Genomic DNA, 144179 nt, shown 5'->3' on the forward strand with positions numbered 1-144179 from the left:
TGGCCACAATTGTAATTTGTTTCCCAATATATTTATCCTTACAATTGTCAGTGGTTCTTGTTTGAGTTCCTAAATCTGTTTCTTTCTAGGGAAATCTTGTCAAAAAAGACTTCAACATAAAGAGTTTAGCGAGTGGGATCCCAAGGTGAGCGGTTCAACAAGAATATAAGGCTCAGGTACCAAAAAACTACATGGAAATCAATTTGTTGAAGGTTGATGCTGTGCTGGAAGTTGGTTGCCGAATGCATGTAAAACCTGGAAGAGTTTCTGCTCTACATGGACTGCATGGGAGTACTTCTCTTCTTAGTAGCTTAAGATATATTGTAATTTAATATTAATCCTTTGTTTAATGGCTCAGCTTTTGTAATGATGTAGTTTGCCTTTGTTGTGTGGCTTAGCTGAGATTAAGGAAAAGTAGTCTGCTGGTTGTTGAAACAGTAATTGAAGTATGTTATATGCAGTTTTTGTCTAATGAAAAGTATGTCCAGATTTTAGTTTTTCATCTCTCCTCTTCTTTGAATAACCAGCATCACAAAAACGAACATGGTATCAGAGCTACTTCAATCAACTAACGTCTAAAAGATCACTCAAAAAACTCATCCCAAATCACCATCAAACTTCACTCTTACGCAGGAAAAACCAAAAACTTTTTCAAAACCTGCAACCAGTTCACGCATGGCTTCCCAATCTGCGTCTCTCTCACCTCCAGTGTTCAACGGGGACTAGTACCACATTTGGGCTGTTAGAATGAGAGCCTACCTGAGAGGACAAGGGCTTTGGCAGTATGTGGAAGAGGAGAAACAGCCACCCCAACTTGGTCCAAACCCAACCTTGAACCAAATGAGAATGTATGAAGAGGAAATGTCCAAAGCTCCAAGAGCTCTCTCTCACATACATTCGGCAGTAACAGACCTTGTATTTACAAGGATAATGGCGTGTGAAACTGCAAAGGAGGCTTGGGATAGACTAAGAGAGGAATTCATGGGAAGTGATACAACCCGTAACATGCAAGTTATGAATCTGCGCAGGGAGTTTGAAATGCTGAGAATGCAGGAGGTAGAGAAGGTTAAGGAGTATGTGGATAGACTCATGAGTGTGGTGAACAAAATCAGATTGTTGGGAGTTGAGATGAGTGACAAGATGATAGTTGAAAAGGTGTTAGTAAGCCTTCCGGAAAGATTTGAGTCCAAGATATCTTCCTTAGAAGATTCAAAGGACCTCTCCCAAATCAGCCTTACGGAATTGGTACATGCCCTGCAGGCCCAAGAACAAAGAAGGTTGATGAGGCAGGAGGACTCAAATGAAGGTGCTATGATGGCTGCTCAAAAGGGAGTGAATACGCAGGGGAGTAATAGAAGATATGCTGGGGATAAGAGAGGAAAAGAGAGAGCTGGTGGACAGTGGGGAAAACAGAGTGGAGGAAGAAGTTATCCACCATGTTCCCACTGCAAAAAGAAGGGACATCCGGACAGCAAGTGCTGGTTCAGGCCTGGGATTCAATGCAGGGGATGCAAACAATTCGGCCACATTGAGAAGGTGTGCAGGAACAAGGCTGCACAACCACCACAGCAAGCACAAAGTGCAGATGAACAGCAGCAGTCCAATGAGACAGAACAACTGTTTGTAGCCTCATGCTTCTCAATGCAGACCTTTGGAGAAGTTTGGTTGATAGACAGCGGATGTACTAACCACATGGCTGCGAATGTGGAGAACTTTGTGAGGCTGGACAGATCATACAGCTCCAAGGTGAGGATTGGAAATGGTGACTATGTAGAAGCAAGAGGGATTGGAGATGTGGCAGTCCAAACCAAGGCAGGTACTAAGGTTATCTCTAATGTTTTGTATGTACCTGAAATTGCACAAAACTTGCTAAGTGTAGGTCAAATGCTAGAGAGAAATTTTACCTTACATTTCCAAAACCATTCTTGCATTATAAAAGACAGTGAAGGAAAAGAGTTGTTAAGTGTAAGGATGCTTGGCAAAAGCTTTCCGTTGGACTGGAAAAAACCAGAAAATTTAGCATTAATCACCAAGGCTGAAGAGTCTGATTTATGGCATAGAAGACTAGGACATTTCCATTACCCTGGAATCAAAGAACTCAAGACAAGGGACATGGTATTAGACCTGCCCGAAATAGAAGAGAAAAGAAACTTGTGCACAGCCTGCCAACTTGGCAAACTTAGCAGGCCACCATTCCCTTCGGATCAAGCCTGGAGAGCAAGTCACAAGTTGCAATTGATCCACTCGGATGTGTGTGGCCCTATGAGGACAGAATCTCTAAATGGCAGCAGGTACTTTGTACTCTTCATTGATGATTTTTCAAGAGTGGCTTGGGTCTATTTCTTGAAGCAGAAAAGTGAAGTGGCTGCTGTGTTCAAACAATTCAAGTTGCTGGTGGAGAATGAAGCTGGAACCTTGATCAAGGCAGTGAGGACAGACAATGGGACTGAGTACACCTCAAATGAGTTCAAGTTAATCTGCAGCCTAGCTGGAATACAGCAACAGTTCACAGCACCATACACCCCTCAACAAAATGGTGTCTCTGAGAGAAGAAATCGAACCATTATGGAAATGGCCAGGTGCATGATGACTGGAAAAGGCCTTCCTAAAGTGTTCTGGGCAGAAGCTGTCAATACAGCAGTTTTCCTGCTGAATAGGCTGCCCACCAAGGCTGTCAAACATCAAACACCAATTGAGGCATGGACTGGAATCAAGCCAACAGTAGGGAACCTGAAAGAGTTTGGAAGTATAGCCTATGTAATGATCCCAGCCAGCAAAAGGTCTAAGTTAGATGACAAGGCAGAAATTGGGATATTTATAGGCTACAGCAGCAACTCTAAAGCCTATAGAGTTTATGTTCCTAAGTCCAAAAGGATTGTAATCACAAGGGACATTAAGGTTGATGAATGTGGAGTATGGAATTGGGAAGAACAAAGAGTTGATGTGCAGGTTGAATCAAGTCAGAATGAGGGAAGAGAGGGACTGATTCAAGAGGCAGATTCAGATGAGGAAGAAGATCATGCTGTGAGAGGAACTAGGACATTGGCTGATGTGTATGAAAGGTGTAATACGGCAGTGGTGGAGCCAAGATGCTATTTTGATGCTGCAAAATCTGAGTTGTGGAGGACTGCAATGCAGGAAGAATTGAGCATGATCAATAAGAACCAAACCTGGAAACTGGTACCTAGACCTGAAACAAGAAAAGTCATTCAGGTTAAATGGATTTTCAAACTGAAAATCAACCCTGATGGCTCAATTTACAAGCATAAAGCAAGGCTGGTGGTGAAGGGATTTGCACAGCAACCAGGCATTGATTTTTCAGAAACCTTTGCCCCGGTTGCTAGGCAAGATACAATCAGACTTTTGTTGGCTCTTGCAGCTCAGTTCAACTGGGAAATTTTCCAGCTGGATGTCAAGTCTGCATTCTTAAATGGATGGATTACAGAGGAGTTGTATGTAGAGCAACCCGAAGGCTACCAGGTTGAGGGAAAGGAGGACCATGTGTACCTACTGAGGAAGGCATTATACGGCTTGAAGCAGGCACCTAGAGCCTGGTACAGCCGAATAAATGACCATTTATGCAGCCTAGGATACATTAGAAGTCCTAATGAACACACTCTCTACATTAGGAAAACTGAAAAGGGAGTGGCTGTGGTGTCTTTGTACGTTGATGACTTGTTGGTGACAGGGAGTAATCCTGATGAATTGGACCAATTCAAGTTGGATATGCAAGCTGAATTTGAAATGACAGACTTGGGATTGATGAAGTACTTCCTTGGCATGGAGATAACTCAAGGTGTTGGGAAGATTTTTGTTTGTCAACAAAGGTATGCAACTTAGCTACTTTCAAGGTTTGGAATGGAGAATTGCAAACCAGTAAATACCCCTCTGATTCCCAACCTGAAGTTAAGCAAAACAGATGGTGCAGAGAGAGTTGATGAAGGGAAATACAGAAGCCCTGTGGGAAGTCTGCTGTATTATACAGCCACCAGACCTAACCTTATGCTTACAGCAAGCTACCTCTCAAGATTTATGAGCAACCCAAGTGAATTGCACTTCAAAGCTGCCAAACGTGTGTTGAGGTATGTGAAAGGAACCTGCATGTTAGGCATTTGGTTCAGGAAATCCGAAAGTCTGAAGCTGATGGGGTACACTGACAGTGACTGGGGTGGATCCGTGGATGATGCAAGAAGCACCTCTGGCTACGTGTTCTATCTGAATGAGGGTGCTATTAGTTAGCTGTCAAGGAAGCAGGAAACAGTGGCTCAGTCCACTTCTGAAGCTGAATATGTGTCTGTCGCAGCAGCTGTGAACCAGGCTGTGTGGCTTAGAAAGATGCTTGATGACTTACAGCAAATGCAAATGGATCCTACCTTGATTTTGTGTGACAACCAGTCGGCTGTAGCAATGGCAAAGAACCCTGTACTTCACGGCAGAACAAAGCATATTAAAATCAAATATCATGCTGTTAGGGAAGCTGAATAGTGTGGAGAAGTGAACTTAGTTCACTGCCGAGGAGAAGACCAGGTTGTAGATATCATGACAAAGGCATTATGCAAATCCAAGTTTGAAGCCTTGAGGCTAAAACTTGGTGTTTCCAGCCAAAGCACCAAGGTGGAGTGTTGAAGGTTGATGCTGTGCTGGAAGTTGGTTGCCGAATGTATGTGAAACCTGGAAGAGTTTTTGCTCTGCATGGACTGCATGGGAGTGCTTCTCCTTTGAGTAACTTTAGATGTATTATAGTTTAATGTTAATCCTTTGTTTAATGGCTCAGTTTTTGTAATGAAGTAGTTAGCCTTTTTTGTGGCTTAGCTGAGATTAAGGAAAAGTGGTCTGCTGGTTGTTGAAACAGTAATTGAAGTATGTTATATGCAGTTTTTCTCTAAAGAAAAAGAGTGTCCAGTTTTTAGTTTTCATCTCTCTTCTTCTTTGAATAACCAGCATCACAAAAACGAACAAACTCAAACAATTTCAATGCCTTTCGGCTGTATCTGTTATGTGCCAACCCTGCAATCATGGTGCTCCAAGAAATCACATCCCTCTCTACCATCCTATCAAAAACAGACTTTGAATCTTCTAAGCTACCACACTTGCAATACATATCCAAAAGCGCATTGTTAAGTATCAAATCTTGGTCATACTTCAATACATGAACATGGACTTGCGTCCCCAATTCTAACAGCACTAATCCAGTACACGCCCTCAAAACACTCGTTAGCGTGGCCTGATCCGCCACAAAACTAGCCCTCTTCATTCTCTTGAAAAGATTCAAAGCCTCATCACCATCACTATTTTGAGCAAAACCTCCAATGATTGAGTTCCAAACAACCAAATCTCCGGTCACCATCTCATTAAAAACACACGGTGCATTCTTCAACTCACCCCATTTGGCATAAACATTAATCAAAGCACTCCTAACAAACACATCAGAATCCAGACCAACTTTAATTATTCCACAATAGTAAACAAACACAAGATCTCAAAATGGAAGAGTAGGTGTACATATTTGGTCTAACACCTTCTCTGAGCATCAAAATAAAGAACTCAAACACCTTGTCATTCATCTTAGCATTACAATAAGCCCATGTCATTGTTGTCCAAGAAACAACGGTTCTCTCAGGCATTTTATCGAACAATGTTTTAGCGTCCTCCATGAGGTTAAACTTCCCGTACATATTAATCAAAATGTTTATTAAAAATGTTTTGGGTTCATACCCTTTTGGGAAGACGTGGTTGTGAACGAGTTTGCCTTCTCGAGCAGCGCCACGGGCTAAGCAACACTTGATGAGCTCAGAGTAGGTGATGGAATCAGCATGAAGGCTGTGGATTTGCATGGCATCCATAGCTTTGATGGCTCTTGGGAGGTCTCTTTGGTAGCAGAATCTGGTGAAATCATCAATCAAAGCTGACGGGTTGAGCGCTTTACTAGAAGAATCATTTGGTGTGGAAGTATAACATCTAGAAAGTGAAGTTCTTATGCATTTCAGCTTTGAAATGGCTTTCATGGATTTCCCAGTTAAAGAACCGATATTTTCTTTTCCTTTTGCCGATTATAATTGAAACTTGGAACAACTGAATTGTCCATTTATGTTCAACTGAAACTCAAACTGGGTATGTATACATATAATTCTTAAATTTAAATCTTCTTTGCCTAATGAGAAGGTTTTTTTTTTCTTTTTTAAAGGCCCCATGTGCTTGGTTATTTTTGTGAGTGTCCGTTGGTTTTGGAAATGGGACCATAACCGCTGTATGTTTGGTCTTTTTCTAGTGAGCAGCCGCTGGTTTAAGATGTACCGACTTTATTTGCAGTGACCACCTTTTGGTTTCAACCTAAAACTTTATCAACAATTTCACCCCGAGTTTGCTTCATGACCATAATGAGGTGATATCCATTGTTTTCAGTTTTAACATTCAGTTGATTTTATAGTTTCTATGTGTCTGTCTATGGGTTTTATTCATGAAAATGAAAAACCTTGTTTGGAATTGGGATCCCCTGCTTGAGTTTTGTTGGACAGTGATATGGATAATTAATGGTATGTCTCTTGCTGCCATAATATTGGACAAACTAAATTCAAGTAAACTTTACTACCATAGAATGTAAATTCTACCAGTCCCGTCCTTACTTGATTGTAATGGTGTGCCTTGGGGCGTTTTTGCTCTGTGGCGTTTGCAAATTCAATCTCTCTCTTTTCTTTTCTTTTCATCCTGACTAGCTTTATGTGCTGCTAAACATGACATAGCCAACAAACCTATTTTTTGGTGTGATAAATCTTAAGCCCAATATTCATGCCAAATGCTTGTGATCTGACGGCCTTATTTTCACCTTGTTGCAGTTTCTAAACCAAGCTAAAAACTTGAAAGAGATTGACATTTACGAATCCATAATTAAAGCTTATGGATCTTATGTTCATCACACAAAGGAAGAAGTCTCAAGAGATGAGTTGTAATAAGCAACCAGCACAGTGCATTCCTAATTCTCTCAAGTCGTCATGATCTCAGTTTCGGCCTCGTTGTAACAGATGGGAGTAGAGGTCAATAGATNCAAATGGTATTGCAAGAATAAAGAAGTCAACAAAGTTCTTAATCTTTATCAAGAGAAGATTTTAGAAGGAATTAGGCCTAATGTGATTATAAATGACAATTTGTTAACTTGCAGTTTCATTGATAGACTTTGAAAGAATGGATATGTTTGGGAAGAAGTGGAAATGTTTCATACTTTAGTAAATAATATCGATTTTGGTATATTTAAAAGTTTGAAGAACAAGTAGAAAAAAAAAAAAATTTATATATCATTGTAAATTAAATACAAAGTTCAATAGTACTAAAAAAAGGTAAAATTGAATACTTATTTAAATTGGTTTGTTTGATCAACTGGATAATTTTGGATTTAGTAGAAAACCACCTTAAACCGAAAAAAACACCTAAACGTGGATTTACATTTTTTAACCTTCAATTTTCGAAATCATAAAGGTGGTTTGAATAAGAAAGATCGATACTTGACATCAGTTTGCAATTTTGAAAACCTTAAAGCTTGTTTGTGAAATTTGTCAAAACATTTCTCTTAATGCATTTGCCTTTTGCAATGACCTTACTTCAGAAAAAACGACCCACAAAAACACTTTTCAATTCATACATGGCTTTGAGATTTAGATCCCCATTTTGTTCATCTTCAATCACTCAAAACCCATCTTCGAAAGTTAATGTTTTATTTTTGTTAGCTCACTTACACAACCTCACATCTTCAAGCTCCAAAAATGAAGTTTTGTATTCTTTCAAAAAACCCCTTGAACGATCCTCACTTGCTAAATTCCTCGAAGAAAATTGTCGATCAGGTAGCTTTACTCTGAATGAAGCATTGTACTTTTTTTATTNCTTGCAGAAGGGTTGAATTCCATAATTATGGTAAAATTGCTGAATTTTCTAAGTATAAAGAGTCTAACTGTCTAAGAGCATATTTTTTTCATTTTGATAGCAAGTGATATGCTTAGGAGACTCAACCATAGTCCTATACAGATTTACCCATATTCCAGCTTGCCTTTAAATGTAGAGCAGCTGTCAGGGACCGTTGCATATTAATTTATAATATCCTCTGATCGATTTTTGAAGGGCCTGACTTATGTGGATTTTGCCGATGATGCACACCTTGCTGCAGCTGTAGGAAAGAACAAACAAATGTTTCTTGGGAAGAAGATAAGCATTGCAAGATCAAATCCGAAGCAAAAGAGAAAGGATTCTGCTAGTCATAGGGCCTCTGGAGAACATGGTAGGCTAAGTGGAATTATGTTTTATCTTTGTTATTACTTGTGTGTGTTTGTTTGCGTCCAATTCAGTCTATAGACGTTTGTTATTACTTCTACATTTCATTTTGTTACTCCTCTGGGTTAAATGGCAACGCAAAGTAGTAATCAGACTTTCAGGGAGTCTAAAGCGCCACACTCTGCTACTAATAAGCGTAGTGATAACATTCAGCCAAAGGGGAGGAACACATTTGCAATGCCAAGGAACGTCATACCACTTGGTGTCCCCTTGACAAATTCAAAAGCCGGAAAGTGGAAGATGGGAAGCCGAAGTCAAATAATGAGTTCAGAGTAATGATCCTTAAGAAGTGAGGTTTGTTTCTGTGGTTACATGTTGCATGTTAACTAGAATAGCATAGTGATTGACAAACTTCTCTCTCTTATAAAAAACATAAGGTTTTGCCTCAATATGTTTATGTAAAACAATTATGACAAACGATACCTGTTTCAGGATGAAAAATATATATCAGTACCCTTCTTGTAAATTTTCTTCTAGATATGTCAAGTTTATACCCATTTTATTCAAAAAGGGTAAAGTTCTAATATGTTTCCTGTGGAACACTTATTTCATCAATTTGTGATGAGGATAGCCTCAATACCTTACCCCAAGATTTAGAGAAATTTTAGTCAACTAGATGGCGATCAAGTTCCTTTTTATGTGACAAATGACCTGTAATACTTTCTTTCTAGCTAGTATACTCGTAAAATAATTAGTAAAACTCATTAAAAATATATATAAGAAAATACACATATAAATGAGTAATAAAGTATGGGCCCATATTTCATTTTTCTTTATACACAAATATACTCAAAATATACTCAAAATAGCAACTTGACAGTGTAGCCCAACCCTTCACTGCATGACGTTCCGAGTGACTGCAACTCACCTATTACCTGCAAAAACATTGAAAACAACGAAGTGAGCACTAATTGCTCAGTAAGTAAACCCGCTNAATATATTTTGTATTTTAAATCTCTTTATGAGATTTGGGCCAGTTTGGTTTGTGATTCAAGAATAATTTTAAAAAACTAAGTTACAATTAAAAATTTTAAAAGCTTTATCTCAATATTTTAAATATTTGAAAATATATCTGGTATTAAAAATTGTTTTGAAGTTAAAAACTATATAAAGACTAAGAAATGATATTTTTCTTGTTTTCTAATTTTACACTAATTTTTAGGATTATATGCAAAAACATTGTTCATCTTCAATCTCTCAAAACCCATCTTCGAAAGTTGCTTTAAGAGATGGTTAATGGGAATAAAGAATATGGTGTTATTTGTAGGCCAAATGTTGTTACTTATAGTATTATAATTGATGGCCTTTGTAAGGCTGGATTGGTTGAGAAGGCTAGATAACTATTGTTGGAACATATGATTCAGAGAGGTGTGGTTCTTAACATTTATACCTACAACATTTTGATAAACGGTTATTGCTTGGCAAATAGAATTGGTGATGCAAGGGAGTTGTTTGATTCCATAACTCGAAAGGGGTATAGGCCTAATGTTGTTTGCTACAATACTTTAATCAATTGGTATTGCAAGAATAAAGAAGTCATTGAAGCTCTTAGTCTTTATCGAGAGATGATTTCAAAAGGAATTAGGCCTTTTGTGATTACTTATATCACCTTGTTAACTGGCTTTTTTCTTATAGCTAAGGTGAAAGATGCACAGAATTTAGTTGGTGAGATGCGACTTAACGATGCTTTTTCTAATTCTCGGACATACAACATTTTCATTAATGGACTTTGCAAGAATGGATGTGTTTTGGAAGCGGTGGAAATGTTTAATGCTTTAGTAAATAATAAGTTTTCAGTTAGTATTGAAGGTTTGAATTCCCTTATTGATGGATTATGTAAAACAGAGAGATTGGGAACTGCTTGGGACCTATTTTAGAAGTTTTGTCTCCATGGAAACCTAGTGCCAAATGTTGTAACATATAGCATTTTGATCAATGGGCTGTGTAAAAATGGACAACTAGAAATGGTAAATGAGTTGTTGTCATATATGGAGGAAAAAGGTTGTGCTCCAAATGTGGTCACATTTACTACGCTTATGTTTGGTTTCCTCAAGAATAATGAGTTACCAAAAGTTGTTGAACTCCTTCATAATATGGTGGAGAGAAATGTGAATCCGAATAAATGTACAACGTCCTTAGTCATGCAGTTACTAATGAAGGCCAAAAATTATAGTGAATGTTTGAACGAGCTTCGTCAATTTCCGATCCAAAAGTGAAATTGAAGTTTACGTGATAAAACTTTAGCGAGGATTAAATTTTTTTTGGAGCAGAATCCTGTAAAAGTTCATCCGGCTGCCCAAATGCTCTATACTGGTTACAGTATGCAAAAGGTTCAGTAAACACTTTTATCTGTTCGAATTTGATAGGGATGGTGATGGGGATGATTGAGAATGATAGCTTTCTTGATCAGACATATGATACGTGATCTATCTCTGTTGTAAGTACATATATTTGAGGTGGCAGCATTGCAAGTTGTGTTTGGATTTGCACATGTAGTAGATCGTAAGGGTTTGACGATTATTTTTGGTGTAAATTTCGGTAAGCAAAAGTTGCATATGAGGAATTGTGAAATGGTTCTTACTTCAACTACAACAATAATGGTGGCCGCTCAAGTTCATATATTCAAGCTAATCAGTTTACTGGACAATGGTATGTTGTAATTGATTAACTTCGTTCATTGAATTTTTCAATTATCCAGGCCTGATAAATCTTGATTTATTTATAGTGTTTCACATGTTTCTGTTTCTCAATATATATTCTTTTTTAGTTCAGATCTGATAAGACTATAACTTATCAGGTGTGTCTCTAATGTAGTTAATCTATTTTTTTAAGTGGCAATACATTTTGGAAGTTTTAATTGCATGTTTTCATCTTTTTCCCTACTTTTTGTGGAAAATTAAGTTCTTGCTACTTTCAATCAGATTTTGCATATACGTGGAATCAGGGGATAAAAACATTAATTTCATTCTTTGGAGTTCCTTTATCTAAGTAATTCTGTAAAATTGAATGACTAGAACTTGTTCTGATGCAGTTTGTCTCACTTTGGTTTGACTACTTGAGATTTATGAAAAGAATATATCCATCTGTATGTGAATTTTCACCTGATGGTATTGCGAAGGCAAGAAATCTCTTCGAGCGTGCTATAACTGCTGCTGGTTTGCATGTTGAAGGCAGTAAAATATGGGAAGCATACAAGGAATTTGAGCAAGTCATTCTCCATACCATAGATGAGATCAACAATAAGGTGAGAATTTATAATATATATATTAGAAACTTTTTAGAAAATGTGCCTGAAGGGGATGCATGCCCTGTTTATTTTAGAAACTTTTTTTCTTCTTTTTGTCATCTATGTATAGTTCATAAATTTTGTTCTTTCTGTAAGGAAATGACCCGGTTGCACAGCGGAAAACAAAAATTTATACAACCGTAGATCGTTCCTTAAAGCCCAAAATCAAGGCACAAATTTTACAGTTCATGTATTATATCAAGAATCTGCAGAAAAAAATAAATCTAAAGTTTAGATTCATACCCACATTGAAGGCTCCACCAGTATTGTCTCTAAACGTGTTTGCTATAGATCCAAGTGTAGGATCGAACCAAGAAGTTGACACGAAGACAATCACCAAGAACCAAGGAGGGATTTGCTAGATCCTCCTTGGCCTTAAGAAATCAAGAAGAACAAAAAGTATTTGATTTTGGCAACAACCAAAACTGGCGTCGGAGAGTATTTGGGGTGCTGTATTTTTCTCTTTTTAATCAAAATGAAATAATGAAAACTCTTGGCAATTTTTCAACTAAAACTATTCTTTTTGTAGTGTTATTTTAGTTGACCTATTCCCATATGGAATAGCTTGGGCTACAACCCAAACACCCCATGTTGCCAAACACTCCCAATTAGATATTTATTTAATTCATCATTATCTTCAATTAAAATCAATTAATATTTAATTAACATTTAACAATAATGATGATTTAATTAAATATGTGCGAACACACATTTAACCGTAATTTCACTTATTATAATTATTTCTAACAAATTAAGTAAAGGCTAGACCCCCGCAAATTTAATTGCACTGTGAAATTACAAAATACCTTTTGCCTAAAAAGATGAAACACCCCTTCTTTCTTCTTCGGCTCTTAAATTATCTTCTATGTGTGTGACCCATAGGCTCCTCATCTACGGCAGTGTATAGTATCACAATTAATACCAATTAATCGTCTCATAATACACACACCAAGATTGGCCCCTAGCAAGGCATCATGGCCACCTGATGATATGGATTCAACAAAGTAGCTACTGTCAATGATATGGTTACCGTACAATTCGATCCTTTCATCATACATATCCCGACAAGACGAAGGCATAGAAATAGGTGGCAACCTTTGGTTACTCTCGATATTAGTGATTCAGTTTGCGACCAATGACCTGTATATATACTGGATAGAGTAACAACTCAATCCACTGCCGCCACAGTTTTAGTGTCATTGCCATATATTGAATTACACCGTAGATGAGATAACTTCTCTTGTACCCGGGAGTAATGATCCTCTGTCCATCCACCATAGTCTTGATCACTCCTTGATGCAACCAATCACCACGTATTGATAGCTCCTGAATAGAACTCCGTTAGGCTAGTGTCAAACTGCACCAATTGGTGCACAAGGCGCTCCGATGATCTCAAGTCTAAGGATCACAGTACCACCATTCGTTAGAGGATTGTTCCATAGACACTAGGTTACCATCCATATGGAATCTCTAGTGGGTCAGTCCAGTGAACTTGCTGCGGTATATCCGCCTACACACAGTACCCATGTGTTGCACCAGGTTGGCACCAAACAACCTTGACAAAGTGAGATTAGTCACTACCTTTCGACAGGGTTGTTCAACACTATGATAGCCTTACCGTATATATGTGCCCTTACTTCAGAATAATACTAGAGCTACAGACGTTTCTGAATGGCCACCATATATGCTCATAGGGTTCTCACTATCAAGATTTGAAACACTTGATACCCTCGTCACGGTTCTACCATTCTAAGGACATATACAAACATATTTTAAATAATAATGATTTACGTGATATAGAATAAAATGCCTTTTTTATTGATTAATGAACATTATACAAAGAGTCAATTTACAATAATTGATTGGCTCTAGGGCATCTACTTTAACACTTTCATTTCCCTATGAAGTGCTATATACCAAGAAAAAGTATCTGTTTTCAAAATTTACATTTGGAAAATTATACTCTTTTCAAGGAAAAAGAAAAAAGGTTCAGGCATCACTAAGTATATTTCACCGTCAGTTGTCTGTTCCCCTTGCTAACTTAAGGTCAATTCTTCTTGCCTACAAGTTGGAGGTGGAACTGGGACTGCTCTAGATATTGAATCAGGTGATTTAGATGGGATTCCTTCTACTGTGCTCAGTACCAAAGGCATGGAGATGTATAATGCTCTGAGCTGATTTGAAGGAAGGTTGCAAGGCGGGTATATCTGACTCCGAAAATTTCAACAATTCACGTATGGCATTTATATCAGATATTGTTTTAGGCAGCTAATGATAATTGCGGTTCTTATGTGATACCTTAAGAATTTAGGGTTAATGAATGTATGATGATGATATTAAGTGTAGAGGTCATATTTGAGTCCCCATCTATTACATCCCGTATCTATATTGGGGTTAAGTACGTTGTTAGGGTTCGCGCTTAGTCTTTCTGTCTGAATTTGGGCTTGGTTTATGTAACATGTGAAGTTGCCTGTTACAAAGCTGAATATCATTGTTGTGCCCTTACCTTTTCAAGCTTAAGCTTTTAGGTCAAGTTGTTTATCAACAAAGTTGCTATTGAAATTCCATTATAATTTCAATTTCTTATGGTCTCTCTTGCTTCTAATATAAGTAATCAATTTATGTAAACTTTAGATCTTCTCTTCTTCTTCTTCTTCTTTTCTTGAGGGTGGAGGGTTGTATAAGAACTTGCAATGCGGCAATAGGTTGCCTTTTTTTTGTTTTTCCTTCGTTAAAGTGTTAATGCTATTATTTTAATTTTAAATTTTGGCAGATCTACTTGAAGTTTGAACAGTCTTCTGGAGATCCAGCCCGTGTTCCATTTCTCTATGAACGTGCTATTACCGAGTTTCCTGTATCAAGTGATCTCTGGCTTGGCTATACTCGCTATTTGGATAAAACCTTGAAGGTTTCACTCATATTTTATCTTTTCAATTCTTTATGTTCCAGGTATTTTTAATTTTAGCAATTAATCATCTCTTTTTCCTTCAGCTAGGAAATATTGTACGAGATGTTCATTCCAGGGCTAGGAAAAATTGTCCTTAGGTTGGTGATCTTTGGGTTCGATCTTTGCTTGCTTTGGAACGTTGCCGTGCATCTGAGAAAGAGATATCTATTGAAAGTTTCAGTTGTTACCCTTCATCTATTGAGAATTATGAGAGATTGTTATAAGTAACTTAAGAGCAGTGAAGTTTCACAAACTTTAGTGTTGGAATTTCATTCTGCTCCTTTTACAAATATAAAGGTTTACTCTTATTTAGAAAGATTTTTGTATCATATTAAAGTCTTTGAGAAGTCCCTTCTATGCACTTTTTCGACCATTGAGGAGGTAAAGATATATTTTCTCTAATTTGCAAGCTTGACTTACTACTCTTTGTAACTTGTTATTGTTTCATCTACGTTTTTATGCATTAAAGATCTTTGTTAATTGGATCCTTTTATTTTCAGTACCTAAACTTATTCCTCACTCGAGTGGATGGTTTGAGACAAAGAATCCTTTTGCCTAGAGTAGAAGAGGATGCATTGAATTTTTCATCGATAAGGGAAACGTTTCAGGTTCGCATATGTATACTGTTCATTTTTCCTTGTTAAAATTGTTTTTACTCGATGTCAAGAACTTAAAGCTTCTCAAAGACATTTGTAGATGCTCTATTCATGGTGAATTTTAGATGAAGAAAATGTGGACCTTGTAGCTAGTCTACTCTTTCAAGGTCCAGGCATAGATCTCTTACGAATGTGTGTCAACTCCTTCTACCCTTAAGACTCTGAAGAAAAGTATTTTAATTTACTTCATTTAGTGTGCTGTTATAGTACCATTATGACCACTTTATGTAGAGGTTGCAGTGCATAACTCTCAATACTCCAAGATGGCTTCTGCTAATTGCTAGATTGTTACCTTTGCTAATTGTTTTGTCATGGAATAGTGTCCTTTACTAAAAAATTTCTCATTCAGCATTCGAGTTGCATGCATGGCAGATATCTTTATGGATCTGTGAATTTATAAAATTTGCATGTCATATTCAACTGGTACATTGTTGTTGTATAATCGTTGTTTTCAATATTTGTGTTTATAAACAATTAGCCTAATGTCTCTTTAGTGTACCATTGAAATTGTAGGCCCTGTATGATTGGATGTATTATATATACTTGAATACTTAACTGTGAAGTTTCTTCCTTTCAACGGGCATCTGATTACTTATCTCAACAAATGAAGAATACAGATGGTTTGTTGCATTTGTACGCTTATAGGCTCATTTGGAGCTAAATTTGGGAAAAGATCAAGTTGGAGCTTGGGGCTTTTGGGAGAGCCTGGTTTGGCCCATTCATCTTTTTTCTCTTTCTTATCCTGTATAGTTCAATAAGATTGATTTATGATTCATCTTTTTATTTTTTTTCCGTATAACTTGCTTTATGTCTATGCAGCGGGTCAACGTTGGAAGCCTGGCAAGGTTATATAGCTATGGAAATTGAATTGGGACATTTAAATGAAGCTAGGTCCATCTACAAGAGATGCTACAGTAAAAAGATTTAGTGGGACAGGTTCAGAGGTATAATTCTTTTACATTACTTGCTTTCAATTATTCTAGATTGATTTATGGATAGGATTTGAATTTGAAAGTTTTTAAACTGGTTTTTTCCTCCTTCCTTCTCATTTTTTTTTCTTTTTTGGAAAATTGTTGCTTTTAGTAGTATATGATGTGGATTTATTTAATCAATTGATATTTTTCATCTACACTGCAAGCATTTCTATCTTTATTCTCTTTTTGTTGCAGATGGAAGTTGAAACTAGAGAAATGGCTTAAGTCAAGGTTGTTAAAATGTTGTTTATCAAGGAGGGCAATTTATGGAGATCTTTTGAACTCTTAACATAGAATCATACTCTGCAGCTGAGAATATTTTTAGAAAGTAGCCTTGTAATAGGTCAACCTATTACTCGGGCACCAGAATCACAATGGTTTAATATGTCATTTTGAATAATTTTTCCAAATCATACGTAAATGATAAATGACAGTATCTCTGGGGATCGTGCTAGTTGAAAATCCATGACATTTATTTTTTTAACTTCAAACTTTAGGGTTGCTGATACTCTGATGAAATTGTGGCATATATGAAGCAATCACATTTAAACCATAGGTAGCAGAGTAGTTTTTGAAACACAATGGGCTGCTATGTTTTTCCACTTGGCTTATTATTTCCAATATGTTTGAAGAAAAGTTTCTTAATTCAAGCTTTACTTTCCGAGTTTCATGTCAAAATATGCTATAGGTTAAATAAAACTTATTGAAGTAGATAATTTATATGACCTATCATAAAGTCATCTAAGTTCTCTCTTTTCTATGATCAATTTAGGGTTTAGTTTGATAAAGTTAACCTTGTTATTTTCATCTTATCTTGATTGGCCTTATTATATTTAATCGGATTGTTTCCCAACTCTTTGCTCCTGCTCCTACTCCTACTCCCGCTCCCGCTTCCATTCATATTTTATGATCTCATTGATGATCTCACTACGTCATCTAAAGTTACTGACAATTTTTGCTTCTTGATTTTATGACATTGAAAATATTGTTTTGGGTCCACAACTCCAGAGTGACTTTCTTCAATTGTTATGTACTGCCTTTTGGATTTGTTGACATATTCTTTTCCTAAAAAACTGAGTTATTCAGGACATATGCCACAACTGGTTGCGTTTTGAGAGGGAATACGGGACACTTGAAGATTTTGACCACACAGCACAGAAGGTACACATTTCTGCTGCAATTTTAATTTATTTGTTTTAAGTGCCAATTAATCACGTATTTCTTTTTTCAGTCTAATGTGTATGATGCATTTGCATTGCTATTGAGAATTAGTATGTATAGATTTATTAAAAACAATTGAAGTGTTTAACTAATGATATTTTAGCTGGTTGCGATGTCCACCTTATCTAGTAACCATATGTGTTTGACTGAAATGTGCCACATTAGCAGTTGTCTTTGATGACCTCAAATGATGTGCCTGTAAATGAGTTGTGTTTATGTGCCTCTGTACATATTATGAACTCTTTGCTTCTTTCTTGTTAGAGCTTAAATATTATTGGTGGATCATTGCCTATCTGTTTAAATTTTTAGTTTAAGTGATAACTTAATAGAGTATTGTAACAAGGTGGTCCACACAGTCTTGTGTTTAAATCTCTCTATGAGATTTGGGCCAATTTGGTTTGTGATTCAAAAATAATTTTGAAAAACTAAGTGACAATTAAAAATTTTAAAAGTTTTATCTCAACATTTTAAATATTTGAAAATATATTTGGTATTCAAAAATTATTTTTGAAGTTAAAAACTATATAAAGACCGAGAAATGATATTTTTCTTGTTTTCTAATTTTACACTAATTTTTAGGATTATATGCAAAAACATTGTTTTGAAAACATTTCAACTTATTTTAATAAAAACGTATTTTCATAAAATTCCTTATAGTCCTTATTTTCGAAAATAAAACACTATTTAAAATTTATATCAAATAGGCTCTTATTTAGATTATAAATTTGTATTTGTATTTATGTTATATTTATGGTTGTGATTGTGGGGTGTTCAGCGCACGAGATTGTGTTAAATTTTAAGTATGGTTGTTGGATGCTTAACTATCAATTTAAGCTTTTAAGTCAAGTTGTTACGTAACATTGTTAAATATGTCACTGAATTATGATACATCTGCCTAGTATTTATTGAATGTATGTAATCCTTGCTATTTTAACTCAATGCGTAAATCTGCTTGTCTTTGTTCCCTTTCTCAGGTTACACCTCGCTTGGAAGAGCTGCATTTATTTAGGTTACAGCAGGAAGCCAAATCTGTTCCTGAACTAATAGATCAGAAAGAGAAGTCACATAAGAAAAGTGTTAATGGAAAGAGAAAAACAGATTCGAACATGACTAACGAACAGTCTTCAGCTAAGCGGTAGAAAAATACTGCCTAAAACCCGAACAAAATGCATGGGAAAGAAAAGGGATGAGCATAGAACTTAGCTGAAGAAAATGAAGTAGAAGCAAAACCCAAGTTTGAAGAGCATCCAAATGACCAGCATATCAAAGACTCCACCATTGGAAGAGCCAAAGGATACACTGACAAGTGTATTGCATTTTTATCAAACCATAACTTCAGGGCAAGTAGAGATTCTCTCGTACTTCAAAGAGAGATTGCTTTTTATTCTTTTTTAATGCTAGATAGGCAAATACAGAGAGATAATTCTTATGGTTTTACTTTTTTTTAAGGCAACTTCTGAAGATCTGAAAAATTCTTTAGCGATGTTGGTGGGGTTGAATTTGTTCGAATTTTGCAGGACAAGTTCACCGGAAAGTCAAGGGTATGACTTTGTTTCTCTCATTCATTATTTGTTAATGTTCTTTGTGCCCTATGCTTCCAATGAAAAAGGGGAAGCTATCCGCTAGACCTTCCATGTACACATCAGTCTTACAGTCAAATCCTTATTTAACATTGCCTGACCTTTAAACTTTAACATATGTATGCATAATGTGGATTGTACCAAAGAAATTAGCCCTAAGAAACTAATTATATGAGATTGGGAGATTAGCAAGACTGATGCTTTAGGGAGATTGAAACTGCTAAATGTAGTGTATTCTCTTTGATCAAATTTCTCAAGGCTGCTCACTGAAACTTCAATTTGATTTCTTCCATTCATGCTGTCAATCAATCATTTAGTACTTATGCTTTTGGTTTTAAGATGAATGTCCTTTCCAAAAACGATTATGCAGTCTCAAATAAACCTCCAGAAGGGTTGAATTCCATAATTATGGTAAAATTGCTTAATCATCTAAGTATTGAATTCCATAATTATGGTAAAATTGCTTACATTTCTAAGTATAAAGAGTCTAATTGTCTAAAAGCATATTTTTTCATTTTGATGGCAACTGATATGCTTAGGAGACTCAAGCATAGTCCCACATGGATTTACCCATATTCCAACTTGCCCTATGTCTGGAACCGTTGCATACTAATTTATAATATCCTCTGGTCGATTTTTGAAGGGCCTGGCATATGTGGATTTTGCCGATGATACACACCTTACTACAGCTGTAGGAAAGAACAATGAAATGTTTGTTGGGAAGAAGATAAGCACTGCAAGATTAAATCCGAAGCAAAAGAGAAAAGATTCTACTGGTCATGGGGCCTCTAGAGAACATGATAGTCTAAGTGGAATTAGGTTTTATCTTTGTTATTACTTGTGTGTGTTTGTGTGTAATGCAGTCTATAGACATTTGCATTTTGTATTTCCCACTTCTACATTTTATTTTCTTACTCCTTTGGGTTAAATGGTAGCGCAAAGTAGTAATCAGACTTTCAAGGAGTCTAGAACGCCACATTGTGCTTCTAATAAACATAGTGATAACATTCAGCTGAAGGGGAGGAACACATTTGCAATGCCAAGGAATGTCAGACCACTTGATGAGCCCTCGACAAATCCAAAATCCAAGGAAGTGGAAGATGAGAAGTTGAAGTCAAATAATGAGTTCAGAGAAATGTTCCTTAAAGGTCTGTTTGGGAGTTTTATGGTGGCGGTTATGAGGGTAAACCATCGTAGCGGTTTTGAGAGTAAACCACTGTAGCAGTTTTGAAGGGTTTTTAGTAGCGGTTTTTAAAACACTCAACCTGTGCTTGGGAGTATATTTTCCAGCGGTTTTGACAGTTTTTTAAAATGATAAATTTACATATATGCCCATAAAAATACCCCAACTTCAACCAGTACTTGGGATTTTTTTTTTCAATTACCAATACTTAGTATCAAAGTTCCTTCCAAGTTTAATTTATTTGTAAGTTCTTTCATTGTATATTATTTAATTTATTTGTATGTGCTCAATAAAGTATGTAATTTAGTTGATGACATTCGTTATGCTGGCACGATTAGCATACTTGGTAATTTGACTTCCACTCAACAACTAGATTTGCTGAAAATATATGCAAAAGAAGCCAAATTGAGCTTCCCACATTACCAATGAGTTTGGGTTTTCCATTGAATAACCCAATTCATATCCAAGAATAGCAAACTTTGAAATAGAACTGTTTAGAAAAATAATAGTTGAAAGGGGTTTTTTTGGGATAAAATTTTTAAACCAGCCAAAACACCCCAATTTGGGGTGTTTTATAAACCCCTCAAAAATATACTACACTGGTTTTGGGGGGTTTTTAAACCAGTTAAAACCAGTCCATAAAAAATCTGGCAAGTAATGGTTTTAGAAAACCCCCAAAACCAGTGAAAAAAAAAAAAACTCTCAAGCAGACCCTAAGAAGTGAGGTTTTTCCTAGGGTTTACATGTTACATATTAACCAGAATAGCATAGTAATTGACAAACTTCTCATTCTTATAAAAAAACATAAGGTTTTGCCTTAATATGTTTCTGTAAACACAATTATGACCCATGTTGACCTTTGACTTTGATCGGGTCAGTTTGACACATTTTATCCTTGATCAGGTCGATTTGACCTGCTGATCCAGTTTGATCGGGTATTCTTTACCAGTTTTCTGCAACTTTTAAACCTGTATTTTGCAGTTTTGAACAACCTGATTCTGGCCATTTTTTTTGACGTTTTAGAGGGTAAACTTGAATGTGGACGTATGACCTCTATCGGTGGCACCCCAAATGATATTTTCATCCCAGATCGGTGTAAATGGCTACCAAAAACACCCTAACGATAATTTTAACTGAAATTTTAAACTAGCATAACTTTGCAACCGTAACTCCGCTTTTGACAAATAATATGTCATTTGAAAGCTTTTTCAACAAGGATTCCAATGACACCAAAATTGAAAAAAGATTCTATTTATAATAAAAGTTATGCTTGATTTACAGTACGGGTTTTAATTGGAAAAATCCCATTTTAATGCAATATTCTCCAAATTTGCAACAAACAATTTAATGCCAAGCAGAAATTCAAATAAATGCTCTGATACCAAATGTAAAACATTTATATTCCCACATTCATATAAAAGTTCATAATATAATCAATTATAAATATGTTAAATACTCATGAGATATTGCAGAAGTAATTTACAAACCTCCAACTATAGCAATTGTTGCTTTAGTCTTCCTGCTTCTGTCACTTCATAATACAGAGTCTTCACTGACTGCAATTTTCCAGAGCGATGGTTTTTGGTAATCAAATAAATTAATTGCATCAAAATGGGGACCTGTAAACTCTCCCATTATAAATGCAGTTGTCTTTGCATCAAAGACAATTACCAAGGAGAAACAACCTCATGTAACTGCTCAGCAGTTACCCATTTACTTTATATTAAAAGTACAGGACCAATCCAATTAAAGAATTCTAATATAATTAAAATTCTAACATTCTCCCACTTGGTCCAAACTTTCATTATATATTCCACAACATAGGAGTTGTATATTCTGTATGTTTAATCAGAAAAATAAAAATTACAAGAATCATAGCGGTAAGTCCTTTTTAAACAAGTATTACTATGCAATTTTTTTCTTTCTAAATAAACGCTTAAATGTGGAATATTATTTTATGAACAAACCTCAAATGTTTGTTCTAGGTCCTCTAGAATGTTTGTTTGTCTCCAATCAAAATTTATACAACTTAAAAGAGAAAACAAACTAAATTACAAAGTTTCAGAGAATGAAAGTAATACCTCTCATAGTGACAAAGCGGGACGTAGTCCCATTTGAATGACATGATCCTTGAACGTCTTTGGTGGCATGCCTTTTGTTAGAGGATCAACAATCATTTACTCGGTATGTATGTGTTCAATGAGCACTTCTTTGGCTTTAATGTGCTCCCTTATTGCTAAGTACTTAATGTCGATGTGTTTACTTTGACTTCCACTCTTATTATTCTTAGCAAAGAATATAGCAGCTAAATTGTCACAATACAACCTTATTGGCCTAGAGATAGACTCAACAACTCCAAGCCCAAAAATGAAACTTCTCAACCAAATACCCTGTGTAGTGGCCTCAAAACTGGAAACAAACTTAGCTCCCATGGTAAAAGTGGCAACCAAAGATTGTTTGGCACTTCTCCAAGATATAGCACCTTCGCTAGCATAAAAACATATTCGGATGTTGATTTCCTGGAATCAACATAGCCAGTGAAGTCTAAGCCTGAATATCCGACAACTTCTAAAATGTCAAACTGTCTATAAGTAAGCATGAAACCTTTAGTTCCTTGAAGATACCTCATGACCTTTTTTGCAGCTCTCCAATGATCCAAACCTGGATTACTTTGATATCTTCCTATCATGCAAACTACAAAAGCAATGTCAGGTCTAGTACAGATTTAAGCATACATTAGGCTTCCAACAGTTGAAGCATAAGGAATAGTTTTCATTTGTTCCTTTTCAAACTCAAATGTAGGACATTGATTAAGATTGAACCTGTCACCCTTAACAATGGGTTCAACACTGGTGAACAATCCTTCATCCTAAATCTCTCAAGAATTTTATTAATATAGGCTTCCTGGGATAATCCCAAAACATGTTGAGACCTATCCCTATGAATCTTAATGCCAATGACATAAGACGTCTTACCTTTATCCTTCATACTAAAATGTTGAGAGAGAAATTGTTTCACCTCATGCAGCAAACCCAAATCATTGGTTGCAAGTAGAATATCATCTACATATAACACAAGAAAGATGATTATACTCCCACTAACCTTGTGTATATACATTGATCCATGACATGCTCTACAAAATCAAATGAAGAGATAACAGTGTGAAATCTTAAATACCACTGTTGGGAGGCTTGTTTAAGTCCATAAATGAACTTCTTAAGCTTCCAAAACAAATGCTCACCATCACTTGAAATGAACCCATCAGGTTGTTTCATATAAACATCTTCCTCCAAATCTCCATTGAGGAAAGCTGTTTTCACATCCATTTGATGTAAATCTAAATCGAAATGGGAAACTAATGCCATTATGATGCGAAAGGAATCCTTTTTAGAAACTGGAGAAAACGTTTCTTTAAAATCTATCCCTTCCCTTTGTGTTAACCATGGCAACAAGCCTAACCTTGTATCTCTTAATACCCATTTACAACCAATAGGTTTCTTTCTGGTAGGCAACTTAACAAGGTCCCAGACTTTATTATTCGTCATAGAATTCATCTTGCCAATCATGGCATTATACCACAACTAAGATTTATTACTGTCTATAACTTGTAAAAACTTGTCGGAGTCATCCTCAACACCCATGTCATAGTCAAACTCTTACATATACACTACATAATAAGTAGGAATTGTTGATTTCTTTGTTCTAATATATCTCCTTAGTGTTGTATCAATAGTCTCTTGTTGAGACTGTTGCATAACTGATTGTTCCTTCTGTAGCGGAGGTTGTTCAAAATGATCTTTTAAAACAATCTCATCAGAACGTGGACTTTGATTGATTGGTTCCTCATTGTTCACCCTGTTTGGATGAACAACCAGTCTTTTACTTGATGTAGGAGCATTCGCTGAAATATCAATTTTCTCAAGGACTAAGTCTATGATTTGATCACTCCCATTAACCACGTCATTTTGAAGAAATTTGGCATTTCTTGATTTAACAATTCTACTAGAATGGTTCGGACAATAAAACTTATATCCCTTGGATTTTCCCGCATATCCAATAAAACATGCACTAATAGTCCTAGGATCTAACTTCCGTTCTTATGGATTATAAACTCTAACTTCAACTGGCCAACCCCAAACGCGTAAATGATGTAAACTTGGTTTCCAGCCTTTCCATAACTTGAATGGCATTTTGGGAACAGCTGTAGTTTTGAGAGCTTCAATCCACAAAGAATGAGGAAGTTTGGAGTTACTCAGCATACTCTGTACCATATCCATTAATGTTCTATTTCTCTATTATGCTGCACCATTCTGAGATGGTGTGCCCAGCAAGGTGTATTGAGCCACAATAGCTTGCTCTTGAAGAAATTTAGCAAATGGACCAAGTGCTTGTCCTGTACTAGTGTATCTACCATAATATTCACCACCTCTATAAGATCTCACGATCTTAATTTGTTTTCCATATTGTTTCTCTACTTCTACTTTCTATATTTTGAAAACATCAAACGTTTCATCCTTGTGATAAAGCAAATAGAGATACATATATCGTGAGTGATCATCAATAAAGGTGATGAAGTATTTTTGACCACTAGAGCTCATGTCAGGGCAAAAAATATATGTGTGTATGATCTCTAAAAGTTTAGAACTCTTCCTAGCACCCTTCTTGGATTTGTTAGTCTGCTTTCCCTTAATGCAGTCTACACAAGTATCAAAGTCAGTAAAGTCAAGAGTTTCAAGAACTCCAACATTTACCAACCTTTTAACCCTATCAATGGAGATGTGTCCTAATCTCCTATGCCATAAAAAAGAAGAGTTTTCATTCATAACAGTACGTTTAATACCAGTACTAGCATGTGAAGTCATAAGACTATAAGGAAAATATATTTTTAATATCATTCTAAATTAAATCCAAACTTCAATAGAATATTTATTGAAATCTTATAATTCATAAATAAAAAAGGTAAAAAAAATTCCAATTGATGGATTGCATTTTGTTTGATCGACTGGATAATTTTGGATTCAGTAGAAAACCAACTCAAAACTCAAACCGAAAAGCACCTGAAGGCTGAAGGTGGATTTACATTTTTAGCCTTTAGGGTGCTAAGTGAACAGTTTTCGAAATCATGAAGGTTGTTTATGAAATTTGTCAAAACATTTCCCTTTAATTAGTTTAATGCATTTGCGTTTTGCAACAAAATGCAGTTACACAACCTCAAAACCGACCCTCAAAAAACACTCTTCATACATGGCTTTGAGATCCCTATTTCGTTCATCTTCAATCTCTAAAAACCCATCTTTAAAAGTTAATGTTTTATTTTTTTAGCTCACTTACACAACCTCACGTCTTCAAGCTTCAAAAAATGAAGTTTTGTATTCTTCGGAAAAACCCCTGGAACAATCCTCACTTGCTAAATTCCTCAAAGCTTTACTCTGAATGAAGCATTGTACTTTTTTTTATTACATGATTAATATGAAACCCATTACTCCAATTTCATCATTCACTACTTTGTTTAGTGCACTAACTAAGAAGAAGCATTATTATGAAGTGATTTCGCTTTACAAGTTTTTGAATTCAACTGGGCTGTCTCCGGATTTTATATCTTTGAATATTTTGATGAATTGTTTCTGTAATATTGAAAGGATTTCTGATAGTTATGCGGTTTTTGGGGCGATTATGAAGTTAGGTTTTAGCCCAAATACCATGACATTTACTTGTTTGATTAATGGTCTATGTGTAGAGAGAAAGATTATGGAATCAATGGAATTGTTTAAGAAAATGATTGTTGTTGGTTGTGGGCCTAATGTGATCACCTGCAACACTTTGATTGGTGGATTGTGTAAACAAAGAAAATAAGTGTTGCCATTAAGTTTCATGAAGAGATGGTTAATGGGAATAAAAAATTTGGTGTTATTTGTAGGCCAGATGTTGTTACTTATAATACTACAATTGATGGTCTTTGTAAGGCTGGATTGGTTGAGAAGGCTAGACAACTATTGTTGGAACATATGATTCAGAGAGGTGTGGTTCTTGACATTTATACTTACAACATTTTAATAAACGGTTATTGCCTAGCAGATAGAATTGGTGATGCAAGGGAGTTGTTTGATTCTATAGCTAGAAAAGGGTATAGGCCTAATGTTGTTTGCTACACTACTTTAATCAATTGGTATTGAACGAATAAAGAAGCCAATGAAGCTCTTAGTCTTCATCGAGAGATGATTTCAAAAGGAATTAGGCCGTCAGTGATTACATATAACACCTTGTTAACTGGTTTTTTTCTTATAGCTACGGTGAAAAATGCACGGAATTTAGTTGCTGAGATGCAACTTAACGATGCTTTTCTTAATTCTTGGACATATAGCATTTTCATTGATGGGCTTTGCAAGTACGGATGTGTTTTTGAAGCATTGGAAATGTTTATTGCTCTACTAAATAATAAGATTTCAGTTATCATTGAAGGTTTGAATTCCCTCATTGATGGATTATGTAAAACAGAGAGATTAGGAACTGAATTTTCCATTGATAAGGGAAACCTTTCAGGTTCGCATAGGTATACTGTTCATTTTTCCTTGTTTATTAAAATTGTTTTACTCGATGTCAAGAACTTGAAGCTTCTTAAGACATTTGTCGATGCTCTATTCATGGTGAATTTTGGATGAAGAAAATGTGGACCTTGTAAATAGTCTACTCTTTCAGGGTCCAGGCATCAATCTCTTACGAATGTGTATCAAGTGCTTCTACCCTTAGACTCTGAAGAAAATTCTATTAATTTACTTCATTTAGTGCTCTGTTATAGTACCATTATGACCACTTTATGTAGAAATTACAGTGCATAACTCTCAGTACTCCAAGATGGCTTTTGCTAATTACTAGATTGTTACTTTTGTTAGTTGTTTTCTCATGGAATAGTGTCCTTTGCTGAAAAATTTCTCAGTCAGCATTAGAGTTGCATGCACGGAAGATATCTTTATGGATCTATGAATTTATAAAATCAGCATGTCATTTTCAACTGGTACATCGTTGTTGTGTAATGGATGTCTTCAATATCTGTGTTTATAAACAATTAGCCTAATGTCTCTTTAGCGTACCATCGAAATTGTAGGCTCTGTGTGATTGGATGTATTATATATACTTGAATACTTAACTGTGCAGTTTCTTTCTTTCAGGGCGCATCAGATTACTTATCTCAACAGATGAAGAATACAGATGGTTTGCTGCATTTGTATGCTTATTGGGCTCGTTTGGAGCTAAATTTAGCTGTAGCTCTAGGTGCTTGGGAGGGCCTGGTTAAGATCTGGTTTGGCCCATTCATCATTTTCTCTTTCTTATCCTGTATAGTTCAACATGATTGATTTATGATTCATCTTTGTATTTTTTCCATATAATTGGCTTTTTGTCTGTACAGCAGGTCAATGTTGGAAGCCTAGCAAGGTTATATAGCTATGGAAATTGAATTGGGACATTTAAACGAAGCTAGGTCCATCTACATAAGATGCTACAGTAAAAGATTTAGTGGGACCGCTTCAGAGGTATAATTCTTTTACATTACTTGCTTTCTATTATTCTAGATTGATTTATGGACATAATTTGAATTTGAATGTTTCTAAACTGGTTTTTTTCCTAATTTTTTTTTTTTTGGAAAATTGTTGCTTTTAGTAGTATACGATGCAGCTTTATTTAATCAATTGATATTTTTCATCTGCAATGCAAACATTTCTTTCTTTATTCGCTTTTTGCAGCTGATGGAAGTTGAAACTAGACAAATGGCTTAAGTCAAGGTTGTTAAATGTTGTTTAACAAGTACGGCAATTTATGGAGATCTTTTGAACTCTTAATATAGAATCATGTTCTGCAGTTGAGAATATTTTTAGAGAGTAGCCTTGTAATAGGTCAACCTGTTACTCGGGCACCAAAATCACAATGGTTTAATATGTCATTTTGAATAATTTTTCCAAATCATATGTAAATGATATATGACTGTATCTCTAGGGGTCATGCTAGTCTAAAATCCATGACGTTTATTTTTTTAACTTTAAACTTTGGAGTTACTAATACTGTGATGAAATTATGTTATATATGAAGCAATCACATTTAAACCATAGGTAGTGGAGTATTTTTTGAAACCCAATAGGCTGATATAAGGGCAGACTAGGACACCCTATCTTTCCTTATTTACGAAAATTGTACCCATTGTTATTCAAAAATAAAAGTTTATTTTCTTTTAAGTGTGAAACTTGTCATCTTGCAAAATACACCAGGTCTATTTACCTAGCTCATAAATATAAGAGTTCTAGGCTTTTTTAATAATTCATAGTGATATTTGGGGGTCATCTAGAGTTACAAATATTGTAGGGTGTACGTGGTTCATTATGTTTATTGATAATCACACTAGAGTATGTTGGGTATACTTTATGAAAAACAAGTTTGAAGCAGGTCAATTGTTCAAAAGGACTGCCTAGACAGTTGTTTGTTAATCTAGTTTTCAAGCTGGGAATGATAAATATCTATTCACCGACTTGAGGGGGAGTGTAGGATTTCTAGATTAGAATATGATCAATAAGCTATCCACTGGACCTTCCATGTGCACATCAGTCTTACAGTCAAATCCTTATTTAACATTGCCTAACCTTTAAAGTTCAACATATGTATGCATAATGTGGACTATACCACAGAAATTAGCCCTAAGAAACTAATTTTAATGAGAATGGGAGATCAACATGACTGATGCTTCAGGGAGATTGAAACTGCTAAATATAGTGTATTCTCTTTGGTCAAATTTCTCACGGGTGCTCACTGAAACTTCAATTTGATTTATTCCTTCTATGCTGTCAATAAATCATTTAGTTCTTACGCTTTTGGTTTTAAGATGAATGTCCTTTCCAAAAACGATTACGCAGTCTCAAGTAAACATGCAGAAGGGTTGCATTCCATAATTATGGTAAAATTGCTTAATTTTCTAAGTATAAAGAGTCTAATTGTCTAAGAGCATATTTTTTCATTTTGATTGCAAGTGATATGTCTAGGAGACTCAACCATAGTCCCATACAAATTTACCCATATTCTAGCTTGCCCTATGTCTCCAACCATTGCATACTAATTTATAATATCCTCTGGTTGATTTTGAAGGGCCTGGCATATGTGGATTTTGCCGATGATGCACACCTTACTGTAGCTGTAGGAAAAAATAAAGAAATGTTTGTTGGGAAGAAGATAAGCATTGCAAGATCAAATCTGAAGCAAAAGAGTAAGGATTCTGCTGGTCATGGGGCCTCTGGAGAACATGGTAGGCTAAGTGGAATTAGGTTTTATCTTTGTTATTACTTGTGTGTGTGTGTGCGCGTGTGTGCAATGCAGTCTATAGACGTTTGAATGTTTGTGTTTCCCACTTCTACATTTTATTTTCTTACTCCTTTGGGTTAAATGGCAGCGCAAAGTAGTAATCAGACTTTCATGAAGTCTAGTGCGCCACACTGTGCTGCTAATAAACATAGTGATAACATTCAGCTGAAGGGGAGGAACGCATTTGCAATGCCAAGGAATGTTAGACCACTTGGTGTGCCCTCGAGAAATCCAAAATCCAGGGAAGTGGAAGATTAGAAGTTGAAGTCAAATAATGAGTTCAGAGAAATGTTCCTTAAGAAGTGAGGTTTGTTCCTAGGGTTACATGTTACATGTTAACTAGAATAGCACAATAATTGACAAACTTCTCTTTCTTATAAAAAAAATATAAGGTTTTTCCTTAATATGTTTCTATAAACACAATTATGACCCATGTTGACCTTTGACTTTGACTATATTAGTTTGATGCGTTTATCCTTGACCAGGACGATTTGACCTGTTGATCCGGTTTGACCGGGTCTTCTTTACCTAGTTTCTACAACTTTTAAACCCGTTTTTTATAGTTTTGAACAGCCTGATTCTGGCCATTCTTTCGACGTTTTAGAGGGGAAACTTGAATGTGGTCGTAAGATCTATGTCGGTGGTACCCCAAATGACATTTTTGCCCCAAATCGATGTTGTAAATGGCTACCAAAAACACCCAAACAATAATTTTAACCGAAACTTTAAACTAGCATAACTTTGCAACCGTAACTCCGCTTTTGATAAATAATATATCATTGGAAAGCTTTTTCAACAAGGATTCCAATGACACTAAAATCAAAAACAGATTCTATTTATAATAAAAGTTATGCTTGATTTACAGTACAGGTTTTAAATGGAAAAATCCCAATTTTATGCAATATTCTCCAAATTTGCAACAAACAATTTAATGTTAGGCAGAAATTCAAATAAACGCTCTGATACTAAATGTAAAACATTTATATTCCAACATTCATATAAAAGTTCATAATATAATCAATTATAAATATGTTAAATACTCATGAAATATTACGGAAGTAATTTACAAACCTCCAACCATAGCAATTGTTGTTTTAGTCTTCTTGCTTCTGTCACTTCATAGTACAGAGTCTTCACTGACTACAATTTTCTAGAGCGATGGTTTTTGGAATCAAATGAATTAATTGCATCAAAATGGGGACCTATAAACTCTCCCAGTATAAATGCAGTTGTCTTTCCATCAAAGACAATTGCCCAGGAGAAACAACCACATGTAACTACTCTGCAGTTACCCATTTACTTTATATTAAAGTGTAGGACCAATCCAATTAAAGAATTCTAATATAATTAAAATTCTAACATTCTCCCACTTGGTCCCAACTTTCATTATATAATCCACAACATAGGAGTTGTATATTCTATATGTTTAATCAAAAAAATAAAAATTACATGAATCATAGCGGTAAGTCCCTTTTAAACAAGTATTACCTTCCATGTATTACTATGCAATTTTTCTCTTTCTAAATAAATGCTTAAATGTGGAATATTATTTTATGAACAAATCTCAAATGTTTGTTCCAGGTCCTCCAGAATGTTTGTTTGTCTCCAACCAAAATGTATACAACTTAAAAGAGAAAACAAACTAAATTACGAAGTTTCAGAGAATGAAAGTATTACCTCTCATAGTGACAAAGTGAGACACAGTCCCATTTGAACTACATGATCCTTGAACGTCTTTGGTGGCATGCCTTTTGTTAGAGGATCAGCAATCATTTACTCGATATGTATGTGTTCAATGAGCAGTTCTTTGGCTTTAATATGCTCCCTTATTGCTAAGTACTTAATGTTGATGTGTTTACTTCGACTTCCACTCTTATTATTCTTGGCAAAGAATATAGCAACTGAATTGTCACAATACAACCTTATTGGACTAGAGATAGACTCAACAACTTCAAGCCCATAAATGAAACTTCTCAACAAAATACCCTGTGTAGTGGCCTTAAAATGAGAAACAAACTTAGCTCCCATGGTAGAAGTGGCAACCAAAGATTGTTTGGCCCTTCTCCAAGATATAGCACCTCCGGCTAGCATAAAAACATATCCGGATGTTGATTTTCGGAAATCAACACAGCCAATGAAGTCTAAGCCTGAATATCCAATGACTTCTAAAATGTCGGATTGTCTATAAGTAAGCATGAAACTTTTACTTCCTTGAAGATACCTCATGACCTTCTTTGCAGCTCTCCAATGATCCAAACCTGGATTACTTTTATATCTTCCTAACATGTCAACTGCAAAAGCAATGCCAAGTCTAGTACAGGCTTGAGCATACATTAGGCTTCCAATAGCTGAAGCATCAGGAATAGTTTTCATTTGTTCCTTTTCAATCTCAAGTGTAGGATATTGGTTAAGATAGAACCTTTCACCCTTAACAATGGGTTCAACACGGGGTGAACAATCCTTCATCCTAAATCTCTCTAGAATTTTATTAATATAGGTTTCCTGAGATAGTCCCAAAACATGTTGAGACCTATCCCTATGAATCTTAATGCCAATGACATAAGACGCCTCACCTCTATCCTTCATACTAAAATGTTGAGAGAGAAATTGTTTCACCTCATGCAGCAAACCCAAATCATTGGTTGCAAGTAGAATAACATCTACATATAACACAGGAAAGATAATTATACTCCCACTGACCTTGTGGTATATACACCGATCCATGACATTCTCTACAAAATCAAATGAAGAGATAACAGTGTGAAATCTTAAATACCACTGTTGGGAGGCTTGTTTAAGTCCATAAATGGACTTCTTAAGCTTGCAAATCAAATGCTCACCATCACTTGAAATGAACCCATTAGGTTGTTTCATATAAACCTCTTCCTCCAAATCTCCATTGAGGAAAGTTGTTTTCACATCCATTTGATGTAAATCTAAATCGAAATGGGCAACTAATGCCATTATGATGTGGAAGGAATCATTTTTAGAAACTGGAGAAAATGTTTCTTTATAATATATCCCTTCCCTTTGCGTGAACCTTGGCAACAAGCCTAGCCTTGTATCTCTCAGTCTTACTTAATGAACCCCTTTTGGTTTTAAATACCCATTTACAACCAATAGGTTTCTTTCTAGTAGGCAACTTAACAAGGTCCCAAACTTTATTATTCGTCATAGAATTCATCTCGTTAATCATGACATTATACCACAACTAAGATTTATTACTATCCATAACTTGTAAAAACGTGTCTGAGTCATCCTTAACACCTATGTCACAGTCAGACTCTTGCATATACACTACATAATCAGTAGGAATTGTTGATTTTTTTTGTTCTAGTAGATCTTCTTAATGTTGTATCAATAGTCTCTTGTTGAGACTATTGCACAACTAGTTGTTCCTCCTGTAGCAGAGGTTGTTCAAAATGATCTTCTAAAACAATCTCATCAGAACGTGGACTTTGATTGATTGGTTCCTCATTGTTCACCCTTTTTGGACAAACAACCAATCTTTTACTTAATGTAGGAGCATTAGCTGAAAAATCAATTTTCTCAAGGACTAAGTCTCTGATTTGATCACTCCCACTGACCACGTCATTTTCAAGAAATTTGGCATTTCTTGATTCAACAATTCTACTGGAATGGTTCGGACAATAAAACTTATATCCCTTGGATTTTTCCACATATCCAATAAAATATGCACTAATAGTACTAGGATCTAACTTCCGTTCTTGTGGATTATAAACTCTAACTTCAACTAGGTAATCCCAGACACATAAACTTGGCTTCCAACCTTTCCATAACTCGAATGGCATTTTGGGAACTGCCTTAGTTGGAACTCGGTTTAATATATACCCTGTAGTTTTGAGAGCTTCAATCCACAAAGAATGAGGATGTTTAGAGTTACTCAGCATACTCCGTACCATATCCATTAATGTTCTATTTCTCCGTTCTGCTACACCATTCTGAGATGGTGTGCCAAGCAAGGTGTATTGAGCCACAATACCTTGCTCCCGAAGAAATTTAGCAAATAGACCAAGTGTTTGTCCTGTACTAGTGTATCTACCATAATATTCACCACCTCTATCAAATCTCAAGATCTTAATTTGTTTTCCACATTGTTTCTCTACTTCTGCTTTATATATTTTGAAAGCATCCAACGCATCATCCTTGTGATAAAGCAAATAGAGATACATATATTGTGAGTGATCATCAATAAAGGTGATGAAGTATTTCTGACCACTAGAGCTCATGTCAGGGCAACAAATATATGTGTGTATGATCTCTAAGAGTTCAGAACTCTTCTTAGCACCCTTCTTGAATTTGTTAGTCTGCTTTCCCTTAATGCAGTCTACACAAGTATCAAAGTCAGTAAAGTCAAGAGTTTCAAGAACTCCAACATTTACCAACCTTTTAATCCTATCAATGGAGATGCGTCCTAATCTCCTATGCCACAAAAAGGAAGAGTTTTCATTCATAACAGTACGTTTAATACTAGTACTAGCATGTGAAATCATAAGACTATAAGGAAAATATATTTTCAATGTCATTCTAAATTAAATCCAAACTTCAATAGAATATTTATTGAAATCTTATAATTTATAAATAAAAAAGGTAAAAAAAATTCCAATTGATGGATTGCATTTTGTTTGATCGATTGGATAATTCTGGATTCAGTAGAAAACCAGCTCAAAACTCAAACCGAAAAACACTTGAAGGCTAAAGGTGGATTTACATTTTTAACCTTCAAGGTGCTAAGTGAACAATTTTTGAAATCATGAAGGTTGTTTATGAAATTTTTCAAAACATTTCTCTTTAATCAATTTAATGCATTTGCATTTTGCAACAAAAATGCAGTTACACAACCTCAAAATCGACCCTCAAAAAACACTCTACATGCATGGCTTTGACATCCCTATTTCTTTCATCTTCAATCTCTTAAAACCCATCTTTAAAAGTTAATGTTTTATTTTTATTAGCTCACTTACACAACCTCACGTCTTCAAGCTCCAAAAATGAAGTTTTGTATTCTTTCAAAAAAAACCCTTGAACGATCCTCACTTGCTAAATTCCTCAAAGAAAATTGTCGATCGGGTAGCTTTACTCTGAATGAAGCATTGTACTTTTTTTATTACATGATTAATATGAAACCCATTTCTCCAATTTCTTCATTCACTACTTTGTTTAGTGCACTAGCTAAGAAGAAGCATTATTATGAAGTGATTTCGCTTTACAAGCTATTGACTTCAACTGGGTTGTCTCCGAATTTTATATCTTTGAATATTTTGATGAATTGCTTCTGTAATAATGAAAGGGTTTCTGATGGTTATGCGGTTTTTGGGGCAATTATGAAGTTGGGTTTTAGCCCAAATACCATGACATTTACTTGTTTGATTAATGGTCTGTGTGTAGAGAGAAAGATTATGGAATCAATGGAATTGTTTAAGAAAATGATTGCTGTTGGTTGTAGGGCTAATGTGATCACTTGCAACACTTTGATTGGTGGATTGTGTAAAACAGAGAAAATAAGTGTTGCCATTAAGTTTCATGAAGAGATGGTTAATGGGAATAAAGAATTTGGTGTTATTTGTAGGCCAGATGTTGTTACTTATAATACTATAATTGATGGTCTTTGTAAGGCTGGATTGGTTGAGAAGGCTAGACAACTATTGTTGGAACATAAGATTCAGCGAGGTGTAGTTCTTGACATTTATACTTACAACATTTTAATAAACGGTAGAATTGGTGATACAAGGGAGTTGTTTGAGTCTATAACTAGAAAAGGGTATAGGCCTAATGTTGTTTACTACACTACTTTAATCAACTGGTATTGCAAGAATAAAGAAGTTAATGAAGCTCTTAGTCTTCATCGAGAGATGATTTTAGAAGGAATTAGGCCTAATGTGATTACATATAACACCTTGTTAACTGGCTTTTTTCGTATAGCTATGGTAAAAGATGCACGGAATTTAGTTAGTAAGATGCGACTTAACGATACTTTTCCTAATTCTTAGACATATAGCATTTTCGTTGATGGGCTTTGCAAGAACGGATGTGTTTTGGAAGCATTGGAAATGTTTAATGCTCTAGTAAATAATAAGATTGCAGTTAGCATTGAAGGTTTGAATTCCCTCATTGATGGATTATGTAAAACAGAGAGATTAGGAACTAAATTTTCCATTGATAAGGGAAACCTTTCAGGTTCGCATAGGTATACTGTTCATTTTTCCTTGTTAAAATTGTTTTTACTCGATGTCAAGAACTTGAAGCTTCTTAAGACATTTGTAGATGCTCTATTCATGGTGAATTTTGGATGAAGAAAATGTGGACCTTGTAGCTAGTCCACTGTATTAGGGTCCAGGCATAGATCTCTTACGAATGTATATCAAGTGCTTCTACCCTTAGACTCTGAAGAAAAGTCTATTAATTTATTTCATTTAGTGTGTTGTTATAGTACCATTATGACCTCTTTATGTAGAAATTACAGTGCATAATTCTCGGTACTCCACGATGGCTTTTGCTAATTGCTAGATTGTTACCTTTGTTAATTGTTTTCTCATGGAATAGTGTCCTTTGCTAAAAAATTTCTCAATTAGCATTCAAGTTGCATGCACGAAAGATATCTTTATGGATTTGTGAATTTATAAAATTGGCATGTCATTTTCAACTGGTACATCGTTGTTATGTAATGGTTGTCTTCAATATTTGTGTTTATAAACAATTAGCTTGATGTCTCTTTAGTGAACTCGAAATTGTAGGCTTTGTATGATTGGATGTATTATAGATACTTGAATACTTAACTATGCAGTTTCTCCTTTTCAGCGCACATCAGATTACTTATCTTATCAGATGAAGAATACATCTGGTTTGCTGCATTTGTATGATTATTGGGCTCGTTTGGAGCTAAATTTGGCTGCAGCTCTGGCTATTTGAGAGAGCCTGGTTAAGATCTGGTTTGGCCCATTCATCGTTTTCTCTTTCTTATCCTATAGAATCATGCTCTGCAGCTGAGAATATTTTTAGATAGTAGCCTTGCAATAGGTCAACCTGTTACTCAGGCACCAGAATCACAATGGTTTAATATCTAATTTTGAATAATTTTTCCAAATCATACGTAAATGATATATGACAGTATTTGTAGGCGTCATGCTAGTCGAAAATCCATGACGTTTATTTTTTTAACTTTAAACTTTGGAGTTACTGATGCTTTGATGAAATTATGGCATATATGAAGCAATCACATTTAAACCATAGGTAGTGGAGTATTTTTTGAAACCTAATAGGCTAATATAAGGGTAGACTAGGACACCCTAGCTTTCCTTATTTACGAAAATTGTACCCATTGTTATTCAGAAATAAAAAGTTTATTTTCTTTTAAGGGTGAAACTTGTCAACTTGCAAAATACACCAAGTCTATTTATCTAGCTCATAAATATAAGAGTTCTAGGCTTTTTTAATAATTCATAGTGATATCATCTAGAGTTACAAATATTGTAGGGTCTAAGTGGTTCATTACGTTTATTGATGATCACAATAGAGTATTTTTGGTATACTTGATGAAAAACAAGTTTGAAGCAGGTCAATTGTTCAAAAGGACTGCCTAGACAGCTGTTTGTTAATCTAGTTTCCAAGCTGGGAATGATAAATATCTATTCACTGGCTTGAGGGGGAGTGTAGGTGTAACGCCTCACTTGAGGTACGTAGTTATTGTTTCTTCTTTTGCTCTTATTTGAGTTGGTTTCTTGGTAATATTGTTTGGTTGACCTTTGATTGAGTGTTGTGTTGAATACTTGCCCTGAAATTGGTTGAAAATAGAAGGAGTTCAGTGTGCCAAGCTTCGCCGGGGCGAAGAAGAATCTTCGCCGCGGCGAAGAGGTGTTGTAGCCACGGGGAAACATTCTGGACAGTTTCGCTGCGGCGACAGAAGCTTCCTCGCCGCGGCGACAGTCCGACCAAAATGTTTGTTAAGTTTTAGATATTCTCTTCCCTAAGGGCAATTTGACCATTCTACCCCTAATTAGCGGAAAAGTGGGGAGTAAAATGTAAGGAATTTTCATGGATAATATGTGGCTATGGGGGTGTGTTTGTAATGAATCAAAGGATATAGATGAATTCCCAAAGAAGAGTAAGGGCAAAATGGGAATGCTGTGTATAAATTTCATTAAAAGGAATTAACATTGCAAACCCCTCATTCTTCTTCTCTAACACCACTTCCTCTCTTGCTTCCTCTCAATTTCTCTTTCTTTGATCAAGGAGTTTTTAAGGGTTTTAGTGATTTGGGGTAGAGAATCAACCTAAGGCATCCTAAGGTAAGGATTCTTGCTTTGGTTGTGAAGCTTTGTGATTTTTAGTATATATTGAATATTGAGGGTTTTTGTTCTTTTGTTTAAGAGTAGAGAAAAAGTCAAGCAAACCAAGTGAAAGGAAGAGTTAGTGAAGTCTCTCCATAACAAGGTAAGTAAACCCCACCCAGTTGAGATTTGGGAATTTTCTTGATTAGGATTTTGATAGCACTTATGTATGTGTGTTATTACATGTTATATGCCATGTTATTGAGGCTTAAATAGAGATTTCTAGTGCTTTGTGATTGTTTATACCTTTCAAATATAGAAGTGAGTTGTGGTTGGAAAGGTAGTTTGAGATGAATTGAAGGGTATTGTGGAACCCTTTTGGAAGTGTCTTTCTTTGGCAGGTTAGTGGCTATGTGAGGAGGTTTCTCCCCATTTTGGATGGTTAGAGAAAGATTTAGAATCATTGTTATAGTAGAGTTTTATTATGCACTTGAGTTGTTTGATGAAATGCCTAATAGAGGTTTGATATGAGTAGTGAACCTTAATCTTGCAACATTGCATGTTGGCATTTCATAAGTGCATTAGTGGAGATGGACATCCTAGGCACTAATTGTGCATTGAAAAGTGACCTAAGAGAGTAGGAAACTTTGTGTATGCAATTACTCTATGAGTAGAAAACTGGTGATGCAACTACTCTAAGGGTGAGAAATGAAAAATGCTAGAATAAGTGATGAGAAGAGTAGTGAAATGGGTTGATGCTTGTGATCATCACCCACGTTATGAGAATCGGGTTGATGCTTTGTGATCACCACCCGAATAGCCATTTGAATGGGTTGATGCTTTGTGATCATCACTCGATAGTATTCGAAAGGGTGGATGCTTGTGACCACCACCCGTTAGTTATTAGAAAAGGGTTGATGCTTGTGATCATCATCCGACATTTATTAGAAGGTGGTTGATGCTTGTGATCATCACCCGACAGTGATAGAACGGGTTAATGCTTGGTGATCGTTACCCGAAAGTCACGAGAACGGGTAGGTGCTAGGTGGTCTCCACCCATAGTTACGAAAACTGGGTAGGTGCTTTGTGATCCCCACTTGGTACGCTAAGAACGGGTTGGTGCGGTGTGAATTCCACCCGACAGTCATGGAGAGTGAGATGGTGCTGTGTGAACGCCATCCGGCCGTACCTCCAGTAAGATGAGGCCATGACGTTTAGTAGAAACAGAAATAGAAACAGAAACAGTGTAAGGAAAGAATTAGAGAGTAATCACTACGGGACAGACAAGATGCTGGTTGTACTTACTGAGCATTATTTTGTGCTCACCCCGTTATTTTTCCTTTGTGGATGCAGGATCTAGGTGTTGATGCAGTCGGAGGGGCGTCGGCAAGCGAGGAGCAATAGCTACACTGTTTCCCCTGTTTTGTCTTTTAAAATGACTTTTTTGTAAACAATACTCTTTGTGTATAAAAGACATATGACTTATAATGAAAAGAAAGTTTTTGGGCCCAATTTTCTATTGTTATTATGCATGCATTGTATTAGCTTACAGCAGTTGTTACAGTAGGATTTCTAGATTAGAATATGATCAATTTAAGAGTTATCTAAGTCTTATCTAGTTTAAGAGAATGAAATAAAAAGATTATCAGGATTTGTTTTCTCCTGATTTCATGTTTAAATCTCTTTACATGAGATTCGGGCCAGTTTGGTTTGTAATTCAAAAATAATTTGGAAATACTAAGTTACAATTAAAAATTTTAAAGTTTTATCTCTAAATTTTAAATATTTGAAAATATATTTAATATGTGAAAATATGTTTGTATTTTAAATCTCTTTATGAGATTTGGGCCAGTTTGGTTTGTGATTCAAAAATAATTTTAAAAAACTAAGTTACAATTAAAAATTTCAAAGTTTTATCTCTAAATTTTAAATATTTGAAAATATATTTTGTATTTTAAATCTCTTTATGAGATTTGGGCCAGTTTGGTTTGTGATTCAAAAATAATTTTAAAAAACTAAGTTACAATTAAAAATTTTTAATGTTTTATCTCCATATTTTAAATATTTGAAAATATATTTGGCATTCAAAAATTGTTTTTGAAGTTAAAAACTATTTAAAGACTAAGAAATGATATTTTTCTTGTTTTCTAGTTTTACACTAATTTTTAGAATTATATGCAAAAACATTGTTTTGAAAACATTTCAACTTATTTTAATAAAAACATATTTCATAAAATCCCTTAGAAAAATGCTATCCTTATAAAGACTTATACAAAGAAAGCTACAAAGTGAAGGAAAAAACAAAGAAAAAACGGAAAAAGAGAAACAGAGAGAGAAAAAAATCATGAAGATCAAGGGTAGGGGTTGTCTTTATATGGTCCATTTGTATTTGTCTTTGCAAGGCTAGCACTTCTCTTAGTCCTTGTTTTCGAAAATAAAACACTATTTAAAATTTATATCAAATAGGCTCTTATATAGATTATAAATTTGTATTTGTATTTATGTTATATTTATGGTTGTGATTGTGGGTGTTCAGCGCACGAGATTGTTTTAAATTTTAAGTATGGTCGTTGGATGCTTAACTATCAATTTAAGCTTTTAAGTCAAGTTGTTACGTAACATTGTTAAAGATGTCACTGAATTATGATACATCTGCTTAGTATTTATTGAATGTATGCAATCCTTGCTATTTTAACTCAATGCGTAAAAATGCTTGTCTTTGTTCCCTTTCTTAGGTTACACCCCGCTTGGAAAAGCTGCAATTATTTAGGTTACAGCAAGAAGCCAAATTTGTTCCTGAACTAATAGATCAGAAACAGAAGTCACATAAGAAAAGTGTTAATGGAAAAAGAAAAACATATTCGAACATGACTGACGAATAGTCTACGACTAAGCAGCAGAAAAATACTGCCCAAAACCAAAACAAAGTGCATGGGAAAGAAAAGGGACGAGCACAAAACTTTGTTGAAGAAAACGAACCAGAAGCAAAACCAAAGTTTGAAGAGCACCCAAATGACCAGCACATCAAAGACTCCACCACTGGAAGAGCCAAAGGATACACTGACAAGTGTACTGCATTTTTATCAAACCTTAACTTTAGGGCAAGTAGAGATTCTCTCGCACTTCAGAGAGAGATTTCTTTTTATTCTTTTTTAATGCTGGATAGGCAAATACAGAAGATAATTCTGATGGTTTTAAATTTTTTTAAGCCAACTTCTGAAGATCTGAAAAAGTTCTTTAGCGATGTTGGTGGAGATGAATCTGTTTGAATTCTACAGGACAAGTTCACCGGAAAGTCAAGGGTATGACTTTGTTTCTCTCATTCATTATTTGTCAATGTTCTTTGTGCTTTATGCTTCAAATGAAAAAGAGGAAGCTATCCACTGGACCTTCCATGTGTACATCAGTCTTACTATCATATCCTCATTTAACATTGCCTGACCTTTAAACTTCAACATATGTATGCATAATGTGGACTGTACCACATAAATTAGCCCTAAGAAACTAATTTTAATAAGACTGGGAGATCAGCATGGCTGATGCTTTAGGGAGATTGAAACTGCTAAATGCAGTATATTCTCTTTGATCAAATTTCTCAAGGGTGCTCATTGAAACTTCAATTTGATTTCTTCCTTTCATGCTATCAATAAATCATTTAGTTCTTACGCTTTTGGTTTTAAGATGAATGTCCTTTCCAGAGACGATTATGAAGTCTCAAATAAACCTGCAGAAGGGTTGAATTCCATAATTATGGTAAAATTGCTTAATTTTCTAAGTATTGAATTCCATAATTATGGTAAAATTGCTTAATTTTCTAAGTATAAAGAGTCTTAACTATCTAAGAGCATATTTTTTTCATTTTGATAGCAAGTGATATGCTTAGGAGACTCAACCATAGTCCCATACAGATTTACCCATATTCCAGCTTACCTTTAACTATAAAGCATCTGTCTGGGACCGTTGCATACTAATTTATAATATCCTCTGATCGATTTTTAAAGGGCCTGGCATATGTGGATTTTGCCGATGATGCACACCTTGCTGCAGTTGTAGGAAAAAACAAACAAATGTTGCTTGGGAAGAAGATAAGCATTGCAAGATCAAATCTGAAGCAAAAGAGAAAGGATTCTGCCAGTCATAGGGCCTCTAGAGAACATGGTTGGCTAAGTGGAATTATGTTTTATCTTTGTTATTACTTGTGTGTGTTTGTTTGTGTCCAATGTAGTCTATAGACGTTTGTTATTACTTCTATATTTCATTTTTTTACTCCTCTAGGTTAAATGGCAGCACAAAGTAGTAATCAGACTTTCGGGGAGTCTAGAGCGCCACACTCTGCTGCTAATAAACATAGTGATAACATTGAGCTAAAGGGGAGGAACATATTTGCAATGCCAAGGAATGTCAGACCATTTGGTGTCCCCTCGACAAATTCAAAAGCCGGGGAAGTGGAAGATGGGAAGCCGAAGTCAAATAATGAGTTCAGAGAAATGATCCTTAAGAAGTGAGGTTTGTTCCTGAGGTTACATGTTACATGTTAACTAGAATAGCATAGTAATTGACAAACTTCTCTTTCTTATAAAAAAAAAAACATAAGGTTTTGCCTTAATATGTTTCTGTAAACACAATTATGAAAAACGATACCTGTTTGAGGACGAAAAATGTATATCAGTACCCTTCTTGTAAATTTTCTTCCAGATATGTCTAGTTCATACCCATTTTATTTAAAAAGGGTAAAGTTCTAATATGTTTCCGTGGAACACTTATTTCATCCAATTTGTGATGAGGATAACCTCAATACCTTACCCCTAGATTTAGAGAAATTTTAGTCAATTAGATGGCGATCAAGTTCCTTTTTATGTGACAAATGACCAATGGTATAGGATCCAACAAGATCATGAAAACTATTATGGGTTGGTGGTCTATTCTTGGTCTAAAATAACATTGAATACTCATAGTGCAACTGTTAGGTTCTTTGCTTTTCTGTACCTATAGATTCTATTCTAGCGGAGAATCCATTTTACTACTTGTCATAGATGAAAATCCTAATGTAGAAAGATGGACCACTAGAGCACTATCGAGTCTGTGTACTGAAACAACAATGGCCTTGCATCTCATGCTTGTGGAAAATGTGAAAAAATGTCTTTGGTTTGGAAAATGTCTAAGGAAGAATATGAAGAATATCATCTGTATGCTCGCCCGATTAAAATTTCAGCACACACGTATTCATTTTTATTGGCTATTTTTATTGAATATCCATATCTCATATGTTTATGTTTGTTTCACTTAGACTCTTCATGATTCTATTGGATGCTTTCATAAAATTTCTCGTAGAATCGAGAATGGGGTTTTCGCTTTGTACATGTTAGATCTTGAATTAGTACCAATCTTCAAAAAAGATCTAATTGTTTCACTTTCTATTTTCGGAATGGAATATTTACATAATCCCCATGAATGGGATTAAACGTTATTCCATGGTATTTGTATGATATTCTTTCTTAATTTTAAGCGAGTACTTGAGAGGGTTTAAGTGATCTATGAATTATGTTTCATTTTTTGTTTCTTTTATGTACTAAGTCACTAAGTGCGAGATTCCCCCTGGCGACTATTATTAACTTGTTTCCCCATGAGCTCTTTCCCATGTTGCCTCCGAGAATCAGCTTGTGTTCTAACTTCACGCCCATGAGTCTCATATTTGGACTTTGCTAACCCCTTTCTCATATTTGGAAGTGGTATTTATACAAGTTTACACCAAAGGAATTAGAGAGAAATCCGGGATTGCCATCAGACTTGGCAAGCGATTTTGTGATTTAAGTGATTGTGCGCTAGGATCCCACAAATATTGATTCGTTCTTATCCCTCCCGAGATGTTCGAGATAAGGCTTATCCCTTAGTCTGTCGAAAAACTGTATTAGATGGTAGCAATGAGGTTACGCTGAGTCAGACCCGTGACCTTGAGATCATGTCGATCTACTAATTTCTGAGCTACCGAGACTTTCGAGCTTACGACAAAAATTACACACAACAGAATTTCTTGTGGTCTTTCTTGCTTTTAATATAAGTAATCAGTTTATGCATGTTTAAAGTTAAATGTTTGGCACTTAAATAATATTTTTATAAAGGAGATTAAATTAATAGTAATCATTTTGATTAAGCATTATTGAAGTTATAAAAGTAATGTTCTCGATTGACGTAAAAAATTTAAGCAATAAGCAAACATTGATTATAAATGTTTAACATTAAAATTCATGGATTTCCTTGAAATTAACTTGGTTTCTATGAGTATCATGATTAAACATTATTAAAATTATCTCATAAAATTTGTGGTTTATAGGATTAGCGTAAAAACAAAGAGGAGAAGATGGAAAATTTAATCAATAAAAAACAAAAAAATGTTAAATAAATACATAATGATCCATCCACTACCATTGAATAAGAGAAATTAATTGAAAGAATTAGCATGTCAAAAGATTGAGAGAAAAGTTCAAGATTCTGTCTCATATTTTATTAATTCTCTCGCAGAATATGATGCGTTGAAAAATTAGAATAGAAAAGTCTGATAGCTATAATTTTTTTCTCTCTTCTAATTGATTTCATCTATTATTGGAAGCATAGTCTCTAATGAACTTCAAATCCGACTTCGCTGCCTCATGGCGCACCTCTAATGATAGTTTCTAATAAACAACATAAAAACTGATCTTATAAATGAAGAAGTTTTAACTAGAAAGGGATACGGACCTAATGTTGTTTGCTACAGTACTTTAATCGGATGGTGTCGCAAGAATAAATAAGTCAACGAAGTTCTTAATCTTTTTCAAGAGAAGATTTTAGAAGGAATTAGGCTTAATGTGATTATAAATGACAATTTGTTAACTTGCATTTTCATTGATGGACTTTGCAAGAATGGATGTGTTTGGGAATAAGTGGAAATGTTTCATACTTTAGTAAATAATATCGAATCTGGTATATTTAAAAGTTTGAAGAACAAATAGGAAAAAAAAAAATTTATATATCATTATAAATTAAATACAAAGTTCAATAGCATGATTTATTTAAATCTTATAATTTTATTAAAAAAAAAGGTAAAATTGAATACTTATATAAATTGGTTTATTTGATCAACTCTATAATTTTGGATTTAGTGGAAAACCGCTTCAAACCGAAAAACACCTGAATGTGGATTTACTTTTTAACCTTCAATTTTCGAAATCATAAAGGTGGTTTGAATAGGAAAGATAGATACTTGACACAAGTTTGCAATTTTGAAAACCTTAAAGGTTGTTTGTGAAATTTGTCAAAACATTTCTCTTTAATGCATTTGCCTTTTGCAATGACCTTACTTCGGAAAAAACGACCCACAAAAACACTCTTCAATTCATACATGGCTTTGAGATTCAGATCCCCATTTCGCTCGTCTTCAATCTCTCTAAACCCATCTTCAAAAGTTAATGTTTTATTTTTGTTAATTCACTTACACAACCTCACATCTTCAAGCTCCAAAAATGAAGTTTCGTATTCTTTCCAAAAACCCCTTGAACGATCCTCTCTTGCTAAATTCCTCGAAGAAAATTGTTGATCAGGTAGCTTTACTCTGAATGAAGCATTGTACTTTTTTTATTACATGATTAATTCGAAACCCATTTCTTCAATTTCATCATTCACTACTTTGTTTAGTGCACTAGCTAAGAAGAAGCATTATTATGAAGTGGTTTCGCTACATAAGTTGTTGAATTCAACTAGGTTGTCTCCAGATTTTATATCTTTGAATTTCTTGATGAATTGCTTCTGTAATATCAAAAGGGTTTCTGATGGTTATGCGGTTTTTGGGGCGATTTTAAAGTTGGTTTTAGCCCAAATACCGTGACATTTACTTGTTTGATTAAATGTCTGTGTGCAGAGAGAAAGATTATGGAATCAAAGGAATTGTTTAAGAAAATGATTGTTGTTGGTTGTAGGGCTGATGTGATCAGTTGCAACACTTTGATTGGTGGATTGTGTAAAACAAGGTAAATAAGTGTTGCCATTAATTTTCATGGAGAGATGGTTAATGGGAATAAAGAATTTGGTGTTATTTGTAGGCCAAATGTTGTTACTTATAATGCTATAACTGATGGTCTTTGTAAGGCTGGATTGGTTGAGAAGGCTAGACAACTATTTTTGGAATATATGATTCAGAGAGGTATGGTTCCTAACATTCGTACTTACAACATTTTGATAAATGGTTATTGCTTGGCATTTAGAATTGGTGATGCAAGGGAGTTGTTTGATTCTATAACTAGAAAGGGGTATATGCCTAATGTTGTTTGCTACAATACTTTAATCAATTGGTATTGCAAGAATAAAGAAGTCAATGAAGCTCTTAGTCTTTATCGAGAGATGATTTCAAAAGGAATTATGCCTGATGTGATTACATATAGCACCTTGTTAACTGGCTTTTTTCTTATAGCTAAGGTGAAAGATGCACGGAATTTAGTTGGTGAGATGCGACTTAACGATGGTTTTCCTAATTCTTGGACATATAGCATTTTCATTAATGGACTTTGCAAGAACTGATGTGTTTTGGAAGCATTGGAAATGTTTAATGCTATTGTAAATAATAAGTTTGCAGTCAGCATTGAAGGTTTGAATTCCCTCATTGATGGATTATGTAAAATAGCGAGGCTAGGAACTGCTTAGGCCCTATTTCAGAAATTTTTTCTTCATGGAGACCTAGTGCCAGACGTTGTAACATATAACATTTTGATCAAAGGGCTATGTAAAAATGGACAACTAGAAATGGCAAATGAGTTGTTGTCATATATGGAGGAAAATGGTTTTGCTCCAAATGTAGTCACATTTACTACGCTTATGTTTGGTTTCCTCAAGAATAATGAGATACCAAAACTTGTTGAACTCTTTCATAAGATGGTGGAGAGAAATGTGAAGCCGACTGAATGTACAATGTCCTTAGTCATGCACTTACTAATGAAGGCCAAAAATTATAGTGGATGTTTGAACGAGCTTCCTCAATTTCCGGTCCAAAAGCGAAATTGATGTTTACGTGATAAAACTTTAGCGAGTATTAAACTTTTTTCGGAGCAGAATCCTGCAAAAGTTTGTCCAGCTGCCCAAATGCTCTATATTGGTTACGATAAGCAGAAGGTTCAGTAAACACTTTTATCTGTTCGAATTTGATAGGGATGGTGATGGAGATGATTGAGAATGATAGCTTTCCTGATCAGACATACGATACATAATCTCTCTGTTGTAAGTACATATATTGGAGGAGGCAGCATTGTAGGTTGTGTTTGGATTTGCACATGTAGTAGATCTTAAGGGTTTGAGGATTATTTTTGGTGTAAATTTCAGTAAGCAAAAGTTGTATATGAGGAATTTTGGAATGGTTCTTACTTCAACTACGACAATAATGGTAGCTGCTCAAGTTCATCTATTCAAGCTGATCAGTTTACTGGACGATGGTATGTTGCAACTTATTAACTTCATTCATTGATATTCTCAAATATCCAGGCCTGATAAATCTTGATTTATTTATAGTGTTTCGCATGTTTCTGTTTCTCAATATATATTCTTTTTTAGTTCAAATCTTATAAGACTAGAACTTAGCAGGTGCCTCTAATGCAGTTAATCTATTCTTTTAAGTGGCAATAGATTTTGGAAGATTTAATTGCATGTTGTCATCTTTTTCCCTACTTTTTGTGGAAAATTAAGTTCTTGCTATTTTCAGTCAGATTTTGCATATATGTGGAATCAGGGGATAAAAACATTAATTTCGTTCTTTGGAGTTCCTTTATCTAAGTAATTTTGTAAAATTGAATGACTAGAACTTGTTCTGATGCAGTCTGTCTCACTTTGGTTTGACTGCTTGAGATTTATGCAAGAATATGATCCATCTGTACGTGAATTTTCACCTGATGGTATTGCGAAGGCAAGAAATCTCTTCGAGCGTGCTATAACTGCTGCTGGTTTGCTTGTTGCTGAAGGTTGTAAAATATGGGAAGCATACAGTGAATTGGAGCAAGCCATTCTCCATACCATAGATGAGATCAGCATTAAGGTGAGAATATATAATATATATATTAGAAGCTTTTTAGAAAATGTGCCTGAAGGGGATGCATTCTATTGATCAATTTACTTGATTATTTAAAGTCTTATTCCATCCGACTGGTTTGGTATTATGGTTAATAATGCTTTTGTGGGTCTTCCTTTATATTTCCTAGAACCCTAGCTCAAGTTGCTTGCCCTGTTTATTTTAGAAACATTTTTTCTTCTTTTTGTGATCTCTGTGTAGTTCATAAATTTTGTTCTTTCATTTCCCTATGAAGCGCTATGTACCAAGAAAAAGTATCAGTTTTCAAAATTTACATTTGGAAAATTATTGCTCTTTTGCAGCAAAAAGAAAAACAGGTTCAGCGCATCCGAAGTATATTTCACCGTTAGTTGTCTGTTCCCCTTGCTAACTTAAGGTCAATCCTTCTTGCCTACAAGTCTTGGGAGGTGGAACTGGGGACTGCTCTAGATATTTAATCAGGTGATTTAGATGGGATTCCTTTTACTGTTGCCTCAGTGTACCAAAAGGCAATGGAGATGTATAATGCTTGAGCTGATTTTGAAGAACAGATTACAAGGCAGGATATATCTGACTCCGAAAAATTTCAACAATTCACGGTATATGGCATTTACTATCAGATATTGTTTTAGACAGCTAAATGATAATGCTGGGTTCTTATGTGATACCTTAAGAATTTAGATTAAATGGTAACTTGATATGATATTGAAGTGTAGAGGTCATGATTTGAGTCTCCCATATATTACATCCTGCTATCTTTGGGTTGGTCTTTCTGTCTGAATTTGGGCTTGGTTTATGTAACATGTGAAGTTGCCTGTTACAAAGCAGAATATCATTGTTGTGCCCTTACCTTTTCAAGCTTAAGCTTTTAGGTCAAGTTGTTTATCAACAAAGTTGATGTTGAAATTTCATTATAATTCCAATTTCTTATGGTCTTTCTTGCTTCTAATTTAAGTAATCATTTTATGTAAACTTTAGATCTTCTCTTCTTCTTCTTCTTTTCCTGAGGGTGGGGGGCTGTATAAGAACTTGCAATGTGGCAATAGGTTACTTTTTTTTTTCCCTTTGTTAAAGTGTTAATGCTATTATTTTAATTTGAAATTTTTGCAGATCTACTTGAAGTTTGAACAGTCTTCTGGAGATCCAGCCTGTGTTCAACTTCTCTATGAACGTGCTATTACCGAGTTTCCTGTATCAAGTGATCTCTGGCTTGGTTATACTCGCTATTTGGATAAAACCTTGACGGTTTCACTCATATTTTCTCTTTTCAATTCTTTATGTTCCAGGTATTTGTAATTTTAGCAATTAATCATCTCTTTTTCCTTCAGGTAGGAAATATTGTGTGGGATGTTCATTCCAGGGCTAGGAAAAATTGTCCTTGGATTGGTGATCTTTGGGTTCGATCTTTGCCTGCTTTGGAACATTGTCGTGCACCTGAGAAAGAGATATCTACTGTAAGTTTCAGTTTTTACCCTTCATCTGTTGAGAATTATGAGAAAGTGTTATAAGTAGCTTAAGAGCAATGAAGTTTCACAAACTTTAGTGTTGGAATTTCATTATGCTCCTTTTACAAATATAGAGGTTTACTCTTGTTTAAAAAGATTTTTACATCATATTCAGGTCTTTGAGAAGTCCCTTCTATGCATTTTTTCGACCATTAAGGAGGTAAAGATATCTTTTCTCTAATTTACAGGCTTGACTTACTACTCTTTGTAACGTGTTATTGTTTCATCTACGTTTTATGCATTAAAGATCTTTGTTAATTGGATCTTCTTTGTTTCAGTACCTAAACTTATTCCTCACTCGAGTAGATGGTTTGAGACAAAGAATCCTTTTGCCTGGAGCAGAGGAGGATGCACTAAATTTTTCATTGATAAGGGAAACGTTTCAGGTTCCCACATGTATATTATTCATTTTTCCTTGTTAAAATTGTTTTTACTCGATATCAAGAACTTGAAGCTTCTTAAAGACATTTGTAGATGATGCTCTATCCATGGTGAATTTTAGATGAAGAAAATGTGGACCTTAGAGCTAGTCTACTCTTTCAGGGTCCAAGCATAGTTCTCTTACGAATGTGTATCAGGTGCTTCTACACTTAGACTCTAAAGAAAAGTCTTTTAATTTACTTCATTTTGTCTGTTTTTATAGTACCAATATGACCACTCTATGTAGAAGTTACGGTGCATAACTCTCAATGCTCCAAGATGGCTTTTGCTAATTGCTAGATTGTTACATTTGTTAATTGTTTTGTCATGGAATAGTGTCCTTTACTAAAAAAATTCTCATTTAGCATTGGAGTTGCATGCATGGAAGATATCTTTAAGGATCTATGAATTTATAAAATTTGCATGTCATATTCAACTGGTACATTGTTGTTGTCTAATGGTTGTTTTCAATATTTGTGTTTATAAACAATTACCTTGATGTCTCTTTAGTGTACCATCGAAATTGCAGGTCCTGTATGATTGGATGTGTTATATATACTTGAATACTTAACTGTGAAGTTTCTTCCTTTCAGCGGGCGTCTGACTACTTATGTTAACAGATGAAGAATACAGATGGTTTGCTGCATTTGTATGCTTATAGGGCTCATTTGGAGCTAAATTTAGGAAAAGATCAAGCTGTAGCTTGGGGCTTTTGGGAGAGCCTGGTTTGGCCCATTCATCTTTTTCTCTTTCTTATCTTGTATAGTTCAAAATGATTGATTTATGATTCATCTATGTATTTTTTTCTGTATAACTTGCTTTTTGTCTGTGCAGCGGGTTAATGTTGGAAGCCTGGCAAGGTTATATAGCTATGGAAATTGAATTGGGACATTTAAATGACGCTAGGTCCATCTATAGGAGATGCTACAGTAAAAGATTTAGTGAGACAGGTTCAGAGGTACAATTCTTTTACATTACTTGATTTCAATTATTCTAGATTGATTTATAGACAGGATTTGAATTTGAAAGTTTTTAAACTAGTTTTTTTCCTCCTTCCTTCTCATTTTTTTTTTTTTTTTGAAAATTGTTGCTTTTAGTAGTATACGATGCAGCTTTATTTAATCCATTGATATTTGTCATCTGCAATGCAAACATTTCTATCTTTTTTCTATTTTTGTTGCTGATGGAAGTTGAAACTAGACAAATGGCTTAAGTCAAGGTTGTTAAAATGTTGTTTATCAAGGAGGGCAGTTTATGGAGATCTTTTGAACTCTTAACATAGAATGATGCTCTGCAGCTGAGAATATTTTTATAGAGTTTCCTTGCAATAGGTCAACCTGTTACTCAGGCACCAGAATCACAATGGTTTAATATGTCATTTTGAATAATTTTTTCAAATCATACGTAAATGATATATGACAGTATCTCTAGGGACCATGCTAGTTGAAAATCCATGACGTTTATTTTTTTAACTTCAAACTTTAGAGTTACTGATACTCTGATGAAATTGTGGCATATATGAAGCAATCACATTTAAACCATAGGTAGCAGAGTAGGTTTTGAAACACAATAGGCTGATATCTTTTTCCACTTGGCTTATTTTTTCCAATATGTTTGAAGAAAAGTTTCTTAATTCAAGCTTTACTTTCCAAGTTTCATGTCAAAATATGCTATAGGTTAAATAGAACTTATTGATGTAAATAATTTATATGACCTATCATAAAGTCATCTAAGTTCTCTCTTTTCTATTATCAATTTAAGGGTTTAGTTGATAAAGTTAACCTTGTTATTTTCATCTTATCTTGATTGGCCTTACTATATTAATCGGATTGTTTCCCAACTCTCTCTGCTCCCTCCGCTCCCCCGCTCCCATTCTATTATATGATCTCATTGATGATCTCACTACATCATCTAAATATTGACAATTCTTGCTCTTGATTTTATGATATTGAAAATATTGTTTTGGGTCCACAACTCCAGGGTGACTTCTTCCAATTGTTATGTACTGCCTTTTGGATTTGTTGATATATTCTTTTCCTAAAAAACAGAGTTATTCAGGATATGCCACAACTGGTTGCGTTTTGAGAGGGAATACGGGACACTTGAAGATTTTGACCACGCTACCAGAAGGTACACATTCCTGCTGCAGTTTTAATTTATTTGTTTTAAGTGCCAATTAATCACGTATTTCTTTTTTCAGTCTAATGTGTATGATGCATTTGCATTGCTATTGAGAATTAGTATGTATAGATTATTAAAAAACAATTGAAGTGTTTAACTAATGATATTTTAGCTGGTTGAGTGTCCACCTTTCTAGTAACATATGTTGTTGACTAAAATGTGCCACGTTAGCAGTTGTCTTTGATGACCTCAAATGATGTGCTTGTAAATGAGTTGTGTTTATGTGCCTCTGTACATATTATGAACTCTTTGCTCTCTCTTGTCAAGCTTAAATACTAGCTGGGATCATTGCCTATCTGTTTAAATTTTTAGTTTAAGTGAAACTTAATAGAGTATTGTAAAGGTGGTCCACACAGTCTTGTGTTTAAATCTCTCTATGAGATTTGGGCCAGTTTGGTTTGTGATTCAAAATAATTTGAAAAACTAAGTTACAATTAAAATTTAAAAGTTTTATCTCAATATTTTAAATATTTGAAAAATATTGTTCAAAAATTGTTTTTGAAGTTAAAAACTATATAAAGACGAGAAGATATTTTTTTCTTGTTTTCTAATTTACACTAATTTTTAGATATATGCAAAACAATTGTTTTGAAAACATTTCAACTTATTTAATAAAAACGTATTTTCATAAAATTCCTTATAGTCCTTGTTTTCGAAAATAAACACTATTTAAAATTTTATCAATAGGCTCTTATTTAGATTATAAATTTGTATTGTATTATGTATATTTATGGTTGTGATTGTGGTGTTCAGCACGAGATTGTGTTAAATTTAAGTTGGTTGTTGGATGCTTAACTATCAATTAAGCTTTTAAGTCAAGTTGTTACGTAACATTGTTAAAGATGTCACTGAATTATGATACATCTGCTTAGTATTTATTGAATGTATGCAATCCTTGCTATTTTAACTCAATGCGTAAAGATGCTTGTCTTGTTCCTTTCTCAGTTACACCCCGCTTGGAAGAGCTGCAATTATTAGTGTTGAACGACTAGAACTTGTTCTGATGCAATCAGATTTCCCAACTCTCACTCTTGCTCCCGCTCCCTTCATATTATATGATCTCATTGATGATCTCATACATCATCTAAAGTTACTGACAATTCTTGCTTCTTGATTTTATGATATTGAAAATATTGTTTTGGGTCCACAACTCAGGGTGACTTTCTTCAATTGTTATGTACTGCCTTTGGATTTGTTGATATATCTTTTCAAAAAACAGAGTTATTCAGGACATATGCCACAACTGGTTGCGTTTTGAGGGGAATAGGGACACTTGAAGATTTTGACCACGCTGCAAAGAAGTACACATTCCTGCTGCAGTTTTAATTATTTGTTTTAAGTGCCAATTAATCACGTATTTCTTTTTTCAGTCTAATGTTATGATGCATTTGCATGCTATTGAGAATTAGTATGATAGATTTATTAAAAAACAATTGAAGTTTAACTAATGATATTTTAGCTGGTTCGATGTCCACCTATCTAGTAAATATGTGTTTGACTAAAATGTGCCAGTTAGCAGTTGTCTTTGATGACCTCAAATGATGTGCTTGTAAATGAGTTGTGTTTATGTGCCTCGTACATATTAGAACTCTTTGCTCTCTCTTTTGTCAGAGCTTAAATATATGGTGGATCATGCCTATGTGTTTAAATTTTAGTTTAGTGATAACTTAATAGAGTATTGTAGCAAGGTGGTCCACACAGTCTGTGTTTAAATCTCCTATGAGATTTGGGCCAGTTTGTTTGTGATTCAAAAATAATTTTGAAAAACTAAGTTACAATTAAAAATTTTAAAGTTTTATCTCAAATTTTAAATATTGAAAAAATATTGGTATTCAAAAATTGTTTTTGAAGTTAAAAACTATATAAAGACGAGAAATGATATTTTTCTTGTTTTCTAATTTTCACTAATTTTAGGATTATATGCAAAAACATTGTTTTGAAAACATTTCAAATATTTAATAAAAACGTATTTCATAAAATTCCTATAGTCCTTTTTCGAAAATAAAACACTATTTAAAATATATCAAATAGGCTCTTATTTAGATTATAAATTTGTATTTGTATTTATGTTATATTTATGGTTGTGATTGTGTGTTCAGCGCACGAGATTGTGTTAAATTTTAAGTATGGTTGTTGGATGCTTAACTATCAATTTAAGCTTTTAGTCAAGTTGTTACGTAACATTGTTAAAGATGTTCTGAATATGATACATCTGCTTAGTATTTATTGAATGTATGCAATCCTTGCTATTTAACTCAATGCGTAAAGATGCTTGTCTTTGTTCCCTTTTCTAGGGTACACCCCGCTTGGAAGAGCTGCAATATTAGTGTTGGATGATTTCGTTCTTTGACCAAATCTCCTGATTTGGTATATCATTCTATTTTGCTAAGTGATATTTGATGTAAATATAGTTTATTTCTTTCCTAGTTAGGCGGATTGTATCTTTAGCATTTAAGGTATTTCTCAACTTAGTCTATTTTAAACACTATAAAAAGCGTATGCTATTCGTGAAATAATAAGAAAAACATTTTCTTCTCTGCCCTAAATTCTAGATGGTATCAGAGCCAGGTTAGGTAAACAAGCATTTTGTTTTGCTACGTTCAGTTTATTTTCTGGTTTTTTTTATTCTAGCCCCTCTTTCCAATATGTTGAACATCCAGTGAGACTACTGTCACCTCCCAAGGTACCAAAACATTTGAACCAAACTTACCCATACTAAATCCAACCATTCTGTCAGATTACACTATTAGGTTGAACGAGGGAAATTTCTTGAGGTGGTCTCAATCGGTTGCATGTATATTGCTAGACGGAGTAGATGGTTAATTAACTAGAAAGACTAAGGCACCTGATACTTCTGATCCTGCTTATAGTGTCAGGATGCAGAAAACTCAATAGGATGGCATGGTTGGTGAACTGTATAGAAGAAGAAATAGGTGCCAACTTTATGTGCTTCTCTACGGCGAAGGAGCTCTAGGACAATGTTGTCGTAGATGTATTCAACTTTGAAAAAAGTCTCAAGTCTTTGAGTTGGAATTGATGCTAGGCGAAATTTGCCAAGGGGAGAATAGCGTGACTCACTATTTTAGGCTCTTAAGAGGTTGTGGCAAGATTTGGATCTCTTCAATGATTATGAGTGGAAGAGTTCAGATGATTTTAAACACCACAAACAAACGTGGAGAAAGGGAGAATCTTTATGAAACCCCGCGTTATTATTCCGATGCCTTAAGGTATGAAATTTACCTTTCAAATAATTTTTTTTTTTTGAATGGAAGGGTAAAATGGTCAATTTACTTGTATTTGAGGTGGCCATTATAAGTGTAAGGGTGATGTCATTGAGAGAATGGGTAGAAGGTCATAAAGTTAATTGATATGGTAAATGCGTAAACGGTAACCAAGGGTAAATGGTCTTTTCATACAAATCCATATGAATAAGTATCATAAAAGTGCATTAAGGGAAGTTAGTCATTTACCTAATGGGATTGCTTCATTGTTAAGTGTTAAAGAAGTCAAATGGCATTAAATGAGTGCTATCTTTTGTTGTGGTAGAAATGACCAAAATGCCATTATATGAAAAATTATGCCAAATGACCCTTATATCTAACTTTATGACCAATCACATTAGAGCAACAAGGAATAAGTATTTACAAGGTTTAAAGAGAGAGTAGTCGGCCTTGTACACCCCAAACATATCATCTTCTTCTTCATCTCTCAAATCCACCATAAAAGCCACTAATCAAGATTTTATTCTCAAATTTCTTAGGATTTCAAGTTGATTTTCAAAGGAGATCACCATCCCCACTTAAAGAACTTCAATTTCAGGGTTTAAGGTGAGTTTCAAAACCCTAGTTTTTCTGATCTCTTAGTTAAAAGAGAAATTTATAAGTGGTTATGTGTATAAGGTAGAAGGGTGAACCTTTGGAGCCAAGGGAGTGCCTTTTGCTTTGACTACTAAGGTAAGGAAAAAATCTCCCTTATGACTACAATTGATAACACCTAGGGTTTATGAAACTTACATTATTTATGTTATATGAGTGTGAGCTATGTTTTGGTTATGGATTGTTTAAATGGGTTTGTTGATGGTTGATGTGTGCATATGGAGGATGTTATGCCAATTAAGAGACTTGTAGTTGAACGATGTTTTGGCACTTTTTGGTTCTGTAAAAAGGGAGGTTTAATGGCCTTTTATACTTATAATGACATAGTAAGACATAGTAAATGATATGAATGTGCAAATGAAGGTGGCGGTTAAATGAATAAAATTCGGATTTGGCTTTTTGAGACTTATACTGTACATGCTTCACTGATCAGTCATAACTGGAGTTATAGAAGTCTGATTGATTGATTCTTGAAGTTTTAAAACGTTGAGAAACAGACCTAAAACTTTTAGTTTTAGCCAAGAACCAATTCGAATGGAAGATAAGGAAAAAATTGCTTGAAAGTAACGAACTGTATGGCATCCACCTTCTTAATGGAAATTCCCATTTGTTTCTAATTCTAATAAACCCCTGAATAATCTTACTACTGAAATTCCTTGTATTGTATGAGAAATTGAATGAATTAAGTTAAGAAGTTTAGTAGGAGAATATAGTATGATTGAGCATGGAATATGTTAGTCCATATGTTTGCATTCATAATGGTAATGCATATAGCTTATTTAGTTGTCTTATGAAAAATTTATGAAATGTTAAAGAATGAATTCCATGAGTCTCTTGAGGTATAAACCAAGATCAGAGGAATGGAATTCTTATGGAAACCATGAGTCCTTTGAGGTGACGACCAAGAACAAGGTAATGGTTTAAATGAATCCGATCGGATAACAAAGACTAATGAAACCATCAAGTATAAAGACAAAAGAAATAAGCATGCCATGTACATGAATATTTCATAAGTCATATATGTTCTATGTTATATTATGTATGGTTATGTTATGACTTATGTTTATGAGAAAAGTCCAAAATGTATGATATGTTTTATGAACTTGTTATGTTAAAGAATGAAGGTCATGTTTTGTTGGTAGGTAAGGTCCTAAGTAATATACTTGTATAATGAACCTTAATAGTTTATAAATGGCCATATTCCTTACTGATCGATTAGCGCTCACCCCATGAAATATTTTAAAATGTTTTGCAGGTAAAGATTAAGGAATGAAGTTGGGAGAGGATTCTGAGGGATGCTATGAGCATGAAGGGGTGTTTTAATGATGATTGTTGAATAGTTTTTACTAATATTTAGTGTAGTAATTATGTTCATATTTCATAATGCAGTAAATATGTCCATATTCTATAATGGAGTAAATATGTTTTATTAATAAAGGAAATCAAATTACTAGTAAATTATGTAAAAGTGTGTATGTTCTAGTAAGTATTACTATGGATTTCGTAATTTACTCCAAGAAAGGAAACTATATATATATATATTTTTTTTTTACTTATACAATGAACTCATTATAGTTTAGAAATTAAATTAATAAATATATATATAAATATGTTTATAAACTACAAGTTTATTCTTTAAATAGGATTTTAAAATAAACTTTTTTCCTAGGCGTGCGTTTTCTAGGTTCTCAATGGCCAAGGGATACTTAGGAAATACCCGGCTAGGGAGGGGTTTTACACTTTAAATTTCTTGCTGGCCTTAATGTTGAATTTGATGAGGTCGAGGGCAGAATTGTTGGTAGGAAACCTCTTCCTACTCTTTAAGAGGTGTTTTCGGAGGTCAGGAGGGAGGAGAGTCGTCGAGGGGTGATGTTGGGAAAGAAGCCTTCTGGTGGTACACTTGAAAAATCTGCTCTTGTTGCTGATCTTAATGTTGCTCGGTCTTTCTCCACTTAGAAGCCTCGTGTCTGGTGTGATTATTGTAACAAACCACGATACACTCGTGAGACTTGCTGGAAACTTCATGGCAAGCCAGTAGATTGGAAGAGCAACAAGGGTGGTAACAAGAACAATCGAGCAATTTCTACTGCCATGAAGTGGAGAGTTTGGAGAAAATTCTTAACAAGGAGCAAATAGATCGCCTCATTAAACTGCTGACTTCCAGTCCAATTCCTAGCCAATCTAGTGCTTCCCTTGCCCAGACAGGTAGTATCTCTCAAGCCCTCTTTAGTTACTTAAATTCTACACCTTGGATCATAGATTCAGGTGCTTTCGATCACATGACTAGTATATCAAACTTGTTCCATTCATACTCACCCTGTCCAGGTAATAAAAAGGTTCGAATTGCTGAGGGAAGCTTATCTTCCATAGCTGGGAAAGGAACCATCAAATTATCTGATAACATTGAATTAAAAAATGTGTTACATGTCCCTAAACTCTCTTGTAATCTTATCTCGGTTAGTAAATTGGCAAAGGATTCTAACTGTTGTGTTACCTTCTTTGATTTCTTTTGAATTCCAGGACCGGAGCTTGGGGAAGATGATTGGCAGTGCTAGTTTGTTGGAAGGTCTTTACTATTTTGATGGTCATCTTTGCGGTAATAAACAAGCTCAAGGCTTGACTAGTATTAGAGATCAAATAATGCTTTGGCATCTTAGACTAGGGCATCCTAGTTTTTCTTATTTAAAACATCTATTTCCAAGTTTATTTAAAAATATTGATTGTACTACTTTTCATTGTGAGAGTTGTTATCTTGCTAAAAGTCATCGTGTTTCTTATAAAACCTTTGGTTATTATGCTTCTAAGCCTTTTTACTTGATCCATAGTGATGTGTGGGGTCCTTCTAAAATCACAACTTTAATTGGAAAAAAATGGTTTGTCACTTTTATTGATGATCACACACGTCTTTGTTGGGTCTATATGATGCATAAAAAATCTGAGGTTGAAAAACTATTTAAGGATTTCTATAATATGGTTGAAAATCAATTTCAAACCAAAATAAGTTTGCTTCACACTGATAATGGGACTGAATACTTCAATATGTACTTAGGGAGTTTTTTAAATGAAAAAGGGATTACTCATACTTCCACTTGTTGTGACACTCTACAACAAAATGGTATTGCAGAGAGAAAAAATCGTCACTTACTTGTGGTAGGTAGGGCAATTATGTTTTCAATGAATGTTCCAAAATATCTTTGGGGTGATGCAATTTTAACAGCTTGTTATTTAATAAATAGGATGCCAACTCGTGTTCTCAACTATAAAACACCCTTAGCCTATTTTAAAGATTTTTTTCCTTTTAATAGGATAACTCCCAATCTACCTTTAAAAGTATTCGGCTGCACAGTGTTTGTGCATATTCTTGCTAATTTCGTTCCAAATTGGATCCTAGGGCTGAAAAGTGTGTGTTGTTAGGCTATGCCTCTAACAAAAAAGGCTACAAGTGTTTTAATCCTTAAATTCGAAAAACTTATGTAAGTATGGATGTCCAATTCCTTGAAAATCAACCTTATTTTGCCCAAAATTCTCTTCAGGGGGAGAAAACAGTGAGTGAAGACCAATTTTGGCACATGTCGACACCTATGCCTAATCTATTTGTTCCTAGTTCAACACCTAGTCAGGACACAAGTGTTTTAAATTAAAAAAAAATATGGAAAACTCTGATCTACAGGAGTCAAACTTAGAATCAAATGCAGGGGGAGAAATACTATCACATCCTGAACTACGTGTGTACACTCGCAAGAGATACTATCACAATAGTAAAAATCTACCTACAGATATGGCACAACACCAATCATCAACTCCAGGAACCAAGGTCCAAAATAAACCAGGTAACACTTCTACTTCTATTTCTTTACCTTCTGATTCATCTTTTCCAGACTTAGATCTACCTATAGCCCTTAGGAAAGGAACCCGCACCTGCACAAATCATCCTATCTCCAATTATGTGTCCTACCAAAAGCTATCCAGCAAATATAAAGCTTTTACCACAAACCTGTTCAAGATTCTAATTCCTAAAAACATTGAACAAGCCTTAGGTAATCTAGGCTGGAAGTTGGCGGTTCTTAAGGAGATGAATGCTCTTAAAAAGAATGAGACTTGGAAGGTTAGTGAACTGTCAAGTGATAAAAAGCCTGTAAGTTGTAAATGGGTGTTTACTGTCAAATGTAGGCCTAATGGGAGTATAGAGAGACTTAAAGCAAGATTGGTAGCAATAGGGTTTACTCAAACATAGGGCATTGACTACCAAGAAACCTTTGCCCCTGTTGCCAAAATAAATTCAATTCGTATTTTGTTATCCCTTGCAGTACAACTTGACCGGAGTTTACATCAATTAGATGTAAAAAATGCATTCCTTATTGGGAAATTAGAAGAAGAAGTGTTTATGGAGCTGCCACCCGGATTTAAGAAGGAACTTGGCAAAGGTAAGGTTTGTAAACTAAAAAAGACCTTATATGGCCTCAAGCAATCGCCAAGGGCATGGTTTGAGCGTTTTAGGAGTGTTGTAAGAAGTTATGGATATATCCAAAGTCAAGCAGATCATACAATGTTCTATAAACACTCTAAAGAAGAAAAATATCTGTCTTGATTGTTTATGTTGATGACATTATATTGACAGGAGATGTTGTATTAGAGATTGGCAGCTTAAAGAAAGCTCTTGCTTCTGAATTTGAAATTAAAGATCTAGGTGAGTTGGAATACTTCTTGGGCATGGAGTTTGCTAGATCAAAACGTGGTATTGTTGTGTCACAACGCAAGTATGTCCTATACTTGCTTAGTGAAACTGGTTTACTTGGTTGTAAAGCTACCGAGACTCCCTTAGAACCTAATCAGAAGCTTCTTCTTACTAAAGCTAAAGAGCTAATAGACGTGGAATTGTACCAACGCCTTGTGGGACACCTAATTTACCTTTCTCACACGCGACTTGATATAGCATTTGCAGTGAGTCTTATGAGCCAGTATATGCATGCTCCAGGTAAGGAACACTTTGAAGCGGTGTCTAGAATCCTAAAGTATCTAAAAGGATCACCTAGAAAGGGACTATTATTCAAGAAAACAGAGCATTTACAAGTGGAGGCCTACACAGATGCAGATTGGGCTGGCAGTGTAACTGATCAAAGATCCACTTCAGGGTATTGCACCTTTGTGAGAGGAAATTTAGTAACTTGGCAAAGCAAAAATCAGGCAGTGGTGGCTAGAAGTAGTGTTGAGGCAGAGTACAGAGCTATTGCCCTAGGAATTTGTGAAGTCCTTTGGATTAAAAAGATCCTAGAAGAACTGAAAATTACCAATCCACTACCAATGAAGTTGTACTGCGACAACAAGGCTGCTATTTCAATATCACATAATCCAGTGTTACATGATCGAACAAAGCATGTGGAAGTCGATAAGCACTTTATTAAAGAAAAATTAGACACTAGAGTAATATGCATGCCTTATATTCCTACAAGGGAACAAGTGGCTGAAAATCTCACAAAAAGATTGCCTAAAAAGCAGTTTGAAAATATGGTGTGCAAGCTGGCCATGAAAGACATATTTAGACCAGCTTAAGGGAGAGTGTTGGAAGATTTCGATTCTTTGACCAAATCTCCTTGATTTGGTCAGATCATTCTATTTTTGCTAAGTGTATATTTGATGTAAATATAGTTTATTTCTTTCCTAGTTAGGCGGATTGTATCTTTAGCATTTAAGGATATTTCTCAACTTAGTATATTGTAAACACTATAAAAAGCTATACTGCTATTCGTGAAATAATAAGAAAAACACTTTTCTTCTCTGCCCTAAATTCTAGATTTAGGTTACAGCAGGAAGCCAACTCTGTTCCTGAACTAATAGATCAAAAAGAGAAGACACATAAGAAAAGTGTTAATGGAAAGAGAAAAACAGATTCTAACATGACTGACGAACAGTCTCCAGCTAAGCGTCAGAAAAATACTGCCCAAAACCCAGACAAAGTGCATGGGAAAGAAAAGGGACGAGCACAGAACTTAGCTAAAGAAAACGAAGTAGAAGCAAAACCCAAGTTTGAAGTTTGAAAAGCCTCCAAATGACCAGCACATCAAAGGCTCCACCATTGGATAAGCCAAAGGATACACTGACAAGTGTACTGCATTTTAATCAAACCTTAACTTCAGGGCAAGTAGAGATTCTCTCGCACTTCAGAGAGAGATTGCTTTTTATTCTTTTTTAATGCTGGATAGGCAAAACAGAGAGATAATTCTGATGGTTTTAAATTTTTTTCAGGCAACTTCTGAAGATCTGAAAAAATTCTTTAGCGATGTTGGTGGGGTTGAATCTGTTCGAATTATATAGGACAAGTTCACTGGAAAGTCAAAGGTATGACTTTGTTTCTCTTATTCATTATTTGTCAATGTTCTTTGTGCTTTATGCTTCAAATGAAAAAGGGGAAGCTATCCATTGGACCTTCCATTTGCACATCAGTCTTACCATCAAATCCTTATTTAACATTGCCTGACCTTTAAACTTCAACATATGTATGCATAATGTGGACTGTACCACAGAAATTAGCCCTAAGAAACTAATTTTAATGAGATTGGGAGATCAGCATGGCTGATGCTTTAGGGAGATTGAAACTGCTAAATGTAGTTTATTCTCTTTGATCAAATTTCTCAAGGGTGCTCACTGAAACTTCAATTTGATTTCTTCCTTTCATGCTGTCAATAAATCATTTAGTTCTTAGGCTTTTGGTTTTAAGATGAATGTCCTTTCCAAAGATGATTATGAAGTCTCAAATAAACATGTAGAAGGGTTGAATGCCATAATTATGGTAAAATTGCTTAATTTTCTAAGTATAAAGAGTCTAACTATCTAAGAGCGTGATTTTTCATTTTGATAGCAAGTGATATGCTTAGGAGACTCAACCATAGTCCCATACAGATTTACCTATATTCCAGCCTACCTTTAACTTTAGAGCATCTGTTTGGGACCGTTGCATACTAATTTATAATATCCTCTAATCGATTTTTGAAAGGCCTGGCATATGTGGATTTTGCCGATGATGCACACCTTGCTACAGCTGTAGGAAAGAACAAACAAATGTTTCTTGGGAAGAAGATAAGCATTGCAAGATCAAATCCGAAACAAAAGAGAAAGGATTCTGCTAGTCATGGGGCCTTTGGAGAACATGGTAGGCTAAGTGGAATTATGTTTTATCTTTGTTATTACTTATGTGTGTTTGTGTGTGTCCAATGCAGTCTATAGACGTTTGTTATTACTTCAACATTTCATTTTCTTACTCCTCTGGGTTAAATGGCAGCGCGAAGTAGTAATCAGACTTTCGGGGAGTCTAGAGCGCCACACTCTGCTGCTAATAAATGTAGTGATAACATTCAATTGAAAGGGAGGAACACATTTGCAATGCCAAGGACCATCAGACCACTTGGTGTCCCCTCGACAAATTCAAAAGTCGGGGAAGTGAAAGATGGGAAGCCGAAGTCAAATAATGAGTTCAGAGATATGATCCTTAAGAAGTGAGGTTTGTTCCTGAGGTTACATGTTACATGTTAGCTAGAATAGCACAGTAATTGACAAACTTCTCTTTCTTATAAAAAGACATAAGGTTTTGCCTTAATATGTTTCTGTAAACACAATTATGACAAACGATACCTGTTTGGGGATGAAAAATATATATCAATGCCCTTCTTTTAAATTTTCTTCCAAATATGTCAAGTTCATACCCATTTTATTCAAAAAGAGTAAAGTTCTAATATGTTTCCTATGGAACACTTATTTCATCCAATTTGTGATGAGGATAGCCTCAATACCTTACCCCAAGATTTAGAGAAATTTTAGTCAGTTAGATGGCGATCGAGTTCCTTTTTATGTGACAAATGACCAATGGTATAGGATCCAACAAGATCATGAAAACTATTATGGGTTGGTGTTCTATTCTTGGTCTAAAATAACATCGAATACTCACAGTGCAACTATTAGGTTCTTTGTTTTTCTGTACCTATTGATTCTATTCTAGTGGAGAATCCATTTTACTATTTGTCATAGATGAAAATCCTAATGCAGAAAGATGGACCACTAGAGCACTATTGAGTCTGTGTACTGAAACAGCAATGGCCTTGCATCTCATGCTTGTGGAAAATGTGAAAAAATGTCTGAGGAAGAATATCATCTGTATGCTCGCCCGATTAAAATTTCGGCACACATATATTCATTTTTATTGTTTATTTTGAATGAATATCCGTATCTCATATGATTATGTTTGTTTCACTTAGACTCTTCATGATTCTATTGGATGCTTTCATAAAATTTCTCGTAGAATCGAGAATGGGGTTTTCGCTTTGTACATGTTAGATCATGAATTAGTACCAATCTTCAAAAAAGATCTAATTGTTTCACTTTCTATTTTCGAAATGGAATATTTACATAATCCCCATGAATAGGATTAAACGTTATTCCATGGTATTTGTATGATATTCTTTCTTAATTTTAAGCGAGTACTTGAGAGGGTTTAAGTGATCTATGAATTATGTTACGTTTTTCGTTTCTTTTATGTACTAAGTCACTAAGTACGAGATTCCCCCCGGCAACCATTATTAACTTGTTCCCCCATGAGCTCTTTCCCATGTCGCCTCTTGGAATCAGCTTGTGCTCTAACTTCACACCCATGAGTCTCATATTTGGACTTTGCTAACCCCTTTCTCATATTTGGAAGGGGTATTTATACAAGTTTACACCAAAGGAATTAGAGAGAAATCTGGGATTGCCATTAGACTTGACAAGCAATTTCGTGATTTTAGAGATTGCGCGCTAGGATCCCGCAAATATTGATTCGTTCTTATCCCTCCCAAGATGTTCTGGATAAGGCTTATCCCTTAGTCTATCGAACAACTGTATTAGATGGTAGCGACAAGGTTATGCTGAGTCAGACTTCAAGATTCCATGACCTTGAGATCACGTCGATCTACTTATTTCTGGGCTACCGAGACTTTCAAGCTTACGACAAAAATTACAAACAACAGAGTTTCTTGTGGTCTTTCTTGCTTTTAATATAAGTAATCAGTTTATGCATGTTTAAAGTTAAATGTTTTACACTTAAATAATATTTTTATAAAGGAGATTAAATTAATAGTAATCATTTGATTAAGCATTATTGAAGTTATAAAAGTAATGTTCTCGATTGACGTAAAAAAATTTAATCAGTAAGCAAACGTTGATTATAAATATTTAACATTAAAATTCATGGATTCCCTTGAAATTAACTTGGCTTCTATGAGTATCATGATTAAACATTATTAAAATTATCTCTTAAAATTTGTGGTTCATAGGATTAACATAAAAACAAAAAGGAGAAGATGGAAAATTTAATCAATAAAAAACAAACGAATGTTAAATAAATACATAATGATCCATCCACTACCATTGAATAAGAGAAATTAATTGAAAGAATTAGCATGTCAAAAGATTGAGAGAAAAGTTCAAGATTNTTTGAGTGACATGAACATAGTGATATATTTGTCCTAACTTATTATAATTGTTTAAAGCAGAACTGTACACAAATCCAGTTCTGCTTTAAATATAAGAGTGTTTCTAAGAGTAAAATTTTTAGGTTAACCAATCAACAATGATCCATTAATAACCAAAAACAAGAGGTAAATATAGGCAGACTTGTCCACACACCTTGATCATGCCAGAAGTCAGCACGTTCTGAGTTGCTCCACTCTCTGAAGTATCTAGCAAAGGAAAGCTGTGCACATACCCACCTCCAGGAAACCTAACAATATCTGTTCCAGATGCATATCGACTCTGCTCACCATTGATGGAAAAATCACCATTCAGTATCTTCTCTCCAAAAGCAATACCAAACGGAGCCAGAAGATCATTCAAAGCTGGAATGTTTGCACCTCCAGTGATTGGAGTCCACCAACTCCGGGTGTTATCATCAAAGAATCTCATCTTCACCATAGTTTCCACATTATACCACTCAGCAAAGACTGCCAATCCCAAGCCAGTATTCAGAACATCCTCTCTTAGCTTTTCAATCTCTTCTGGGAAGTACTCATCCTCAAGGTCCACCAGCAAGAGTGTTCCATACTGGCGAGCATCAAAGCATGTAAGAGGAGAACCAAGTGTTTCAACATAATATCCTGTGTCACGTAACATATTGAACATAATATGATAATTTGTATGGAGATGATCCCCATGCCAGTCAAGAATGTCATTTCGAACATCCAAAGAGTCTCTTGGAATATATCCAGGAGGGTATTTAATACTGTGAAACTGATCCCACAAAACCCGTTTTGATCTTGGAGGTGTAGGAACCACTTTTAATTTCAACTGAAGCACACAGGTACTTCTCCGAGGGCTCTTCTCACCTCGAGATGGAGGACTGTATACCCTAACAGTTACATTTCCTTCAATCTCTCCTGAAAATTGTGCACCTTCTTCCTTAATCTGCATGTGCAGTGCTAGATAACCAGTCCAAGGCCAGATAACTTCCGAATAAGTAAAATGAATATTTAGAAGATTCCCTTCCTCATCCAAAGGATGCCATGTTGGTGGACTTTCAACATAACCAATAACTCCCATCCCATTTAGAATGGTAACATTGAAAATAACAGGCATGGCACCTGCATAAAGTGGTTGTCGACAAAATGGCCAGGAATAAGGGCAATCTGTATAATCAAGAATAATTGGGAAAATGCTTGCACGGGGTTGGTAGTTCTTCAGGATTTCATATGATTCTAACCTGTCAAAGAGCTAGACGATTAGAGCCCAAAATAGTAAAATAAGAGCTATTGATGGTAACAAAACCAGAAGCAAAAACAGTCAATAATCACCCTGCCCACAAGAATGGAGAAAATGAAAGATGTACATAAAGGTGAGCACATTCTGACTATGAAAACTTACAGATCAACTCTTCCTGCACCTTGCTCATACATGTTTGGACCAGCAAGCTTTGAAGCCCCCTCAACAAGTGCTTGTTTCATACTTGCTGGATTTAGAATGTTCTTCCGATTGTTTTCAGGGATAATGCTGACAAGCAGGCATACCACACCAGCAACCACAGGACTTGCCACACTAGTTCCTGATAAACTTTTACAACCTGTACTGATCTTGGATCCCATAATTTCTCGTCCATAAGCAACAACATCTGGTTTCACACGACCGTAGCTGTAGATGCAATTTACAAAGTTGAAATATTTTAAGATGGATTTAAGCATGAGAAAGCAAGCTAATGGAGGAAGGAAGGAATTCAAAGTAACACAAATACCATGAAAAGTCAATATAAGATTAGTATATAGGACAAAAGAAAAGTCACATATAGAAAGCATAATAAGAGATAATGTCATTATTCAGGAGCACATTATACAGACATGACATTTGAAGAGACATATTCAGGAGCACATTATGCGGAAATGACACATGAAGAGAGAATGTCCTCAATATTAGTGGTTTTTAATTGTGTTTGATTTATTCAACATCATCAAGTAAAAAACTTTTATAAAGAGGGGCCCACCAAAATTGATGGATGGATCTTTTGAATGGGAGAGGATTGTTAATAACTCTGAGCAATTTTCTCAACCACTTAGAACTTAGCAAAAGTCATCTATGCTATGAAGCTCAAAATTCTTAAATAAATTTGCATATCAACGAATTCTAATGAAACTGAAATGTCAGGCAATTAATGGGTAACAGTTCTAAAAATTTAGCTTTATTTGCCTAGTCATGGTTGCACCGACATGCACCACAGTATTATCTATAAGGATAAAGGGAACAAAAAATGTATCTAGCCATCTGCACAAGATATGACTAACAACAATCATGTAGAGGAGAGATTAAATAAGACACTTGATTTTCATGTGTATTAAATGCATTGACTTAGTTTCACAAGCCAGATGCTGTTGCAACTCAAGGTTTGGAATGTCCATTCCATTCTTAGGCAATATAACATTAAATGCTCCAAGTGTTCAACATTCTTTCACTATCTCCGTGTAAAAGGAAGTGATTATGACCATAACTTATTTTTACGAATCAGTCACTTATTTTAAAAAATAATAATAATAAAATAAATGAGAGCAAATCCAGCAGTCTGGGAAGATCCTAGGGAAAGAGTGTTTTTATTTTCTTTGTTGAGCATACTTGCAAGCCAACCACAATATGCCTGAAAGCTCTAAAATATCCCACATAAGTTGAGATTCTGCACCATCAGATTATTTGCTAGATAATTATGGTGGTAGTGGTTACTCAAAATAATCCAAATACAATAAAGATGACCAAAATCTAAAGTTCAAATCAAAGAAAGATCTATATGGAAACACAAAGAACAATAGATTACCCATGAGGAATCTCCCAAGTACTCATGCCACGTGAAGAAAATGAGGCTATGTGATCACTATAGTCAATGCCACCAACACCAATAACATCGCTCTGGTCTGCTGGATTGTTTAAAGTGCCGTAGAGTGGTCCATCATTCCCAATTGCCGAAACCATGATAATATTATTTGCTGTTATTTCCCAAACCTGGTGAATGGGTCATTCAGCATCAGTTATATGAAAAGACGTTCTAATAATCAAATACCATAAAGATTTTAGAGACGTGTCAAAGCACATAAAAAAGTGTTACTGATGATTTGCACAGAAAAAAGTTGGAAACCTTACAGATTCAATTCTGCAGTAATGTAAAAGTGTTTGAAAATTGAAGATGAAATACTCAGTTTAAAAAAAAAAGAGAGAGAGAGAATTTTCCCATGAAAAGTGCCATCATTAGCTTTTATAAAAACGGCAAAATCAATAACATTTTAGTAAGAACCTAACATTCACATGTCCTATTTTCACAAAATACAAATTTCATAACATATCAAGCCAAGGAAGTCTTACCTTCTCTACAAATGGGAGATCCAAGTAATCAGGTCCTCCAATACTTAAATTTAGCACATCCATATTGGTTGCAATAGCATAGTTGAAAGCATCAAGGAACCATGATGTGTATGATACCTGCAATAGGCTGAACACAAACTTCTCATAATCCTGCCAAATCTTATAGACTAAACCAACTTCTTAAAAAAAAGGAAATTCAAGAGTTTAGCTAACTTGACAAAATTTCTGCCCCGTATTGGCCTTCATATCTTATCTAATAGGACTCTTTTTATAAATAAGCCATATTAAAATTGGAAAAGTAATTTAACTTCTAAAAATATCCCAGTGCATTCTATCAATGCCCTTTTACTCACCAAACATTCATTGATGAACATGGATAGTTAACTCAAGACCCTTACTTAATACTTAGAATTATGTAGATCATATATGCAGTAAGATCATGCATTGTAAATTGAAAAGTATCAACCATAGAAGGACAGAAATATGATAGAAATGCAAAAGCAACTTCTAGTCACAGCAACAACTAAATATATTCCTAACATCCAACATGCATTACCTGTGCATCTGTGAACACGCGAAAAGCATAAATCTCAGTGTCTGGGGCAAAACCAAGACATTCAGCATCTTGACCAGCGACAACACCAGCGACAAACGTCCCATGTCCAAGATTATCATTTAGCGTATCTTCATTGGTCCAATTTGTTCGCTCCTGAAAATTGTTCAAGACTAGATTTCAATTCTCCTCTAAAAGCTACATTTTTCACTAGAATAAACTTGCCAACAAGGAATGTTTATTAACTTCACCAGTCTGTACAGCAATAACCTCCATAATAAACTAAATACTGGGAAAAAAAAAACTTCAACATCTTCTCTGGATAAGTAATACCTTTATATTACGGAAATGTGGATGATTTTCTCGGATTCCCGTATCAAATATGGCCATTTTCACTTTAGCACCAGTGTACCCTTTTCCCCAAAGAACATCCGCTCCAAACAAGGATGTAACTTGAGACTTCTGCAAGAATATTAAAAACTCACGTTTAAGCGAATCCTTTTAATTTCTTTCAGAAGCTCTTACTTATTTTTATTTCTATTTTCATCCCAGAGATAAAAAGGAAAAAAATGAAAATGACCCAAAAAGAAAAAAAGGTTAAAAATTTTCATATAATAAGTTTCCTACATTTAAGCTTTGAAGTTTAACTCGCTTAATTATTAATACAAATGCACCATTTTACTCAATATTATTTAACATTCCATAGACCAAATACGAATCGAGTTATTTATCAATTTACTAAATAAAACAAAATATAGTCCGACCTGCATTAAAAGATGGCGTCCCCAATTAATCGTTGAATTACTCGTCGTAGCAGCGTAATACTCTCCGTCATGAAACGACATCGAAGTAAAAATCTTTCCAGGCCGTTTTTTCCCATCCTCAAAAGCTCCAAGCAGTTCCCTTTTATAGCTCAAATCCAAATTCACATCTTTGATCAATTTCAGCTTCTCAATCTCTTCGATTAATCTTTCTTTCACCGACTCCTCGATCCAAATTAACCCAAAATCGGTGGGGTATTTGGCGGCCGGATTTTTCCTGTCGATCCATTCCCAGTCGTCGGATCGAATCCTTGATTTCAGATACGACCGGTGATCGTCGGCGTATTTGTACAGAGTGAAGCGGACTATGTAATTATTGCGAGAAATTCGGGTTTGGTTATGGGTTTGAGTATGGGTTTGGGTCGGGTTAAGGGAGGGTTTGAATTGGAAGAGAGATATCGATAAGAAGATTGTAAAAATAGTGGGAACTGAAGTTAACCTGGGATGAAAAATCATGTTGCGGCGAGTAAGGATGTTGTTTTGAGTCGATCGAATTGGCGGGAAAATTCCAACATCGGAGAAAGAGAAAGAGATAGTTTGTTACACAAGTTAAATCTAGTTTCAACTGTGGAGGTGCTGTTGCGCACCGCCTTCAGTTATATTTCTCTCTCTTTTTCCTGTCTGGTTTTGTCGTTGCGGGTTCAAAACTTAATACACTACATACAACAAAGAAAACACACCATTATTATGCCACGTGCCTTTTTTTTTTTTCATGTATGACAAGCTTTAAACCTCGGTGTGCATTTTGCAGTTTATCACACAAAATTAATTTGTTTTAATTTTGTTATGAAATATGATTTCGAGTAAAATAATTTCAAATTCATGGATTTTAAAGTAATCAGGAGCATTTTAAATCTTTAAATATAATATAGAATCCTATCCTCAAAATAATTGATTATTTCGTTATCCTCAAAATACAATAAAACTTCTCTATAGTAATACTCTATATAGGAATAAACTCTATATAATCATAAAAAATTCTATTTCTAATTTGAGATAGTTATAAATAAGAATAAACTCTACATTATAATAAGTTATAATTTTTCGAATTCTCGTCTTAAGGAAAGTTGCCTCCGCATAGTAATAATTATCTGTATATTGCAAAAAAAAAAAAAAATGGTATGTTACATTAAAGTTTAAGATGAAATAAAATATTTATTTGAAGTTGTTTGGGACAATAATTTATGCTTTAGAGTTGTTACTACATCTTTTAACTTGCGAGTACATTATTTGCTAGCATAGACATTTTCTTGTTAACGCCAAAACATTTATAACTTCTTAAGCATGTTTAGAGTTTCTTGACATGAAATTTTTTGTATTTTCATACTATCATCCTCATAACTATTTTCTTTTTCTTCTTGTTTAATTGTAAAAATGATTTTTTCTTTTGTTAAAATATACATTGCTTGTTACTCATTTGGATGATTAAGGAAGACGTTAATATTCATTTGATTAGTGTAATGAAGTTATCAAATCTGATCACTCAATTCTACACTGACTATTTGATTCTCATCATTCACTTCATTTGTAACTTGCAATTCATCAACATCAGAGGTCCTAATTTTGTAATGCTTAAAACAATTGACAATTATCTGTGGCTTCACATCAGTTGTCATGCAGCAACTGCCCTTACAATTCCATAAAGGACAGTTATCTTTGTTAGTTTCAAAACACGATATTCTATCCATTTCGAAAGTAGACAATTGAAATGCTGAATTGAAACCCTAATATTATTAAAACATGAATTGAAACTAAAACATGAATTATAAAATAAGAAATTTTGTTAACTACTCGTCTATTAAGTTATAACCTCTTTATAGTAATAAAATTAGTCAGTCCCACCATTATAACTATAGAGAGGTTTTACTGTACTATTATATTTTATTCAACTATTGTTAAATCGCTTAAGTTTATTAATTTAACTAAGCACCCTCAGAAAAAGTTAAAAAATTAACAAAAACACTCCCATCCACCCACATTTGTCAGATTTTGGCCACCACAGTCGGAAGGTAGCCAAAATCTGGTATAATGGCACACTACCGATTGGATCTAGTCAGTAGTGTGCCGATCTATCATTTTCCCGCCAGATACACGGCCAAATCTTTGGCCGTAGCTGGTCGTCAACGACGGCCATATCTTTGGCAACCTTTCGATGGTGGTGGTTGGAATCTGGCAACTATGGATAGGGGTGTTTTTGTTATTTTACAAATTTTTTTATATATTGGGGTGTTTCGTAAATTAGCAAACCTAAAAAGGTATTTTTATTAATTTTTAAATCCTACCTCGTTATTCCCACCCAACTCAAAAAATATCAAAAATCTCATTCAAAATACTAAAACAAACGGACCCTAATATATTAATATAAATTAACATTTTAAATAATGGCAAGTTGTTTAATTTAAAGAATTATATTATTAAAATAATGTCATATATTTAAAATACATTATATTATTTTAATTTTTATATTAACATACACTCTAATGTTATACCTCATAAGTGTGTTTCTTATTAACCTTTTTTTTTTTTTTTTAAAGTATTTATTTGAAAAAAGATTTATTTTTAAAATATTTATCTAACAATAAAAGACATTTGCAATCTGCTCCTTCCCGGACTTCACAATCGAAGAGAAGTGGAATTAGTACAAAGTAGAAAGCAAGAAGTAGAATACAGTAGATGCGATGGCCCGGGGCCTCATCCTCAGCGCTCAAACAAGAACAACTTGTGTCGCTAGCCTTTCATTTTCATCAGCAAGATGCAAAATCCCAATCATCTATCCTCAATATCTTCCCTCAACTTCAACTTCTTTCTTTTGCACCTGCTCTCAGGCACTACACGTACGCATGGACAAGTACAAGGAAGCTTTTTCCAGGCGTATGGCTATGGCTGGCCTTAAACCTCACCACCCTATCGGTCAGTCCCTTTCACCTTTCTGTTTTTGGCTCCCGGGAAAATGTCGTTCAATTTTTGTTATTTAACTAGCTAACTTCAAATTATTATATGCTGACAACATCCAGTATAACAAATTAAGTTAAAGTTTTGTTTTTAATTTCTGGTAATCGATAAACTATTACTGAGAGATCGATGATTATGCTTAGCTTTAGGAGTTTCCGGTGGCCCTGACAGTATGGCGCTCTGTGTCCTAACCGCCGTCTGGAAAACCGGAGGGTCTAATGGGGCCGGCAAGAGTGGCGAATTCATTGACGGGATTTTGGCCATAATTGTGGATCATAGCCTTCGAGAGGAGAGCAAAGAAGAGGCTAACATTGTCAGTCGCCGAGTTTCTGATATGGGTATATTGAATTTTGAACTTTTACTATTGTATAGTATGTATACTACCTAAACTCAGCTCATTCCAGTGGGTAGTTAATATAGACTTTATGTAGGAATCAGATGTGAGGTTGTTCGTTGTGATTGGTTGGATGGAAGGCCGAAACAAGGTCATTTGCAAGAAGCAGCCCGTGACATGAGGTGATTATTTGTATCTTTTGAAGTTCTTAGTGAAATGCCTGGAATTTACTTTCATCCCTTAATATGGTGGCTCCATTTATTAATTAGTTTGAATAAGGACGTTTTCTGATTCGGAACTCAATTGAGCTTCAACTTCAGGTATCAATTATTTCAGAATGTGTGCATTCAACGTCAGATTGGTGTCTTACTTATTGCGCATCATGCAGACGACCAGGTTTGGACCAGTAAATTTCAGAAAACAGTGCTTCTGACACCAATACATTTAATCATTTCTGAGATATTATGCAGGCTGAGTCATTCATTCTCAGACTATCTCGCAATAGTGGAGTTCTTGGACTTGCTGGCATGGCATTTACTTCACAAATTTTTCCATCACATACTCACTCTTATGATATAGACTTAAAGAATCGATCTATTCTTCTGGTGAGACCGCTTTTGGAATTTTCAAAAGAAGATATGTACAAGGTTAGTACAAAGGAATTGATGCACCAATGTGATTTATTCGTGACTTTTGTATTCCTTTTTACCATTGTGTTCCTTTTTTCTTTCGCAGATATGTCAAGGGGGTAAACAGGATTGGGTTGAAGACCCAACAAATTGTAAGCTGTTGTTTGCTCGGAACAGGATCCGAATGTCTTTAGGAAATTTGTCATCATGTAAGTTGTGATAGATATCACAGTTTTGCTGGATTAGATGTTATTGCTTTCTCTGTAGAAACATCCACATCTTTGCCATATATCATGTTCTTCTCTCTGATCTTTCTGCTGGATAGAAAGAGGTTGTGTTTCTCTATGAAATCATTATTTGCTAGATTCATTGAAACATCCACATCTTTTCCATATATCATGTTCTTCTCTCTGATCTTTCTGCTGGGTGGCAAGAGGTTGCATTTCTCTATGAAATCATTATTTGCTAGATTCATTGTAATACATGTGTTTTTTATCCCAATCTTATATGCATACACAGGCTTTTCACTTGTAAACTAACCGGCCTCTTATATTTCAGGTATTTTTAATTCTGAACTACAAGCAGTTATTTCTGCCTGTCGAAAAACACGTTTATATGTTGAGCACATATGTTCTAACTTGATAAATCAAACTGTGACCATCATGGATGTAAGCATTCTTTTACTGTTATCTTGTATTGCTATATGTGATGCCTATACATCTGGCATAAGCGTTTTTTCCTCTGTCTCTCATTTTATTTATTTTTCTATTCTCCTTTTTGAGGGTTGTATTTGCTTCTGGCAGGAGGGTTATGCTGTTCTTGATCTAGAGGTTCTCAAGCCATCAAAAATTGAGGACATATGCCTGTCAAAGTTTCTTGCGTTGGTCTTGCAGGTAATACCTATCATTGTTGGTTTGTCTGACATGTTAGTCATTTAAAATGCATCTGGTCAAATAATATTCTGATCTTTTGTTGACATTGTTCTTATCTAAATTTTCCAGTTTATATCTCAAAGACAAAGGCCAGTTAGAGGCAGTACTTCAAAATTGCTGTTGGACTACTTTCGTACTTTCCCATGCAAGGTTCATTTGCTTCTACTGTTTGGCTTGCATTTCTTTGTGCTCATCTAGTGTTTTCTTCTCGATCATAATTGCAAGTGCTTTTCTTTAATGAGATACTGGTGTTGGCCACATGTCATTGTTTGAATTTTCTATTGGAAGTCATCCTTGGTGTTTGCTATACTCTTTCTAAAGTGGATGTGTTCTAGAATTCTGCAATTTTGTTTTAATGCCTTCATTTGGTCATCTAATCACTAGATAGTAGGATATAGATAATCTGTTTCTTCTTTTTCTTTTAAAGTGTGCTCTCCTAAAAAAGAGGTACACAAGCATTAAATGTGTAAATTTTTTTTTTTTCTTTCCATGGTTATTTTAATGTAGGCAATGGCTTCTCTCCATAGTTATCATTCAATGTAAGCCAATTTTTACTAATTCTTGATTGTGTTTTGACAATTCTGTAGACCTCTCTTACTGCAGCAGGTTGTTACCTTTGTCCAGCTCCCGGGTCCAAAGGCACCAAAGTCCTGGTTTGCTGCTCTGTTGATTGTCCTCTGCCATCAAAAATGGAAGTGTTTCAGATACACTCTACTGGAGAACAGAGGCATTTTATTCCAAATTCAGAGCAGATTATTGTGGATGCCAAATCATATTCAGATCATTTGGTTCCAGATGCATCAGAAGCACTTTTGTTGGGCACAACTTCAGATTCTGTGCTAACTGAAGCCAAGAGACTTAATATCCTCAGTGAGTCAACCTACAGGAACATTCTTTTACTGAAAAGGGATGAAATCAAACATTTTAAGCTTAATACTGAAGTTACATCTGACAGCCAGTCAATTCATGAAGTTGCATACATCAATTCATCTACAAGTAAACCACTTCAGCCTGGACAAGCCTGTTATTTCATGAGCAGGTTCTTGGTCACATGGAAACTGAGCAAGGAAACTGCTAACTGTGCATTTCCTGAAGAATTTACTGGTGACTGGGATTGTGGAGGGGAAAGTCAGAAGGGGCGTTGCAGTTCTTGTATAGTTGGTGATAAAATGGTGGCTGATGTCCGTCACATGATTGAATCTGATTGGTTGTATCTTTCCAAGTTGTCAAAGGGTGTGAGTTTGGAGATTTTTCAACAGGAAAGAGTTCTCTTAGATAGTAAAACAGAACAAATCTTGGAGAAGACAAAGCTGTGTTCAGATTATGTGAGGTTATCAGCACAAAGAGCTCTCCTATCATTGAAATCTATCCCAGTTGCTGCAAGGAGAAGCCTTCCTGTCTTAGTCAATAGTCATGGACAGTTACTAAGCATCCCAGTAAGTAATTCTGTTGCCATTTCATATTGATTCAAATTTCAAGTCTCACAAAAATCCTTCCAATCTTTATCATTCCTACCACGAATTATTTTCTCTCCGACAGACTGAATATTTCACTGAACCCAACTATTAAAAAAATCAATAAATTTCTTCTTGGACTGCTATTTCCTTGGAAAGATTTATCTCCATTTTGTTTTTATGTATTGCTAGGAAAGTTTTTTCATGCGGAAGTTACGTGGTTCAGAACCCTGGTCTTTTTGTTTTTGTATGCGCTTTACATTTCTGTATTTGTCAGCTACGTGTTTTAAACCTCTTAACTTCAAATTTTCAATTTTTTTAATCTTATCATTGCAGTGCATTAACTTCAATCATTGCCCTTGCTTGATGGTATCTGCCGTATTTAAGCCAAAAGTACCACTTGGAGGAGGCCATAGTTCATTTTTGTAAGCCCTGTAGTTTCAACATACTTCACTTTTCCTGTTGGGGATAGTCTCAGTAGTTTCAGTTCCTTGAGTTCACTAAAATGTGTACCCAGGAGGCTCACATGATTTTCAGATATGTATTAGTCATGCTAGAGTAGGATCCAAACTGTAAATTTTCACCTCCACCTCAACTATACAATGTTGATTGTTCTGGTTTATTTTGTATATTCGTTTTTTGGTATTTGCAACAACATGCTTTATTACACTAGACAGTATTAGAGACAAAATGGATGGAAAGAAGAAAGTGGAAGGAAGAATGAGAAAAAAGAAGGGGAAATAATTAGGGCCATGTTTGGTTCATTATTTTTATCCATATTCCAAATCCTATTCCCCAAATATTGTTTGGCATATTATTCTAGAAATATTACTATATTTTTTTAATTACATTTAGACCCCTTAAGCTTATTAATTTCATAAATACCCCCAGAAAAAAAGTTTAAAAATTAACAATAACACCCCCATCAACCCATACTTGTCAGATTCCGACAACCACCGTCGATGGTAGTCGGAATTTGTACAACGGCTTACCTGCAGACCAAAAATGGTCGGAAGTTAACCGATCTGGTCTTTTCCGATCAGATCCACAACAGATCATTACACCATTATTAAAAAAATGAATATATCAAGAAAAACAATTGATTTGTTAACCTTTGACGAAAAAACTTAATAGAATTCAAGTTAAGGATGTAATTTTATCATTAAATATCACTAAGCTTCGAATTCAGATGGATGGTAAAACTACCTATCATATACTTATAGTAGCACCTCCATTATACTTATAGTAGCACCTCCATCTCCTGGGTTTATACTTTTTTATGTAAGTTTGATCGCCAGATTATGAGTCTTATCATCTACGGTGTGACTGATTTTGGAAACTGGCACAGATTGAAATTATGTTACCAACGTACCATTGAGGGCTGATGATGCTGCTGGGTTTTCATTTTATCACTTAGCTCTACTCGACTGAAGGCAAAGTTGCTGCTTTTAGCAAATTCTGCTGATTGTGCAGTGGCACTGGCACAGAACAATTTGATTTTTAACAAATGTTCAAGTTCACATTGACTTTGCAAAAGGTTGGTATCCATTAAACAAATATTGAAATACATTTCAATGAACTAAAAAGCCGTGATGCAGATATTAAGTCTCAGGTTGTATATGCAGTTGATTGACTGAACATCGAAAGCTCAAAAGCAATTAAAAACTTAAGGAATCCCAACTTCCAAAACTGCAGTTGGCATTTTGGGGCTATTCTTTGTAAGTTACATGAAAATTCTGTTGTAAAACTCTGCGATGGCCATTCTAATTTACCGAAGAGCGAAAAATACAAGAATGGGAAGAAAGTATTATATTCCAAGAAGGTATTACAAGTCACCCTTACCACTTTTTTCCTCCAAAGAATGATATGAAGGGAACCACTGCTTCCAAGGGGCATCCTTTTGTTGCTCAACCCATGACAAAAAAGCACTGTCTAATAAGCAGAAGATATTGACATAGAGGAGTTGGTATCTTACAGGAACATAGCGGAAATTTGCAACCTGAACAATTGGCCATACACCGCCCTCCAAAATCAAGGCTGGGATGAAATCCCTCTTCACATCTTCCTTCACTTGAGTAACATTCTTCCCAGCTGAAAATCCCATGTAACTAAAAAAAACAAATAAATCAAGGGGGCCAAAGATTATGCAATCTGTTGCGACTTTAGTAGCAACAAACCGCACTGACTTTGGTGGCAGTTGAAGCTTCAGCCTTATAAATTTGTCCAGTCCTTCATACCTATCATGGAAAAAGGTAGATGTGTTGGTGCACAGCTTAAGTACAGGAAAATTTCTCACATATGAATTTCATAACATGTATACGTGCCTCTAAATTCCAAGGTCAAGAACTTCAGTTCCCATGTTGGTAAACAGAAATAGGAGAAATATAATCAAATTCTTGTTTGTTGGTTCTCAAATTTATCAAACATTTTAGTTTAAATAAAATGATGTTTCCTAAAATGATTAATATTTCAGCTAAGAAATTATTTTTGATTTGGTTAACATAGGCAAACCTTGCAAGGCTTTGAAAGAATTTCCATTCACTACAGCAAACATAGATGCATGTTCACTAACCGTTGCAAAGAAATTTGCAAAATAGATATCCTTTGCCTAAATCTCTTAAAATTATTTTGTAATATGAACCTTTTGGAATATAAGTTCAGCAAGTGCTGCACAGTATACCATATGCATGTGGCACTCAACACGCAATCTATCAAAAGTTTCAATATAGAACATCTCAACATGACATATCCAAGTTTCCATTTTATAACCGAACACATTGCCCTAAGCATTATTTTTGAATATTTCTTTTAAAGGTATCCACAGAACTTAAGTATTTAACTGCTAACACTATCTATTTTATGGTGAGCATTATAAACAGACATTTTATATTGAGGCACGTCTACTCAAGAAAGATCAGGCTAAATGATGCAAAGAAGAAACACTGGACAGGGAAAACACACCAGAAATGGCCAATGGGTCCAACAAAGCCAAATCCAAACATACTTGTGGTAGCCACACGTTTCCAGTTGATTTTGAATTTTTCATCTGCATCCTGCCACATCAAACAGATACTACAGACTTAGAAATGCAATGGAACAGGTTGATACTCAAAACAGAACTGTCTACTGCCTTACAAATGTAAAATATCATTGTTCCAGTAACATCCACCAGAAGGCAAAAAATAATAAAGATGGAATAAAAAAGACAGTTCTAGAAGTTCAAAATAAAAAAATTGTATTTCTTAAAAACACAATTCTTTATTTCGTTGTTTTCTCTGTGTAGCAAAAGCCCAAGTGGACTAAAAGAAACTGTAATTGAAATTTTGTGGAATGTGCAACAGTCATGATTCTAACCGCCTTGCTTTTGTCATCGAGTAGAAGGTTAAGGTTAAGAAATTAGTGTTCATTGTGCTATTTATGTACAGTTTACTGCTCAATTTGGGTATTGTGGTTAAATAAGACACAACAGAACAATTGGCAGTTGATATGCAGGAAACACAATTGAATAACCAATGCTCCATCTTGTACACACACATTAAGTTTGTAAAAATAGTTTATATTATTATTCTGGAATTTCATATCGTTCAGAAAATCAAAGGTAGACTCCTTGGCATAAAAGACTTTTTCCAAAATACTTTGGTTCCACAGTGACTTGAAGACATTTAAACTATATATAATCACATAGCACCTTCATGGGGCACATTTTATTGGAGTTGAAGCAGTAATCATGCATTTGGAAATTAAAGAAATGACCAGAAACACAATACAAAACTAATAATTCAGTAAAACAGTGGTAACAGGAACAAACCAAAACAATTTGATAGTTTAAGCTATTCTTAGTTATTTTGGCCAATGCTTGAGGCATGCACTCCATTTAAATGGGAGAAGCTGGGAGGAGACGCACATTTGGGCAGGAAATAGAACAGGGCATTGTCATTTGTACGTGACTTCCCAGAGTCAAAAATCATATTGAACGTACAACTGAAACTCAGTTTTGTTTCCTGCACAAAATAGAACTTATTTCTGTGACTACAGCACAAACTATGGACCAGCTCAATGGCATTATTGAGTTCATTGTAACCACCAAACATAGATACAATCAGAGGGAAAATGAAACAGCCGCCACTTATTTCACTCAAAGCCACAAGAAACAATTGAAAGCTACAAAAACAAAGAAAATTTTGGCAGTAAAAGAAGAGATGCAAATTGTGGCTATCTTTTCTATCCTCTTGTTATTATACAATTGAGCTATGCTCAGGTTTTTCCATGTCTCGTGAAACTTGAAACTGAATTGCCCTATTTAACAGTAGGGCACTATTTACAAGCAATATGAACTGACCAGTCCAAAAAGCATAAGACACACCATAAAAAATGGTGTTTATGTATTTATTTTATTTTATTCTTCAAATGAAGTCTTTGTCGAATTATCAGCAGCTATACCGCTAACGGTTGTTAAGGGCACCATCTTTCTATTATACCCTTATTCTACGAGCTGAAAAAATAAAACTTGTAGACAGTGGAATCCATATCCTGTAATTCTTGATAGTGGAATTTTAACATCTATACCGTGTTGATGTTTCTCGTATACAAAAATATTGTAATTTTACATAGCAGAAGAGTAAATTGAAAGGTCATATTAAATTATTAATCACGTGGGCTCCTACCCGCATCCAAATGCCCAAATTTATGTAAAGCAATAGAGGAAATTTCATTAAGATATTTGAAAGAATGAACAAAATGCTAGCAATACTCAAACCAATCGCACTCTATGATATAAGCAAGCTACGAAGAAAAGAGAGAAAAAATGATAAGGTTAAGATATCACCAATGAAATTAATTCCTACTTTAGAGCAACGATCTTAAAGACCTCAATCAGCAAAAACCCATCATCAACAAACAATGCCCAAAACAGAAATTTACATGCATCCAATTCACCATATAAAGTGATTATAATCCAATGAGAAAATCCAGAAAATCCCATTACGTATGAGCTGCATAAAATCAATAACACACAACAAGAGGATAAAATGGAATTAAAAAGAAGGATAGAAAGAGAAACTCACAGATATTTGAAGGCGATTTTTGGCAGTGGCGTGGGTGATGTATTGAGCAGCAATGTCACCACTACCCCAAAGAAATCCTGAGCTAATGATTTGTGTTTTGACGGGATTAACAGATAAACAGTTCTGGTACCATTTCCAAACCTTCAACATTTTATGAGAGAAATAGACGGAGAAGAAGAAGCTAAGATAGAAGAAAAGGAGAAAGAGAAATTAGAAATTTTAGGAACCCAAACCCATACCCATGTTCAATTGATGACCAACTAGCCAGTTGCCACCACCTCTTTAGTCTAAATTTTTCTTGGCTATTTGTATAATGGTATAAAAACAAGATTAATGGCCTAACCAAGAGAAATTTAGCTGCCCGGCCATCCGAAGTTTGGACTTCAAGAAAATGGCTTTGAAAATGTTTTTCATTTTTTTAATTTAGAGAAGATGACGTCATATAGTTAGGATTAATTAAACATGTAAAATGGGTAAAATAAAAAGATTAAAATATATGTGGGCCGAATCATAAATAAAAAAGTTTTTAAATTTGAAATTTCCAAAACAAGCCCCACCTATTCAACTCGCTTAATTAAATTCATTAGGGCAAAAAGCGATTGCTTGAACCAAAGGAGACTACAATTTTTTCGATCAAACCTGCAAATTTACACCCTAAAATCAATTTCTTGAACCCTAAACCGAATACAGTCGCGATTTTGCACGATATAGTCACGATTTCCAATCGATTTCTTGACCCTAAACGGAATTTGTGCGATTTTCGGCGATACAGTCCACATTTCCAATCGAAACTATAAACTTTGACATCAAATTCAATCAAAACATGGTTGACATCACAATGAGGAGGAAAACCCAACGACATTGAATCTTAGATTCCAGTGGCGCAAGCAGTTCAATGGCTGCTCCGGTGGATCATCCGATCAGTGAAGGTGGTCCACAGGCAGAGGAGACGCCGGCGACACAGAACAAAGGGAAGAATTGGCAAACGGTTCTGAAGAAGAGGAGTCAAGAGAGAATTCAGGCCAAGAGGAGTCGTGAGGATCAGGAGACGAGGAGGAGGGCGAAGAAAGGGTACGTTGTTTTGGGAATATTGCTGTACTGTCGCTTAATCGATCATTTGTATGCTTAAGCGATTAATCTGTTTACTCATGATCGCTTAAGCGATTGATCAGTTTACTCTGGTCGCTTAAGCGATCTTGTCGAGGCAGAATCACGGATATAATAAGCGATCTTTTGTATCGCTTAAGAGATTATTTCAGTTTGCTCTGGTCGTTAAGCGATTTCAAATCGCTTAAGCGATCTTTCACGAGGCAGAGTCAATATTCTTAAGCGATCTGAAATTCTTAAGCGACTACAGTGGTAATTTTTATTGTTGTATTGTTTATTAGTTGTTTTGGTTTATTTGTGTTGCTGACATTTTGTTTATATCGATTGTGCAGATTATGCGGACCGTAAACTGTAGAGACTACGAGTTGGAGCTATAAGTGAGAAGGTACCCTATCCTTGCAAGGGTGACGGTGAGGTCGAGTTGGGAGTTTTTGACAGAATAAGGGACATTTTAGCTGGAATGAGGCATGGTGAAGAGATTTCTGTCGCAAGTTTCGGTCAGTTTTTAAGAATTTGAACAAATTGGAAAAAAGGATTTTGGGGGCAGGGAGTGCATTAAATGTTGCTGCACTCAGTAAAAAGCAACAAAAAAAAAAGAAATGTGGTTCGTAGTGGATGGAAAGCCACTACGGTTTGGGATGATGGAGTATGCCTTGGTGACTGCTTAGGATGCGGGGAAGTGCCAGATAAGGCGGACCCAAAAGGCAGTTTGGGAGCCATAATGTTTCGTAAGAAGGTTTTGCAGGGGGCAAAGTCTTACAGGACACGTTTTGGAGGAGAGGCTAGAATCAGTTCGGTTTAATGATGGAGAGAAGATAAGAGTGTGATTGCTATTGTTTTATATTCTATCTTATTGGGTGGTGACTCAACAAAAGCTGTTGAGAAAGATTGGTTGTTGTTTGCAAGCGACTTGGAGTTCTTTAATTCTTATCTGTGGGGACGGATATCATTTGAGCGAACCATCAACAGCCCGAAAAAACCAGACATGGCATTAAAGCATGCCCAATGGGTTGGGAAGGATAAACCAAGCATGGATAATTTGTTTGGCTTCCATGGGCAATGCAGGTAAATATTAATAGTTTCTGTTATATTTTTTAAATATGTGCTTGAAATGATATGGACTGTTTTTTACAAGTAGGCTCGGATGTATGAGGCCATCCTGTCTTCACTAATGCGAAGGGGAGCAACAGTTTGGTGTGCAACAGCAATTTTAGGATGTTGCGGTGGCATGTCGGGAGGTGTAACCATTAGGATTACGACCAAATAGAGATGAGATTCAAGCGGCTGGGGTAAGATTAAAGGATTAAGCTTTTGAATATGCAGTTGCTTTAAAATGTTGCTTCAATCTGATTAATTTTGTTTCTTATTGCAGGGAGTCGTCCGTCTATTTCTCAAGCTATTAGGGATGAAGCGGAAGAGGACTATGTCACATCTTTCAAAGCAGTGGAGGATGAAGGGATGAACGGATAGACCACTGATGCGGGACCTAAGAGGGTCACGCATGTGATGGCAGTTGCAGGGTCATTGCTTGACAATGTTGTTGATGCGAGGATTATGAAGCTCCAATGGGCAGGAGGCCCGATGATGAGGAGGAGAAGAGGGAGGAAAAGGTTCGTATGCCTCAGCAAACGGTACAACAAGTACCGCTTGCGAGAGACATCGACGTCGGGAGAGAGGTTGTTGACCTCATAAAAGGCATGTTTGAGATTACAACAACCGTTTATGCAAGATTTGACAAATGGAAGAGTGCATGAAAATGGTAGAGGAGAAAGTGGATAAGCTGGGAGAGAAAGTTGGTACAGTGGAGGAGGAAGTTGGTACAATGGAGGAGGAAGTTGGTGGAGAATTAAAGGCGATTGAAGTGCAAACTGGCTTGAAAAGAGAGAGCCGAAGAGCATGTTGTGAAATCGCCTTACATGGTAGTGACATAGGTAAAGAAGAAGAAATTAAGAAACAAATGGAGGAAGAACCAGAAATTGAGGAGGTTGGTGGAGGAAGTGGGGCGGTGATAATGGAGGAGGGCGAGGTGGGAGGCGAAGGAAGCGGGGCTGTAAAAATAGAGAAGGGGGAGGAAGTGGGAAGGGAAATTGGACTCAAATGTCGATTTGATAGGCCAATAGAGGAAAAGTAAAAACTCTTCTATGCCTATTACAAGGATCAGGAAGTAATGGCCATATAAAGTGTAAGACAGGAGATTATCCCGGGAATGGTTTGAGAAGTTGTTGATGATGGGCACATGGCTTGAGGACCGGTGAGTTATTTTTGCCTATGTTTTCCATACTATCTTGTTGTTTTTATTTGATGCAGCATCGATGAGATATTAGCACTAATGAGGCTACGACAGATACTGATGGTGATCTATTGTATCCCGACTGTGTCACACCGATGTGGCGTTTGGCCAAGCTTGTTTCGACATATCGCACTTTAATTAAAAAGTCGTTGCTAGTGGTGCAGCCAAAGGATCGAAGCGAAAAAGATTGGCCCCAGTACAGTTGGACTGCATCCCTGATGATTTTCATTTTGATGACATAATTAGTAGTATATACGGGGGGATCGACCAAATATAGCACGGTTGGGCCTTCGTTAAAAGAGTGTACTACATCATCCCATCAAACAAATGCACTGGATAGCAGTCGTTGCGCATTAGAGGAGGGGTTGCTGAAGATCCTTGACTGCAACCCCACTTTTGTCGAGACAAGCAGTTGGAGGTCGAGTTAGAGCCACTGCAGGTTGTTCCCGCGGCTGTTGCTTGACAGCGGGGATGTTTGGGCACTTGGGTGTCAAGTACTAACAGGAAAGTGGCCAATTTGCGCTCTACGGCTTAATAAATGAGTCAAGGTAACTTTTGTTAAAACTAACTTACATTACAATTGTCTATAAGTTTATTCTAAGCTAATGTCTTCTTCCTATTGTAATGCTGAATGTGGGGCATATGCCCTGAAATTTATTGAGTTTGACATGACCAACACCTCGAGGACGGGTTGAATGACGAAACAATGAGAGACTGTCGAGAGGACTGGGCTGTCGATTGCTTCATGGGCAGATGGATCGTTTTCAGTGAGCAAAACCCAATAAAAAGGTATGAAATGTGGACTTTGAATTTTGTAGTTTATGTGATGTTGATGTTGATACTTGGGTTGTGGTGCTGATGCTGCAGGTATCATGCTTTATGGAGCTTTACCGAAAGACAAGGACGAGTGAACTTCTCACCTACCCATTGTAACTTTTTTACGTGCCTTTTTTTATTTACAAAGTTGACGTGTTTACAGGTGTGTGGGATAATTTTGCAGGTTTGACAAACAATGAGAGGAAACTTCTCAAAGGCTGGTTGGCAAGAGGAGGTATCTGCAATAAAGGCTGCTGGGAAGGCATGGTACCAAACAATGATCTCAGAGAGGTTGCTGGCAAACAAAATTCGAAAACTTCTCCAAGGTTGGTTGGTAGGAGGAGGCATCTACAATAAAGAGATTGTGCAAAGGTGTTAGTGACATTAAACTCTTTGGCATCAAAAAGTAAATTAAAGGCAGTGTATAGGAATCTTGTGTTGTGGCTCTTCTTGCGGCAGCCAAAAGCTTGTGCCTACAGAATCATTGAAAGAATTGGATCTGATATTTGAAGATATTTTTTTTGTCCATATAAGATATCTCATTAGCAGTTTGAATTATATATATGGTGTGATCATTTGCTTCACCCAAGTTGGATAATGGTTTTTTAGCGTTTTGTTTCATTTTGTGTATCACTACTGGTGTGATTATTTGATTCACCCCAGTTGGGGCTAATGGTTAGCTTGTCCATATATTTCGATATTTGTCGCATCCCATGCCTATTTTTTATTTGTGTTTCGATAAACAAGTTACATTGATATCTCTTATATTTTGATTTATGATGAACTAGATTGATATAATTACTTAATTTTGCGATACAAATTCTTTTCGGATTTGGGAGGGAAATGAGTGATGTACAAATGTTTCCCAATCATAGTCATTTCGAAATTAATTAACTAACGAATGCCATGGGACAAACAATTACGTATATGACCGACCACTATATCTCTTAAACGACCAAGACTTTTCCAGATATGACGCTTAAGCTATCTCAAATCGCTTAAGCGACAAGAGTCTATTACGAAGCATCGTCGCTTAAGCGATTACCCATCTGGGCAAATGTTCATTCTGCCTTGACCAAGATCCCAAATTGCTTAAGCGACAGAGACTCATTAGGAAGAATCGCTTAAGCGATCCTAGATTTGGGCAGATATTCATTTTGCCTCGGACAAGATTGCTTAAGCGACCAAAAGTCTTTTAAACAATCGCTTAAGTGATACCAATGGATCGCTTAAGCGATCATAGATCTGGGTAGATTCATTCTGCCTTGGCCAAGATCGCTTAAGCGATCTCAAATCGCTTAAGCGATCAAGAATCTTTTACGAAAATCGCTTAAGCGATACAAATGGATAGCTTAAGCGATTTTCGATCTGGGCATCTGCTGCGGGCTAGATTGCTTAAGCAATTACCGATCGCTTAAGCGACCAGGAGTAAAAGCAAAGAATCGCTTAAGCGGACAGACAGATCGCTTAATCGACCAGAGTGAAAGACAAGAATTGCTTAAGCGATATAGACAGATCTCTTAATCGACTGTGTAAATACAGATGATCGCTTAAGTGATCCTATGTATTCGGATATTATTTATGTATTTCAGAGCATCGGTTTAGCAATTAACTCTATGCTAAACATATAGGGTTTACAATTCGTTCAGTAGACTATGACTGTTATTTATTTATATTAAACATATAGTTCTGTATGTCAGTATGAAACATATAAGGTGTTGAATATTTACGTCTATGCTAAACATATAGGGTTTATGATTCGTTCAGTAGACTATGATCTTATTATGTTATATTAAACATATAGTTCTTACGTCAATATGAAACATGTAAGGTGTAGAATGTTTACGTCTATGCTAAACATAGAGGGTTTACGATTCGTTCAATGGACTATGACCGTTATTATATTATATTAAACATATAGTTCTTTACGTCAGATGAAAAATGTAAGGTGTAGAATGTTTACGTTTATACTAAACATATAGGGTTTACGATTCGTTCAGTGGACTAGACCGTTATTATATATATTAAAAATATAGTTCTTTTATGTCAGTATGAAACATATAGGTGTAGAATGTTTACGTTATGCTAAACATATTGGGTTTACGATTCGTTCAGTAGACTATGACGTTATTTTTATATTAAACATTAGTTATTTTATGTCAGTATGAAACATATAAGGTGTAGATGTTTACGTCTATGCTAAAAATATAGGGTTTACGATTCGTTCAGTGGGCTATAACCGTTATTATATTATATTAAAAATATAGTTATTATGTCAGTATGAAACATGAAGGTGTAGAATGTTACATCTATGCTAAACAATGGGGTTACGATTCGTTCAGTGGACCATGACCATTATTATATTTTAAAGGTAACCATGGAATCTTAGTGGAACATATGTTATTCTTCTTTGTTCAGAACATAAAGGGTGCGTTTGGTTGAATATTCCTATAAATATTACAAATCCATTCCCAAAATATTTCTTTGTTAATATTTAGGAAATATTAGTATTTTTTTAATAAATTTGACCCATTAATTGAATTAATTTCATTAATACGCTTGAAAAAGTTAAAAATTAACAAAACACCCCATCCACCCAACTTCCCAGATTCCGACTACCATCGACAACTACAAATGATCGAAAATGGCCATATTTGCCCGATGTGATATTTACCAGCCATATCCACTGTGGATCTGGCCGAAAAATGCACATTGGCTGTCATCGACTTTCAAAGAAATGGCCGACGTCGACGGTCAACGAGACCAAATCTTGGGCATCGTTGACCGAAAACGACGGCTATATAGGCGTCTGCGATGTGGACTTTTTCGCCATCAAGCCGACTCACGGCCACAGCTCTGCCGTTGACTTCCAGCACATCGTGGTCTATTGGCCGGAAAAGGCCATATCGATGCCCTATCCGCCTGATCCAACCGCGATGATGGCCAGAATCTGGGAAGTTGGGTAGGTGGGGGTGTATTTGTTAAATTTTAAAATTTTTCGTAGTCGATTAAGCGATCCTACTAAAAGGAACTTCATTTACACAGGGTCGCTTAAGCGATCGTAATCATGTGATTGGAGAATCAAATCTGCCCAGGTGCATGATCGCTTAAGCGATCCGAGTATCGCTAAGCGATTCTTGCCTTTTGTCTGGTCGATTAAGCGACATGGGCAATAAATACTTTTCCAGCTTTCTCCTAAATTTGACAAACTAAAATTACCAACACGTATTGATTCCATACTTTCTCCTCAATTTGACAACCTAATTCCAAACTAAAATCACCAACAGATATTTAGGCATGTAAAAGAAGTATAAAGAATGATTTATTAAAGGAACAAAAAATTTAAAACATCAATAATTGAAAACATAACTCATCAACGGTTGGCCTTCGCAAATCCTTGAATTTCATCCTTCTTTGAACCTAATTTTCTAGATCTGCATGTGATTACTTTTGGCAACTGCTTCTCTTGTGGCCAGGTTGCTTGCAAATGAGCATTTATTCATCTTCCGAAGAACCTCAGAGGTGATTGAATACGCTTAAGTCTTTTCTCCCCTTTACTGTCTTCTTGAATGGCGGATGGATGATAATGTCAGCCAACTCTTGCGGCACTACTCATGCTTCTAGAGGCACTGGATATATGTTTCTGAATAAGCTAGCATATAGTGATCTACCATATAGAGAGGGGAGCAAAGTTCCATGTAAATTCTTGAACCAAAATCCGGCTTCCGTTGGTGTTTCAGTGCTGCTAGTGCATGAGGACAAGGTAAACGTTGAATGTCAACACACTTACAAATACAAGTTTTATTAACAAGGTTAACTAGGGCATCCGGACCATAGCCGCGCACAGTGAACTCTTAAGCATTAAGAGGATAGGAAAACAGTGCATTTGACAGTTCCTACGTTCTCGTAATAATTTTTCAGCAGATAGAACAAGTTGTAGTAAAATTATCTGACTCCATACGACGCTCATGGAACCACCTGACAATGTCCTCTGGATTGCATCAAAAAGTGCAACTATTGGAAACTCTTTCTATTAACAACTCGAATTTATAGACTCCGCTATATTCGTGGTCATGACATCAAACCTCTTCCAAGAAAGTAAGCTCTACTTCATCGCTCGAAACCAACATCATGCTCAAGATACTTAGCAACACTATCATCCTTAATTCGGATTTGCTAGAAGTGCCTCGAACTCATCAACCCAATAAGCTTTTGCTGCCATGTAGTATGTTTGAAGGAGGCCAACACACTTAAACTTTTGTTTTATGTTCTCACCAAGGTGCCTCATACAGAATCTGTGATGTGCTTGATGGGAAATAGTGGCAATCCCCTTCTTTATAGAGTTGTACTTACGGATATTATGCACAACTCGTCAATGTCAGGCACTATCTTGTAATTGCTGAAAAAACCAAGTCCACGACTCGTCATTCTCAGAGTCAACCACAACCATGCAACAGGATATGTGTGATTCTCACTGTCCTATGCAGTGGCCACCAACAATGTACTTATACTTTCCTATCAAAAAGCAACCATCAACAGCCAAAACCTTTCTCATGTTTACAAAACCCTTAAGCAGAACCGTAAGCAACAAAAAATATTTAAACATCATATTCCTGTCCCACTTCAAAGATGTCTTGCTACCTTGGTTTGTCAACTTAAGCATATAACGGTACGCTTCTTATAATGCGTACTCGTGCTTCGGTGTGCCCCTCACAAAATTGTGCATGTTGTCTCTCTCCAGCATTTCCAGTAAATAACAGCACATCCCAACTCTGTGCGCACAAGTCTCTGAATGTCTTTAGGAGATGGACTTTTCCCTTCAATGAACCGACTTTTGACAAATGTCCAATAACATCAGTAGATGCTTGTCGATGCTCACTTGAAATATGTCAAACCCCAAGTGTGCTCACGAGTATATGTGCTAAGAATAAATTTTTCGACTCGCCAACCTTCTACAATAAACCTGCCACTTACACTTTTGGTCACGACATGCAACCGTCACAGCAAATGAATTGACTTTTTGGTGATGAATTCAAAAACCTCTCACGGCAACAAGTTTTAGCTTCCTCACCACTTCCTCTTTGTTGTCAAATAAATACCCTATGCGCAACTCCGATCCACCCTAAAAACATGAGCTGATTCACTACTACCTCTAATGCCCCCTCTAAACCTGATAAACGACCATGTGTTCTCTTCCTCATAATCTACACACTTCTGCATAATTTTATTTAAAGGAATCTCTACATCTGTGGGAACATTGGGGTCCTCCTCCTCAACATTTTCATTACCCCCATCACCAACCTTTCTACAGTGCTCCTTACCACCAATTCACCGTACTCTTGATTTTTCAACTAACAAATCAATGGCCTCGTAGTTCAAATTAAAACCAGGCAAATCTCCGCTACTTCCTTGTTATCCCCTTCCTTTGAACCCACTTCCAACGGTTTTTCTACAAAAGAAACCCTTAAAATCGGCCTCAAACCATTATCGGCCAAATCAATAATATATAACTCACACTTCATCCGACTTTAATATAGCAGGAGGTACCTTATAATGTTCAGGAACTCTGCTTAAAACATAATTCACCAACTAATCACTACGCGAGCAACTCAAATTACCTCTTCTAATTATTTCATCAATCAACTCATCAAAACAACCTCTATGCCTAAGTAATTGGTATAACTTTTTTGCTCTTCCCAATCCACTTCTAGCTACTTTCCCTCACCCACTCACCAAAATATTCAACCCCCAAAACAACTTGTCCCATGTGTAATAATAGCCAATTACATGTAATGCAAAAAAAAAAAAAAAAAAAAAAAAAAAAATTCTTAAAGCTGTACTAATGGTTCAATATTTAAAAAGAATCTGCCCAGTCGCTTATATGGTCTGTGTATCGCTTAAGTGATCATGTTATTTATACTGAATCGTTTAACCATGATCGCTTAAGCGATCTTATGTCATTTACTGATCACTTAAGCAATCTGCTCATTATACACCAGACTTTTACTAGATCGCTTAAGTGATCTTATGCCACATACCTGATTGCTTAAGCGATCTATCTGCTGCATTACCAAACCTACCAGATCGCTTAAGCGATTCATCATACCCATAACACATTTTCAGTCATCTCCACCCACAATCGATCCATCATACCTAGAACACATACCTATAACAAATTTTCAACAAATTTCACTCTTTTCAACTTGCATTACATCAAACACAATTCAACAACCTAAACAACTAAATCAAAATCATAACCCAAACCCCATCCATTATTAAATCTTTGTAAATCTAAATATAAAATGTAAAAATGAGATATACATACTTTGACGAAATGTCAGGAGGAGGAGAATGGGGATCTTTGGCGAAGAAGATGTTAATGGTAGAGGAAGAAGAAAGTGTTAATGGCGGAGGAACAAGAAGATATAGATGAATGAGGAAGAAGAAGATGTAGACGAAGCTAAGAAGAAACAACAACCAAGGTAGAGATGCGTTAATGGCGGGAGGAAGAAGAAGGTGTTTGGGTTTGTTTGCAAGAATTTTGGGTTTTTTGGAATATAGTATAATTTTTAAAAGATTACATAATACTTCATTAATCCTAATTAAGCACTAATCAAGTTTAATTATCCTTAATCAATAATATGGCTATTTAGTTAACACTTTAAAACTTGATAGCCTTTTAATTAAATTTAAATTTCAGATGACCTTTTAATAAACTGCCCTGATGAATGTGATTAATCAAACAATTTAGCTATTATTATGACTAATAAAATATGCTTTTCGATAAGAAGAATAATTATCTGTAATTGCCACCTACCAAATTGTTGTTGAATTTATGTACAACCTCCTTAAACACTTATTTAATCATAAATTATTGACTAATTGTAGCAAATTACGAATTGTTAGATCACATCTGACACTCGCAGGAAGGCTTGACCAATGCTTTTAAGTTTTACCAATGGAACATATGTGTGTCAACTACTTTGACTTTTTTTTTTTTTTTGGGGATGATTGTGGACATCCGAACCAATTTATGCGCACCTCAACTAATCTTATAACACCTTGAACTATCGATCAAATAAAAATTCTAATGACTAGATAAAAGCTCAAGTGATTAGAGGTGGGCAAGGACCAAGCCCAATTGGTCTTAGGTTTGGGCCCAATGGGTCCAGTCCCATTGGATGAGATTGGTTTTTGGCCCATGAAATTTTTAAGGGTCCAAATGGATCCCTAAGACATGTTATGGGCCCATAGGACCGGTCCTATGGGGTTGGAAATTTTTGAATTTTTTTTATTATTTTTTTGTAAAATTTTATTTTAACCCTATATTTATTGTCTATTTAAAAATAAGTAGGTTTTGGATATTTACTAGGAGCTTAAACGAAATTGGGTGGGCGGTTTGGGATCGGTCTCGGACGATCCCAAGCCCGGGCCTTGGAGGAGGGACCAAACCTAGGCCCGAGCCCTCCTTCATGGGTCTGGTTTGGTTTTGGGACCCCCCGACCTTATAAGACCAGCTTTTTGAGTGGGTTTTTTGGGTTCGGGCCCAAATTCCCACCTCTACTAGTGACATCCGAAAAGAAACTCAAATTCAAAACTTTTTGATTAATACACCAAAAAGTCTCTTTTTAAATAGTACACCTGAAGGTCTCTATCAACTATTTGACTTTCTTTTGCATGATGTTTTTCTTTATTTTATTAATATGTAAAAAACATTTTTGTAACACATTGTTAACACAACCAAAACCATTTTAATTAAAGATTGGGATCTTAAGTATTCCCTCCCACTATTAAAAATCTAATCTTTTGATTACATCAATAAATTAATACTTAATTTTGAATGTTATATTTTCATGCAAATAGTGTGGAACTCATATTGCCAAGGCATTGTTTGAATATAATAGTTCTTTTAACGTGTTTTGGTAATACCTGAAAAAGAGAGAAACTAAATTTAAAAATCTTGGTTTCAATTGTTGTTGACCTTTGCTTATAAATGGAGGCGTGGGAAAATCTCCTCCTCCAATGCTTCCATTTATGATGTTGGCATCAACCTTTTATGGCCTCAAAATATTATTATCCAGAATCCAGTTTTGATAATATTTGTGGATAAGAATCTCTGGTGGATGTCACAACACAAACACATGACCGCTACAGTACAAAGTAAACTGCTGCTACTTCATCACCTGCTTGGAAGCCAACCATGCAACTCATTCTCTCCCTTAGTGTTTCTCGATTGCCCAACTCAACAGGTACCCACGAAACTTCTTTCTCACCTGTAACAATGTAAACTTTACTTGATTTTAGTGAGGTGGTGCATAAAAGTTGTTTCCCAGCTCAAACTCTTGATTTTAGTGAGGTGGTGTATAAAAGTTGTTTCCCAGCTCAAACTCCTCAACCTTTGAACTTGATCAAAAATGACATTGAATGCTGTGTATCTATTTCTTTGCTTTTTCTTTTCTTTAAGCAGACAGTCCTATCGAAATTCAACTGCTAGATTTCTACCTTTTAAGTCATCTGATGCTAATTATTTCATGTAAACTCAATCAGAAATTGTTGTTCCTTTTGCATAAATATATTGTTGTGTTGCATTACAATTTAGATGTGATTGGGTGTTTATATGACTGGCTATGTGTTATTGCATATGAAAACTCTTTCCCGTAATGATTCTTTGGTAGGTTGCCTTTGGCGTTGGGTATATGTAAACATGGATAGTAAATTACTTCAGAACATCAACATGCCATTCATTTTCAAGATCCATGAAATTGGAACTCTTTCATTCTGTTTCACTAAGCCAGTTACTATCAATTCGCTGCATGATATTTAATTCTAATAAATAGTAATAATATTGCTTAATTGGTGAACAACAAATCTACTATGGTTGTTTCACGCAAGTACAGGAAAATTCTTTGAAGTGTAATGTAAAACCATATAATGGATGTTTATTGAAAGATTTAAGTTAAAGTTTAGACGGTAATTCATATGCCTCCCAAACTTGTATTCATTGGACTCATTATTGATTAATCCAACACTTTTTGATGTTTTGCCTAGCTTTTATCCTGTAGACAGTTCTTTGATTCTTTCTATTCTAGACATTAATTTGAACCGCAAGACAAATCAATAGACTGTGTGTCTGGTGTGGTGGCCTAAGAAAGTCAGAAGCAGGGAGAAAAAATTGGTGATTTTGGCTAAGTGAGGGTTCATATTTTCATGGGTAAGCAGCAAGAGGGAACAACCATTAGCAAGAAGCTGGTTGAAGCATCACCAAGAGTGGTACTATCTACATCTCCTTTATATTATGTGATTATGTTTTTACTTTAGATGAAGTATTCAGTTTCATTTTCTGCAACTCGTAAATTGCCTCATTCAAGCTTTGTGAAATTGATATTTGCTGAACAATTTGTTCCTTGGACCACTTAAACTTTTTTAAGTTCCTAATGTTGTATTAATGGATATTGTCATCAGTAAAGGTCTGTGCAATGCTTTCTGATGAGATGCACTTTAGAGAAAAATTATGTTGTTCTAGTTTCATGCTCAGAATGATCTATGTCATGGTTGTCATGTGAAACACACACTTAACTTTTCTGGGTATTCCAAAATAGAAAATTAAGGCTCTTTCTTAACTTCAATCATTTTATGTGTATATGTTCATAGAATACATGATATTGATCTAACTGTGATCATTCTGAACCTCAAAGGAATCACGTGTGCATGAGAAGGACCAAATACTTTCAGTTCCAACTTCCGTGGACTCGCAAACTCAATCTCGTTGCCTTGTCTGTTTGGGCAACAATGGTTGCAGGACAGTTCGTTCGAGAACCAAATTGATGAATATTTTGGTTGAAAGGGGGAAGCCTCATGAAGCCCATTACATTTTCAGAAGTTTAATAGAAGAGGGGCACAAACCAACTCTTATTACATACACGGCTCTTGTAGCTGCCTTGACTCGCCAGAAAAGATTCAGGTCCATTCTCCCACTGCTCTCCAAAGTGGAAAAAAATGGTATGAAGCCTGATTCAATACTCTTCAATGCCATGATCAATGCCTTCTCTGAATCTGGAAATGTAGATCAAGCCATGAAAGTCTATCAGAAAATGAAGGATAGTGGATGTAAGCCCACAACCAGCACCTTTAATACCCTTATTAAAGGATATGGAAATGTTGGTAAGCCTGAAGAATCTCTGAAATTACTAGAGCTAATGTCACAGGATCAAAATCTAAAACCAAATGACAGAACTTACAATATTCTTGTTAGAGCCTGGTGTAACAAAAAGAACATAGAAGAAGCATGGAATGTGGTGTACAAGATGGTGGCATCCGGTATGCAACCTGATGTTGTCACTTACAACACATTAGCTAGGGCTTATGCTCAGAATCAGGAGTCGTATCGTGCTGAACAAATTATTTTTGAGATGCATAACAATCGATTGCGGCCAAATGTACGAACTTGTGGTATCATTGTGAGTGGGTACTGTAAAGAAGGCAATATGGAAGATGCAATGAGGTTTGTGTATAGAATGAAGGAGCTTGGGGTGCATCCGAATCTTGTTGTTTTCAACTCTCTTATCAAAGGATTTCTTGACACTACTGATACTGATGGAGTTAATGAGGTGAGTTCCTATGTCAAATACTAATATTTATCTTTCCAAATATTCTTCCTTTCTATCTTTCTCTCTCTTTATTTACGAGAAGAGCTATACATTTACAGAAGGTTCTATGTTGTGATCATGGTTCTTCTTAATACACTGAGTGCAGGATTTCTATTTTCAAGGCTGATTAATGATTTCAAATTATCTAGGCATAGATATTAAGGTTTTTAGTTTTCCCCTATTCTGGTGGAATTCTAGGTGTGCAGTTTGTCACCAGACGTGCATGGCATGGCTTGTCTAGTCTTGGACTAATAGACTTTTAATTATTATGTTACAGTTATTTAGGTCCCAGTGTTGAAAAAACAAAACCTGCAACATCTTCTATATTGTTATTCCAAGTTTTGAGTCTGACATTTGGCTTTTATATTCGATTTTCACCTTGGCATCATTAATGGAACATTTTATAAAGATTTGAAGTAGAAATTTTGTTTTTCCTGTCGCATAACCAATCATTCAAGTATAATGCTCTGAAACTCTATGATTTCTGAAGCATTTGAAAGCATTCAATATTAAAGGGAATATTACTTTGGACAGGCACTCACATTGATGGAAGAATTTGGGGTCAAACCGGATGTCGTAACATTTAGCACAATCATGGACGCTTGGAGCTCAACTGGGCTTATGGACAAATGCCAGGAGATCTCCAATGACATGGTAAAGGCTGGTATAGAACCTGACATCCATGCATTTAGCATCCTTGCGAAAGGCTATGTGCGTGCTGGAGACCCACAGAAGGCTGAGTCAGTCCTGATTTCAATGGACAGATCTGATGTGCTCCCCAATGTTGTTATCTTCACTACTATCATCAGTGGGTGGTGCAGTGCAGGAAAAATGGAGCATGCAATGAGTATTTTTGAGAAAATGCATGAACTTGGCATTTCTCCCAATTTGAAGACTTATGAAACTCTGATATGGGGATATGGAGAAGCAAAACAACCTTGGAAAGCAGAAGAATTGCTGCAAACAATGGAAGAGGAGGGTGTGCGTCCTAAGAAGAGCACTATCCAACTTGTTGCTGATGCATGGCGTGCCATTGGTCTGCTGAGTGATGCTAAGAGAGTTTTAAGTGACACACAAGAAGAACGGCTGCCAAATAGAAAGAAGGATGAGATACCGGTGGAAAGCTTGGAGAGGATTTATAAGAAGCAAAATCTTAGTGCTTCTAATTCTCACGGTTTGCAGATACCCGGAGTGGCGGCAAGTGACCAAAATGGGTTTCCAGCTGCTAAAATTAGAAGCCAAATAGTTCTGCAAAATTCTGGATTTTCATCTGAAACTGTATGGACTGCTACTAAATCCTTGTTCAACCAAACATGTGCATTCCGGGTGCAGCCACTGGTTTGCAGGAAGCAATCTGAAAGTCAGATGGGGATATGTGGGCAGTTTGTAAATGGTTATAGATTGGTGTTCATAAGCTGATGACTGCTGTGATCGTATTTCAACTGACATGCTTTTACACACTGAAGATCAAGGTGGATTTATTGGCTCCTGATGATAATTCGCTATAAAGTGTTGTAGATATTGAAAATTGATGTTTTACAATTTATACCTCTATTTCTACTGGTCTCATTGATTACACAACTCAGTTTCTAAGAGACGGCCATGTAATTTTTCTACCATTGGAATGTATACAATGTGGATAATCCAACTGTGATAATTGTTCATTGATTACAGAAAACCATACTTCACTCTTAAACCAATTCTCCTTTACTGCCACTTGTGTTACAATCTCATTATCATCATGGTCTTTATAGTGTTTTCGAACTTAGACAACTCAGTAAAGAATCAACCCTCGTTACCACAACACTTTCTTTTGGTTCTAAAAATCTTTCAACACTAGTCCAATCATGGAGTTGTGGTCAAGTTAAATGTGAATTGAATTTTAAATTTTTAATAACATGCTCAACCATTTTTTCATAGTTTAACTTTGTCCTTAGACTGACTGGAGTAATTTTAAATTTCATTATAATTATATAAATAATAAAATTTTATTTAATTGGATAAATACAGAAGTTATCTATAAAAAGAAAAAAAAAAAAAAAAGCGCCAGCGCAAAACAAGTACCACGCAGATGCGGGTCAAAGGTGTGGATTAAAACAGTGATTTTAACTTAAAACTGAAAAAGATTGGAAACTAGCTTTGAGTAGACATGATGATATCTCTAAATCCCCTGCCCCCACTTCCTTCCCTCCAAACCCCTAATCTCAATTCTACCCACTTCTCCAAACCCCTCAAAAACCCTAACTTCGGAATCCTCAATTTTCACCCATTATCAAAATCACCTCTTTTTCTTCCTCTTTTCAAAAACCTCAACTTTAAGCTTCCAAATCCTATTACCCTCCACCCCAGAAACCGACTTTCTAGGCTTTACTGTAACCAATTGAAAAGCACTGGAGAAGACACCAAGACAGTGGTTGGCTCCAGTGGCGGCGGCGGCGGTGGCGGTAATGGCGGTGGTGACGACGATGATGGGGAGATGGAGAAGAAGGATGGACCATTGCCAGAATGGCTGAATATAACTACGGATGATGCAAAAACGGTTTTTGCGGCGGTCGCTATTTCGCTTGCATTTCGGTCGTTTGTGGCCGAGCCAAGGTACATTCCTTCCTTGTCGATGTATCCTACGTTTGATGTTGGGGATCGAATTGTTGCAGAGAAGGTACGGGTCTTTATTCATAGTAATGTTACTTATTTGCTTCAATTTTGCTAGTAATAATGTAATTTATTCAAAGTGATGTGGTATTGATTTCAAGTATATGTGGTACACAATGTGTAGCTCTAACACAGTGCCCACATGGTTACAAAAACTTGAGTACATTTGACATGGCAGTCCTCTTTGCTTGATAAGGTTTTAATAGATTGTATTTGGATCTTTAAATGGAAAGAAATAAAACTATTGGTTTTGACTGGCTTTCTTCTATCTAAATGTTGTTTCTTATTACCGGATAAGATTTTCGGATTGTCTCTTATTTCTGTTGAGGTGGGAAGATATAATATCAGATGAGGGTTGTGTGCTACTATTTAGATTAATAGGTTTATTTACTTACTGCGATAGGATGAACAAATTATAGATCTAAAAAGAGATGCAACTCAGAAGAACTAATGATCAACAGATGATGTCTGATTCTTTTTCCCTGGGGATGATAAAAGAGAAATGAGGCATGTTGGTTTAAGCTTTGGTGATTCATGTAAGAAAAGAAAAACATGGTCGGGTATCGAGAAGAGCTGGACATATTTTAAAGCTACTTTGAGCTAAACCGTAAAAGTACTACTTTAGAATTTACTTCTAGGTAGATAATGTTGACGGGAATGCCTGGACCTTTCTATTGCATCAATAAGCATACACAGCTAAGTTTTATTTTTTGCATATAGCAAATATTGTTGATAAATATAGAAAATTAACCATCATAAACTTAAAATGTTGTAATTTGTTTGTTTCTTATACATTGATTAGTACCATTTACTAAACTTTAATGGGCGTGAATAGGATTTGATGTTCTATCTGTAGCCTTATTTTTTGAAGCATTATAGGATTTTTATAGTGCGTTATGTTTGAAGTAACAATTTGCTTAGTATTTTAATTCGTGAATATTGTATGCCAGGTTTCGTACTATTTCAGGAAGCCTTGTCCAAATGATATTGTGATTTTCAAAAGTCCACCAGTTCTTCAGGAAGTAGGATACACAGATGAAGATGTCTTTATTAAAAGAATTGTTGCCAAGGAAGGTGATATCGTAGAGGTGAGTTGCTTTACAAATTACAATAGGCACTTGCCACCCAGCAACTGTTGTCCTTTCCATTAATTTTAAAAGCTCCATCTTTTTCTTGGAATACACTTCAGTATTGAGCTCAGCAATGGAAAACTTTTTACTCATAGGTCCGGGAAGGGAAGCTTATGGTTAATGGAGTTGTAAGGAATGAGAACTTCATTCTCGAGGCACCTTCTTATAACATGACACCAATTGTAAGTATCAAGTAATAATCTTTAGAATTTCTTGTTATAATTCTCATTTTTCCATGTTCTGGTTACTTGTCCAAACAAAATAGGTGGTTGGAATACACATGTGCATGTAAAAGGAACTCTATTGAACTGATCGAGAAATTGTGGTGTCTTATGTTGTTGCCTAGACTGGTAAATTGATGCCATACATTGCTGATTCTGAATCTCCATTAATTTTGCAGCAAGTACCAGAGAACTCAGTCTTCGTAATGGGTGATAATCGTAATAATAGTTATGACTCTCACGTATGGTGAGATATATACTGCGCTACAACTTTACAGTTAAAAAGGCCGTGTGTTTTGAGCTGAATTGTTTATTTCTTCTCTTTGCTGATCATCTTGTGTTGTATATCAGGGGTCCCCTCCCTGCCAAGAATATAATTGGAAGATCGGTATTTCGCTATTGGCCTCCAAAAAGGATTGGTGGCACGGTGTTTGAGGGTGGCTGTGCTGTTGATAAACCGGCCAACAGTCCAGCTTCTTAATAGAACTTAAGGCATCATCTAACCAGTGGGTGTATCATTTATTTATATTTGTCAATTTTTTCCCCATGGTATCTTGTCCGAGTTTTTTTTTTTTTTTTACATCATTTGACATTGTCAGCCGCCTTCTTTTTGGTGGTAATTTTATTGCTTAGTAGAAATGTCATTCTTGAGAGAAGTCCAGTTTTTTTGGAGCTTCTAACACACTTTCTTAATGTATATGTACATTGATCCTTGAATGAATTATAAAATTCAATTTAGACGTGAATGTATATGAATGTAACCTTTTGGCTGAAAATTGAGATTAATTACGATTCAGGGTGTAAATTTATCACATTACGTACTGCTTTAGATTATGGATGCTCATGCTATCAGGAGTTATGGATTAGATTATGGAGACTATGTTTCAGGAATCAATGTCCAAGATGTAGTGCATCTATGCATGCTAAATTTTGATAAATATGAATTGTTTCCTCTGCAATTCAGTTGTTATTCACTATACCTATGACAAGCAACAGGTTTCGGTTGGTACCAAAAAATAATAATAATAATAATAACTATCGGTTTGCTCACTAAACAGTCATCAATCAACCTCGAAAAGATACCTCAAAAAGATGGTAGTGGAAGATTGTAATGTCATCTGAATAAACACAAATATTATTATAAAGCAAGAATTTACATAATTCATGGAATGTATCAGCAGAATCAGAAAACCTACATGGAAAACCAAGGAATGGCGAAACAGGGTAAATACAATATTTAGCAAACACCTATAACTATAATATGGTTGAAATGATTTTACCATCCAAAACAAACCAAACCAAAACAACAAATAATTTTAAAAGAGGGAAATGAACTTTTCTTTCAAGTGAGAAGATGAGGATGAGTGAAGATAGACATAACTCATATATGATATTAATAGGTATATATACTACAGAAGACAGAACTATGTATATGTACAGGAATCCTTCTTAAGTTTGATGGGTTTGTTGCTACGAGAGTCGATAAGCAAGGAGCATGAAATATGTTTTCGATGCCTCGATCTCACCAGCTTCCCAACCACATTCCCTCTTTGCCTCACTTCAAAAACCAGAACTACCGGAACTGCTCCACTGTTATCCGATACTAATAAACTCGACCCGGCTCCATATAAAGGAATCTTGTTTCCTTTTAGGTTCACGTTCACAACCCTGTGACTCTTTCTTGGTTGATAGTATTTCTTCAACTGCAATCAATCGTAAACATCAATTTCAATCTGAATTGTAGAAATAACCCTGACATTGGGATTCAGATCTCTCTTTTACTTACCTCACCAGTTGCAACTGTAATCTCGGAGAACATAAGATTGACAGGTGTGGCGCTGAGATGAATACCAAAAAATGTTGCTGGGTTATACACATTCATCTTCATTGAACAATTCAATGTCAGCATCTTCGTCGGCACTCCTGTCATGTCCGTTCCTACTCCCAGATAAAAATTATGTATGCTCAAACTCTGTAACCCAAATAGGAAAACAAGGTTAAGGTTACCCACATGTTGCAGGCTTGGATGAATACAATAATTTAATTAAAAAAAAAAAAAAAAGGTGTATATATATATATATAAAAGATAAAGGCAAACCTTGACGGTAATCTGAGCTTTATAAGGGCGACTAGCACCCCAAATAATTAAACAAAAAACAGAAAACACCAAGACAAAAGCAACAACACCAATCATAATCTGACACCTCCTGGAGTAGCCTTTATCAGCAGAATAATAGTCATTACAATCTCCCTCTTCTTCGATGACTTTACACTCAGGCCATCCCTTATCGTTTCTCTTCCTGCCTCTGGAGAAACGAAAGGTACCGGAGAATCGGCTGGCGGATGACTCCCTGGAGTGGCGTCCATAGGAGGGATGGGAGGGGGAGTCGGTGGGGGTGTTGTAGGCGGGCGTGTTTTGCATGGTGGATGATTTGTCGCCATCATGGGAGTCACGTGAGGGACTCTGGACGTAGTAAACGGCTCGTTTTGGAGATCTGGGTGAGGAAGGGGCGAGGCTGGTGACGTCGGAATCGGATTTGGCGTGCAGCATCTTTAATTGTTTGGATCTGAGAAGAGAGATGAAAAAAAGTAAAGAGAGTGTTAGTGGGAATGGCCGAATGGGAGTGGGAGTGGGGAGTTTGTTAAAGTTTTGCAGTGACAGTCACAAACTCAAGAGTCACAGATAGTGATGGAAGGCTACAGGTGTTGGTTCGGTGTGAGTAAATTTGGGGGTTTATGCTTATTAGCTTTGAAAACCAAACCAACCAAGTGTCGGCAGTTTACACCTTACTGTTAATGTTCCAACCAAAGCACGGACGCATTCAATTTGAAAGATAATGCCTCCTACTACGCTGTCGTTTAACCACAACACCCACTTGAGTTACCTTTCTTTTCCTCGTTATTTTACTTTTTCACTAACGCGGTATTATAAGGTTTTATTACTCTACTGTTTATCATCCAACAATAAGTAGTACGTAAATTAGTCTTTAATTATGGTTCAAACTATGACTTTTATGTAATAAAAATATATTAAATGTAAAACACGGCCATATCCACATCATAGACTTCTTGGTAGCAATTATGAAGCTTCAAGTTGATAGAGGCCTTTTGTATTACAACTCATATTCTTCCCAATAATTTAGGCTCCGTTTGGTTCACTTTTTTACACTTTTGAGAAAAGTTTTTTTGAAAAAAGTTAAAAAAAATTGAATTAGGTGTGTATTACAATGTAAGATTTAAAAATAAATAAAAATACCCCCTATGTTTGTTTATTTACTAAATACCTCTATAATAAAACATTAAAAGTTAAAAAAAACACTCCCAACCCACCCATTAAATATGGACAATCGGCCACCACCGTCGGAGGGTGGTCGGAGTGTTTTTGCAATTTTAAAAAAAAATATTTGGATGTATTTAGTTAAATTAACAAATTTTAGAAGTTTAAAAGATATTGAAAAAGATAGAATAATATTTTGGGAATAATGACATTTTATTGTTTAATTTTTTTGGGAATACTAATAATAGTTTTCCCAAAAATGAACCGAAGCCTTAAATGCTTCATTCAATTATAATATGCCTGGCAACAAAGGATAAAAAAGTCTTTCAAGATCTTATTAGTTTCAACGGCCCACAATGTAAGATACAGATAGGTATCATTCATCATTCCAGGCCTCAGCCACAGAAGAAACCAAATTTTCTACCCAAGTGCTGGCACCATCGCCTTTAGCCTTCCTCCCTTCACCGCTAATTAAAATTACTTAATTCAGTTTTTATAGCACTACTGGCACTCTTAACCATCACTGCAAAACAAGAAAATAAGCAGAAACATAGCTTCCAAGATAAAAATAAGTAGTAGCAAACACCAAAAGGACTCAGAATATGGGTGGTGATATATCAGGATGGTCGGCAAGGCTAATAAAATATATCAGCCAATTACGACGAACGAGACCATTGATACAATTCTTCACCGTCCTTGTCTTAATTCAATCCCAACTTCAGACTTAATTTTAGATTCCCAAACACTCACATTTGCTCTCACAGTCAAAGACATTGACAGAAATAATGCATTCAGAGATAATGAAAGGCAATAATCAACCAATCTATACTAACAAAAGGAAAGAAACACCTAAATGGCCTCATAGAGACATCCGATATAGTTTGTCAACACGAATTTTCTGACATATGCTTGTCATTGAAGAGTTTATAATCATAGGCCATATTTTATAAAACAGGTGATGAACATTAGAAAAGAATCTTTAAATCTAACTGGAAACACAAAAATTAAAAGACAACATTAAATAATTTGTAGTAGATAAATGGGTCATCAGATAGGAGCGAAAGACTAAAGATTTAATAATCACAGATTATCATCTGAACTATGCTTAATTAATCATCACTGACCCTGAATCAAACAAAATTCAAACCATAAATGAATAATAACTAATAACATAAAAGCATTTGAAACATCAAAAGCCTTAGGCCTCAGAAGGAAGGCAGTAGTGGTACTGTAATCATAGTTTATCATAAATTACAAAAACACCAATTCTTTCATCATTGGCAACTGCATATTCCACATTTATAACAAAACCACAAGTTCAAAAAAAAAAAATTCAAATTTCTCAATTTCGGAACAACCAAACAGCACAGTCAAAAAAACGAAAGCAGTATCGGCCTCATAGAGAAGATTAGGTTAATCAACATGAGATGATTCAGACATATGCTTGTCTAAATAAGTTTATAATCATCGGCCGAACAACCAACTCCCTCAACTTCAAAAAACGAACGGAAAAACAAAACCCTAATTTTGAAAAAAAATAGCAAAAAATAAATTAAATAATACTAGAGAAAAGAGGGACTCAGAATATGGGTGGTGATATATCAGGATGGTCGGCAAGGCTAATAAATTAGCCAGTTACGACGAACGAGACCTTTCACGATGAAATCGTCACCGTCCCTAAATAGACTAGTTTTTTAAGAGACAACAAAATTAAAATCAATGACTGAGAAAATGAACGGAAAAAACCCTACAGACGACGAGAACGAATTAAGAGTTCAGGGTGAAGAGCGAAGGCTACAGCTTGGTTGATCGCTTACCGGTATTTATATAGAGGCGCGAATGGGCTAGGGTTTGTGATGGTGTAAGTTCGTAGGGTTTTACAGTTTTAATCCTATGACTGAGGTGTGGGCAGGCGCATGTTTATTATAATGCAGACACTTCTGTGCCGTATGATGTGTTGTGAATTAGACGGATCACACCCAAAGGGGCGTATGCTTCTAATAGTATCTAGAAAATTAGACATACAGTGTAATTTACAACCAAAATAAAAAAGAAATAATCTATCAGTAAAATTATTTTTAATTATTAAATTTAATTTAATTTTACGAACCACATTAAAAGGCAGATTATTAAAAATCTTAGCTAAACAAATATTTGAATATTTTTCTAATCTTTTTATTTTAAAATCAAAGAATAATATACAAGTAATAAGATAAGCTTAAACAGTTAAGACTCGAGTTTCAATTTCAAATATAATACATATTATTATTAGTTATAAATTACTTTGAGCATAGAGAAATCATATTAAATATCACTTATTAAATGATTGAATTGAAATCTACCCCAAAAAAAAAAAAAAATACTCTCCCACCAAATATCCTTCCCACATTTTCAAATACCAAGAAATTATATTAATTTTCATGATGAATTGTTGTTAGAGTTTAGGTTAAAATTATGTTAGGTATACATTTGTGTAATTTTTTTATTGTTGGATCTTTGATGTTTGTTTGGTGGTTTATTGCTTGATTCTTGTAATTGGTTGTGTTGTGAAGAAGAGTTCTTATCGTTTTGTTGGAAGAAATTGATAAAAGGGAGTGATAGGAAGTAGGGGTGGGTGGGTACCCGAATCAAAGTAATCGGAACCAGAACCGATCGGTTCCTTTTATTCGGTTTCGGTTCTTAAAAACTTGGAACCAGAACCTGTGTTACACTTACAGGTTTCGGTTCCGGGTACCTTAGAAAATATCAATTACCCCCCTATTTTCTAAAAAATAACAAATAAACCATTATAAAATTACAATGACATCCCTAGCAATTAAGTGCAAAACATTAAATAATATATTTGTTTATATTTACTTGATGTTTGATGTTTGATTATAAGTATTTAATTATTTATTTTCACCGATAATAAATATTTAAAAGCTATTATTTAACATAAATGTCTTAATATATATTAATTTTTTAATCAAGTAATAAGTGAAACTTAAATATTAATAAGAATATTTTGAAAAACTGATCTTTTAATGAAAATTAATAAGATTTTTGATACTAAGATAAAAAAAACTAGGGTACGTTTGGTTTATTATTTTGGATAGGATTTTGGGGATAGTATTGCATAGTTAGATAGGGTTATGATTACGAGAATAAGATTTGCAGAATATGTGTTTGATAGAGTATTTTGACCTTGATATTTGTGTTGAATATTTGATTAATATATTTTTTTATAAATGATTTATCAATATAATCTTTTGTTGCATTTTGTTAAAATAATGTATTATTATATATATAACTTATCAAGTTACATTTTAATAATACTAAATATTTTATTGGTAATTTTGTCACCTGTAGATATTAAAAAACAAAAACTCATATTAATTTCAAGTACTAATCTAACTGTTTAGAAACATCACATTAATACATATATGACAAAAGTACTAATTATCAACCCTTACAATCATTATTACATGTATACTCCATTAACAACTACGACATGGTCCACTATGTTGCCCACAGTGCATTCGTTATGTTATCCCGTACAGTCGTCATGTTGTCTATAATACCTTGTTGCGGTTGAGTCGGTCCTTCTCCATTTTGGCCATATTCTGTCCCGTTTTGACGATCACAATATACTTGCTCATTACCTGTACTATTATTGGTTTGTTCGAAGATATGGTCGTCCATATTGTACATTCTGATAAAATTATGAAGTACACAACATGCCATAACAATCTTCCCTTGTTTGTCCAACGGGTAATTGTTCATTCCATTTAGAATACGGAACCGTCTTTTCAAAACACCAAAGGTTCTCTCGATAACATTGCGGAGTAAAGTATGTCTGTAGTTAAACAACTCTTGTGGCCCCCTTCGGTTACGGCGGTGATCAGAAATATGGTAAGCCACTCGCCTATGAGGGGCGAGGAACCCATCTCTATTTGGATAACCCGCATCAACCAAATAGTATTTCCCTGTAATAATATCAGACATTTTATTTGAATTACAGGCCTCAACAGTGGAGCAAATACGCTATAATACGTCAAAAAAATACTTATACCTGGTGGAGGATGTGGGAATCCAGAATTAGGATCATCAATAATTGAATTTAAAACTCTTGAATCATGCGCAGATCCTTCCCATCTAGTAACGACATAAGTGAACATCATGTTAAAGTCGCATACAGCCATTACATTCTATACATCGATCCTTTGCGATTTCGATACCTATCGGCAAATTCATGTGGAACCGAAGCGTATACATGTGTGCCATCCATGGCTCCAATACAGTCCTATCATGAAAATTGAATTTTACTAATATTAATCTACTAAAAAAATTAATAACACAATGAACTTAACTATCTACTAATAGCAAACATAATGAACCAGTATCTTAAAGAAAGGGTAATATTTTCTGTTGGCTGATATTTCCCACGAAACATCATTGAAGTCAGGTGGTCTGATAAACTCTGTCTCAACTCACATATAGCGTCGCAAACTGCGGTAACATGTCTAGAGATCGTCTCACCCGAATGTTGGAAATCCTCCATCATCGTTCTGATTGTCTCGTTTTTTCCAATGATTGTTAGAAATATCATAACTTGTTCTTCCAAACTCGTCCTCCTGGTTGGTTGCAATTTCCCTTTATCGGACAAAATTTCACATAACAATGTAAAACAGTCTTTGTCCATGCGGCACTTGTCATAGATCTTGTCAGGATGACCGTTGAGTACTTCCAACATGTACTGATGACCAGGTAATACGGATTTATGTCGTGGTTCACGCCCACTTGCTTCTAACGCGGCAACACCGCAAAGTGCAACGGCTATATCTGTCAGTATTTCTTCTTCGTCCCTCTCATCTGTAGCACGTCATCTTCTTCCTCTATGGCTAGACAACGCCATTTAAACCTACACATTTGCAAAACATTTATCAACAATTAACAGTTGTTGTACTACTTAGCAAAATATAACAGTCAATATTTAATTATAATGACAATCGAAAACGGTGTTTACACATGTAATATCACATAAATAAGTTGATACAATAGCGTTATAAATTGTAATTGTAATGACAACGGCCCACTGACGCATACAAAATTGTTGCCAAATACTTATGAAATATCGTGTCATATATTATAATTGGGAAAGTTGTTATAAATCCAGTTAATCTTTTCCTCCAGTGGGAGTTTCACAAATGTCTCCTGCCACCCTGGATTTTCATATAAGTACGTGACAACCAGTAGGTAAAACTGTGTCGGTACTTGCATGGTCGTCATGATGTCAATACAATTGCTCATGGAAAAAGGATCAGATGGAGTACTGGTGTTCTCTTCTTCCTTCTCATCTGCACTGCGATTGCTAGCCCTCGATCCCATAGTTCGCTTCTCCGCAAGCTCGTCCATCAAGCTAAAAATGGCATCCTAAGTGATTGTCCTCGACTGCTTCTATGCCTCCTATTTCTCGCTCTTCCATGGCCAGATGTGTTTGGCCCTTTTTCCCCTGTCGTTCGATCAGGATCATGTTCAAAGTCGCTATCATCCATGGGAACCGCGCCGAGATTGGAATAACTGGAGGTCTCCACCGGTTGGGATGTAGATGTGTACGCATATCTTCTAGTGGTAGTTTGCTTCCCAAATATTATTTCATAAAGCTCCTTCTAAGGAAGTCGCTTGTGGTAAAATTGTTGCGCCAGTGGGTTTTGTTGGTAAGTAAAAAGAATAATATATTAATATTTAGCGGTCCCAAAAAAATGCGTACATTTATGGTGTCGTTGAATAATATTAGTTAAAAAAGGGATTTGCGAGTTCACGGTAGTGGGTTCATGTGAGAAGTGGAGCACTGAAGCTGGTAATGGATACTGAGAAAGTGAAATGGTGGTAATGCAAAATGAGAAGTGAAGCACTGAACCTGGTAATGGATTATGAGAACTGAAATGGTGGTAATGGAAACTGAGAAAGTGAAGCACTAAAAACGTTAATGCAAACTAAGAAGTGAAGCACGAAGCTGGTAATGGATACTGAGAAAGTGAAATGGTGAAGCAGTGAAGATGCAGCGAAGAAAAGTGAAAAGCAAAGTGAAGAAAAGTGAAAAGCAAACTGTAACGATCAAAAAATTGTCAGGATAGTTTTCAGGATTATATTTTCAGGACAGTATTGTGTAAATAATGAATCAAACACCATCTGTAGAATCTGGTCTAGAATATGAATAAAAATACTAAGCCAAACACTATCTAAAATTTTCTTATATATTTATATGATATGTAAAATATCAACCACCCCCCACAATATGCAAAATATCAAAACATCTTTAATATTATATCAATTTAGTCTTGATTCCCAGTTTCGGTTTTAGTTCTGATTCTGGTTTTGGTTTTGGTTCCGGTTCCTTTGATTTGGAACCGGAATCGCACAGTATCGGTTCCAATTTTTTGGCACCAGAACCTACCCTGTTACGACTGGTTCCATGTAGGAACTGAAATCGACACTCGGGTACCCGTCGGTTTCGGTTCTACCCTTAAATTTTGCCCATCCCTAATAGGAAGCCATAAAAAATCATGAAACTAACTATAAAAAATGAAGATAGGTTGACAAACGCTTCTCACAACTTTCTCTCACAAATGCTGACATGGCAGCTCACAATTGATCAGTTCGTATTTAGTTAGACAGGACTCGTTGTTGGGCAGGCGGGACCCATTGTGAGCTGACCAATTACGAGCTGACACGTCCTGTTTGTGAGAGAAAGTTAGTGAAAATGGTTTATGAGTGTAGTATTACTGTTGCCTAGAACCCTTATCGGGCTGATCAGGCGAAGATTTGAAGTGGTTACAAAACCCCCTATAGGTGATGTCAGAAGGTATCGAGCCACTTAATATTTTGTAATTTAGCTCAATACCTTCCAATATAGTCCTATTAGGCACTCCAGGACATTTTTTAAAATAACCCTGAGGGAGGGGTGTATCAAGTGGTTTAGGGAATATTTGGACACTTTATATATTAACCGATGGGGGTAATTATGTGGTATATAGCATGCTATAAATGACATGATAGGGGGATAAGGTGGTTTAAGGCATATTCAGGATTTTTTACATATTAACAAATGAGGGTGATCTAGTGGTTTAGGGTATGTATGTAAATGTAATGACCGAATTGGGGGTATCGAGTGGCTTTGGGCGTATTCAGGCACTTTCACAAAACATTATTGCTTGTTTGAAACTGAATTTTTTTATGTTTATTTCCAACATATATGTTATTATATATTGTTTTCATGTGATTAAAAACATAATTACTTCTTTGCAAGGGTAAAATGACAATTATTAAAAATATTTGCGTAACATTGGGCAAAACACTATAGAGCATATGCTACCAACTATTGCAAGTTACCGCCCCTTGTTGAAGAAGATCGTTTACTTTGAAAAGTACTTAGAATCGTGATTTGTTTTTGTCTATGCGTTCATATAAGTTTATTGGCAAATTATGCTTCTAATTAGATTGTGTCTACAATGATTTCTAATGGTATAGTTCATTATAATTACATACCCCAATTTTTTGAAATTGGAAACTTTGAATTAGGCTGCTTATCATGCTTTATTGGTTTACAATGTTGATAGATAATGACAAGCTACAAAACATTAATCACACCACTTTAGTATGGTTAAAATGTAAGTTGTCAATACATTATAAGCAATGGTGGACCCAGGATTTTTGTAGCACCTTCTGAAAACTAGTATAATGCATGCAATTAACAATGGAAAATTGGGCCCAAAAGTTTCTTTTTATTACAATTCACATGTCTTTTATACACAAAAGTTACTGTTTACAAAAGTGCATTTCAAAAGACAAAATAGGGGAACAGTGTAGCTATTGCTCCTCGCGCGCCGACGCCCCTCCAACCGAAACATCACCTAGAACCTGCATCCACAAAGGAAAATAACGGGGTGAGCACAAATAATGCTCAGTAAGTAAAACTCTCTAACTGTCTGTCCCCGTGTGTGATTCTCAATTCTTTCCTTTTCTAATTCTGTTTCTATTTCTGTTTCTAAAAACATCATGACCTCATCTTACCGGAGGTACGGCCGAATGGCGTTCACACAGCACCATTCCACTCTCTATGGCTATCGGGTGGAATTCACACAGTACCAACCCTATCTTAGTGACTACCGAGTGAGGATCACAAAGCACCAACTCGGTTCCTCCTAACTATCGGGTGGAGATCACCTAGCACCTACCCGTTTCTCATGAATTTTGGGTAATGATCACCAAGCATTTACCCATCTCTAGTCACTATCGGGTGATGATCACAAAGCATCAACCCGTTCCTTCTAGCCATTGGATGATGATCACAAAGCATCGACCCATCTCTCTAAGGCTATTCGGATGATGATCACAAAGCATCCATCCGATTCCCATAACGGTCGGGTGATGATCACAAAGCATCATCCCAACTATACTACTCTTCTAACTCATTCTATTGTAGCATTTTCAATGCTCTCTACCCTTAGAGTAATTTTACCCACTAAGCTCTCTACTCATAGGGTATTTCTATACACAAAGTTTTCTACTCTTTCTTAGGTCACTTTTCAATGCATATAACAATGCACATGGATGATTCATCTCTACTAATGCACTTGTGAAATGCCAACATGCAATGTTGCAAGAATTAAGGTTCATTACTACCACTCAACCTCTATTAGGCATTTCATCAAACAACTCATGTGCACTATAAAACTATCTCATAGTCATGAATCTAAAACTTTTCCTAACCATCCAAAATGGGGAAAAACCCCTTCACAAAGCCATAAAACCTGCCATAGAAAACACTTCCAAAAAGGGGATTCATAATACCCCTTAAATTTCATCTCAACTACCTTGCCAAACCAACACTCATTTCTCAAATTTGCAAGGTATAAGAACATTCACAAAGCATAGAAATTTCCATTTAATACTCCATACATGGCATATTACATGCACATCACATACATACATCATTTCTATCAAAACCCTAATCAAGAAATTTCATGAATCTCAACTTGGGTTGGGTTTTACTTACTTGCTATGGAGAGACTTCACCAATCTTCTTTCCACTTGGTTCTCTTGGCTATTCTCTCTACTCTTAACCAAAAGAATGAAAACTCTCAAAAACCAAAATGAACTAAAATCTTCAAATCACACAACTTAAGGGAAAACCCTTACCTTAGGAAGCCTTAGGTTGTTTTCTCTACCCCAAATCACTTCAAAATCCCTTGGAAATCCTTGATCAAAAGAAAAGAGGAGTTGAGAGGAGAAGAATGAGAAGTTGCGTTGGAGAAGAAGAGAAATGAAGGGTTTCTTTGATTCTAATTCCTTTTAATGAAATAAAAACACAATCATTCCCATTTTGCCCTTACTCTTCTTTGGAAATTCCATTCATATCCTTTGATTCATTACAAACTCACCCCCATCTCAACATACTCTCCATGAAAAATTCTTACAATTCACTCCCCACTTTTCCTACTAATTAGGGGTAGGAAGGTCAAATTGCCCTTGGGGAAGGAAATATCTAAAACTCAACCAACATAAAAATCGGCCCGTCGCCGCGGCGAAGAAACCTTTGTCGCCGCGGCGAAACTGTCCAGAGAGTTTCGCCCTTGGTCTCAACACATCTTCGCCGCGGCGAAGACTCTTCTTCGCCCCGGCGAAGCTTGGTTCACTAAGATTCTTCTATTTTCAACCAATTTCAGGGCAACATTCAACATAACACTCAAACAAACAAATATAACAAAAGCCAACTCGATTAAGGGCGAAAGAGGAAACAATAACAACGTACCTCAAGTGGGGCGTTACAATTTTTGCCTTGGGGGGGGCCTCCGTGGACAACTAGTAAAAACTTAAAAAAAAAAAATCACTAAATCTTAAGCAAAAAAAATAATACAATATCAATAATCTGAAAGAAAATAATGCAATAACACAATACTTTACTACTTGAATAAATCTATGAAAAGCAAAACCTTGAGCAAATTATGTTGAAAATAATATCTAATTCACAAGAAAATTTGTACGTGGAAAAACCTTTTCAATTAAAGAGAGCAAATGACCATAGGAATCTAATGATCCAATTAAATCCAGTATAATTAAAAAAGTTTACAACAATCACAATCCACCAAAATTATTCTACACAAATTTCTTATTTCTCCTTTTTTGTTTTTCTTTTAATTTTTTTTTTTAAAGATTATAATATAAATTTTCATAATTTTGATCAGGCTTAGCCTAAGCTAAAGTTAACTAAAACTTAAATTAAGTCAGCGTTGCCTTGACTTTTAATATGAATTAATAAAAAAAGGGAAATTTTTCTTAATATGAACATAGATAATAACTCAAACTACTTTAATAATTTTGAGCAGCTTAACGGTGACGTTTGAAACGTAGGAAAGTGATGGGTGAAGGGTAAAGAATAACGTTTAGTAAAATATAGTTAAGGTTTAATTTGAAAAAGTATGAACATTCTTAGACACAAAACACAAAACAAACTCACAAGATCCATGCTTTTTTTCCATCAAATTAGAATAAAAAATCTCAAAAAAAAAAAAATTAAAAAAAAAAATAAATAAGCATGATTCAACCCTAAAATAAACTAAAGTGAAATGAGTAATACATATACTTAAAACTGATAAAATAGAAAACGAAGCTAATTGTGGCACCTTGATTAGTGAAAGCTTCAACAATTTTAGTTTTCAAAAGTTTTAAGAATGAATAAAATAGAGAACGTGAAAGAGAAAATGAGAGAATAAATAATTTTAAAGATAAAATCATAAAAAATCAAGTGGACGTAGAGAAGAGTAGAAAGAATTTTAAACTTTTAATATGATGTAGACCTGAAATATATATATTAATAGCAAATTTGTTATGAGCTTGGATATGTATAATATTTCTCATTTTTTAAAAATCTCATGATAGACCTAGATATATATATTAATAGAATTTTTTTATGCACCTATATAAACAACTCTTTTTTTAAATGTGAGGGTAGGCCCAGGGCTGGGTCCGCCTCTGATTATAAGGTTTCCTTGCACATATTGTATTGAACTCTGAGACTCCCAACGTCCTTTTACTTCATAAGAACCCAAATAACATCTATTGTTCTGCAAAGTTAATATAAGAGGTTAATATATGCACAAGTATAAACAATTTAAAGAATTCATACCACAAAATAAACAAAGTACTAATTCAACCTGATAATGCTCGATACTTATCAATCATGCATTATTTCAAAACCTATAATATCCGACATAGCCTGATATCGTTTGATCCACTTTATCGGGTGTTTCTACTTCAAATATGCCCTATACCCTACAATCAGGGCACTTATCAGGTAGCTAAAAACGTATGCCCAATAGTGTCCTATTATCGAGTATCAGACACTAGTAGTCTTGATCTCTACTGTAAACGCGACTAAAACTACTTTAAATTCACAACCTCAGCTATTTTATACATTCCTATTTACAAATTAATATAACAAACATTCATATTACTCATCCCAAGCTTAATACAGTATTTAAGATCAAATCTATAAGAAATTTTCAATTATACACTAATCTACCAAATATTTCAAATTATAAATAACATACTGTTGAAGTGAAGACTGAAATAAGGCATCTCTCAAGTTTAATGAAATGCAGCGTTTGACATTTGACTTAAACAAATCCTGATCGTTGGATTAAATATAATCTGATGGCTGAGAAGCTACATTAAGTCAACACTATAAAAGAGGTTCTGCACAGTAAAATGTAGCAGCATTTTTCTCTGATTAAAGAACCTTTACATCTGCGTTTTTCTCTCTGATATAGGTCTAAGAATTAATCTTTGTAACTAGTGTGATTGAGTGATTTGTTAGTCATTCTGGAGGGCTTCTTTGCTCTTGTTCTTGGGGATTCTAGGTGAGTATCTCTAGGATTAGTTACTGATGAGATTGATTGTAATCAGTGAGAGTGTGATTCGATTTGTACTTGTTCTTGGTTTAATCTTGATAATAAGTAGTGCAGCAAGCTCTCCCATTTCCGGAGCTCATCATGGACGTAGCTTATCCAATTTGGATAAGTGAACCACGGTATATCTTGTGTTCTTTGTTGGTGTGATTTGCATGAATCTTTGTGATTGTTGAATTTGGTGGTTAGTTTGTGTTTACTGGTTGATTATAACAGTGGTATCAGAGCCAATAGGCATGAGGATCATTCAATTTGGTGAATCTTGGAACAATCTAGGGTTCTTGGAAATTTCTAGGGTTTGTCGAAATTTGGGGGTTTTTCAAATTGAGTCATTCCGTAGTAATCTAGAGTCCTAGGAGTATAGATTCAAGTGTTAAATTGTCAATTTGAAAGGTTCTTGGAAGAATTAGGGTTCTTCACTCATCAATTTGGGGAATTCGAATCTGCCCCTGTTTTGGATCTGAATTTGGGGTTGCTTGAATCTAAACACAAACACCTACAATATGTCAACTACACGACTTGAAATCACTCAATACGACGGGAAGATTGACTTTGGTAGTTGGAAGAAAAAAAGAAGGCTCTACTCTCCCACAACAAAGTGGGGATTGCTCTGGAGAAAGACGAATCCAAGTGGCCAGAGGAGAAATTAAAGAAGAAGGATGAGATCAATGAGGAAGCATACAACCTCATAGTGATGAATCTGTCAGACAATGTCTTGCGAAAGGTAGACGGGCTAGAAACTCCTCTAGCCCTATGGGGTAAACTCGAAACTTTTTATTCTTTACAGTCAGCATCTAATCTTGCATTTTTAAAGGGTGCTTTATTTTCGTACAGAATGGATAGTTCTAAATCAATTGAGGATAACCTAGATGAATTCTTGAAAATGACTTTAATTCTTAAAGGAACTGATCAGGAACTAGGGGACACCAGCTTAGCAATGATTTTACTAAATTCATTAACCGAAGATTATATTGTTGTAAAGAATACTTTACAGTATTCAGGGACTGTACCTAGTTCAGATTTGATAGTTGCTGGACTGAAAGCTAGGGAACTAGAGCTTAAGGTTCAGAAAAGATCTGGGAGTAATCTGTTTGTAAAAAGTAGGTCAGAATCTAGTCAAACAGGAAAGACAAATCAGTATCAACAGGGGTCTAAAAACAAGAAAAAATGGAAGGTAACAATAAAACAAAATCTGACACTAGGAAGTGTTTCTTTTGCAATAAACTTGGTCATATAAAAAAGAACTGTTTTGATTGGTTAAAAAAACAAAAACAGGGTAACACTGAAAGCAACCTAGTATCTAGTAAGAACCAATTGGATGAGCCTAAGGTCTTGACAGTGTCAACATCTGACACTGCTAAGGAATGGGTCCTGGACTCAGGTTGCTCCTTCCATATGAGCCCAAACAAGAACTGGTTTCAAGACCTAGAATTACATGAAAATGAGATTGTCTATATGGGAAACAACCAGCCTTGTAGTGTTAAGGGAATAGGCAGTATAACCCTTAAATTAACTAATAGAAAAACTGTAAAACTAACCAAGGTGAGGTATATCCCTGATTTAAAAAGAAATCTCATATCTTTAGGGACCCTTGATGAGGTTGGATGTTCTTATAAGGCTAATAATGGATGCTTGTATGTGTATAAAAATCAAAACCTAGTTCTTAAAGGGGAAAAGAGGAATGGTCTCTATATATTGTGTGGTGCTTTTGACTCTGAATGTTTTAATGCTACTATGCTTCTTAGTAAACTGTCTACCACTGAAAAATGGCACCTTAGGTTAGGGCATATGAGTCAGAAGGGTATGAGTATCCTAAGGAATCAGGGGATGTTTGGTAAGGACACTATCTCTAACTGGAATTCTGTGAAAACTGTGTGTTAGGAAAGCAACACAGACTGAGTTTCTCAAAGGGGACTCACTTAGCCACAAACTGCCTAGAATACCTTCATTCTGACCTTTGGGAACCTGAAAGAATTAAATCTCATGGTGGAAACAGTTACTTCTTATCGATAGTTGATGATTACAGCAGAAACGTTTGGACATTCCCTTTGAAAACCAAAGACCAAGCTTTGAACAGGTTTAGGGAGTGGAAATTACTAGTAGAAAACCAAACTGGAAAGAGTGTAAAGGCCTTAAGAACTGATAATGGGCTAGAGTTTTGCAACACTGAGTTTGACAGTTTCTGTAGAGAGCATGGCATTTTAAGGCATAGAACTGTAGCTAGGACCCCTCAACAAAATGGGGTGGCAGAAAGGATGAATAAAACCTTACTAGAAAAGGTTAGGTGCCTCTTATTTACCTTAGGACTACCAAACTCATTTTGGGGAGAAGCATTAGCTACTATAGTCTACCTTGTAAACAGAAGCCCATCCATCGCCATTAATGGGAAATGCCCTGAAGAGATATGGACTGGGAGGAAACCAAATTTGAACCACCTAAGAATATTTGGGTGTGCTGCTTATGCACACACTGTGGGGGGGAAACTTGAGCCTAGGTCTACCAAATGCATATTCCTAGGTTACCAAGAAGGCACAAAAGGGTACAGATTATGGGATAGGGAAACACCTGGGGTAAAAATCATAGTGAGCCGAGATGTAGTGTTCAATGAGAGTAAATTCCCTTGTAAAGACACTGTCACTGATCAAGAAACTGTAAAGAATATTGATTCTTACCCTAGCCCCATAGGAAGTACACAAATTGAGGTGGAGCAACTTGCATATCAGCATAACCCTACCCAACCAGAAACAGAACCCCAAACTAAAACTGAAACTAGAACTGAACAGTTAGAACATGGACAACCAGAAGAAGAAGCTAGTGAAGAAATTCTTGAACATCAACAAAGTGTTCTACATCATTACCAACTTGCAAGGGACAGAACCAGAAGAGAGGTAAGGCCACCTGCCAGATATTCCTATGCTGACCTAATCTTTACTTTTTTGCTTACAGGTACAGAAGTCCAAAGAACAGAACCTGAAACATATGAGGAAGCCATGATGTCCAAAGAGAAAGACAAATGGAAAGCAGCAATGAGGGAAGAGATGCACTCATTAGAGGTAAACAAAACCTGGTCTTTGGTACCCAAACCCAAAGACCAGAAACTTATTCAATGTAAATGGCTGTACAAATTAAAGGATGGTATGTCTGTTTCTGATCCCCCTAGGTATAAAGCCAGGCTTGTTGCCAAAGGCTACACACAAAGAGAGTAAATAGACTTCAGTGAAGTCTTTTCCCCAGTAGTGAAATACAAAACCATCAGGGTTATGCTCTCCATTGTTGCTCACCAAAACTTAGAATTGGACCAGCTTGATGTCACCACTGCCTTCCTGCATGGCAGCTTAGATGAGCAGATTTTTATGTGTCAGCCTATAGGTTTTATTGATTATAAAATGCCAAATCATGTATGCCTGTTACACAAGTCACTATATGGCCTCAAACAGGCCCCTAGGCAGTGGTACAAAAGATTTGATACTTTCATAGTGAGCTTGGGTTTCAAAAGAAGTAGATATGATAGTTGCTTCTATTTTGATTTAGATGAGGATTTGCCTTTATATCTACTGTTGTATGTTGATGACATGTTGCTTATTAGTAGATCTAAGTCAAAAATACAAGACTTGAAGAAGAAACTAAGCTCAGAATTTGCTATGAAAGACCTGGGTAATGCCAAGAAAATGTTATGTATGGTTATATCTAGAGATAGGAGAAATAACTGCTTAAAACTTGAACAGAAATCATACTTGGAAAAATTGATAAATAGGTTTAAAATGACTGACTGTAAACCTGTCTTCATGCCTTTAGCAAATCATTTTATGCTAGGTAAAAGTCAGTGTCCTAAAACTGAAGCTGAGATGATAAAGATGAATGATGTCCCATATGCAAGTGTAATAGGCTCTATAATTTTGATGTGGAGAAATATTTTTCTTGTATTTCATAATGAGATGTACAGTGAATTTATAGCAAAAACAAAAACTAATCTAGGAAGTAATCTAGGAAGTAAATTGTTACATCCTATTATAATTCTATTTCCTATTCCTATTATATTCTATTTCCTATATTACATGAGAATAATTCTATTTCCTATTTTACAAAGAGAATAATTCTTTTCCTATTTTACATTTCACACTCCCCCTCAACGGAGTATATAAGTCATATGCACCAAGTTTGTTACAAATAGTCAACACGAAACCTTTAGAACTTAGTGAGATGTCTGCTAACTGGTCGTTGGAACTAACATAACTAGTTGCAATACCCCCTGATAGAACTTTCTCTCGAACAAAGTGACAATCAATTTCTATGTGTTGTCCTCTCATGAACACTAGATGACAATATGAAGGGCAGCCTGTTATCACAGAGTAACTTCATTTGTGATACTTCGACAAATCTCAACTCTTCAATTGTTGTTTTAACCAAACCAGCTCACAAGTACTAAGGCCATTGCACGATACCTGCTTCAGCACTTGATCTTACAACAACCGCTTGTTTCTTACTTTTCCATGAAACTAGTTTCCTCCAACAAGAACACAAAATCCTGAGGTAGAATGTCTATCAGATGGAGAACCTGCCCAATCAGCATCTAATATCCGACAATATGCGAATGGCCCTTATTTTCATACAGTAAGCCTCTACCTGGTGCTCCCTTGATATACCTTAAAATCCGGACAGCTGCATCCCAATGACTATCACACAGAGTTTGAAGGAACTGACTCACAACGCTGACAGAAAGGAAATATCCGGTCGTGTGATAGTAAATAGTTAAGTTTTCCAACAAGTCTTCGATACTTCCAGATCAGTAAGAGGCTCCCCCTGTCCAGTGAAAAGTTTTAAATTAGGATTCATAGGAGAGTCTATTGGTCTGCAATCTGACATCCCTGTTTCCTCTAGAATATCCAGTACATACTTCCTCTGAAAATAACAATACCAGATTTAGATTGAGCGACTTCTATGCCAAGAAAGTATCTGAGTAGCCCTAAGTCTTTCGTCTGAAAGTGTTTGAACAGTGTTGCTTCAACTGTCCAATGCCATCTTGATCACTTCCTGTAATACATATCATCGACATAGGCAACCAGATAGATCACTGCCCTGATGATGTATGTCTATAGAAAACAGAGTGATCAGACTCACATCGAATCATACCAAACCTTGGATAACTGTGCTAAATTGTCCAAACCAAGCACGAGGAGACTGCTTTAGACCATATAGAGAACGATGAAGTTTACATACCAAACCAATCTCCCCCTGAGCAACAAAACCAGGAGTTTGCTCCATATAATATCTCCTGAAGTTCCACCATGAGAAAAGCATTCTTAATATCCATTGATGCATAGGCCAGTTTCGAATGGCAGCCATAGCAAGAAACAACCGATGGAAGACATCTTAGCAACAGAGAAAAAAGTGTCAAAATAATCTGTTCCATAATCTGAGTGTATCCCTTGGCCACCAAACGGGCCTTCAACCGATCAACCTACCATCTGGACCAACCTTTATAGTGTAAATCCATCGACAACCAACAATCGAATGGCCCGGAGGTAAGGAAACTAACTCCCAAGTATGATTATGATGCAAAGCAGACATTTCTTCAACCATTGCTTGACGCCACCCGGTGAGAAAGTGCCTCATGAACTTGCAAGGAACAAAAACAGAAGAAGGGTGGAGACAAAGCATAATATGAAGGATATAAACGATGATAACTCAAAAAATGTGTACATGAGATGAGGGTTGCGTGTAGACCGCATACCTTTACAATAGCAATGGGAAACTGATCAGCTGGAGACAGGACCTGGCATTGGAGGAATCGGGCACAGGACCTGCGTGACAGGGATCTCAGGAACGCAGCGGGAACATCAGGATCACCTTGTAAAAGAACAAGACTATTGTCAACAGAAGGTGTTATTAGGAGATTGAGGTATCGAAACAGACGAAGGGAAGCAACTATGAATAGGTAGAACATCTACTACCGGATCAACTCCACTGGAGATGAGGAAAAATGGAGAAGACTCAAAGAATGTAACTCAGCAGAGATGAAGTAGCGATGTGTGGCGGGAGAATAACACTTGTAGCCCTTCTGAAGACGTGAATACCCTAAGAAAATACATTTCGTAGACTTGGCTGACGTTTATCCTGACCAGGAGGAAAATGTGAACAAAACAGGTGCTCCCAAAGACACGCGGAAGAGAAAATAATGGAGTATCAGGGTAATATGGAGTGTGGAACCTGGTCTTGTAAGACAGAAGAAGGCATGCGATTTATTAAGTAACAGGCGGTTAGAACCCGTCAGCCCAAACCGGAAAGGACGTGGCTATGTAAAAGAAGAGTGCGAGCAGTTTCAATGAGGTGTCTATTTTTACGCTCAGCAATGCCATTCTGTTGGGACTATAAACACAAGAAGACTGATGAGAATTCCTTGAGATGTCATGAATTTAGTAAAGGAATCAGAGAAATATTCACGAGCATTATCACTTCGTAATATACGAATGGTGTATTATATGTTGAGTCTTAATTTCACACAAAAGGATGAAATTGAAAATAATTCAGAACGAGAGCGCATAAAAAATAACCAAGTGCAACGGGAATAATCATCAATAAATGTAACAAAATTTTAAATCCCAAAGTAGAGTTAACACGACAAGACCCCACACATCCGAATGCACTAACTCAAGGGGGACGCAGCCCATTTATTGACCATGCTTTGGAAAAGAACTACGAGTATGCTTTCCAAGCTGCCACGACTCACAACCAAGCGACTAATTTAGATAGACCTGGATCATTTTCCGAAGTTTGGAAAGACTAGGATGGCCCAACGATTATGAAGGAATCCGGAGACTCGGAGACAATGCATGCTGTAGATGGGATATGGAGATAAACCCTGTGACTCACTTCCTGTGCCAATCATCCGTCGCATGTCGCGATCCTGTATAACAATAGAGTCAGTATTAAACGATAGCAGTTAGAGTGGGTAAGTTTACTAACGACACGAGATTAATGGACATTTGGGAATATAAGCACAGAGTCTAATGCTAAGGAGGGAGGGGTTTTGCACATCCAATACTTGAACATCGCTTTAGACCCATTGGCTAAAGTAACGGAGGTAAAGATACAATATTTGTAATCTGAGTAAGTAAATGAGGGTTACCAGAATATGATCCGAGGCACCTGAATCTAGGACCCAAGGTCCTAAAGCGGAAGACTGAGAAAGGCAGCAACTGAATTACCCGTTTGAGCGACGGAGGCAATGGATGAAGAAGACTGCTTACTGCCTGATACTGTAAGTATTCATCATAATCATTACCTGTGAGAGTTAAGGAGGGCTGAGCTAGCACTGTAAGAGACTCAGAATGAAGTCAAGTGATCACCTGAGCAATATTAGCAGCTCGGGTAGTCGACCATGTAACTTAAAACTTTCTCTCTAGTATGCCCCCACCGATGACAGTAACTACACTTGGGCCATTCCTCTGCCACTTCGATCGCCCTGTTCTCGAAAAGTTTGGGACTGAGAAACAGGACAAGAGTCACCTGGGAAGGTATAGTAGTAGGGGAGGAAACTCGAAGTAATCTGGCAAACACTTCGTCAAGGGAGGCACGGGTTCCAGAAAGAATTTGATCTCGACAGGTGTAAGATCTGGACCGAGAACTGCAAGTGTCAGGACCATAAAGAACTTGTCCCGTTGAGCCAAATCTTCTGCCATAGATTCCAGCTGTAACAGCAGATTGAATTCTGTCTTAAGGGAAGCCATCTTACCAAGGAAATCCGACATATTCATATCCTGTTGTTTGAGATGAACTAGGTTGACACAACAGAATATAAACGTTGAATGTCATTTGTATAGAGAAGTTTAGCCTGACTCCAAATATCAACACAAGACGGTAGATTTATAAATAGGGTGAAGGGGGGATCAATAGTTTGCCATAACATACTACACACAGCATAGCATCATTTAGTCCAGGAAGACTTATCTGACGTAAAATCGCAGCTTTGTGGTCAGTGATCCTCCAGACCTTGACCCATACACCATATTCGACAGAGGCAGCCCATGATGAATAATTAGCATCCCAATTAATCGCTCAGTGGTGATGGGAGGGAGAGATACAAAAGAAAAACCACTTGGATTCGGGAAGAGGGCGTTTTGAAGAATCCATGAAGTCTTGAAACTGACGGAAACACAAAACTTACGCTTGCCGGAAAAACTGAACAGAGGAGGGGCTGCTGGAAAAACGATCGGCTCTTGAGGGCGGGTGCAGCGGCTGTTGACGACGAAACCACTCGGGTTAGGACCGAGGAGAAGACATCAGTCCGGTGTGATTGGACTAGATTCTGATCGTTGCCGGAGAACAGTTGCCGAAAAAAAAATCCGAGAAAGAGAGAAATTTTTTGAAATTTTAGATACCAAGCTCTGATACCATGTGGAGAAATTTTTTTCTTATTTCATAATGAGATGTACAATGAATTTATAGCAAAAACAAAACTAATCTAGGAAGTAAATTGTTACATTCCTATTATAATTCTATTTCCTATTCCTATATAATTCTATTTCCTATATTAATGAGAATAATTCTATTTCCTATATTACAAGAGAATAATTCTATTTCCCATTTTACATTTCAACAGTATGCAATGATTGCATCAGACCGATTCTTCTTTGCTATATCAATGCTTAGTAGATTACTCCAACCCTGGCAGTGACATTAGCTGCCCGAAATGGGTTCTTAGGTACCTTAACATTTTCATAGTGTTGGTTTAAATACTCCAAAAGAACTACTATGCTTGATCTTGTTGGGTTCGTAGATTCTGATTTGGCAGGTGATAAGGACACTAAAAATCCACTCACAGCCTTTACTTTACACTTGGAGGAAACTGTATAAGCTGGAAATCTCAGTTGCACCCATTGTAGCTTGTCATCAACAGGCGAGTACATGCCATACAGATGTGTTTAAGGAGGTTGTGGTTGCAGGGAATGTTGTCAGAAGCAATCTATCTGATGGGAAGGTCATAATCTACTCTCGGCCAGAGTGATTCATCTCAGTAAAAACCCATGTCTATCACGAAAGAACACATGTAGATGTCAATTCCATTTGTGAGAGATCTAGTTGCCCAAGAGTAGTTGAGTTGAAGAAGGTTGCCACTAAGAAAATCCAGCAGATATGGGACAAAAGTCATTACACCAGCAAAGTTCAACATTGCTTGAAGTTGTTGCATGGAGTAATCACAGGTGACTTGGAGCTATGAGGTATGGTTTAGAGTAAGTTGCACTACCTGATTTCAGTCTTCAGGTGAGATTGTTGAGTGAAGACTGAATAAGGCTCTCTCAGTTTAATGAAACGCAGCGTTTGGCTTTGGCTGAAACAAATCTTGATCGTTGATTAAATCTAATCTGATGCTGAGAGCTACATTAGTAATACTATAAAAGAGGTTCTGCACAGTAAAATGTAGCACATTTTCTCTGATTAAAGAGCCTTTACATCTGCATTTTTCTCTCTGATATAGGTCTAAGAATTAACTTTGTAACTAGTGTGATTGAGTGATTTGTTAGTCATTCTGAGGGCTTCTTGCTCTTGTTCTTGGGATTCCAGTGACTATCTCTAGGATTAGTTACTGATAAGATTGATTGTAATCAGTGAGAGTGTGATTCGATTTGTACTTTTCTTGTTTGATATCTGATAAAAGTATGCAGCGAGCTCTCCCATTTCCTGGAGCTCAACGTGGACATAGCTTATCCAATTTGGATAGTGACCCCGGTATATCTTGTGTTCTTTGTTGGTGTGATTTGTGTGAATCTTTGTGATTTTTTGAATTTGGTGGTTAGTTTATGTTTACTGGTTGATTATAACACTACCTATTGGGTTATGGCTTCTAGTAGACGAAAAACTCAAATGAGCCAAATAATATCTTCTTCTCAACAAATTAAGCTTCAATAATATTGGATGGGTGAAACTTGTTGATAAGAGAAAAAAAAATATATATATATTGAGAGAAGAAAAAGAGGTGTTAGGCTAAGTGTTAATTGGACAAGAGGGGCATTTCGTCCTAATTTAACTAATGTGGAAGGGACATTTCATATTTGGTGAGAAATTTTTTTTTTTTTTTTTTTTTTTTTTTTTTTTTTTTTTTTGGAAAGTGGGAGGTGGGGTGGGTTTGTGGAGAGAGAGCAAAATTTGTTTTTTAAATCTTATCCCATATAAAGCTAAGTCCTGTTACACGTCTTCAGCTATCATATTTATTATTTTTATGGTTAATGTGATAATTTTACATTATCCATTATTATTATATTTATTATTATTATTATTATTATATCGAATATAGCTTTATATTAAAAGCACATCCGGCTATAAATTTAGAATACAATGGTTTTTTTTTTTTTTTTTTTAGAATTTTCAATTTTGAAATATTTTCACATATAAGCGGCTTTACTACTCTTAATTCTCAAAATTTGAGATTTTTTATGGACAGATATAAACATAAATACACATGACTTAACTTATTTGTCCTCAATAAAAAAATAAAAGAACAAAATAACCATAATTCATTAGACTGTCAAATCCAACATCATCTAACATAATTTAATATGGTTTAATTAAGTTATTAAACCATACTATTAAATGTTAGACTCAATGTTAGATCCATTTAAACTATCAGTCTAACATAATCTACTCTATATACTAGTAATATAACTCTTATTTTCATTAAAGATATATTGATAAATCATTGAATTTTATGACACACTTTGTCTTCAAATAAATCCTACACACTATAGTCCAAACTCCAACCCCAATTTTTTTTTCCTCATTTTATCGGTGAACAGTTAGTGTACTCTATAAAACATTTGATACGTACAACATAATAAGAAAAAACCGCCACTAAGGTGAGATTATACAGTTCGGTACACATCTCGAAAACACTTATAATTGTGAAAATATTACAATCCAAAGCCGAGAAAAGTCCTTGTATTTATCAACCAAACTATATTTCCAAACAAACACTAAATTCTACTTTCTACAAAGAAATTAATGTTACACTTACAAATGCTATCACAATCTAATCCATCCTCCCCAAAAAAAAAAAAAAAAAAAAAAAAAAATTGTAATCTAACTCGACATCCTGCATTAACAACGTATCTGACCAACTGGCCATTCTAATTCTGAAGAAACGATTGAAACCAAAGAAATATAAAAAATAAAAATAAAAAATACCTCTACACCTATCAGCTTCTGTTAGGTCTCCTTCTATCCAGGCATACGGTTTCCAGAGTTGACAAGATCTGGGGCATCGACATGCCGCCAGAAACAACAATTTCTGCAATAGGCAACAAAATCTTAGTGAACTAAATGTAACAGTAAAGAAGAATTTCAATGGATGTTAAGGGATGTTCTCATTTTCTTTCTTCACATTTCAGCATCTAAACCATTAACATGCTCAACACAGGTTACTCTATCTTCAAGATTGAGTCACCCTCTACCAAAAAAGTCCCAATTACAAATCCTTTCTGTTCTGCACCACACTGAGCGCCATAGGTTTCTGATGCCCTTACTATCAGAAGGGAAAAATTCTAAAAGAGGTCCTCAAAGGCCATTAACAGCAGATGGCATATTGCTGAGCGAAAGGAATCTTCCTTTCTTCCCCCACCTTAGCATTTCTAAATCAGTAGCTAAGATGTAGTTGAGTCCTTACCAATCCCTTCCCGAACTGATAGATTCGGTCTGATCACATCCTTGGTATTATGAGGAATATATCACCAATGTAAAGATGGTTAGTGGGAACATAGACACAACATAGCTCCTCCTCTCCAATAGTTCTGCATTCAAGGGAGAGAGAAGGATGTTAATATTGCATCCTCCCTACAAATTTGAACCAACAAACCTGGCTCTCTTCAAACAGTGACCAAATGATAGCCAATAACCAGTTAAATATATATAGCAGAAAAGTGCCAAACTTTAGAAAGGAAAAAAAAGACAGAAAAGAAAGAAGTACATAGGCATGCATTAGTGAGTGCCCAGGAGAGACTGCTCTATGAAAGCCAAAGAAAAAAATGCCTTTACATGCAAAATGAAAATTTACATGGTAATAAGGTTCATTCATCATTCATCATCTTAATAATTAAAGGATGATTGTCCTTGAACTATACATTTGACAATGACAGTATTAAGCCTATGAGCTTCAATACTATGAGATAAGTGAGTTTGGAAGCTAGCGTGATTCAGCACACAGCACAGTCCCAAGATTCAACAAACAATGTAATGCCAACACAATTGCCCATAAAATTTTTGCAGGAGAATGGTTTTATAGATTGCAAATACATATTATATATCTATTAATTCAATGCCATATGATAGTTTCACACTGAAAAATCTTTTTGTGTACCTGGAGGACAACAGATGAAGTATGAACCCAAACGCATATTCACCAATACGTGGATGCCTTATGATTGCCACTTCCTTGAAGGCCTGCGTGTTTTGATCTGTAATATAGTGATATGGACATAAATTCCTCATGCCAAAAATCATTCCAATCAAAGAAGGTCATCAACTGAATGCACACCTGGTGATATGCAGCACTAATTTGCTTCGAAGCATTATAGATAGTGACGACAAATGGCATCCTTTTGATAAACCACTCACCAAGACTCAGAACAGATGTTCCCAGCCATGACGACATGAACACCCCAACCAAGAAGATGAACGTCACAGAAGTTATAAACCCAAGACCTAAAGGAAAACAAGTCAGATATCAAATAAGACAGGTAGAGTTCAATTTATTCAGCAACTTAAATCAGAATACAGATAGAATAGTCAAACGAAATCTATCAAATGGAATAGACTAGACGAAAAGAAAAGTCCTAATTTCCTGAATATCTGAACAGACAAGTTAACAAAAATGAAATCTTTTTCCCCTTCTTCTGGCAACATTTCTAATTCCATTAAAATGGTCAAAAATTGTTGCATCACACATATTGAAATATATGAAAAATTGAGCAATTCATAACCTAAGTGATCAAATTTCATGCTACCGCAAAGAAAATGAATTTGTCAAGGCAATCTCTGAAGTGTACAAGTCAGCCACATGTAAATGACAGGAAAGGAGTTGCTTTGCATTAGCCAACATATGAAATGTGTATAAAAGAACATGGCTTACCAAATATATCAATTCCTAGTTGAACGTAGATTGGAGAGAAAAAGCCATCCACAAAGTGAATAAACCACCAGTTTATATAGAAAGTAACCGCTATTGGAAAAAGGATGACACTGCAAAAACACACTGAAAAAAATGAGCAACTATTTCATTCAGCCCAACAATCATGATTCTAAGAACTATAACAGCCAACAGTTAAACTTACAAAAATACAAACTCATTTAGCAACATATTGGAGGTCCACAAAGGAATAACACTTGCTCACCAGGACAACTTCATGCATTCATACTGTTATCAAATCCATTTTAATGAAATAGGCATCTCAAAAATTTCAGTCTAATGGTGTTTCATGACTGCACATGGTATTCTTCCCTTGCTCAATTTGAAAGGACTATAGTTCAAAAATTCCAATTCAACTGGCAAAGTCATTCACAAGCCTACCAAATCCAGAGTTGGAGCTCATAAAACATCTCCCACTACTTGATAAGATAATAGCATAGTACAAGGAATGTCATAGGAGTAACGATTTACCTCTTGCAAACAAATTACCGAAATATGGGCATTCTTCTTAGGAAGAATCATTGCAGTGGGATAGTGGCTAGGATAAACTGAAAGGAACTATGGCAGTAAGGTTTACAAGGTTTAGCACATGACCACTACTTTTTGACACAAATTTTAGGATTGTTTGAAGTTCCTAAATCCTCATGTAAAGTAGAAGCAACCACCACTTATTGATGGAAACAGAAATTCATGACATGTAAGGGAAAGAGGCTGATGTTTTAGTAGTCAACTGATGCATTAACATGAACATCGAGAGTAAAACCAAATATCATTTATTCAAAAAGTGTCACTTTTTTCCTTGTCATAATGGTTCAGTTCCTATACTATCAATGATACAAGTCAAATCCTAGATGTGGCGAATGAGTAGGCGAGTAGGCAACTCATAAGAAGTAACTTTATAAAAGGAAACCTCCACAGCCTTAGCAAAACGAGTCTTCAAGAATGGTTTTTGATACATCTGTACTCTATTCAACGGATAGGATTTCTTCAAAGATCAAAATTTCTAAGAAAGCCCAGTCAAAATAAAATTGAATGAAGAATGAAACTCTTTGATTGTCATGACATGCTCCTACAGATTCCCACAGCCCAATTTCCAACCCCTATCATTCTGTGCCACACATTAAATGCCCTGCAAACTTCTTAAGCCAATAATTTAAAAAACTCATAACAATATCAAATCTAGTACCGGAAACTTCTACAGTACAGATCGGTTAATATTGCAGGTTTTTTGTTACTCAAAAGAACTTTCAAAGGAACCCGGCAGGTGGGAAATTTTCAATACTAGATAACTACCAGTTTAAACGAAAAACATGCAAGGTCCAAATTCTTTTAAGCAATTGATATCTTTTTTATATCCAAAGAACTGTCAAAGGTAAAGCATATTCATTTACTTATACAGAACAAAGCAGATAAAGGAAAAATCACGCACCATCCTGTCATGAACTTCTTCGAAGCCCGCTCCTAACAACTTTGTAAAAAGTCTACAGAGTAACAGCAAAACATAAAACAATTTGTCAGACAAAAATTGAAAATAAAAACAGGCAGATAAAAACAAACTATTAGAGCGGCTTTGGTGCTCTACATAGCATTTGAAGGTAAAACCCAATAATCCAAATTAGACCACTGAGAGGGAAAATTGGTTAACACTACTAAGTACATCTATTTCATAGAATATTAACTCCATGTCAACTGAGAACAAACAAGATGCATTAGCAAATTTATAATTGATAGTAAGCATCATATCCATGTGAACAATGCATTAATGAGTGTAAATATACATGCAGAACATGACATGGCTAACACACACTCATGGTCCAAAAACTACCATGATACAACAGACCTATATAATAATTTCTCCAACACAGACGTGTTCGTAGAGGCCAATACAAACTTTGCTGAATTACTCATTTGTTTTGAAATGTTATCATTTACTTTAGAAGCTCCATTCAGATAATGTCATGCAAAACACAATAGAACTATCCATCCGTTGAATATCAACAGTCAACTATATGACTCTTTCAACAAAACCTGGATGAACAATAAAAAAAAAAAGCCATCTAATTTCTAAAAAAGACATCCATTCACTAATCCAATCAATATATCTGAAGCTAAAGCAGTTGTATTCATTTAAGTGCTTGAGCTCTGATACAACGAAATCCTACAATATCTCCAAATATATAGCTACAGATGCAAAATGTAATTTACGAAGACGAAAAAGGAAGAGTTGACCTCGCGACCAGCGTGATGCGAAGAAGAAGAAGAGGGAAGAAGGTTTAGAGGATCCGTCATCGTCACCGAGTCAGCGACCGGAATTAGTAACTCTCGATCTCTTTCTCTCTCCGGTCTCTACTGGCCATCACGATCGTCGATTTCTCATCGCCCATCAGCAACAAACGAGACCGTTTCTTTCAGAATTCAACCCTAGAGACCTCTTCCTTAGGCCGCTGTTACTCTTACAAAGCAAAACAAAACAGTCTGTATGAGTTTTGAAATCTGCTTCCCCAAGTGGTGTTTTTTGTTTGCCTGTTTGGTTTATTTAAAATTAATTAATTTCATAATTTAATATAAATTATTAAGGGAGAAAGTAATTATACTCAGAATAAGGCGACAGGCATGTGAGGAGTTCGAGAGATCATATGTCTTGTTAGTTGTTACTCTTTGTACCGTTGATTAATTGCGGACTATGAGATGTTTACTGTTTTGTTCTTGAAATGTTGATGAGCTGTCTCCAATGCTTGTCTGCCAGCTCCTTGCTACTCCATGGTACATTTCATTATAAATATTTTATCATTTGGGAAGTTTATTATTAATATTGTTCTATAGGAGTTTCAGAATTGAATAATCCGATCAAAAATCGTCTTGGGCTTATAAAGCCCAAACAGATAGTTTCTATTATGTGGGCTCAAGGTCGTGGCCCAATTCCAATGGAGCCTACGTCAGCATTTGTGTCATGGGGCAGCCCATGGCCTAACCTAGTCTTTCTCCAGATTGAGCATCACTATTAGCCCACTTAGAGTCAGGCCTATTGGTCCATGATAACTTCTAAAGGGTCAGAATCCCACTAAAACCATAATACACATACTTCTTTATTTGGGTTTTATCCTAATTCACTCAAGATCTTGTATCTTATGTGAATTACAACTCTCAATTCCACTAAAAAAGTGAATCAAGGTCAATGCTCTAATATTACGGATTCAAAGACCCTATGACCACTATATAAAGAGAGGTCATGCCTCTTATTAAGCATTCAATCTTAATCGCCTACTAGCTCCTAAATTTTTGCTTCTAAGAGTTATACAACCACGTTGTAGTTTTAGTCTTCGACTAAACTTTTAGTAATCCTTCATTCCCTTAGCCTTTATTAAATAAGTCTCATTCAGCCTTACTGATTTGAGCATCAGAGTACCTAGGGTAGACACCACACTGGTGTTTACGTAAGTTTCACGCTTGTTTGCTTTGTGTGCAGGTTCAACGGATTATTAGTGGCCTCAACCTCACATGATCAGATCTCTTTCCGTAACGGTAAATTTTATCATCTATAACATTGAAATTTGTATGGAAAATGTTAATTACTATTCAACTAATAACTATCTTTGAGTGGTCGAGTGATTTGATTGAGACTTTTGTGTATATTACTTAATAGGTCCTAAATTTGAATCTCTATTTGGTTGTTAATATGGGTAGCCACTAGAAATCTTACATGTCAGTCAATAGTTATAGGGTGCTAGAGAATTAGTTAAAGTGTGTATAAACTGGCCCAAACGTCTTTGGTCATCAAAAGAAAAAAAATACCATTCAACTAATATTATTTATTTTTATTTAAATTTTTAGCTCAATAATAAATGTAACTCCTTTCATGTTCTAAGAAAACGTACTTCATTAAACAAAGTCAAGATAGGTTCGAGGGGTTTTGGAGTTTGAATGGTCGATGTTGGGTCATTCTCTCCGACGAACTCTTGGACCAAAAGACCGGCCCAGATAATGACTTCTCATGGGCTCCTTCAACTGACTTGTATTTTAGCCGTCGGAAATGTGAATTCGGAACAAACCAAAGTCGATGTTTGACCAACCGCGGAACTGCTGATTCATACGTAACCGCCCATTCCATATACGCCAGGTAAGTGGTGCCAGCCGACAGACCATCATCTACTGCCGTGTTTAACCGTTTCACGAACTTCATACCAAAGCTCAAATGTATTTGTATAAAATTTTAGCAAGTAGTTTATTTTATTACTAATTTTGAAACAGAAATNTCTATCACGAAAGAACCAAACATGTAGATGTCAGATTCCATTTTGTGAGAGATCTAGTTGCCCAAGGAGTAGTTGAGTTGAAGAAGGTTGCCACTAAAGAAAATCCAGCAGATATGGGGACAAAAGTCATTACACCAGCAAAGTTCAATCATTGCTTGAAGTTGCTGTAAGTGGAGTAATCACAAGTGACCTGGAGCTATGAGGGATATGGTTTAGAGTGAGCTGCACTACCTGAGTTTCAAGTCTTTAAGGTGGAGACTGTTGAAGTGAAGACTGAAATAAGGCCTCTCTACACTTTAATGAAACGCAGCGTTTGGCATTTGGCTGAAACAAATCTTGATCATTGATTTCTTCCAAATCTGATGGTTGAGAATCATAGATGAGTCAACAATATAAAAGGAGAGAGATGCACAGTCAACGAATGAATTTGTTGCTGTTTTCTTCTATTTTACAGTTTACTCTTTTACGCATTTTTTCTTCTCTGTTTTGAGCTGTTTGGTTCACTTTAGAAACTCTTGTAACTTGGGTTGATTGGGTAGTTTAGTAATCAATCAAGAGGGCTGATTTGCTCTTGTTCTTGGGGATTCTAGGTGAGTGTCTCTAGGAGAAGTTACGGTGTGGGTTTCTTGTAACAAAGAGAGATTGATAGGCTTGTAATCGTTTGGTTGGATCTTTACAAATAATTAGTGCAGCGAGCTCTCCTATTTTTGGAGCTCAACATGGACGTAGCTTATCTAATTTGGACAAGTGAACCACGGTATATCTTGTGTTCTTTGTTGATGTGATTTGTGTGAATCTTTGTGATTGTTTGATTTGGTGGTTGGTTTGTGTTTACTGGTTGATTATAACAGATACAATTGTTCATCACACCATCAATTTAGTACCTTTACATATATAGATATCCTGTTTCTATGGTGTTTAATACCCTGTGGTATTTTTCCGATGCCCATGATACCCTTACATCAAAACCCATTATATCCTCACATTCTCTCTTTTTCTTATTCCTCTTTCATAACTTTTAATTAGTTCTAACCTCTCTATATATAAATAAAATAAGACATTCTTCTTCTATTAGGATTCATATTTCAAAACATAATAGGACTCTTATAATTTAGTTCATTCTCCTATTTTAACTATAAATAAAATCCTAAATCAATTCTTCTTTTCTAATACAACTCAAAGTAAAGAAAAATAAATATTCTCAATTACAAATTCCTAAAATAGAAATTTGCCTAAAACTTAAATTTTTTTTTTCTTGATTGCTTTTTCTTCATCAATTACTAAAAAGTGTTTACATTCCAACAAATATAGAGAGAAAATGATTGTTTTTGATTAACCAAATCAGATTACAAGTGATGTTTATATATATACACTGGATGATTGATTCTTTTTTTTTTTTTTTTTTTAAATTTTTTATAAAAATCAGGTCACGGGGGTTCAGTTTGTTTCAGCAATGTCAAAATTGTGTGGCTCGATTTTACAGTATGAGCTGGAACAAGATTTCTCTAAAGAGGTATGGTTGAAATATAAAGGCTTAATTTGCTTCCATTCAAAAGCCATTTTAATTGCACAAGCATACACATATCCCTGGGATCCTCATTTTATCTGCTAGTTCTTATCAAATTAATTTGTATGCACATGCTTTCAATACAATGGCATATAACATGGGGAGTAATACTACACTTACAAAGAAATTTTACACAGATCTTCATACAAAGTAATGTGGTAAAAAATGAGTGGAAGAGTGAATTTAATGAGCTTGACTTTTTGTTTTACTCTTCCATTCATTTTTTGTCACCTCACTTTGTATGTAAATCTTTATAAAATTTTTTTGTAAGTATAGTATTATTGATAACATAAGTGTCCTTCATTCTAAAGGACATAGCATATAATATAAATATTACAAGGTAGAATACACATCAATAAAATTAATGTAGAGTAAGAGGTAGATTGCTCCCTCGCAAAACAGAGGTGGATATGTAGGACTCTTTAGTGCACTTGAATCTGCATGAAAGCTCTCTCTGCTCTCGATTTCTGGACTCTCCTTCAATCGGTATCTTTCAGTCATTTGTGGCAACTAATTTGTCTAAGTTGCTCTTTTTAATTTCTTGAGCTGAATCATGAAAGAGCATTCCATTTACAACACATCTTAAAAAATTAATTTTGAGCAAAAGCAAAAGATCTGCCAGCCTTTTTTTAGCGACTTGGTCTTGTTTAGAAAATAAAAAATCTATAATTATTAAGAATGTCATTAAAAAAAAAAAAAATCGAAAACCCAATAAAAATATAAGGAGTGTTTATATTTTTATTGGGCTTTCGATATTTTTTACAAAGCTTTTTATACTATAGAGAGCGTTATTTGCTTAATCAATTAAGTAGGTGAGTTATCTTTTAAGCAATTTCTCGGAGAAAAATAAAACAACCAAACCATTCTGGGTGGCTGGATGGGACAATTGAGACTCTTAAGTATATTATTCAATAAGTCTTGAGTTGCTAATATGAGTAACTACTAGAGTATTTACCTAGTTGTTAACTTGGAGATACCAAGAGAATTATCGAGGTACGTGCAAGCTGTTGGTTGAATCACCAAAAAAAAAAAAAAAAAAAACATGTATTTTAATATGATTAACATATATTATATTTTGGCTCATCTTTAAAAAAAATTATTGACTTTTTCTATGATTTAATTAAAATCTTATAAACCATAAAGAGGGACTTGACCAAATAAGACTTGATAAGGTGAAACAAAATTTAACACAGATGAGGGCATTCTATTTATTAAGAAAACTACTGTGTCAAATGCACACCACCAAAGATGCATGGACATGAATGCATGAGCTAACAAAGTTAAGCCTGTCTCAACTACATGCTTATGTTTCCTCTCACTTCTACCATTTTGTTGGTGAACATAAGCACAAGAGTGTCTAAACTGAATTCTAGCAGTTGTTAAGTAGGAAATTAGGCCTCTATATTCACTCCCTTGGTTAGATTGGAGACACTTAAGTTTGTGATTAAATTGTCTCTCTACTGGGTGATGAAACTTGATGAAAACAGAAGCTACTTCAGCTTTGGTTCTTAATGGAAAAAGCCATGTAAATCTACTAAAGTCATCAATGAATTGTACATAATATCTAAAACCCTCTAAAGATAACACTGGGGCAGGCCCCCAAATGTCACTGTGAATAAGTTCTAGGGGAGCTGTAGCTCTTGAATGTGAGATAGGGAAATGGTTTTTATGAAGTTTTCCTAACTGACAAGAATCACAAAAAGAAATAGAAGATTTATTTCTGGACACTGATAAGTTGGGTCTTTGTAGGAGAATTTTCTGAAGAATTTCAGCATGTGCGTGCCCTAGTCTATTATGCTAAGTCATAAGAGCAGAATCATGAGAGGAATCAGTGTGATTGGCCAATGCTGAAGTAGAATGTAAGCAATTATGCACATGTGCAGTAGTGTTATATATAAAATTATCAGATGTGTGTGAGCAATCAGTATTGTGATGATGTAGTATTGAAGAGTTGTCGTTTAAACAAGTAGAAAAATCCAAGTTTTTATTAAGAAAACCTGAAGTACAAGTACTTGAGCAAGGTGTATTGACATTACAAGCTGATGCCTCTAATTTAATTGATACATCAGATGCAGATTTATTTGCAACAAAAGAACTACAAACACCACCAAAACAGTTAGACACAGCATTATTGGACTTATCTGAAGTGATACAACGTACCAATGGACTGGATGCTAGACAGTTTGCTTATTAGCACTAGCAAAAGTATTGGAGACAGAAGAGACTGGTAGCTAAGGAAAAACAGAAGGTGAGCAAACTTTTGGTGAGTTGGAGGGCAGGACAGAGGATAGATTCAATTGGTACAACCCAACTTTAAGTTCTCCCTGCAGTAACACTGTATTTGTAATTTTATCCTTTACCACACAGCTATCAGTAGAAAATTCAACCACAACATTATTATCCTTAGTAAATTTAGATATACTGAGTAAGTTTTTTGTAATTCTAGGCACACACAACACATTCTTCAAGTAAAGACATTTAGATTTAAGAGTACTAGGTAAAAGAGTAAGTCTTACATGAGAGATATGAAGAAACTCACCACTACCTACTTGAAGTTGCTCAACTCCATCATAGTTGTGGCTAATGTTGAGGTGGTTTAGGTCAGTTGTGACATGGCCAGTTGCACCTGAGTCCATGTACCAAGCAGGATCTTGGCAAGTGGCTGGAGAGACAGTAAGAGAGCATCCTTTGTTAGTAGGACCAGAAAATGTGTGATTCTGATTTGCAACCATATATGCTTGATTGGAACCACTAGGTTGCTGACTGGGAACTTTGAATCCTTGTGAAACAGGAGTAGAGTATGAGGAACCAATTGAGTTTACTCCAGATGATGTGGCAAAATTCTGTTGTGGCTGAAAGTTATTGCTAAGTTCTAGTGATCGAATGTGCTGCTGATCAGGTACATAAGCAGTAGGGATAGTGCATTGTGTTTGCTGAGGATGGTGGACAAATTGAGGCTACATATTATTGACAGCATGAGAACCAAGTGATACATTATGTGGTTGAGTGTGACTATTCGATTGATGGCCATATGGTGTACTGCATTGCTGAAAATGAGTGATAGGACCAGCTAGTTGTCTAATGTGACCTCTCGTAGGTGGTGGCACACCATTATAAATAGAGTTGTACCGGTGATAACATTGGACTGCATTATGTCCAAGTTTATTACACACTTGACAAACTGGTCTTCCCTTGCTATTAGTACCTCTTCCTCTGCCTCTTCCAAACTGATTAAAATTAGATGGATTATTTGGTGGAAAAGGTGTTATGTATTGTCCTATGTGAGTTGAGTAAGTGTAGTGATCAGTGGGATTATTAAAGGAATACTTTGAACTGATTTCTGGATGAGCAATCTGAGGTTGTAGAGGATGTAATTGATGGGATAGTGAATTGGTAAGAGGATGAGTACTGTTAGGGCCAAAAATCGTCTTTGGCCTAAATAGGAAAACGGGCCCGACACTGAAGAAGAAGCCAGGCCCAATCCCGATATTATCCAACCGGATTAGGCCCTTTCGGTACAAAATATAGTCGGCCCAAACCACGTGGGCGCGAGCCTCTTAATCCCAGTCCATTTCCTAGGTCCATGGGCGAATCCAGAGCCCACAGCCCCCTCAGAATACTTTCCTACTCTTAATCAATCTCCTATTCAAGGTCGCCTTCCTATTTTTGATCGCTTTCCTATTCGGAGTCAATCTCCTAATTCGAATCACCTTCCTATCCGGACACGGGTAAGACAGCTTACCACGGCCCTAATTCTTCTAGGGTTTACATTAGAGTCACACTAGGACTCCTACTTCTGCCAGGATTGGAAGACCAGATAGTCACTATATAAGCAGAGGCCCGCCCTTTCATAAGACACATTACATTACACCTCCATACTGAGAGCTCTGACTTGAAGAGCTTCACATCACCGCCGTAGTCACAGTCCCCGACTAGACTTTCGATAATCTCTACTCCCTAGCCCTCACCATATTAGCCTCTCTTAGCCTTGCTGACTTGAGCGTTGGAGTGCCTACGGCAAACACCACCTCGGTGTTTCCCGTTTGCTTCATGCGTGTGTTTTTCTACATGTGCAGGTCCAACGGATCGCTAGTGGCCTCAACCTCATGGGATTAGACCCCCCTCTGTACAGGTAGATTTTTACGTCTAAAGTTTGATGCCCACTGTGGGGCCTCTAGCAATCATTGGGCTCGACGAAACTTGCTACGTGGAGGAACATTCCATGGTTGACAATCCCGACAACATTAACTCCGACCTCGAGGCCAGACTGGAGGCTTTGACCGCTCTCATGCAACAAAACTTGGACAAGGTGGCCGCGCTGGAAGCCGAAAACACCTCCGTCAGGGTTGAGAACTAGTCGCTAAAGGAGAAAGTAAGTCAATTCTACGATCTCGAGTTTCTGCCCGACCAAGCACCCCCCAATCGGTTCCGCGCCCCTATCCCATCCATGTAACCTTTCTCCACACCAGAGTATCGGCCCTCGAAATCCAGTAAAAGGCCTCGTCAGTTAAGCGCACTGGCGCTCGACTACTCCTTTCTAAATAACGGAGATAAAGATATGCCAACAGCACGCCATCTAGTCAACCCATCCCAGCCTCATGATCAAAATGATCCAGCAACAGAAAGCCCGCATCCGCAGGATCAACCTGTCCCCACCATCCCACTTCACCTCTAGTCAACCCAAACACAAACCCCATCCAGCTCGGCTCACCCTCGCGGGTTGAATGGCCAAACCAAACCAACTCCAACACTTGAGCCCAGCTATCCTAATGGACCGAACGACTACCAGACGACTCCCCTGACCATTCATGTAGGGAAGAATAATAGAACAGTGACAATGGGAGTCATCCAACCAGAAGGGATGAACGAAGACCCATGCTATCAAGGAGCGCATGACGGAATGATTTATCAGACTACCCACCAAGGGATGACCTAACGGAATGTACCAGACCCGGTATGACGAGATGACCTGATAGTATCCCCCTCCCCTATGAAACAAATACTGGCCAAGAGACTGGCTGACGTTGAGGCAGTAATGAGACGCATTCCAGGAATGCCAATCCCAACCAAGAAGAGCAGACCAAATTGTTACGTCGATTCACCCTTTGTGGATGAGATCGCCCTGGCTGACATGCCCCAGAAATTCACCATCCCCAACATGAAACCATATGACGGTACCACCAACCCGGATGATCACATAGCCTCGTACAAGCAGCGGATGTTCACAGTCTCCATACCTCGACCGCTTAGAGAGGCTTGCATATGCAAAAGTTTCGGTTCTAGTTTGTCTGGCCCGGTGCTCCAATGGTACACGAACCTCTCGAACGGATCCATCGAGTCATTTGCTCAGCTTACCGACACCTTTGTGGAACAGTTCGCCAGCAGCAAGAAGCTAGAGAAGTTGTTAGTCGACTTGTACCGAATATACCAGAGAAGGGGAGAGCCATTAAGAGAATATGTTAGCAGATTCAACAAAGAAAAGATCTCTATTCCCTCATGTAACCCTGAGACTGCTGTGGACGCTTTCAGAAAAGCCCTCCTCCCAGACGGAGAACTATATAAAGAACTTACAAAGCTGGGCTGCACCACAATGGAAGACGCTCTGGCCCGAGCCGTTATCCAGATAAGATGGGAGGAAGATGAGATGAACCGAGCTGCCCATTCCAGATATGAACCAAGGCGGAGCGACAGGAAGCCAGAGCCTAGACCGGTAGAGCACCGCTACCAACCTCCAGCACGCATTATGGGCAGAACCAGAAAATCTTATGATCGCCAACCCGTGAGAAATGATAACAGGCATTTCGGATCGAACCAGCACAAAATACCAGAGTACAACCTCATCGTCGAACCAACCCAGGTCATAGCGATAATGAAAGGAATGGGGTTCGCCGTCAAGTGGCCTGGTAAGCTCAATCCCGAGGCAAGGAGAGACACAACCAACTGGTGCGAGTTCCATAACGATCACGGGCACAACACCGCAGACTGTATTGCCTTGCGGCTCGAGGTTGCCACACTTCTGAAGAGGGGACATCTCTGTGATCTACTTACTGACAAGGGGAAAAACATCATTAGCCAGAAGGGCTCCAAAGAGCCGTCGCCCCCTTCGCGAGAACCCACACCGAAGGGTTTCTGCTTGCTCATCTCCGGAGAATCAGTGGGGTAAGTTACTCATCGGCCAAGCAGTATGCTAGAACCAACCACCACCATGAAGTCCAGTCCATCCATCCGGTCTCGAGGTCATACTCTCATCAAGTAATTCAGTTCGAAGATGACGAACCGGTCACCCTGGCCATTCCTCACCACGATGCTTTAGTCCTCTCCCTACAAATAGCCAACATCCTAGTGAAAAGGGTGTTCGTAGATGGAGGTTCGTTAGCAAATATCCTATTCCTCGAAGCAGTAAAGGCAATAGGGTTGGAAGAAGCAAATATTGATAGATGACCGACACTGCTGGTTGGATTCAGCTCGGAGTAGAAATACACTATCGGGGAGATCATCCTTCCTATCTATGCCGGCGGAGTAAATAAACAGACCGTCTTTCTGGTGATCGACTGCCCATCCCCCTACAACGCCATCTTGGGGTGACCCTGGATCCACGACATGCGGGTAGTCTCATCTACCTTCCACCAGACGATCAGGTTTCCAACCAAGTGGGGGGTACGAGAGATCAAGGGCGACCCCAAAGCTTCTAGAGACTGCTACAAGAACGCCTTCAAGAGCAAGGGTAACTCCTCATAGCAATTACAGTCTCATCTAACCCCTCCAACCAAGCCAGATCAGCCCTCAATAGAAGAGTTGGATGAAGTACAGATACACTCAGACGACCCTGAGAGAAAGACCCACATAGGTTCCCGCCTCAAGCCCGAGACAAGAGAGAAACTGATAGAGTTCCTTAGACAAAACCAAGACTGCTTCGCCTGGTCCCATGCTGACATGATCGGAATCAGTCCGAAAGCAATGGTCCATCAGCTAAAGGTAGATCCGAATCACCCACCAGTAAAGCAGAGGAGAAGGAAGTTTGCACCAGAATGGAACCGAATCGTCAACGATGAGATTGACAAACTCTTAAGCAATGGCATGATCAGAGAAGTCCACTACCCCGAATGGCTGGCAAACGTCGTGGTAGTAAAGAAAAAGAACGGGAAATGGAGAGTCTGCATCGACTTCACTGACTTGAACAAGGCCTACCCCAAGGACTCTTTCCCGCTCCCACACATCGACACGATGGTAGATGCGACTGCAGGCCACGAGCTCCTTAGCTTCATAGACGCCTTCTCTGGATATAACTAGATCCTGATGCACCCGGACGACCAGGAAAAGACAGCCTTCATCACAGAGAGAGGGACCTACTGCTATAAAGTAATGCCATTCGGACTCAAGAACGCCGGGGCCACCTACCAACGATTGGTCAACAAGATGTTCTCCGACCACTTAGGAGAGACTATGGAAGTTTACATCGACGACATGCTCGTCAAGTCCCTGATTGCCAAACAACACCTCGACCATCTCAGCCAGGCGTTCGCCGTTCTACGAAAATACAACATGAAGCTGAACCCAGCCAAATGCTCATTCGGCGTCTCATCAGGTAAATTCTTGGGCTATATGGTCACTCAGCGAGGGATAGAAGCCAACCCCGACCAGATCAAAGCGATCCTTGGCATACCATCCCCGACGTGCATTAGAGACATCTAACGCCTTGCGGGACGAGCGGCCGCCCTGAGCCGCTTCATCTCTAGGTTAGCTGATAAGTGCCACCTGTTCTTCCATGCCCTCAAAAAATCCAACAAGTTCGATTGGACCCCCTCGTGCGAAGAAGCCCTACAATAGCTGAAGAGGTATTTGACCACCCCCCCGCTTCTTTCTAAACCTATGGACGGGGAGAAGCTCTACACTTACCTAGCGGTCTCAGAGACAGCCATATCAGCGGTGCTAGTTCGAGAAGAAGAAACAAAGCAGTCACCGGTCTACTACATTAGCAAGTTGCTCCTCGACGCAGAAACTTGATACAGTCAATGATACAGTCAACTGGAAAAGTTTGCCCTCGCCCTCATCCATGCATCCAGGAAGCTCAGACCGTATTTCCAGTGCCACCCCATAGTTGTGATCACCTCCTTCCCACTTAAGAAAATATTTCACAAACCAGAACTATCAGGCCGAATCATGCAATGGGCGGTAGAGCTCAGCGAGTTCGACGTATCCTACCAACCATGCATTGCTGTCAAGTCCCAGGCACTAGCGGACTTCATTGCTGACTTCACACCAAGCACCACCACCCAAGTGGAAAGGGAACTACTATGCATGAACGGTGCACCACCCTCAAAGTAGACTCTCCTAGTAGACGGATCGAGTAATGTGAATGGAAGCGGACTTGGGATAGTACTGATTGCACCAGAGGGAGACATAGTCCAGCGAGCAGTCTGATGTGGGTTCAAGTGCATGAATAACGAGGCCGAATATGAGGCCCTCCTAACTGGACTTTCCTTGGCCAGAGAAATGGGAGCAAAAAGGCTGAAAGTGAAGTCTGATTCCCAACTCATGGTCAACCAATTACAAGGCACGTATTAAGCACGCGACTCGAAGATGACATCCTGCTTGAGCATGGTCAAAGTGCTACAGGCCCAATTCGAAGAATTCTCCATTGTACAAATCCCCAGAGCAGAGAACTACCATGCCGACGCCCGCGCTAATCTTGGCTCGGCGCTCCTATGCTCCTCCTAGTCATCCATCCCCCTCCTATTCATGCAGTGGCCAGCCAACTGGAAGGAGCGACCACCGAATAAGCCCCCCGGAGAAGCCATGGGCATCGAACAAGCCGACTATTGGACGACTCCGATAGTAAGGTACATTGAAAACGATGAACTCCTGGCCGACAAGAACGAAGCACGCCGACTGAATGCAAGAGCCGCCAGGTTCACCATACATGAGGGCCAACTCCTTAGAAAGTCATTCTCGGGCCCCTATCTCAAATGCATAAGCCCAGAAGAAGCCCAAAATGTTCTAGCCGAACTCCATGAAGGCGAATGCGGAAACCACGCTGGGGGACGCAGTCTTGCACACCGGGTGATCACCGCGGGATATTACTGGCCGACCATATGCACCGATTCGACCGCTTATGTGAAGAAGTGCGACAGCTGTCAGAGGTTTGCCCATGTCTCACACCTCCCACCAGAACGACTCCACTCCATCATCACCCCTTGGCCATTCATGAAGTGGGGAATGGATATCGTAGGAAAGTTACCTACTGCACCCAGGCAACGAGTCTTCATGTTAGCTGCGACGGACTACTTTACTAAATGGATCGAAGCCAAAGCCTTTGCGCAAGTTCGAGACCGAGAGGTAAAAGCTTTCATCTGGAAGAATGTCGTCTGCAGGTTCGGGATACCGAAGGAGATCGTCACCGACAATGGGTCCCAGTTCATCAGCTCAGGCTTTAGGGATTTTTGTGACATGTGGGGAATCAAACTCAGCTTTTCAACCCCCAGCAACCCCCAGTCTAATGGCCAGGCCGAGTCATCAAACAAGACTATCATTCAGACATTGAAGAAGCGATTGCAGAAAGCTAAGGGAGTATGGGCAGACGAGCTATCCGGGGTCTTCTAGTCATATCGAACCACGGCTCAGTCATTAATGGGTGAAACCCCGTTCTCCCTCACATACGGTTCTGAAGCAGTCAT

The 144179-nt window shown here is 36.2% G+C and overlaps 8 protein-coding genes, 4 non-coding genes and 2 pseudogenes across 18 annotated transcripts; 5 read left to right on the forward strand and 9 right to left on the reverse strand.

Annotated features, from left to right (window-relative positions):
* Window positions 1–4906: 4906 nt before the first annotated feature.
* LOC116143688 lies at window positions 4907–6005 on the reverse strand (annotated as a pseudogene).
* A 5053-nt stretch (window positions 6006–11058) lies between these two features.
* On the forward strand, window positions 11059–36432 carry LOC116143689. Its single transcript, XM_031429129.1, is given in 22 exon segments — window positions 11059–11560; window positions 13596–13680; window positions 13683–13735; window positions 14376–14510; window positions 14594–14723; window positions 14887–14930; window positions 15050–15167; window positions 15769–15846; window positions 15849–15920; window positions 16021–16127; window positions 16129–16149; window positions 17266–17340; window positions 18375–18535; window positions 18863–18941; window positions 19624–19810; window positions 19916–20128; window positions 26449–26807; window positions 27330–27449; window positions 27569–27571; window positions 35139–35450; window positions 35514–35700; window positions 36308–36432. Coding segments are annotated over 22 exon segments (2883 nt in total). The 5' UTR covers window positions 11059–11341.
* A 28955-nt stretch (window positions 36433–65387) lies between these two features.
* Window positions 65388–70686, reverse strand: LOC116143797 (subtilisin-like protease SBT6.1). Its single transcript, XM_031429255.1, has 7 exons — window positions 70004–70686; window positions 69573–69701; window positions 69243–69395; window positions 68687–68803; window positions 68145–68329; window positions 66716–66979; window positions 65388–66554 (listed from the first exon to the last, which is right to left on the reverse strand). Exons 1-7 carry the CDS (start codon window positions 70514–70516, stop codon window positions 65438–65440), a joined length of 2478 nt encoding a protein of 825 aa, XP_031285115.1. The 5' UTR covers window positions 70517–70686; the 3' UTR covers window positions 65388–65437.
* A 1986-nt stretch (window positions 70687–72672) lies between these two features.
* LOC116143773 lies at window positions 72673–76983 on the forward strand. 4 transcript variants are annotated; one of them, XM_031429223.1, is made up of 11 exons: window positions 72673–72970; window positions 73156–73350; window positions 73444–73528; window positions 73667–73742; window positions 73817–73993; window positions 74082–74184; window positions 74534–74643; window positions 74779–74868; window positions 74977–75057; window positions 75495–76343; window positions 76698–76983. In XM_031429223.1, exons 1-11 carry the CDS (start codon window positions 72739–72741, stop codon window positions 76788–76790), a joined length of 2091 nt encoding a protein of 696 aa, XP_031285083.1. In that variant the 5' UTR covers window positions 72673–72738; the 3' UTR covers window positions 76791–76983. The 4 variants fall into 4 exon arrangements, with proteins under 4 accessions (XP_031285083.1, XP_031285084.1, XP_031285085.1 ...); XM_031429224.1 differs by having other exon boundaries at window positions 74082–74127; XM_031429225.1 differs by having other exon boundaries at window positions 73451–73528.
* A 919-nt stretch (window positions 76984–77902) lies between these two features.
* Window positions 77903–81723, reverse strand: LOC116143778 (PXMP2/4 family protein 2). 2 transcript variants are annotated; one of them, XM_031429234.1, is made up of 3 exons: window positions 80170–80268; window positions 79323–79414; window positions 77903–78598 (listed from the first exon to the last, which is right to left on the reverse strand). In XM_031429234.1, exons 1-3 carry the CDS (start codon window positions 80233–80235, stop codon window positions 78187–78189), a joined length of 570 nt encoding a protein of 189 aa, XP_031285094.1. In that variant the 5' UTR covers window positions 80236–80268; the 3' UTR covers window positions 77903–78186. The 2 variants fall into 2 exon arrangements, with proteins under 2 accessions (XP_031285094.1, XP_031285093.1); XM_031429233.1 differs by lacking the exon at window positions 80170–80268 and adding an exon at window positions 81425–81723 and having other exon boundaries at window positions 77911–78598.
* A 12011-nt stretch (window positions 81724–93734) lies between these two features.
* On the forward strand, window positions 93735–97964 carry LOC116143679 (pentatricopeptide repeat-containing protein At5g21222-like). Of its 3 annotated transcripts, none has more exons than XM_031429119.1 (4): window positions 93735–93945; window positions 93994–94907; window positions 95333–96244; window positions 96818–97964. In XM_031429119.1, the coding sequence occupies exons 2-4, from the start codon at window positions 94845–94847 to the stop codon at window positions 97700–97702; spliced, it is 1860 nt and encodes a 619-aa protein (XP_031284979.1). In that variant the 5' UTR covers window positions 93735–93945; window positions 93994–94844; the 3' UTR covers window positions 97703–97964. The 3 variants fall into 3 exon arrangements, with proteins under 3 accessions (XP_031284979.1, XP_031284980.1, XP_031284981.1); XM_031429120.1 differs by having other exon boundaries at window positions 93735–93886; window positions 94686–94907; XM_031429121.1 differs by having other exon boundaries at window positions 93735–93886; window positions 94727–94907.
* Window positions 97965–98368: 404 nt separating this feature from the next.
* On the forward strand, window positions 98369–100840 carry LOC116143681 (chloroplast processing peptidase). The gene is made up of 5 exons (XM_031429122.1): window positions 98369–98942; window positions 99886–100023; window positions 100161–100247; window positions 100466–100533; window positions 100638–100840. The coding sequence occupies exons 1-5, from the start codon at window positions 98433–98435 to the stop codon at window positions 100765–100767; spliced, it is 933 nt and encodes a 310-aa protein (XP_031284982.1). The 5' UTR covers window positions 98369–98432; the 3' UTR covers window positions 100768–100840.
* A 560-nt stretch (window positions 100841–101400) lies between these two features.
* Window positions 101401–103115, reverse strand: LOC116143765. Its single transcript, XM_031429216.1, has 3 exons — window positions 102385–103115; window positions 102073–102258; window positions 101401–101989 (listed from the first exon to the last, which is right to left on the reverse strand). Exons 1-3 carry the CDS (start codon window positions 102835–102837, stop codon window positions 101711–101713), a joined length of 918 nt encoding a protein of 305 aa, XP_031285076.1. The 5' UTR covers window positions 102838–103115; the 3' UTR covers window positions 101401–101710.
* Window positions 103116–104154: 1039 nt separating this feature from the next.
* LOC116143818 lies at window positions 104155–104259 on the reverse strand. The gene has a single exon (XR_004130167.1). It is a non-coding gene; the product is annotated as a small nucleolar RNA Z43 (small nucleolar RNA).
* Window positions 104260–104602: 343 nt separating this feature from the next.
* LOC116143824 lies at window positions 104603–104691 on the reverse strand. Its single transcript, XR_004130172.1, has one exon. It is a non-coding gene; the product is annotated as a small nucleolar RNA snR60/Z15/Z230/Z193/J17 (small nucleolar RNA).
* Window positions 104692–104764: 73 nt separating this feature from the next.
* Window positions 104765–104846, reverse strand: LOC116143820. Its single transcript, XR_004130169.1, has one exon. It is a non-coding gene; the product is annotated as a small nucleolar RNA U83 (small nucleolar RNA).
* A 292-nt stretch (window positions 104847–105138) lies between these two features.
* Window positions 105139–105240, reverse strand: LOC116143819. The gene has a single exon (XR_004130168.1). It is a non-coding gene; the product is annotated as a small nucleolar RNA Z43 (small nucleolar RNA).
* A 21101-nt stretch (window positions 105241–126341) lies between these two features.
* On the reverse strand, window positions 126342–131195 carry LOC116143789 (annotated as a pseudogene).
* Window positions 131196–139663: 8468 nt separating this feature from the next.
* On the forward strand, window positions 139664–140668 carry LOC116143690. The gene has a single exon (XM_031429130.1). It carries the CDS (start codon window positions 139664–139666, stop codon window positions 140666–140668), a length of 1005 nt encoding a protein of 334 aa, XP_031284990.1.
* Window positions 140669–144179: the final 3511 nt, after the last annotated feature.

This window comes from Pistacia vera, unplaced genomic scaffold (assembly GCF_008641045.1).
Source record: "Pistacia vera cultivar Batoury unplaced genomic scaffold, PisVer_v2 Contig432, whole genome shotgun sequence".
NCBI classification, from domain to species: domain Eukaryota; kingdom Viridiplantae; phylum Streptophyta; class Magnoliopsida; order Sapindales; family Anacardiaceae; genus Pistacia; species Pistacia vera.

Excerpts from the sequence above, each read along its gene's own strand:
- LOC116143773 (XM_031429223.1), top strand. The coding sequence starts at position 72,739 with ATGGCCCGGGGCCTCATCCTCAGCGCTCAAACAAGAACAACTTGTGTC. Across the intron at positions 72,971-73,155 it reads TAAACCTCACCACCCTATCG|CTTTAGGAGTTTCCGGTGGC; the intron begins GTCAGTCCCTTT and ends GATTATGCTTAG. Across the intron at positions 73,351-73,443 it reads TCGCCGAGTTTCTGATATGG|GAATCAGATGTGAGGTTGTT; the intron begins GTATATTGAATT and ends GACTTTATGTAG.
- LOC116143681 (XM_031429122.1), top strand. The coding sequence starts at position 98,433 with ATGATGATATCTCTAAATCCCCTGCCCCCACTTCCTTCCCTCCAAACC. Across the intron at positions 100,024-100,160 it reads AGGAAGGTGATATCGTAGAG|GTCCGGGAAGGGAAGCTTAT; the intron begins GTGAGTTGCTTT and ends TTTTACTCATAG. Across the intron at positions 100,248-100,465 it reads CTTATAACATGACACCAATT|CAAGTACCAGAGAACTCAGT; the intron begins GTAAGTATCAAG and ends TTAATTTTGCAG.
- LOC116143797 (XM_031429255.1), bottom strand. The coding sequence starts at position 70,516 with ATGATTTTTCATCCCAGGTTAACTTCAGTTCCCACTATTTTTACAATC. Across the intron at positions 68,330-68,686 it reads ATCTCCCATTTGTAGAGAAG|GTTTGGGAAATAACAGCAAA; the intron begins GTAAGACTTCCT and ends CCCATTCACCAG. Across the intron at positions 66,555-66,715 it reads GGTGCAGGAAGAGTTGATCT|GTTAGAATCATATGAAATCC; the intron begins GTAAGTTTTCAT and ends GCTCTTTGACAG.
- LOC116143778 (XM_031429233.1), bottom strand. The coding sequence starts at position 81,574 with ATGTTGAAGGTTTGGAAATGGTACCAGAACTGTTTATCTGTTAATCCC. Across the intron at positions 79,415-81,424 it reads AAAATCGCCTTCAAATATCT|GATGCAGATGAAAAATTCAA; the intron begins GTGAGTTTCTCT and ends TTGATGTGGCAG. Across the intron at positions 78,599-79,322 it reads GGACCCATTGGCCATTTCTG|GTATGAAGGACTGGACAAAT; the intron begins GTGTGTTTTCCC and ends TTTCCATGATAG.
- LOC116143765 (XM_031429216.1), bottom strand. The coding sequence starts at position 102,837 with ATGCTGCACGCCAAATCCGATTCCGACGTCACCAGCCTCGCCCCTTCC. Across the intron at positions 102,259-102,384 it reads AAGCTCAGATTACCGTCAAG|AGTTTGAGCATACATAATTT; the intron begins GTTTGCCTTTAT and ends TTTGGGTTACAG. Across the intron at positions 101,990-102,072 it reads TTACAGTTGCAACTGGTGAG|TTGAAGAAATACTATCAACC; the intron begins GTAAGTAAAAGA and ends GATTGATTGCAG.
- LOC116143679 (XM_031429119.1), top strand. The coding sequence starts at position 94,845 with ATGGGTAAGCAGCAAGAGGGAACAACCATTAGCAAGAAGCTGGTTGAA. Across the intron at positions 94,908-95,332 it reads TTGAAGCATCACCAAGAGTG|GAATCACGTGTGCATGAGAA; the intron begins GTACTATCTACA and ends TGAACCTCAAAG. Across the intron at positions 96,245-96,817 it reads ATACTGATGGAGTTAATGAG|GCACTCACATTGATGGAAGA; the intron begins GTGAGTTCCTAT and ends TACTTTGGACAG.
- LOC116143690 (XM_031429130.1), top strand. The coding sequence starts at position 139,664 with ATGAAACCATATGACGGTACCACCAACCCGGATGATCACATAGCCTCG.